Source organism: Pecten maximus, chromosome 13 (assembly GCF_902652985.1).
Source record: "Pecten maximus chromosome 13, xPecMax1.1, whole genome shotgun sequence".
In the NCBI taxonomy this organism is placed as follows: Eukaryota; Metazoa; Mollusca; class Bivalvia; order Pectinida; family Pectinidae; genus Pecten; species Pecten maximus.
Window position 1 is genome coordinate 17,911,804 of NC_047027.1, and position 144,179 is coordinate 18,055,982.

General features: G+C 35.9%; 2 protein-coding genes across 2 annotated transcripts; both read right to left on the reverse strand.

Annotated features, from left to right (window-relative positions):
- Positions 1-6,648: 6,648 nt before the first annotated feature.
- LOC117340881 (fibrocystin-L-like) lies at positions 6,649-101,637 on the reverse strand. Its single transcript, XM_033902659.1, has 52 exons — positions 101,384-101,637; positions 100,658-100,743; positions 98,782-98,941; positions 98,271-98,391; positions 96,845-96,988; positions 96,405-96,568; positions 95,246-95,467; positions 89,411-89,523; positions 88,068-88,216; positions 86,744-86,919; positions 83,642-83,765; positions 83,227-83,375; positions 79,600-79,719; positions 78,474-78,579; positions 76,834-77,091; positions 76,329-76,456; positions 74,664-74,796; positions 71,915-72,095; positions 71,485-71,726; positions 70,906-71,085; positions 70,072-70,239; positions 67,967-68,271; positions 66,021-67,167; positions 64,983-65,129; positions 63,266-63,431; positions 62,491-62,650; positions 60,812-60,968; positions 58,608-58,687; positions 56,423-56,552; positions 55,592-55,748; positions 54,287-54,498; positions 51,119-51,489; positions 48,344-49,155; positions 43,689-43,986; positions 40,535-40,724; positions 39,135-39,392; positions 37,867-38,130; positions 36,021-36,293; positions 34,414-34,584; positions 33,170-33,406; positions 29,191-29,554; positions 27,107-27,459; positions 22,554-22,722; positions 20,866-21,101; positions 19,676-19,936; positions 18,374-18,984; positions 15,365-15,589; positions 14,193-14,564; positions 13,326-13,707; positions 12,353-12,534; positions 11,416-11,554; positions 6,649-8,469 (listed from the first exon to the last, which is right to left on the reverse strand). The coding sequence occupies exons 1-52, from the start codon at positions 101,537-101,539 to the stop codon at positions 8,300-8,302; spliced, it is 12,279 nt and encodes a 4,092-aa protein (XP_033758550.1). The 5' UTR covers positions 101,540-101,637; the 3' UTR covers positions 6,649-8,299.
- Positions 101,638-107,158, reverse strand: LOC117340512 (fibrocystin-L-like). The gene is made up of 7 exons (XM_033902272.1): positions 107,108-107,158; positions 106,023-106,108; positions 105,418-105,457; positions 104,347-104,417; positions 103,384-103,494; positions 102,256-102,443; positions 101,638-101,652 (listed from the first exon to the last, which is right to left on the reverse strand). The coding sequence occupies exons 1-7, from the start codon at positions 107,128-107,130 to the stop codon at positions 101,638-101,640; spliced, it is 534 nt and encodes a 177-aa protein (XP_033758163.1). The 5' UTR covers positions 107,131-107,158.
- Positions 107,159-144,179: the final 37,021 nt, after the last annotated feature.

A 144,179-nucleotide genomic window follows, 5' to 3' on the forward strand; every position in this document is an offset into this window, starting at 1 on the left:
AAAGTATGTAACTTTTGGAGGGTGGTTATAGTGTAAAGTATGTAACTTTTGGAGGGTGGTAATAGTGTAAAGTATGTAACTTTTGGAGGGTGGTAATAGTGTAAAGTATGTAACTTTTGGAGGGTGGTTATAGTGTAAAGTATGTAACTTTTGGAGGGTGGTAATAGTGTAAAGTAGGTAACTGTTGGAGGGTGGTGATAGTGTAAAGTATGTAACTTTTGGTAGGTGGTATAAGAGTAAAGTAGGTAACTTTTGGTAGGTGGTATAAGAGTAAAGTAGGTAACTTTTGGTAGGTGGTATAAGAGTAAAGTAGGTAACTTTTGGTAGGTGGTATAAGAGTAAAGTAGGTAACTTTTGGAGGGTGGTAATAGAGTAAAGTAGGTAGTTTTTGGAGGATGGTAACAGTGTAAAGCAACGTTTGGAATCGTAAAAAAATATAAAATAGCTTGTTCTTATTTTCATCAATCATAATTACACCTTGTCGACGATGATACATATTTAAAAATAGAATGTTTGTGAGGCTTGGAAATTAAATGCTTAAATGCTATGTGTGGATGAGAAATACTTTTCGTGAAAACTTTCTCTATGAACAGTTAATGCGTTGTTTGATTGATCTACAATTTTAGAACGGATAAATTTAAACTGTCGATCTGTATCCTTTTGACGTCATTTGATATACATGGTTAAATGTATTTGCGAACTAAAATTTTAACTGAAAATTATTCCCAATTGTTTACTGGCGTATTGACGGAATAGAATACTCAAAATGTATTGTAAAAACAACTATCTGTAAAATAGCAAAACATGTATATCTAAAATTAGCGCTAAAATTGTAAGATTTAGACCTGAATATATATATGATACGGCTCCAAATTTTTGCTACCTGATTTCATAGGTTATTACATATAAATCAAAATTTCATGCAAAGCAACATCTTGAAATATTTTAAATGATTTTGTTATGATTCAAAGGGTACCTTTCAAGTCAACGGAGATAAAAGTACTTGTGATAATGGTTTTAAAGTATTATATAATTAATTACCTGTACATTTGTTGTGATGTTCATATCCTTAAATATAATCCCTTCATCACTGGTGAGCATTCTTCTATCGTTAACGGTTTCCGTATTCAGAGCACAATTCATGACATTTTTGTCGTAGTTTACACTCATGCATTCCTGTCGTTTTTGGCATTCTGCCAAACATTGTTGAAAGCCAAGAATCGGCATATTCTTATACGTATAGCCGTGAAGCGACATTCCGTCGACTGTCCGGTCGTATATAGTTTTACAAACGTGTCCATCACATATCAAAACTGCAATAGAGAATAGGAGAGTTTATATATTGTTATTAGTGTAGCACAACACCTTATGAAGCATATAATGGTATTTCAATTTAAAATCATTATCAAATAAGTATTATTAGCTTTATCAATAAGCAATTATCAGTTGAACGGATGCAAAATTACGCACTCACCACACGCATGCATGTCGCACGCACGGGAGGCCGTCTTTAAATGACTATAGCTGTTAATAGGACGTTAAACCAATCAAACCAAACCAAACCAAGGATGCAAAATTATTTACAATAAATATATATATAAACGTGGCAAATCGCAAAAAGCATATGCCTATTTATTTCCCTGCACGTCGAAACAGCCGAGAAAATGCAGAATGTGTGATTTTCAGCGAAAGATGATCAGCTACAGTTTGAATAAGATAAATACGTTCAATACGAAAAGGACTATATTTTCTACTTTTACATTATTTCTTTTATTTCTGTCTACATAACAAGTATGTAATATCTACGTTAGTTACTTTTCAATCGTATCTATGGAATACTGTTGTTCATGAGTATCATTTTTCTCTATCTTAGTTCTGTATATACACATATATTTCCTTCTATCTATTTCAAATTGATTACTTGTAAAAACAAAACATATATGAAACATTTCCTGATAAAGTACTCTTCCTTTCCCTGACCTCTATTTACGATAGCCACACGTTGGGCCCCTTACATCACCATTTACGATAGCCACACGTTGGGCCCCTTACATCACTGTTAAGTCCTAAAAGTATTATCCATTTACATGATGTTGTTTTATTTTCATTATTGCAATTCAGCTGTATTACATTTATGATAGTTTATTTCTCAATTGTTAATTTTAGACGATATCGACCAATGATCGAAACATTAACGTTTCTAAAGATGAAGGTTGATGAAGACAATGGGAAAAGAATATAGTGAGCATCTCATTTAGAAACATCGTATTCCCATATGCGATATAGACAGTCGTCTTCAATACTTGTTGATATGCCTAGTTGTCACAATCGTAGATATCATTTTGAGAGTTTTACTTACCCCGGAATCGATCTATATATAAATAACGCATGTCGTCGATACAACCGAAGAGGACGCTTCCCACTCGGGAGAGCCTGGTCAAATTTTCTTTATAATTTTCATTTATCTCCATGGAAATCTATATTTTTGTTCGTGCTTGCCCTATCGATATTGAACTATAAAACATTTCGTTATTATGTCGGTAGCATTCAATTGTTTCAGTTCTATATGGTTTAAATGTTTTGCTTTATTACATTCATACTTTAAGACATTGTTAAATTATGTTTCAGTTGTACAACCGACTCTACGGTACTGAGATAATGTCGTAACCTCATTAGCAGTATTGGAAAGTGCTCCTTCTTACTGGCCCTCTCTGCCAAAATAAAAGTGATTCGAAACCCTATGTCACGGAAACATAAAGCTTAAATCTAAGCATGTGCAAGTATTTGGATGAAGAGCGGTCAAAGGAAGATGAACATTTGATGGTGCGAAGCTTAGATTTTCTAGACGGTAGCTTTATAGCGGCTTAATCTGAATTTCCTGATCAAATTAAGCATCCTGTCGAGTGTGTCAAACTAGTGCTGCAGAGTTGTATTGATGATATTGATGGGGTTTTTTTTCAAAATAAAATGAATGCATGTCAGTTGGTACGACAAAAACTTATTCAAAATCTTCCGAAATCGTAGCGAAACAATGTAACAGTCATAAAACAATTTTATCAAATAGAATAACTGCGATTCAGTTGATAAAACAAACGATTCTTACATTCAGCAACCGTAAAACTTCTACAATGTTACAGTTTCGAAACAATTTTATCAAAATAAAATAAATACAATTCAAATGACATGACAAACGATACTTACTACATTCAGCTATACAGAGGAGCATTTGTGCAGAGTAACTTCTCGCAGTCATCTTTGCCCAAATAAGAAACCCGTCTTCCTTTCGAAAGCTAAGTAGATGAGATTCTGATAATGCAGTCTTGTTTTGTAAGCTATGTTACTCGGGAGATGTATCGATTTTTTTTCAGTCTGTCGTTTTAAAAACGCACAAGACAAAATCAATATGTCATAATATACCTCAGGAAATTAAGATTATTGGATGTCGGTTCGTACCGGTGAAGTAAAAAAGAACATTATTTTTATATTGTTATGACAAATATACCATTAGCTATTATTTGTTATTCCTCGTTGTCAGTATAATGTGACCGGGTGGGGTGTGCTGCTAGCATGCTTCAGTGAGGTAGCACTATAAATCGGCAAAAGTTCCGGCCTATCACAAGGAGACTCAACATGAACATACCGCAGCCTCCCAAAACACACATACGCACGCGCCACACGCATGCATGTCGCACGCACGGGAGGCCGTCCTTAAATGACCTTAGCTGTTAATAGGACGTTAAACAAAATAAACCAAACCAAACCAAATCCTCAAGGATGTCCATGTTAATCCATATTTTTGTTCTTATATTGCCCCCGATTCATCGATTTTCATTGCATCATCATGTCGATTTTTCTTCTTGTTGATTGCTAAAATACCTCCGTTGTCTTTTCGTGGTTTTTTTTTCTCATCTACATTGGTTTTAAGTTTAACCTTGAATAATTCAATTTCAATTTCTTTATTAACTGTGGGCCATATTGCCCATTAGTACATCTTATACACAATCGTAATATACGTGAAATGAATAATTATTCGGAAGGGCGTTGACGTTGTTATAATTTGTGCCGGACCTACTGTTTCTGACAAATAATATCTTATGACGCATTTTGTGCATTTGATTATATACACCGATTGCATAATATCGATTAAGGAGATTAATTAAGGATATGTTTGAGAGATTAAAAAAATAACATTACATTAATCTAAGTGACGAATCCAAATACCATATCGGATATCAATAATATATTGTGAATCCTCCGTATAAGATCGAATAATCTAGAATTTTAATCCAGAGTTAATCGTCATGAAAGGTTAGTTATTGACTACCTAGGTATTTCTGCCAGGGACTTGTGATATAACTTCTCTTTTTAACTTCAACATGACTATTGTCGATAATTAATTAGAGTAATTGGTCTGCTCGTGTATATGTCTTATTTGAAGTCTCGAAAACAAGAAGTAAGCATTATCATGACGACAATGCACACTTCTATTAGATATTTTCCGTATTGATTTTATTACGACCAATATACAAACAATAGATATAAAGAGAAAATAAGCGTAATGAGCGTATATACAAAAAAGTGTGGCAAAGTATGAAGACAAGGGAAAACAAAGTGAGCTTAATTCATCATGAACGTCATAAGAATTCACACACGCCATGTTTTATCAATCTAGTATTAAATTGTACTTAGTCTTTTATATGAAGATATAAAAACTATACCCGTTAAATACGAATGTTCAAAGATTAGTTTCAATCATTTGTTTTTACATTGCAGACCCATAATTCATAAACAACTACTTAAAATTAAAGTGTATTTTCCCGCTCATCCCTTGGGTGGATTACTACCAAATTTGTTGTGCAACTTTCTTGGGGGATGGCAATTATATTTTATATAAATGAGGCTTATGTGACCCCTCGGGCCGGAGGGGCAGGGTCCCAAAAGGGGATCATTGGTAAATTTTTGCTTTAAAATCCTACTCCTCCTTAACCTTTGGGTGGATTACAACCAAAATGGTATGAAACATCACTGAGGGAGGGCGATAATATTGTATATAAATGAGGCTGGTGTGATCCCTGGGGACAGAGGAACGAGGCCCCAAAAGGGGGATTTTGCTGAAATTTTGCATTAAAACGCTACCCCTACTTAATGCCTTAATGGATTACAACCAAATTTGGTTTGAAATATCATAAGGGATGGCAATCATAATTTATATAAACGAGTCAGGTCCGACCCCTGGGGAAAGAATGCCGGGACCCAAAAGGAGAACATATGTTAAATATTGCTTTAAAATGCTACACCTCCTTAATGTCTTAATTACAACCATATTTAGTGTGAAACACTATCATTGCATAGGGAAAGGCAATCCTAATTTATATAAATGAGGCTGGTCCGACCCATGGGAACAAAGGGGCGTGGCCTTGGCTGAAATTTTGCCTTAATATGCTACTCTTCTTTAAGCCAAAATGGATAAAAACCAAATCTGATCTGAAACATAACTGTCTGCGAACAGACAATTTATGGTAATGATGCTGGATTGAGGGTTGTGTCCCTGCTGTAAGTGTTTGTCAAATGACCGTTTAGGCCCATAGGCCTCCCATTTTCAAAATGCATTGCTTTCCGACTGTGCTTCTACGCATACACAAACATAAACAGTTATATCAAAGTCCCAGACCAGCTTCCATGTAAATTCTTTAATTTTAAACTTGCTGACAGGCGCTAATATGAAACAAAATGTGAAGGTCAGAATTGATTTCATTTGGTCTTGCCTGTTTAGTATCAGGGATGCGTTTCCAACTGTCATCAATAATTTCCAGATATTTTGAACGAGAGTATTTTAAAGAGAGGATTGATAATATTTCATATTTATATATATATATATATGTCAGACCCCAGGTATATCCTAATGACTCATGAATGTTAGAAAAGACACATTTTATGAACATCTTTTTTTACAGTAAATTACTCATCCGGAACATCTGCCCTAATTCTTGTACCTTTTCAAATCCATTTTATTTCTTCGGCAGGTCTCCTTGTAGTAGTTGGGTGAATAACTCAATGAACAACGTAAGGAAGGCCCGGTGCATGCCATCCAGAGCGATTAGGATAAAGTGTCAAGTGCTCAAAGGCACACCTCGACCACACAGACTGCTCCGTTTCTCAGCTTCCCGAGAAACACAAACCGACACGGATAGGGAGGGTCGTACCATGCCACTCGGGACTTTCTTCTGAGGTAATGTGGCTGGCACTCTTGTGTTTTGCATGTCGTTGCATCACATTGTTGGAGGATAAACAGAATACACGGCTAGAAGGTCATCATACAGTGTTTATCCTGGTACTCGACACGGAAAGCCGAGATCACTCGGCAAAGCCTCGTCATCTCGATCAGCTTTCTTAAGTATCACACCAAAATAAACCTTTTATTGTATATTTACTAGCTGTTTATTATCTATTTCCAAAAATGTCACCAAATCCTGTCAGTATTATGACCTTCCATTGAGACCGAGTGTTCTTCCCCTCCAAGAGATATATGGAAACGTTCAAATATGGTCAAATTGTTTTGAAACAATATTTAACTCCAAAGAAGGGCGATCCTGATGTTTCAAACTAGTGTTACCAAAAGTGTTTTTTAAAGTAATAAGAACAAATATGAAAGATTGAAAATAATGCTTTATTAAATACAAACAAAAAATTAATATAAAAGTATCACAGACACAGCTTGATAAAAAGGGAATCCGGCTTCACGCAATACAATTTTGTCATAACATGCTTTGAAATAAGCCATTTAATATGGATTGATCTTAAACCAATGATGTGGCTTACTATTACCATGCAACCATCATATGCGTAGTCATCATGACGTCAAAATCACGTGTTCAGCTCAGGTTGAACCATATGTAATAACGCATTGAAGTGAAATCCTAAAAATACATACAAACTTAACAAAACATATGAAAATCTTGTCATTTTTTCTCCTTTTCAGAGTTTGTAAATGTTCCCAGTTTTATAATGGTGAAAGCATCGTTATCATAAAAGTTTCGTTCAGGTTAGTATGAATATGTATTGATTAAAAAACAACAAATTTGTTTCCTTTGGTTATAATAAAAATAACTTTCATTTAATATCAAAATAAAAAATATTAAAATAAGCAAGGAGAAAATCATACACCGTACATGTGTACAGCGTTTTGAGAATTATGAGAATCCCGGGCCATGGCATTTAACAGAGTGTGAATAACAATTAGGGTTTTAAAACTCAAACTACAACAAATTTTCCTCCGAGCTTAAAACAGCTTCCCCTTGACGGAAATTTGTCATTCAATATAAAGATATAAAATATAAGTGGTATAAAAAATCAAAACATATAAATGTATTTGTTCAGCTATCATATACTTAATAACAGAAGACAATAGCGTCCTCTCATTAAGTTCAAGTCGAACATGAATCTTCTGTATATTGTGAATTTGTCAATATGATCACAGTTATATCAAATGAAAATTTGTCAAGTCAAAACGCATTTTTCAACAACAAATGATGTCATTGTGAATTTAACAATTGAATAAAACTATATATCAAAAGTACTGAAAACATCAATTACACAACTTGAATTTTAATATTTGATGCAACTATGTGCAAATCATCATTTATACAACGTCAAAGTTATCTTAACTAAAAATATCACATTGCTATGATAAAAATATAATATTTATATAGGTTTTTTATATACGAATGCCAATCTTTAACAACAGCAAAACAAAACAAAGATGGATAAAGTAAAATATCACATATTAACACTTAGTGTCGTAAGAAGTTTGAAGTTTTGGTAATTTCCATCGCAACGAAAAATATATAACTGGTTGTCTGTGTTCATTGTTAATAGAACCACTTGCTGTCTTCTTTCCTTGTGTAAACATCTCTGTACGTATGCAGTATTAGTTATATGTAAGTAAGTTATGTGCTTTAAATTCTGAAATGCATGTAATAGTATTTCTTAGAAATGTGAGTTTTGTAAAAGAAAATGTATGTAATGTCAGCAATAGTTTGCATGCATAGAAAGGAAATATTATAAGTAATTTAATGTTTTAATTTGACTGCTGTTATGTATTTGATTAGACTGTTCTTGATATTATATATTCTTAAGAAAATTCATTAACATTTTTTGGGGTGCATGCTGAAGGTCAAGTTTATGTTTGCGTGTGTTCCGAAGGTCATGTTCATGTTTGGGTGCGTGCTAAATGGCAATTTTGTGTTTGCGTGCGTGCTGAAGGTCAAGTTCATGTTTGCGTGTATGCTGAAGGTCAAGGTCAATACATGGGTGTGGTGCGACCGCCGAGATGTGTGCTCAAGCCAGGCATTGGTCGATCAGGGAGACCTTTCTCACGGATGCTCATGAAGGACTGTTCACGCCACAGGATGTCCTCCACTGGGGAATGTGTACCCATATACTTGATCTCATCCTCTTTTGTGGTAAGTTCTGGAAATAAAATGGGATAATTGTTATGGAATAAACAAATTCCAGAAAAACAGGCAAATTCGCGGAATTGTATCCCCGCTTTCCTGACATATTGTTGTAAACATTTGTTAGGCGAGGAGTTATCATGTCATTATAGTTCAACAGAATGATAACTTCTGTTAAGCCATAATGTACTGCTGTGTTTCACCAAGGATAAAGCGATATCTTCTCATCTGCTATTACGAACTATCGGCAGAAGTGGCAATCGATCTTGGCTCAACCCTGAAATATTTTACCTTGTTATCAAGTTTATATTTAAAATCTGTTAACAAATAGCTGTTCCATTTATTTCATGGAAATGACAGAACGACCGTTCTAGTTAATCAAGGGACCACTCCGCCAATCCATCAATCATGGAACAGTCCGTAAGGCATTTAACCTTGTTAACAGGTTTGAAGAAAATCTGCTTACATTTGTTGCAGTTATTGCATAGAAACATTGTCATCAAAGTCAACGAAAATTTGTTGCCAACAGTTACATTTATTTCACAGAAATAACAGAAAACAGTGTTTAAAGTTAATCAAGGGGCCATGACTCAAATTTTTTTTTAATAAAGTCCGGCAAAAGCATCAGACATTCATGGCTGAGCCCTTTATCCATTATACCTTGTTAGCAAGTTTGAAAAAAATCTGGCAACATTTGTTGCTGTTTATGCACGGAAACGAAGTGTGACGGACAAGTCCAATCAATATTCCCTGTTTCGGTGAAAGCGGGGCATAAAAACATAATAATTTAGATATATGTGTGTTTCAAAATGCTATTCAAGTGAAGTGAAAATCATTAAAAAACCTGTACACTGGAATACTAATAATAACCCAACAGAGAGTGGCAATTATAATGTAATCTACTATCGAGTGGGAACAATAATGTAACTCATTAGTGAATGGCAACAATAATGTAATTTAAACTCACTATGTGTCTTTGTCTTGGGAACGATTTTGAGTTTCCAAAAGACGGCGATTCCAATCAGGACAACAACTGCCACTAGTGAGATGACTAGGGCGATGATCAGCCCTGCGTTAATATCATCCGAATCATCTGCCTCCTGCGCCTAAAAATATGATTCATACATATCATTGTCAAATTATCAATTTAATAATAACCAGTAGTGCTGCCCGGTAGGTCTGTGCATTTAAAACATTCACATTTGTTTGAAGTATAGGCTTATTGATTCAGATAATCAAGAGAGAAGCTCATGTATATCGATAAACATCGACATCTTATCATAATACTGACAAAAGAAAAAAATATGATCTTGTCTTTTAATTTTGCCTTTTAAATGCAGAATCTCCACAGACATTGTCAATATTGACAAAATTTAGACATGGTTGTGTTGTCTGACAACCATGTCTATTTTTTGTCGATATCGTTCTGTTATCATGAAAATAAATTATTGTACTCTTTCTTGAACCTGATCTTTTGTTTTTTTACAGACAAAATATGTGATACTTTTAAATTAAGTAAAGGCTTCTGAAAAAAGATTTTCCTTTCTTAATACTTGTATTTACTAAGTTAACCCTATCAGGAGACCTGATTTTATTCTCCATTTTACAATGTTCTCCATACTGATCTCTATTTTGAACTCTTTTTATGACTTTCAGTTAAAATTACAATTCCGTTTACATGTTCGTCTCCTCTGCTATTTTCTAAAGACCTTTCAACAATATTACTTAAGTGATAGAATCAATAGACAAAACAATAAGAGGAAACTCAATGAAAAAGATCGACACAAATGACAAAAATATAGATAGGAAGGTACTAAACATCCATATTTCAATCAATGTATTGCAATGACTATGTTTAACATCGAGTTACTTTTTTTCTTATGGCTTCTCCAAATAATTATAATTAATTTTTCTTTGTTTTCATGGTAAATACTCAAATGTGATCAATCGAAAAATTCTTTTCGTTCTTATATGAATGAAATTCCGAGAATGGCATGAAAAAATGTGATGTCACAATACAACAATTGACGTTGCGTATTGATTTGAGAAAAAGAATCCGATTTAAAACCAGCAAAATTGTACATAAAACATGTTTTAAATTAGAAAATAATTTTTAAGAATTAATTATAAGCGTTGATGTCAATTATTTTTTTGTTTCATACCCGATGATAATTGGATAATTTATATGGGCGTTATTATATTGAAACAGCAGAAACGGAAATATTCGTTCATTAAGGGGGCCATAACTCCTAACAAACTATCGGCAGAAGTGGCAATCGATCTTGGCCGAACCCTTAGTATTTTTAAACCTGGTTTTTGGATAAAATCTGTTAACAACTAGTTGTTCCATTCATTTCATGAAACGACAGAATGACCGTTCTAGTTATTCTAGGGACCACTCCGCCAAATAATGTGCTGCAAATGTGACAATCAATCTTGGAACAGTCCGTAAGGCATTTAACCTTGTTACCAGATTTGAAGAAAATCTGCTTACATTTGTTGCAGATATTGCATAGAAACGTTGTTATCAAGGTCAAAGAAAATTTGCTGACAACAGTTACATTTACTTCAAAGAAATGACAGAAAACGGCGTTTTAAGTTAATCAAGGGGTCATAACTCTGTAAAATAGAGTCCAGCAAAAGCAGCAGACGTTCTTGGCTGAGCCCTTTATCCAATTTACCTTGTTAGCAAGTTTGACAAAAATCAGACTGACGGTCAGACGGACAAACCCAATCAATATTCCCCGTTTCGGTGAAAGCGGGGGATAAAAACGTAATAATTTAGATATATGTGTGTTTCAAAATGCTATTCGAGTGAAGTGTGAAAATCATTAAAAATCTGTACACTGGATTACTAATAATAACCCAACAGAGAGTGGCAATTATAATGTAATCCACTATCGAGTGGCAACAATAATGTAACTCATTAGTGAATGGCAACAATAATGTAATTTAAACTCACTATGTGTCTTTGTCTTGGGAACGATTTTGAGTTTCCAAAAGACGGCGATTCCAATCAGGACAACAACTGCCACTAGTGAGATGACTAGGGCGATGATCAGCCCTGCGTTAATATCATCCGAATCATCTGCCTCCTGCGACTAAAAACATCATTCATACATATCATTGTCAAATTATCAATTAAATAATAACCAGTAGTGCTGCTTGGTAAGTCTGTGCATTTAAGACATTCACATTTGTTTGAAGTATAGGCTTATTGGTTCAGATAATCATGTGAGAAGCTAAATATAATGTATATCAATAAACAGCGACGTCTTATTATAATACTAACAAAAGAAAAAATATGATCTTGCTTTTTAATTTTGCCTTTTTAACGCAGAATCACCGCAGACAACCATGTCTAAATTTTGTCAATAATGTTCTGTTATCAAGAAAATAAATTGTACTCTTTCTTGAACCTGATCTTTGTTTTTTTACGGACAAAAAATATGTTATATTTTGAAATTAACTAAATGCTTCTCAAAAAGATTTTCCTTTCTTAATACTTGTATTTACTAAGTTAACCCTATCAGGAGACCTGATTTTGTTCTCCGTTTTATAATGTTCTCCATAATGATCTCTATTTTAAACTCTTTTTATGACTTTCAGTTAAAATTACAATTCTGTTTGCATGTTCGTCTCCTCTGCTTTTTTAAAAAGACCTTTCAACAACACTACTTACTACGATAGAATCAATATAGAAAACAATAATAGAATCGCAGAGGGAACTCAATGAAAAGGGTCGACAGAAACGACAAAAAAAATGGATAGGAAGGTACAAAAGACCCATATTTCAATTGATGTATTACATTGACTAACTTTTTTCTTATGGCATCTCCAAATAATTATATTTTTCAACGTGGGATTTTCTTTATATGATTGTCATCATGCCCATTTACCTTTTTCTCACAGTTGACTCCATAGTATTGTTGGCCGTCAACAGTCATTGTTGAGGACAAAGCAAATGTGGCGCCGTTGTAAGTAAAGGTTGATCCCGAGGAGATGTTGCTGCAGACACCATCCAGAACGTCCGTCACTGTGGTCATGTTACCCGAGACGGTTACAGAGATCACAACGCTTCCTGGCAAGTAAACAATTAAACAACCGATATATATTCTATTGTACCTATAAACTAATACATACATCTTTTTATATATTTAATTACATTCATTACATTGAAAATCCTTTTACATTTAGTACTATATCATAAATACTCATATAATCAATACCAAACAGAGAAAGCCCACCCTCACCCTCGCCCCTAGCTCATCCCAAAATAACCCCATCCCATCCCAACCAACATGTACTAAGCAAATTAAGCCACCACTAACTTACATAACCCCTAACCTAACCCAAACATATAGCGTTGTATATATGTTTTGTGAATTTTAAACTGAATAAACTGAATTCTGATGTTTAAAGTAAAATTGTCAGCCATATTGGATCAAACTATGTGTAGCTCACCAGATGGCATCCTAGTGAAATTGTTGACATATATGGATATAGACAGCCATATATGGTCTTAAGACAGCCATTCTACTCTTGATTCTAATAAGCAAACATTAATACTTATGAACATTAATATTCATTTAAAAACTACTCCACCCTTACCAAATTATCAACCCTATCAACAACAACTCTCTAGCCCAGCCCCTGCCCAAACCTAACCCGCTTACCCTATCTATTTGGTTCTTACATGAAAGTTGTTGTTGATAGGAAGTTTAACAAAACCAATCAAATACACACTATTGTAAATTGTGAAAGGATGGCGCGAATTTGGATCAGTCTTAAGATTTGTTAGGCTATGTTTGAGGTCATTAATCTGTAAATTTAAGCATTCGCACAAATGCGTAAAGCATACTGAGTACCTACCTTGGGTAACAGTCAGACCAGAAAATGCAATAAGAGGGTGCCGTGCCATCATCACATTCAGGAATACTCCAGCTGCGAAATCCAGATTTCCATATAAAGTGTAATCAATGTCGTACTTGACGGTCAACAATTGGGTTACATCAGGGACCACGGACTGTAGAGCAGAACTCATGATGATGACCTCCTTCTCCATGGTGAGATTGTAGCCGGTCGTCGAGGTGACGATGATGGTAAAGACCTGGATACCGGCAGAGTCGAAAACTAGGTCATTAAAGGTCACCTCGCTTGTACTAGGGCTGAATGTTGCAGATGTCGTCCCGCTGAGAGTTCCACTGTAACCACTTGTACCGGACGCAGTCACCACGGCAGACCACACTCCACCCTACAAATCAGTATGTATGCAAAGGTCATGGTTCTTTTCACTTGATTTCAAGGGCTAATTTTGGAGGAAAAATGGTGAATTCTGAAGGAAAATTTCAAGTGCAATGTTTTGAATCTAGGCTCATTAAGCATCACTAACAAGACCTTGGAGGAAAAAACAGCTTTATAATGTATTTTATTTCATTAAGGCCCTGCTGTTCTCAATTTATTTTGAAAAAAATGCAAATATATTGTGTGTTTTTAGAAATTATTTCATATACTTTCCTATATATGGTATGATTTCAAAGCTTAGTCAGCTATGCTTTGCACAAGACAAGAAATCTGATTGTACCCAAACATCTTGTCACTATTTCATATTCTATACAATGCATCGGAACACTTACTCCCACTTTACATGCATGTAGGCCTAACCGATATCATTTCAAGACTTCTGATAATGCCCCCACTGCCACTTAACACTATAATAAAGTGTATTGTCTTGCTTACATTCCAAACCAAGTTGTCCACCTTCGAGTTGGTAGTGGTATCAACAACCTTGAACCTGAGCTCATGTGCGTTGCCAGTGTAGGCGTTTCCAGCAGTATATGCCAAATCGACTTTGAATGGTCGTAAGGGCACGACCAGTGGCTCAGATTCTGAAGTGAAATTTGACTCCGGGAATATGATGTTGAAGTCAATGATAAATCCAGAGCCACTATGACTTAGGGAAAGGTCTGAGAAGTTTGCCCAGCCATCAACAAAGTCAACAGTTGTGTTTCCTGCCAAGGTCGCCAAGATGTTTGATCCAGAACCCGACCTCAAAACGGCCTGAACTTTCCATGGTATTGAAGCTACACCCAGGTTTGAAACGTGTGCTCCCTGTCAGAGAAAACATTAAACATATACATTAAATTTTCTACTCATAAGCTTAACTTCCTCGTCTTCTATGTTAATTTAGAGGAGGTTTTTGGTGTAAAGACATAATAGTTTCAATAAAGCTCTCCAGGGCCAGTGGAGGTTTTTGGTCTAAAGACATACATTGTAATAGTTTCAATATAGCTCTCCCAGTGGAAGTTTGAAGCCAATGTCCTTTTAATACACATGTTATATACATGTTAGGACAATGAAAATGTTTGTAAATACATTTTATCTAAATTACCCTATTTGTTGATAAATGTCTAAAAAGTAATACGTGATGACTTTCGTGAAAATCCGAGCATTTCTATTTTTTTCTATTGTTCTATTTGAATAACCGAAAAATACGACTTTTCCAACCTAATTAAAAAATTTTTTTAACATGATTTAAGAGAAAATGGTTTTGGTTTTTGAAATTTTACCCAATTAAACGAAATACCCGATTAAGCGTTACCCGATTAACTGGAATGTACTGTATCATCACCATTATTTGTACTCTTCATATCATGAGATTTAGTGTCAATACAAATTTCAACAACTTGACTACTGTTGATGTTAAGCAATCGTGGTAACAAGATTACTCTTCCAGTGCACAAAATATCTATATCTGCAGTCATATATATATAGCATAAGATCTCTGGCAACAGAGACCTAACAATGATGTCAAACTGCCAAACAAATGGCAAACACATATTGGAAAACAAACCTCATGTTTAACTTAGAAAATCTTGAGTACACAACATCCATATTGTTATTAAACTTACGGTAGTATCAGTGAAGTGAAGTTTCGGCTGCTGCACGAAAACATTTCCCTCGGCGCCTGGAGTAATGGTGTTGTAAAAAGTCAACGAGTCTAAAACCTGTACAGCACGCTCGGTAGACGGGGAATCAACAAAGGTCTGCCAGTGAGAATCATCTATGGGAGGTACAGCCTCAGTAATACTCAGTCCATTGATAGTGAGGTTCATAGCCGAGGAAAAGACGCCATTCTGGTATGAAAAGTTTTACAAAATTATATTTCTACTAATACCCAAACATGAATAATTTACTGCAAAAGAGGATAAAAAGTATCCTTCGATACTGATGATGCTAAGAATTTGTTCTCACATACATCAAAAGGTGATCCCGTGGTTGCTAAGGAACAAATAAATCGTTCTCATACATCAGAGTGATCCTGTGGTTGCTAAGGAAGGAATAAATTGTTCTCATACATCACAGAGTCATCCCGTGGTTGCTAAGGAAGGAATAAATCGTTCTCATACATCACAGAGTGATCCCGTGGTTGTTAAGGAAGGAATAAATCGTTCTCATACATCACAGTGATCCCATGGTTTCTAAGGAAGGAATAAATCGTTCTCATACATCACAGAGTGATCCCATGGTTGCTAAGGATCGAAGGAATAAATCATTCTCATACATCACAGAGTGATCCCATGGTTGCTAAGGAAGGAATAAATCGTTCTCATACATCACAGAGTGATCCCGTGGTTGCTAAGGAAGGAATAAATCGTTCTCATACATCACAGAGTATTCACGTGGTTGCTAAGGAAGGAATAAATTGTTCTCATACATCACAGAGTGATCCCATGGTTGCTAAGGAAGGAATAAATCGTTCTCATACATCACAGAGTGATCCCGTGGTTGCTAAAGAAGGAATAAATCGTTCTCATACATCACAGAGTGATCCCATGGTTGCTAAGGAAGGAATAAATCATTCTCATACATCACAGAGTGATCCCGTGGTTGCTAAGGAAGGAATAAATCGTTCTCATACATCACAGAGTATTCCCGTGGTTGCTAAGGAAGGAATAAATTGTTCTCATACATCACAGAGTGATCCCGTGGTTGCTAAGGAAGGAATAAATCGTTCTCATACATCACAGAGTGATCCCATGGTTGCTAAGGAGTAAATTGTTCTCATACATCACAGAGTGATCCCATGGTTGCTAAGGAAGGAATAAATCGTTCTCATACATCACAGAGTGATCCCGTGGTTGCTAAGGAAGGAATAAATCGTTCTCATACATCACAGAGCGATCCCGTGGTTGCTAAGGAAGGAATAAATCGTTCTCATACATCACAGAGTGATCCCGTGGTTGCTAAGGAAGGATTAAATCGTTCTCATACATCACAGAGTGATCCCGTGGTTGCTAAGGAAGGAATAAATCGTTCTCATACATCACAGAGTGATCCCGTGGTTGCTAAGGAAGGATTAAATTGTTCTCATACATGACAGGGTGATCCCGTGGTTGCTAAGGAAGGAATAAATCGTTCTCATACATCACAGAGTGATCCCGTGGTTGCTTAAGATGAGATAAATTATTCTCACAAACATCACAGGGTGATCACATGGTTGCAAGGTATGGGACCACCTCACATCACAGGGTGATCACATGGTTGCAAGGTATGGGACCACCTCACAAACTGACAACATCATCAATTTCCAGGCACATTTTCATGGGACATTGAACGAGGTAGAGATTAAAAAGATTCACAATGCTGTACAATTTGAGTGTTATCATACATGTATACCTCAATCATTAGCAAGCCTCGGGTCAAACCAGCCAAACTCTTCAACCAGGGTGGGGATATCCCTGTCCATGGCACAAGCCCATGTAATATTATGTTAATCTTTTAAAGAATGTTATGTAGACATATATCATAATTCTTGTGACAAATGAATATGTTTGATGTTCTTCAATATTAAAAAAATACTTTTGACCTAGATAATGCTGTTTCCATACTAGCAAAAGACCACAGCATGAAAATGTATTACAATTTATATTGCCAACCCCTCAACATTGCTATATACGGTTATGGGGTGGGGATCTCAATGGTTTCAAAAGATATAACAAAGAATCCAAGTCCCTAGGGGTGGGGAAAGACCCTAGGGCCTATCTTTACAACATGATTGTGTTTATTTCTTCATGCCCAAGAATGCTATTTATGGTTATAGGGTGGGTATTTCAATGGTTTCAAAGATATAACAAAAGAACTAAGTCCCTAGAGGTGGGGAAAGATCCCAGGGCTCCTTTTTAACAATGTGGTTGTATTTACCACTTGATGGCCACCAATGCTATATGTGGTGATGAGATGGGGAATTCAATGGTTTCAAAAGATATAACAAAAAAACAAACAAAAATACAAAAAAAACTAAGTCTTTAGGAGTGTACAATTTGTACAATTTTGAATCCCCACCCAATAGTGATGCTTTTACCAGACAAATATGAGCCATATCTATTGCTTGGTTTCAGAGAAGACGTCGTTTATATCATTATAGCTAAATTGACCACATTTGGCCCGCCCCTCAGGCCCCTGGGGGTCAGCCCAAACATTTGTACAATTTTGAATTGCCACCCCATAGCAATGCTACCAGGCAAATATGAGCTAAATCCATTGCTTGGTTTCAGAGAAGAAGTTGTATATATCAACATAGCCAAATTGACCCCTTTTGGCCCCGCCCCAGAGGCCCCCAGGGGGTCAGCCCCATCATTTGTACAATTTTGAGTCCCCTACCCATAGGGATGCTTGTGACCAAATTTGTTCAAATTCTGACCAGCAGTTATGAAGAAGAAATTGATTGTTGACGAACAGATGGACGGACGACGGACGCCACGGTATGGCATAAGCTCACCTTAGTCCTTAATGGACCAGGTGACCTTATAAGAATAGAAATGTCTGCAGTTAAATGCGCGATAAAATAAGAATTTTTAAATGGCATTTAGAATTTTAGGCGTTAAAGGTGTGTGTTATTTTTCTTGCTAGGAACTTACCTGGAAAGCGTTGAGAATGTCACTTGCTATGGTCATCAGGTCAGTATATGTCATTGTGGTTGTTTGGCCTGTACAGGATACATCAGCACAAGGGCCGTCGGAAATTTCAAGGTAATAGGTGGTTGTTCCAACAGAGCGCTTTTTTCTCTTAGATGCACCATTTTGGACATCAACAATGCGAATTTTGCTTTCATCTATCTTGAGGAAAGTTGCCAAGTTAGAAACTATCTTCTCTCCGAAAAATTCATCCACAGTTATAGAAGTGGTGCCGAGGATTACAGTCTCTCGCATTATTACATCAATCCTACCTTTTCCGCATGCTTTAAGTTCCATGATGCTCCCATCCAGAAAATTTGTGCCACAGGCATCAGTTTCCAAATCAGGACTGAAATGCCCTTCAGGATAGTCAGAAGGATAATCAAAGACGGTGATTCCGTTTTCAATTTTGCTATTTTTCGGAGGTACAAGAACGTCATTGTAATACACATCCAAGCTGTTAGTGAAGGAGTAATACACTGCAAGTCCAACTTTCTCATTTGGGTCAGATGTAGGCATGTGAATACGTAGATGTTGCATCGATGTTGAAGTAAAGTAAACCTGGTTGAAAACGTCTGAAAAGCAGAAAGAAATATCTATAACCAGTATGTTAATGCTTTGTGCCTTCAAAAACGATGTCCCCTTTGAGAAACTGTGATGTGGAAGGATACGAGATCATGTGATCGTTGATAGCGTCACTCTCTCAGAAAATTCCCGCAGGTCAAAAGGTAGGCGCCATCTTAATATTGATTTACCCGCCACCACCCCTTTTGTTGTATGTCATTTTTTTGGTTTTTCATGTCATGATTTGTAACTTATATTTTGTTTTGGTGAGGGGGCGTTTTTTGGTCCCCTCACCTACAATAGTTATACAAATTTATTATTATTTTGTATTGCTTTAGATAAATACTAAGCAAATGCAAGTTGTATTCTTTGTAATGGGCTTATTACATGATTGTAACATGTATGTTATATGTTATGTCGTTTCAATAAAACGGTCCTTTTGAATCAAAACTTAAAGTATTGCTTATTTTTTACTATTGTACTATTACATAGCTTGCTGCTGGTCTGTCTGAGGAAACCATTCAACATAATTATTATTAATTCAAATGTATCCGTATGTATGATCTCAAACATGTAACTAATATCTTGTGTCTTTTTACAATATCTTTCAACTTATGGGGTCAGAAGGATATATAACCCAATCACAAGTATATCAAAGTCCTTACTTAACTCAATTTCATTTTTGGAAAGAAATCAACTTACTTTTATCCAAAATTAAAGGAAACAAGGATAAGCGTAACCTGCAGGTGTATCCAGAGCACCAGCCATGATCTTGTGGCCCATTTACCAGGTTAATGTAGCAATCGTTGTTATTGATACAGGAAAGAGAGGCCACAGGAGATAGTTGCCGAGTTTCCGTATCACTGTCCATACTCTCAAACATGACAAGCTCGTGGTCAAGTTTGGTACAGTTCCAATATCGAGAAACCTCATTTTTTTCACAGGAGCCACCTCGTGTAATGCCTGCATAAACATAAAATGTTTAATTTGTGTATGAACATTTATGTATGGCAATTTGACACAAATGTAAATTCTATGGCAGCAATTGGGGGAAAAAAAGAGAAGAAAATGCTTTATTGACAACAAGGATATATATAAACACTTACAGTGTCCTAAAATTATCGCTCAGTATGTAGTTACCAAATGCTGTGGAAAATACTGGAAAATAGGATATTTGAAAAAAATCTCTATATATTCAAATCTGTCAAAAAAGCAATTACTGTTTGGAAAAATAGGTAAACAATATGATAAACATAACATTATTGTACTCATTGTTAAATGATACCTATAAACAGTGAGTTAAAGGGGAACAACTCATGTTTAAAAATATAAAGAAAAAGCTTGTGGACTATTACACTATAGAAAATATCCATCAAACATAAAAAGTAAGTACATTCTATTCACTCATAAATGGAGGCTTTTTCAAAAAAAATTTTTTTTCAATAGATAGAAAAGAATTGTTTCATGCATTTTTGTCCTTGGTTCTGAAACATTATGCTGCCTTTTTGTGTAAAGTTTTTTTTTCATGTATTATTCACCTACAAGCTATATATAGCTAAGCTATCTACATTTTATTCAAGATATAAACAGTTTTTTTAAGTGTGGGTGTGAAAGTTGTCTTTATTTCTTTCTGTATCATGTAAATACTTTACGGAAAATCTGAGTAAAAATGTCAAAAGTAAAAAAATATAGAGAAAGTGAGTGTTCCTGAGAGAGTAATGCCTCGTAGATTTGTATAAACCATAAGTAAATAAATTGCATGTATTATAGGTGATTGTCTCCCTTTCTTGTGCAGCTTCATCACCATTCTCCCACTCTACAAATATTGGCAATGTAAACTACTTCTGACAGAGGCCAGGAAACCATAACAATCCTGACTTTTCACACTTTACCTTGATGGTGATACAGACTACTAGGTTGTATCTTTGAACCATTGGGAAAGGACAGCATAGGTGTTGGAATTCTGTAATCCCCAATACCATAACGCGAATCTCCGTTGTAAACATCTTCATATGGAAAAAATTCTGATGGTACAGATCGCCCACCAAAGGAACCATCTTCATCAATGATAAGCATAGTTCTGTAGCCGTCACACACCATATCTACACAATCAGATGGATTGATTTTCCTATTAAAGAAAACAAATATATCTTTTTATGAATTACTTACTTCAAATCATGGTCTTATAAGAAAGGATTTTCTGTTATACCAATCATCTTTTAAGGTTATATGATACTGTTTCTTCCTGTGGTATGGACTCCTGTTTTCTCTGACTGTATAATTTGCTGAGCCATGCAGACACTTGTGAAAATATAGAAATAGGAGGCTCAGGGGGCCAGCATTACTCCCCTGGATATATTTCAGTAATTATGGCAAAGTTACTCTCATTTAAGTGACACTTAAAATATTTTCCTCATTTTGAACTGCCTCTCCCAACAATGATTCAAACTACAGGTGGACCAAATCCTATCATTCTTCATTATGTGTTTTTTGCTATATTTTGCCTATAGGACCCCTTTCTCCTGCCCTAAGAGTGCTGCACTCTCCGTTTAATCAAATTGGCCAATGATGCACCAGGCCAACTTTCACCAAAATCCATTCATGCAATCAGGACAAGTAGGGATTTAGAGGATCTACCTCTATTTCCCCTATTAGGCCCTGTTCCTCAGGCCTTTAAATGAGCCACACCCTCCATTTATACTTTTGCTCACCTTTGCCCAAAAATGCTCCAATCAAATTTCATTCATTCAGGTGTTGAGGACTAGTAGGGATTTAAAAATTTTACCTCAATTTCCACTATTTGGTCTGACCCCACAAGCCCCAGGGGTGCCACACCTGCTGTTTATACACAGTTTGATGCCATTTTCCCAACAATGCTCCAAACCAAATTTCAGCAATATCCATTCAGGAGTTGTACACTAGTAGGGATTTATAGGAATTACCTCAATTTCCCCTTTTGGTTCCCGCTCCTCTGGCCCCAGGGGAGCCACTCCCCTTTTCTTTACTACACATTTAATCTCCTTTGCCCAATAATACTACAAACCAAATTTCATCAAAGTCCATTCAGGAGTTCAGAACTAGAAGGGATTTAAAGTAAATGTTGACAGACTCTTCACCATGGCATAAGCTCACTGGCCATTCAGGTCAGGTGAGCTAAAAAATCTGCGATACCAGTGAAATATATTTGATATTAAACAGCAAACCATAATCAGCATCCCCTATTTATAAGCTTTGGTTTGTTGTATTTAAATCTTAAATGCCTTCCCAGGTAACACCCATGGTCATTGTCAGAGATCAACATTTTACATATGGACCATAAATGTAGGGCAATATGAATAGCTTATCATCTCATGATGGTAGACTCAACATGCTAAACTGATTTTGAAATTCAATTGTTAAAAAGAAATGCTGGTTTATAAAAATTGCCAATGGACACACATATAGTCCTGGATGAAACTCATATTTCATATCAAAAGAAAATATTTTAAATGCTGTAATCACACAACAATGTATTTCAAATATAGATTAGTGAGTTATATAGCATGACATGAACCATTGAAGCATTACAAATGTTATTTACCCCAAACTCGGAGGCAATATCTTCAGTCTGCTGTTATCGTCCACATCCTCCAGGTAATTTTCCTTACATGTCAGTGGATGGATGAAATCATCGTTACCTAGAGGAGCAGAAACTGCAGCTGGATTTTGGCCAGCGACTCTGTTCGCGTTCCAATGAAAAAAGCTGCAGTCTGTAACAAAAAAAAAAATATATATCTTGGGTGTAGTGGCTTTGAGTTGGATAATTTCAAAAATGCAGATACAGCTGTGTCAGATTATCTTTTTCTCTTAATTACCCTGGACAAGGATATTCACAATTTTACCATTGTGATATTTTCTAATATAATCTGATAGCGTTGAGACGAGCTAAACATGCACGTTCTCAACAATTGTATGATGTCACGGCAACAAAATAATGACATCATGGGAACTATTCCATTATGTAATGTCAACATTGTCATGCATTGATATAACGGCAATATTAGAAACATGCGGGGGTAAACAGGGTAAGAGAAACATAATCATTCACCCCTAGGGAATGAGACAGGTGGATCTTAAGCTGACAAACACTCGGCAAGCTTCGTGGTTGGCTCTATTCTTTCTCCAAAGAATGAGACTCCTCTGTCCCACACTGCGGGTTGAAGTCTCTATCAACCACATAACAAATATATCATACAAGAGGCCAAATGGGCCTGTATCGCTCATCTGGCTCTACAGCAACTTTGAAGTTGATCTAGGTCATTTCTGCAGATACTATACTGATTACCATTTTATTCTTATGTCGGGGTAGGCTAGGTTTAGTCATGCCAATAAATTTTCTACCTTTTTCATTCTAGCATATTAAAATTATTGCTTAAAGATTTGAGCCTATTTGACCTTGAATGAAGGTCAAGGTCACTCATTTGAACAAACTTGGTAGCCCTTCACAACAGCATGCTATAGACTTAATATCAAGTCCCTGAAATTGGCCTCTTGATTATTGAGAAGAATTTGTTTTTAAGATTTTAGCCTATTTGACCAATGTGACCTTCAATGAAGGTCAAGGTCATTCATTTGAAAAAACTTGGTACCCTTCAACCAATCATGCTACAGACCTAATATCAAGTCCCTCGGCTTCTCGGTTGTTGATGAGAAGAAGTTGTTGAAAGATTTTAGCCTATTTGACTCATATGACCTTGGATGAAGGTCAAGGTCATTAATTTGAACAAACTTGGTAGCCCTTTACCCCAGCATGCTGCATGACTTAAATCAAGTGCCTGGGCCTCTTTGTGACTGAGAAGAAGTTGTTTGAAGATTTTAGCCTATTTGACCTATGTGATCTTCGATGAAGGTCAAGGTTATTCATTTGAACAAACTTGGTAGCCCTTCACCCCAGCATGCCACATGACTTAAATCAAGGCCCTGGGCCTCTTGATTATTGAGAAGAAGCGGTAAGTTGTCTGAATGAAAAGTTTACGCATAACTGACGATGTACGGAAAGATATCAAACTAGGTTACTTTAGCAAAGCTCAGGTGACCTATAAGTAACCAAAAAAGACTTTACCACTAGGCCTTTCTGTGACATATACATTTATTTCTGTGAAATGTACATTTATGTTTATAACCAATCCATATGACCTATACATATATATATATATATATATGTGTTTGTGATGAAAAATTTCTATTCTGGTCAAATTGGTTTTCAAATGGATCCAGACCTTATCAACACAATGTTAAATATATTGTATAATCACTCAAGGCATGTTTCAAATTAATCCTTATTGGGTTATCGAACAAGTCCAAAAAATGCTTTTAAACCTGTAATGTTATACAAATTCAGGCCAAATCGGGCAAACGCTATACATTCTCAAGTAGGCATATCAACAAGTATCGCTAAAGTTTGACTTCATAACTAAAATTTCATTTAAGCATTGATGTCAATTTTTCTAGTTTTACTGGGTATGACAAAATTTTGTTTGCAAACTGTATGAATTCTTACAAAAGTTTGCAAACAAATTTGTTTCATATACTCCTATGAAACTAAAAAAATAATTGACATCAATGCTTATAATTAATTTTTGAAATTGATTTTCAAAGTTAAAACATGTTTTATGTACAAGGGATTCTTTTTCACAAATCAATATGCAATGTCAATTATCGTAATTGTGACGTCACATTTTTCACTTATATTTTTTTTTCATAGAAGAATGAAAATAAATCTTAACTAATCAGAAAGCCCCATTCTGCGTACAAACACTGGACAATAAATATACTGTACATGTGTTTGATACACGTTGCAAAGTTCAGGGGTCGACATTAACGCTTGTCCGATTGTCCGGTACCAGACGAAATTGATGTCGGACAAGTGAAATCATTAAAGTACTTGTCCGACGGGACAAGTAATAAATCTGTCTTTGTGTTTTATTTATGTTATATTCTGAAGTCAAAACTGATTCAATACTCACTGTAAAATGAGTAAAAACTCCTTTAAATTGTGTTAACCATCGAACGGAAGTGAGTTGATCATGCTTATTAAAGCTTCATTCAGAACTACATAGAAATGATGGTAGACTTCCGAGGGCTCTCGAAAACATGTAATCGGTATCACTAGTATGTTTGAAACGCATGCGAATGCTGTACATGTGAGAGCATTGATACTACGACAGATACCGTCTGCTGGAATCGTAATAAAAATGAATCAGTTTTGATATAATTAAGGAGGCTACAGATGAAGCAGACTGCCGTGCCCAAGAAAACGGTGACATGTTTTAATGTTTTCACAGTAGTAAGTTTGTTTATAGTTTAGTCGAACAGTTCTTCATGAAAGTAAATTATTTTAGAGTACTTCATTCATCTGCTTTTAGGTAAAAAAGGATGGTTTAGTAAAACTTAAATAACTTGTAATAATACTTTCTTGCTGTTTTATTGTTGTTAGTAATTATTATGAGTCGAAATTATGGCTTGCAGTGCTTACCTCTACTTTATAATAAATCATCTCGCTGTTTACACATAACAGATGGAAAGTAGAAACACATGTAGGACAAGTGATTATTTCATTCGGACAAGTGAATTTATCTTATCACTTGTCCGAAGGGACAAGTGCAGAAAAAAGTTAATGTCCACCCCTGAAGTTGATAGAATAATGAAGACAAGTTGATTATACAGTATCGGAGGAATCCAATCTCTGGGTTTTGTATTTGGTAATATTAACCACAGATGTCTATAAAAATATTAAAAATGTGAGTTTTGGAGAGGAAAGGATAACGATTTAATTAACGTGTTTCATAAATGTGCAGTACAGTCGAATTTGCATGTCCAAACGACCATCTCTATTTAGTGACCCTCTGTTCTAAACGACCATTTCAATTCCTCCCGAGTGTTTTCGCTATATATTTTAACTCTATTAAGCGACCCTCTCTTTACGCGACCAGCGACCACAATTTTTCGTTCCCGTGATAAAAATAACTCTCCACTAAGCGACCAGAAGTCTCCGAAATGCCTTACATAACCATTTTCGCCTTAATAACACCCAAGTATTTTTACTTTTCGTGCAAAAAGAACGGGAGATGAGGCGAAGTGATCATGACCGTCTGGAATTCTGACGATTTTCAGACGTTTTATATACGATATATCAATTTGCATGCGAAATATAACAATGAAGGAATGCATAAACAGTTAACTTACTGTTAAATCGTGATTTGTTATCTTTTTTGAGACATTAAAACAGATATTTGCCAGTGAAAAAGTCGCCGTTTTTAAAGTAGGAAATACAGGAACGTAAATAATAATCGGAGCGGAAATCCGGACCAAGATTTCAGGAATTAAAAAAAATATATATATATTTATAAATAATTTGAAAGTAATCTAATTAACCAATGAATTATATTTCTCATGTTAAATCGATGTATTTTGCTATGCTGAAAGAATTAAAAAAAATACATATAGTGATGAAAAATTAGCACAGTAATAATTATTAAAAAAAAAATACAAAAAAAAAAAAAAAAATTGTTTTGTTTTATTCAAAGTGGTGGTTCATTTTTCATATATATTATAAATCATTATTGCCAATTTATAAAGCGAATAAAAATCTTATGAACATTTATTAAATTTAAGATACCATCTCTATTAAGAGACCACTCTCCATTAAGAGACCGTTTTTCAACTTCCCTTGAGTGGTCGCTTAATACAGATTCGACTGTAGTTATGTTCTTGTCACAAAATCTAACAAAGGACGATAACTCTGTAGGTAATGTGTGTCAGGTGGTCACTGAATAAGGTACAATGCTCATCTTTTCAGTATGAGTTAATTGACTGGTTTTACATAGCTATTTGGACTTTACCACTATTCAGCTATCAAGTGCACAATGACTCATTACCCTTGCAATCCTGACACAAAAAGGCCAGATGGAAAAAATGAAAGACGGGTGACAAAACAGGATGCTAATATATGCACCCCTACCACTTTTTGAGGCACAAAAACCTTAAGATAATTACATCTTTCATACAGTGTGTGTGTGTGTGTGTGTGTGTGTGTGTGTGTGTATATGTGTGTGTGTGTGTGTGTGGGGGGGGGGGGATGAAAATTGTACTTACTGGTTAATTCTGATTTTAAAGCAATCGAATTATAGGCCATGATTTGATTCAGCGGTTTATAAGGAGCCTCATTTGTTGTACTAGTGGCAGAGGGGATAAAGACACCGACAAATCCATCTCTGTTTCCGGGTGCTGTGCCTTCCGACGATATCCGATAATAAGGTGTATTGGTATTGATGACATCTCTTTCACTGTCAAAACCGGCTGAGTGGCCCACAAAAAGGCTATTCTCTATTTTCACATATTTCTCCAAGTCGTATTCGTGGGCCAAAGCTGGAGGTCCAACAGCAAAGGAATATAAACCAATGCCATTATCGATTGATTTCACTTTGTTAAATTTTACACTCAGTGGTCTGAAACAAAGAAAAAGGGAAAATCAAACTTGACGAAGATTAAAAAGATATGATATGAACTGCATATCAAACATCCAACATAATTGCTCTAATTTGTTTGATTATGATTTTTTTTTTTTTTTTTTTGTGCATCAAGCCGCCAATAGACCCTTTCTTGACTCCTCAATATGTGATATGACTTGAGTTTTTATGGACATGTCTATGACATATTTTGATCCTTTACATTTCTTAGAAAAAAATATTTGGCTTCGAAAATGGCTAGATTATTTTGAGAAACAAAAACTGCATGGATTCTTGTGGATATGTATGTGATTTCACAATCCACTCTGGCTAAAGTTGTTTTTAAAAACTCAAGAAATAACTTCATCAGCAAGAAATAAATCACTCGCATATAAATATGCATGAGGTCAAACTGTGAAAGGAAACAGGAGAGAGACAGGTGACCCCCAACCTTTTCATGTCAAATCAGGGCATCAATGCAAAAGAACAGTGAAAAAATCTGCCATGGCTCTAGCTCCCGGGCAAAAATTAGGAAGCATCCTCTTTCAGCTGCATGTGGTGACCAGATTTAATACCATTTACAATTAAGCCAATCTATCCTTTTACATTAATGATATATTTCCTCAACAATCAAGGTTACATGTTATAGACACATATGGGAAAGGGTTGCCCCTGATCAGGACCATCATAGAACCATTCCTTTAGTTTCTTCTATATCCCAAAGGTGAAAATTGAAGTTTAAATTGTGATACATTCACATCATATTATATTTACAATCTTTGAAGTATCTTTAGCTTAACAAGGGCCATGATTCATTTCAAGAGCATTACTTAGGTAAAAAAAAATACAGCATTATCATCAACATACCATGTATCATTAAAATAATACTGATCATTTAAATACTATTTTTATTTATCATTAATGAATTATTTATCATTTATGCTATTTATCATTAATGTACTATTTATCATTAATATACTATTTATCATTAATATACTATTTATCATTAATGTACTATTTATCATTTAAGCTATTTATATATATATCATTAATGTACTATTTATCATTAATGTAATAGTTATCATTAATTTGCTATTTATCTTAAATATACTATCTTCATTAATATCCTATTCATCATTAACATAATATTTATCATTCAAATATTATCTACCATAAATATACTTTTCATCATCAACATAATATATATCATTTACATACTTTCTTCATTAACATACAATTGACCATAAATATACTATCTATCATTAATGTTACACTTTTTTTCAAATAACCTGTCTGTTATCCAGTGAAAGTGCCTAAGTAATATTTCACTTGTGTAATATACTTAAATACAATTTAACATTAATCATGTCAAAGTTTAAGTTAAAGTATCACAAATTTGTTTTCATTTCATATATACCAGCTATTTTATAATACTGCATGATCTTGATGTTTCTTTCTCATTAATAAGGTTTGATCACAAAACTAAAAACTTCTGAGATTTAAAGTTCAATAAAATATCAAATGAAATGAAAATTTGTCTGAGATCCTTGTAGGTGTATCTCATGTATATATGCATATTGAGTTATTTGTGACCATTTGAAAATCCCCAAAAAATAAAACTACCAAAAAATTGCATCCTCTATTTCATAGATGTTCAAAATGGGATTATGTATAATGTAATATCAAAAGAACAGCTAGAAAGTGGAAACTTCTCTGTAAAAAAATACTTACGTGATGAAGTAGATCCCATACAATGCATTTTTAAACAAGGTGAAATCTGAAATCTGGACTGGTGCTGTTGGCCAGGAGTCAACGGTGCCCATGAAAACCACAATCCCAAATAAGGAAGAGTGACATCCGTTGTCTGACCAATATGGGACTGATTTCACCTGAGGTTCAGGAAGTCCAGTCCAGCAAGCTCTTTCTGATCCTGAAATGGCATTCCCAGAAAACTCTGCATCTGCACCAGAAAGATGTACAGCAGCATCTATTAGGGAGTTAGAAGCTTCGTATCGGCCATTGTAGCTTCCAGGGAATTTAAATCCTAATACCATATTGCCAATGACTTTTGTATGAGTTGCTGTGGATAGAATGCCTGAAAGATAAACAAATTCAGAAATATAGCACAAATGATGAAGGAAGACAATTTTGATGTCTATAGGCCTAGGATCAAAGATACCTATACCCCTGGTAATCCCCCTAGCCAGTTAAACATAAACCTGATACCATAACATGATCTTAGGGACATCTGAGTAATGCATACCATACAGAAATGCAAGTTGTCAATACAATAATTACTCTATATCAACAGCTAGTCCCAGGCAAGGTGATTGGTTCCTAAAAACAAGAGCTGTTGGAGAACAGCGTAGCTCGTCTCGCAAATGTTTGTCAATAAATAATTAAAATATATTAATTGGAATGGTTTCGCAAATTGCATTAATAATATTTATATTGTTTACTTGATCAGATTATGCTTTGTGAATTCATGCAAATTTCAAAACCATACCAATTTATATATATATAAATTATTTATTGACAAACATTCGGGAGACAAGCTATGCTGTTGTAGATTAAATGAATATATTAAATACGAATGTAATTGCTTTTGGACATATTTCTTCAATTTTTTGACAAAATATTATCCTAATGAGAGTTGCTTCCCTTGAAAAATGTGGACCGGTATAAATTGTCTATTGTGAGCATTTTCACATTGTTTTATTTTCAGTTTCACCCCAAGAAGGGGTTGTGTAACTCCATAGGGACTCTTTTACCAAATATCAGCACCCTAGTACAATCGTAAAGTGATGTGTTAAATGGCTTTCAACATTTGCACAAATTTTTTTTTTTAAATGTGTTTTTTCCCCAAAAAAATATTTCAGTTTAACTCTGGCAAGGGATAGTTTAACCCCCACAGGGAACCTAATACCATGTATTACTATGCCTTTCAACACTCACAATATAAACTTAACACAAAGTCCAAAGATTTAAAAACAAAAACAAAAAAACACAGATTTAAGAAGAAAAAATCCAATTTTTTTTTTAAAGTTTTACTCCAGGAAGGGATTGTCTTACTCCATAGGGACTCTATTGCCAAATATCAGCACCCTAGTACAATTATAAAGTGATGTATTAATACCTTTCAACACTTGCACCAAAAACTTAACGCAAAAATTTTCTAAGTCCAAAAATTTTCAACAATCTGTTGTTTTTACCAAAAAATCTTTTAGTTTAACTCCGGCAGGGGATAATTTGACCCCCACAGGGACCATATTACCATAAATTACTATGCCTTTCAACACTTGCACCAAAAATTTAACATTTGGAAAACCAACGCCATTAATGCCGACGCGACGACATAAGCTCTCACTCTTCTTCGAAGAGACGAGCTAAACATTGTCCCCCAAAACATTGTATGTGTCATGAACCATGTCAAGTATCTTGAGTCAGTTTGATTCCGTCAGATGATATAGAGTCATGATCACTTGGAAGCTGAACGAAAGGGATTTTTGAAAATCAAACTATCCATTCATTACACTTAATTATATCTGTATTTACACAACCAAAATTTTGTAGTTTTGAAATAGTTCAGTTAACTTGACCCATTTTGGCCCCACCTATCAGCCCAGGGGGTCAGTCAGGGCCAAAATGAACATACCATCAAACAGTCATCCCAACCTGCTAGTTTGAACCAATAAGTTAGAATGAATTCCCATAGAAATTTTAAAAATGATAGTCAAAATGTGATTTCCTTATAAAAACTATATACCCAGGGGTAAATGCGAGACCCCAGGGCCATTTGGACCATAAAACCCTCCATCTATAGAGTATTTTATTCTACCTTATTTATACCCAGGGGTAAATGCGAGACCCCAGGGGCATTTAGACGATAAAACCCTCCATCTATAGAGTATTTTATTCTACCTTATTTATACTCAGGGGTAAATGCGAGACCCAAGGGGCATTTAGACCATAAAACCCTCCATCTATAGAGTATTTTATTCTACCTTATTTATACCCAGGGGTAAATGCGAGACCCAAGGGGCATTTAGACCATAAAACCCTCCATCTATAGAGTATTTTATTCTACCTTATTTATACCCAGGTGTAAATGCGGGACCCCAGGGGCATTTAGACCATAAAACCCTCCATCTATAGAGTATTTTATTCTACCTTATTTATACTCAGGGGTAAATGCGAGACCCCAGGGGCATTTAGACCATAAAACCCTCCATCTTATAGAGAGTATTTTATTCTACCTTATTTATACCCAGGGGTAAATGCGAGACCCAAGGGGCATTTAGACCATAAAACCCTCCATCTATAGAGTATTTTATTCTACCTTATTTATACCCAGGGGTAAATGCGAGACCCCAGGGGCATTTAGACCATAAAACCCTCCATCTATAGAGTATTTTATTCTACCTTATTTATACCCAGGGGTAAATGTGAGACCCCAGGGGCATTTAGACCATAAAACCCTCCATCTATAGAGAGTATTTTATTCTACCTTATTTATACCCAGGGGTAAATGTGAGACCCCAGGGGCATTTAGACCATAAAACCCTCCATCTATAGAGTATTTTATTCTACCTTATTTATACCCAGGGGTAAATGCGGGACCCCAGGGGCATTTAGACCATAAAACCCTCCATCTATAGAGTATTTTATTCTACCTTATTTATACCCAGGTGTAAATGCGAGACCCCAGGGGCATTTAGACCATAAAACCCTCCATCTATAGGAGTATTTTATTCTACCTTATTTATACCCAGGTGTAAATGCGAGACCCCAGGGGCATTTAGACCATAAAACCCTCCATCTATAGAGTATTTTATTCTACCTTATTTGGATCATTACAGCAGGATTTTTGAAATTTCATTCAATTCGACCCCTCTTGGCCCTGCCCTTCAGTCCCCTGGGTGATTGAAACAATATAATTCACAATTTTGGTTGACCTGAGGCAAAGTAAAGTTTCTGCAAAATTTCATTGAAATTGCTTCAGGGTTTTCTGAGAAGTCGAAAATGTCAATTGTTTACGGACAGGCAGCGCAGGATGCATGCCGATGGACAAAAGGTGATTAGAGGGACAGTGCCCACCATTGAATGATATTTGTTTATTTGGTTCTCTGAAGTTTTCTCATCTCTCTTATTAATCATTTGATTATTCTTTAGTCATCTGTTCTGTATTCCCGATCACTGTCAAAATTGAACTGGCAATGTAAGGACGAAGGGGAATGCATATTTTACATTTCAAAAATATCATGACAGTACTTCTCAAGAAATAAAGATAACAAATGTCAGCTATCCAAATCCAAGATGGCTGCCTGTTACATATAGTCTTTTGTCCTCCTGATCAGTTAATATAGAATTGTTACAACTAGGGACCAAGGAAAACTGACCTGTAAAGTTTGAGAAATTATCCTGTCATTAAATTTCAAGAAAAAGCTAAAATAAGCTTCAACTGTCCAAACCCATAATGGCTACCTGATAGCTAAAATACTCCCAGTCTGTGTCAGGCTCATAATAGAACAGGGACATCTCGGAGGGACCGGGGAACCTACATAATCAGGTACCTATCAAGTTTGAGATTATTTATGGACAGACGGCAGACCAAGGGCTTTAGCTGGATTTGTAATTGGCCATTATGTGTTGGTAATGGTGGGCTAAATAGGTACAAGTACTTAATCAAAGTCAATAGTATAAGGCTTACCTGGTCCAACACTTCCAGATACTACATTCCTCTCGAAAGGCATGTTATCCACATCTATTGCCACAAAGGAGGAACTGTAACTCTCTTTAAAACTGCTTCCAACCACATAACTAGGTTTTTCTTCACTTGCAGCATCCAAAAGGCCTTTACATACAAGCCCTTGGCGTCCGTCGTATGGGCTTGTGTATCCAAATTGGCCCATGCGTTCAAATTGTACATAAGATATCAACGCTGATCCTGTAAAAAAAAAGGTGAATATTACATAAGTTGAGAATCAAAATTATCTTGCCAGCTGAAGCTAGGATAAGTTTCCCTTATTTTGATCAGAGTTCTATTTTCTTCAGTAAAATTTCATCAAAGGCAATGCCTTGTTTAAGCACTACCTGCTCCAACTCACCGAGAAAATCTTAACTGTTAAGTGTGATTTTTCCTTCATCATACAATTAAGAGATAAACAGTGAAGGCTTCAGCATCGTGAACAATTAGTTTGAATGGGAAAATGATTTTAAGGTGTACGGTAATGATTTTTGAAATCCAGTTGGCAACATAATCTGTCCTATCAACGAGATATTGTTTAATCGTTTTCTGTTTGTCTTTCAATGTATAGCATTTTTTTTTTATTACCATGGCCATTTAGATAAGTTTGGGAAATTTTGCATACATGTATTTGAAATCAAGTGCTGAATACTATGGAGAGGTAACCGAATGCTCGTATAAGATTCTTTAACAGTGGTTGATTAACGACATCATTGACCAGTTTTCATTGGCTTATATTTGAACTCAAAGGTCACGTTGAGATGACCTCCTAAAAACTTAGATCCTGTATTGCAATGTATTGTAGAGAATCGTAGAAGAGTGGAAATTACAAATCTAATTTTAATTATATTTTTTACATCCACTGATTAATCTGCACTGGTTGACCTGCACTTGTCAGGGGGTTGGGGTTGAGGGGGGAGGGGGGAGATCCTTAAGTTGCCAAACATAATATTAGATACATCCGAGGAAAACAGGACCAGAGAAAAATAAACGATCATCCCTTGGGAGCGAGACAGGGGATCGCAATCCTCGAGGTAAGATACTTATTGGCTGTGAAACACTCTGCAAGCCTCGTGTTTACAATTAGCAACTTGAGAATGTCACCCCTGTCTCATCCCCAATGGGGTGAAATATACTACTATAGTTAAGTACATCACACGTCAGTGCAGAATTCCATGACTTTTGTTATTCTCAGCACTCCTACTAACCAACAATATATTCGCCATCCGCATCCACTCCACCAACATGTATACGTCCTCCAAACTCTTCTCTCTGCTGGTTATCATAAAACTCTCCTTCGACCTTGATATTCCGTGTTATCAGACCCACTTCAGCAGTCATTGTGTACCACTGCCCATTGGAAAATTTCTCGTGTGAATCTAGAAAATAGTTAAATTAGTATTTTTTTTAACCACTTATATTATTTCGCAGATATTTACTCCTGCCTTATAATTTCACGTATCATATTTTTGTAACTTCGTCAATGGCTGTCAAAAAATCAAAAATAAGTTTCTGTATGGAATTAAGATATTCACAATGTTTTTTTTAAAAAGTAGTAAAGTTACAGCGACCTTTGAACTTGACTGATGAACATCAAAATCTAGCAGCTGTAGTTAGTGATAAAATCATTTTAATGTGTGAATATAAACTACACTGTACATCTGTCTTAGTGCCCTTTATGAGATATCAGCTTCTATACAAGCCTATCACAGACGGAGAAATGCACAATCATACACAGTCACCTCGACAAATATACATGTATATCATATAATATATCTTATTATTCTATGAGATATCTTATATATTTTATAAGATATCTCATAAAGAAAAGTTTATAAGATATCTTATTTAAAATTTATGAGATACAGTATTTCATTTGAAGTTTATGAGATAGCTAATTTAAAGTTTATGAGATATCTAATTTAAAGTTAATGAGATATCTTATAAAGTATATAAGAGATCTTATTTAAAGTTTATGAGATATCTTATTTAAAGTTTATGAGATATCTTATAAAGAAAAGTTTACAAGATATCTTATAAAAGATATTTCATAGAATATATAAGATAACTTATAAAGATAGAGACTCTCGTGAGAACAGCAAAACCTTAAAGTTCAAGAATGACTGCATGGTCACTCTGTAAGGTAACTTCCGTTTTGTTGGAAGGCACATGGAACATTCACAATCTACCCTCTGTCGCGACCACGATCAGCTAGGAACGGAGTAGATGTCATGGTCGGGACATGAATATATGGCAATTAGAAAATAAATCTGTTTCAAAGAATTATATGTAGTTTCAGCTTCATACATTATCTCAAATTCAAATCTTGTACTTTATAACTTGGCTATAGGAGATGAACGGACATTAAGAGTGATGAGACAGGCTTGTTTGGCTTGAACTCTGAATACTGGCTTGTTGTTCAAGCTGGTTTGAACTCTGAATACTGGCTTGTTGTTCATGCTGGCTCGAACTCTGAATACTGGCTTGTTGTTCATGCTGGCTCGAACTCTGAATACTGGCTTGTTGTTCATGTTACTGCCCCATATAATTCATATATAACATATTGGATTACATTCTAAGGTTCATAGAATGCAAGTATGCTTTAGAGACTAGCTTTCACTCTTAGTTGTGCAGGAGTCCCGAGTGGAAGGGACGAGGGAAGATCATCGTGGGGTTGATCATTATTTGTTGTTGTTGCCACACTTCATTAACCACAGTTGTTGACAGGACTTTAGACCAAAAATAAGCCAATCGCAGCGACAAAATGAAACAACACTTACATTAGATGTTTTTAGATAATTTACAGCATACTTACAAGTATGGGGAAACTTAAATGCATCCTGCATAGTCAGAACTGTATAATCTGGTTCTCCATTCTGATCATTATACGTCTGGGTCGCAGATATCACCCCATATTCTGATTCATCAGGGTTGTAACCAGTTGCTGAAACAACAACCTCATCCCCTACTTTCCAGTCGACAGCAGTGTTTAGTCTGAGTGTGTTAGAACCAACATCTGCCGATGCAGCAAGTCTGGTCCAGGTATGTGTCATCGGAAGTCCGTTCAACATGAGTGTTCCAAACACAGCTGTACAAGAGAAATAAAATATGACACATGCATTGGGCTGGTACAATATACCTACAGTATGTTTGTCTATGTTACATCTGAAACAGTATATACATTATGTAATATTATCGGATAGATCATGGAAACTAGCATTACTTTTAATTTACATGGACCCCTTACCGGAATCTGTAATTCCAAGAGTAACAGCATAAAGCAATTACATACCTTATGTACTGCAAAGGTAATCTTCCCTCAGCATTTTTGTGCTGGAAGCATATTCCACTGAACTATGATCCCACCAATTGTAGTTTATCTACATTGGTTTCTATGGCAATCCTTGCTATATGTATATGGATGCAGACCTTTGGACTTTGACCACAATAGATCTAAGGTAATTCCTTATATAAAGTGTCCATAGGAAAGCAATTTAAATCTAGGAAAATTCCCTAACTATGATTGCCCCTGAAAGAGGCTTACCCGCAGATGGACCGGTAAATGGCACATCTCCGATCACTAAATAAACTTCAGTACACGTTTCTATGTGACAAAATTAGAGGCTTTCCGACTTTATTTCTTGAAAACAATTACAGAATATGTATTTAAAAGACGTTTTAAAACTCAGCCCGAGAGGGAAATGTATGGAATATAATGGCAAATCTTCTTTGTAAATCGCCGCTGCCTTTTAAGTTATCACTGTGCGGCACTGTGCACGTGCTTGTTTCTTTGATGTGTCAATCAAATTAGACTCCACTTTATAGCGGGGTCAACTTATTGCGGGTTGCGATTAAATAAATAATATTTAAAAAATGAGGTTTTAATATCACTTTCCAGCGTTTTATAAGGAAAATAAAATGAAAAACTCAACAATTCCAACAATCTGTCATGTGTAAAAAATCTTTTTCTATTAGCCAATTTTTCTGATCTCTCTGCGGGCAAGCCTCTTTAAATCCTATAATCTTTTCTTAATTATGAAAAAAAAAAAAAAATATTAACCAAAAGGGAATTCCTTAACTTAAGGTTAATTGAAGCCTTTGCAGGTCTATATACAACTAAAACATCATCAACATTTTATCTGTTGATTACTCTTGTATAGAAATATAATGTACATGTCAACATAACGTTTGGCATATTAGGGGCTACTCAATCTATTTAATTAAACCTATACTTTTAATACAGCTTAGTAAAACTAGCCAGACTCCAAATTTTAAGACAAATACCCAGAGAAGAGGATTGACTCTGCCGAACGTCAGAGAAGCAATCATTTCATGTGAAGATTCTGGAATATGCAGAGTTTATTTACTATAAATAAAGAAGGGAATTTTAAGGACCAATGTATTTGGCCAGTTTTGGCAAATATCCGGATTGGACAGAGTCTGATTGGACAGAGTGTACTGTACTAAAGCCAGGATTGAAGTGTTGATATCTTTTTTAGGATTAAACGTAGACAGTAAATGGAATTTATTGCAGTAAAGCAGTACAATAATGGCAGGCATGCCTGTTGATGAAAAGAAATTTAATCAAAGTGGCTAGTAGTCTATTGAACAACAGTCTTGAAGATGTAACTTATGCTTACCCTACAGGTAAAGATACATACCGATAACCTTTGATCCGATAGTAGCTGTTCTGTGATTCAAACGGGGTACAAACTCGGGTGTGGAGTGGTTTCCTCTAAGGCTTATGACAACAGATCCATCAAAAGGATTGTCCATATCACATCCGACAAGCAGCTGCCCTTTGAATATGTAAATGTAGGTCGCTGTGATCCTAATCCCCATGGCTCCTTGCGGAACTTGTAAGGTACCATATATAATTAATTCATTAAATTCCGGGGGGCTTTCATCCAACTCCATCCAAACACCTAGGAAATAAAAAAAAAAAAAAAAATTCTTTGAAATGGAAAAATTAGAACAGATTGTATTAAGATATTTCCACTTTATTTGATTCATATATAAAATTCTTTTATACAATATAAATGTACATGATAATTAAATTGCCTAAATATTTAATACAGTGGACCTTCGTTAACTCAAAATCAACGAGACCACGAGAAAACTTAGTGTTATCCGAGTGTTCAAATTAAACGAGTTGTTATTTTCGGTGCAAAGTTTTGTCAAAATTTGTCAACATTATATAAACATTATAACTCTGCTCTGTCGCTCATCAGTTAAGGGTTAAGACTGGTCAATATATGTAAATGTATATGTAATATTTCGTTCTGTCAGTTGTAGTTTGGCGAAGTTTTGCTGATATACAGTCTCGATGAAGTTTCTTTCCTTAGTCACTTCAATAACAATCTGATGTACATGACATGTTTGCAAAAGGAATAACGATAAAATGGAATTCAACCAAATAAGAATTTATTAATGTTATACAGAAGGGTGATAGGTGTATACTTTTAGACTTATCCCCAAAACTTTAAGGTGGGTTTTGGTGCAAAAAAAAGTTAAATCCAGTGCACAAAATGGTAAAATGCGAAAAATTACATTTTTTTTTTCTGCACGATTTTGCCATAACATCACTCCTAGACCTCTAATGAATGTATAAACAAATTTAGAAGGGCATGAGGTGTAGTTTTGGACTTACAAACTTTCCAAAAACTTTAAAGTTTTGGGGTGGGAAGCCGACGTCGACGTTGATGCCCGGTGACAGCATTAGCTTTCGGTTACTCATAACCGGTGAGTTAAAAATGGTTATGCAATGAAACGTTTGTGTGGTATTTATCTTTGCATTATATCTTCAGACCACCAATATAGTGAATTTATATCCCACAAAGATATTATATTCATGCATTAGCTCTACAGTAAATATTGATGATAATTTGCGAAAAGTATTGAGATATGTTTTCCTGTCAAGCATGCATACCTGATGGAATAATGACATTGTCGCCATTGCGTGGAGATTTACATTCCGAATCTTCCCATCTTGGGCAGTTTTCCTGCGATACAGTCGACCAATCATACGTTGACCACTTCACCGCGTTTGTTGAAGAACACACACGGGGAATGCTGTTAGGGTCTTTATAGACACAGCCTTCGAGTTCACACTTAAATGCGTTGATGCTGACAATGACTTCTGTGCCCTTTGTTTGTACAGGTCTACTGTAGTTCTTTGCACCACTCACTATAACCCCAGCAAAGAAATCAATATTACTTTAGTCTTGTTTTAAATCTTTCGAGCGATTTTTACAGAGAACAAGATCAGAGACATTTAACATATATCAACTAAACAAGAGGTTCATGGGCCTTAACATCACCCGAGACTTAAACATATAAGCATCTTCTATGTACTTACAATGCATTTCTAAACATAATCATTTCCATTAAAATGTGACTTCCCTGCATAAAATATAGTAAAGTTTAGCACCTCTTCAGGAGCGAAACACTAAACCTATGGCCTATGAAATTGACAATGTTGATAAATCACCTGAAGACCTTTACTTCCATGAAAAGTATTTGACCTAAAACATGGGATTATAACATCAAGGAAATGATCTAAGATATGCTAGCAATCTGACAGTCACATTCAAATGCTATACCTATGTTTTCTCTTTACTTTGTTCTTTAACGAGCGCCTGTCAAGAAGCCTGAGAGGGCAGAAAGGCCTTGCGGCAAAGTCGTTTTTTTTTGTTATTTTTTATACATTCACCTTCGCAAGGACATATTTCAATTTCTTATATATATACATATATATATTACCTTACATTGCACAAATATCGCCATTAATTCTTTAATAAAACATTTCGGATTGTGTACATTTAGAGTGATTCTGGTGTATAACTTTATGTTATCTCTTGTTCACCATACACAAGGTAAGTCTACCAAGCAAGTTTCATTAACATCCAATCATTCTTTCAAAGGATATATTGTGTGGAAAGCGAATCCCGACAGACAGATCGACTGAGAACCCATTTGTGTATCCCCCGCCAACTTTGTTAGGCGGGGATAAAAAAGTTACCCATTCAACTTACCCGACATTCCTTGGTTCGGTTTTTTTATATGCTAAATATACTGAAAATAACTTAGTTATGAGCCTAATATAATCATGAAGTTACAATTTATATAACATGTTATATCAATTATGCAACAAAATTTCAGGTGAAATGAATTTATATTAAATTTTGATGAATATTAACAAAATATCACAATGGTTTCATCATAATTAGTTTAAGCCAAAATGATTTTGTCCCCCGTAGAAATCATGTATTCTGACAAAATGATCAATTGACAATTTTCATATCTATATAATAGGAAAAAATATCTTACCAAGATAACAAAATTCCTTTTCGATTTCATCAAAATGCCAATCACCATCAAACTGCTTATTGCCAACCTTAGAGCCATCTAATTTGTCCACAGTCGCCGGCCAGGTGTCTTCCATCCCCATACCAGCATAGTAGAAGAACATATCTGGTTTACTGGTAAGACGGTGACAAATGATCACGTATGTGTTATTCTGAAGATATAAAACCATAGAATTCTTGTTGTAAGACCGATACTTTCTCTACTTTTCTATATAAAACTATAGAATTTTTGTTGTAAGACCGATATTTTCTCTACTTTTCTATATAAAACCATAGAATTTTTGTTGTAAGACCAATACTTTCTCTACTTTTCTATATAAAACCATTGAATTCTTGTTGTAAGACCGATATTTTCTCTACTTTTCTATATAAAACCATTGAATTCTTGTTGTAAGACCGATATTTTCTCTACTTTTCTATATAAAACCATATAATTTTTGTTGTAAGACCGATATTTTCTCTACTTTTCTATATAAAACCATTAATTTTTTGTTGTAAGACCGATATTTTCTCTACTTTTCTATATAAAACCATTGAATTCTTGTTGTAAGACCGATATTTTCTCTACTTTTCTATATAAAACCATTGAATTCTTGTTGTAAGACCAATACTTTCTCTACTTTTCTATATATATAAAACCATTAATTTTTTGTTGTAAGACTGATATTTTCTCTTCTTTCCTGTTAAAACCATTAATTTTTTGTTGTAAGACCGATATTTTCTCTACTTTTCTATATAAAACCATTGAATTCTTGTTGTAAGACCGATATTTTCTCTACTTTTCTATATAAAACCATTGAATTCTTGTTGTAAGACCAATACTTTCTCTACTTTTCTATATATATAAAACCATTAATTTTTTGTTGTAAGACTGATATTTTCTCTTCTTTCCTGTTAAAACCATTAATTTTTTGTTGTATTTTTTTGTTGTAAGATGGATATTTTTTCTCTACTTTTCTAATTTTTTCTCTTTTCCTCTTTATCATTTCAAAGTGAGTTAAACCTTGATTATATAATCTGAGAATTAGCTAGAACTTTATAGGAAATGATACTAGAACACATACATGAATTACTACATAGCTATGGTAGCCAGCTGTTTTTTCTGTACCTCAATAATAGAGACATACGAGGACATTGAGGGAAACCTACACATCATGTTTCAGAAATATTCTTCCAATACCACTCAAATAGTAGCGATAACAAAACTACAACTGTCAAAATTCAATATGGCTATGTGTTGGCCATTTTGTTTTCTGGATCAGATTTCAAATTAAACAGCCAACACTAAGGAACATGCATTCACATGAAATTTTGAAAATATTATTTCAGTACTTCTTGTGAAATAGAAAATCGATAACTTCTTCAAAGGTGTCTGCCATTTTGTTTCCTTGATAAAACTCAAAAGTGAATTGGCACAACTAACTGATCAGGCACCAAGGGGAATTTATGTACAGAGTGATTCCTTTCAAAAAATTGAAAAAAATAAAAAAAAAAAACCAAGTTTAGTAAAACCCCACTTAGTTGATAATAAAGTTTGAAATCATCGCTGATTTTGTCGTATTTAGTGTCATTTCTCCAGTAGATCAATTATCACAATCATATACCCAATCCTATGACAGCTAATGAGAATCATTCTGTAATGTGAAAAAGTTGCAGTTCCGTACTATAACAAAGAAGTCATTGACCAGTTTTCAGGTGAATACCATTATTGATCAGCTCCAGAAAGTGATATTTCCTGAGGCTGAAGAGGGAGCCGTACCAATATATCCTTCATTATTATCAAGAAGCTATCGGCCCTTATTGCCAAGGTTAATGTTTGATATTTGGATTTAAAATGAAATTGCTGGATGGCGCCGGACAAAGACAATAGAAACAGGCACTGGAGACTTTGTTTGAGAGACCTAACAAGCAATAATTCAATAATGATTTACTTCACACTTGGTCAATAATTTCATTTAGATTAATAAATCCATTAAAAAAAGGCCATCATTGTATAATTATCACGAATTCATTTGCCATATAACATTCTGCCTAAATTGTGTGTACTTGTACCTACATTATAAGTTTTTTATATGCTCATGCGTTCTCTGTACAGTATATACTTTAACATAACATTATGGTTGACCTATGATCACCACTTTTAGGTGAAATGATTATGTCTCTTATTTAAATGAATGTTAACATAATTTTAACACAATGGTTGACACTTTCAATTCAAAATGATTTTGTATTCAACTTTAAGAAATGTTAAGATTTTCAAATACTTAATTTTTCTTTGTTTTCATGGTAAATACTCAAATGTGATTATTTGAAATATTATTTTCATGCTTCATCTATGAAAGAAATTCCGAGAATGGCAGGAAAAATGTGACATCACAATACGACAATTGACGTTGCGTATTGATTTGAGAAAAAGAATCCCATTTAAAACCAGTAAAATTGTATATAAGACATGTTTTAAATAAGAAAATCATTTTCAAAAAAATAATTATAAGCGTTGATGTCAATTATTTTTTAGTTTCATTGGGATTATGTCTCTTATTTAAATGAATGTTAACCTAATTTTAACATAATTGTTTACAATATCTATTCAAATGATTTTGTATTCAACTTAAATAATATTAACATTTTCAATTCATAATAAATTATGTTTTTGTATAAATGTTTATGTAATTTTCACACACTTGTTGACAATTTTAGTTAAAATATTTTTGTCTATAATTTTGATCAAAGTTAACAAAACTGAAACACAATTTTGACACTTTCAGTTCAAATGATTTTGTTTTCAATTTAAATGAATGTTAACATAATTGTAATCACATACTAGCCAACGATTTCAATATGAATTTCTACATGATTTTGATAGAATGGTTGACAGATGCAGCTTTACTAATTAGGTCTTAATGATTTTAACACATCCGACTCCTGTGGCCTGGAAATTTAAGTTGAACATCTGAGTAATATGTAATTATTTTTTGTTACCGAGAACACACTTGGCTTGTATTAATGCAAATTTGTGATATATCTTTTACATATGTGTCCTAAAATATTTCTATTTGACAAAAAAAACAGATTAGGATTGATTTCATCAATATATCAAGCCTACAACCACTTACCTTTATGGATAAAAAGCTGCCATCATAGCTTATGTTGGTTATTTGTGGTAAATTTTCAAAATCGAGAAAATACGATGTGTTCACCGGAAACATCCACATCCAGCCTTTTGGATGATTCAGTCTCTTGAATTCATAAGGCACTGATGCATTGCCGTTTTGATTCACAGCAATTGCGTTCGTCCCAAAAGTGCTGTCCGGGATTACGTTGTTAAATGACATGCCTCCAAATTCCGTCGACGCAGGACATATTGCAGCATCCACCTCACCATGGTTGTATCCATCTGGAGCGCGAGAACAGCTGAAAAATATGTATTTACAATATATACTGAAGACATGATAGAGGCCCACATCAGTTTACCTACCCTATTCTCCCCCTCGGCCTCCCCTATAGTAAAACTTTTTTTAGCATTCAGAGTTTGGGGTTCCTCTATTTGTTAACCACTATGTAGCTTACTGATTCCTCAAAACTGAGGAATAAGATCTATTAGTTGACATGGACCTATTAGTTGACATGGACTTATTAGTTGGCATGGACTTATTAGTTGACATGGACTTATTTATTGGCATGGACTTATTAGTTGGTATGGACTTATTTGTTGGCATGGACTTATTAGTTGACATGGACTTATTAGTTGGCATGGACTTATTAGTTGACATGGACTTATTAGTTGGTATGGACTAAATATTAGTTGACATGGACTTATTAGTTGGCATGGACTTATTAGTTGACTTATTAGTTGGTATGGACTTATTAGTTGGCATGGACTTATTAGTTGACATGGACTTAATTATTAGTTGACATGGACTTATTAGTTGGTATGGACTTATTAGTTGGTATGGACTTATTAGTTGGCATGGACTTATTAGTTGACATGGACTTGGCATGGACTTATTAGTTGGTATGGACTTATTAGTTGGTATGGACTTATTAGTTGACATGGACTTATTAGTTGGTATGGACTTATTAGTTGGAATGGACTTATTAGTTGACATGGACTTATTAGTTGACATGGACTTATTAGTTGGTATGGACTTATTAGTTGACATGGACTTATTAGTTGGCTTGACTTGATTATTTGTGACTTGGACTTATTTGTTATCTAGGGATAAATTACATGTGGCTGGGACTAATTGCTGACTGCATGGACTTCTTTGTTGGCATGGACTTCTTTGTTGGCATGGACTTATTTGTTGGCATAGACTTCTTTGTTGGCATGGACTTCTTTGTTGGCATGGACTTATTTGTTGGCATGGACGTATTTGTTGGCTGTGACATATTTGTGGCTGGGACTAAAAGTTTTATTGGCAGAGAGTAAATTATTTGTGACTTGTTTCTGGCTGGGACTTAATTGTTGGCAGGGCTGTATTTGTGGATAAATATGGTATGTGACAGTAAAAGTATAACAAGCTTTAACCTCAACATCAGATGAGAGTGCCCTCAGGATTTAACCCCATTAGATCTGAGTATAGACAAATTAAATAACCCCATTAGATCTGAGTATAGACAAATTAAATAACCCCATTAGATCTGAGTATAGACAAATTAAATAACCCCATTAGATCTGAGTATAGACAAATTAAATAACCCCATTAGATCTGAGTATAGACAAATTTTAACCTCATAGATCTGAGTATAGACAAATTTTAACCTCATAGATCTGAGTATAGACAAATTTAACCCCATTAGATCTGAGTATAGACAAATTAAATAACCCCATTAGATCTGAGTATAGACAAATTAAATAACCCCATTAGATCCGAGTATAGACAAATTAAATAACCCCATTAGATCTGAGTATAGACAAATTTAACCCCATTAGATCTGAGTATAGACAAATTAAATAACCCCATTAGATCTGAGTATAGACAAATTAAATAACCCCATTAGAGTATAGACAAATTAAATAACCCCATTAGATCTGAGTATAGACAAATTTAACCCCATTAGATCTGAGTATAGACAAATTAAATAACCCCATTAGATCTGAGTATAGACAAATTAAATAACCCCATTAGAGTATAGACAAATTAAATAACCCCATTAGATCTGAGTATAGACAAATTAAATAACCCCATTAGATCTGAGTATAGACAAATTAAATAACCCCATTAGAGTATAGACAAATTTAACCCCATTAGATCTGAGTATAGACAAATTAAATAACCCCATTAGATCTGAGTATAGACAAATTAAATAACCCCATTAGATCTGAGTATAGACAAATTTAACCCCATTAGATCTGAGTATAGACAAATTTAACCCCATTAGATCTGAGTATAGACAAATTTAACCCCATTAGATCTGAGTATAGACAAATTTAACCCCATTAGATCTGAGTATAGACAAATTAAATAACCCCATTAGATCTGAGTATAGACAAATTAAATAACCCCATTAGATCTGAGTATAGACAAATTAAATAACCCCATTAGATCTGAGTATAGACAAATTAAATAACCCCATTAGATCTGAGTATAGACAAATTAAATAACCCCATTAGATCTGAGTATAGACAAATTAAATAACCCCATTAGATCTGAGTATAGACAAATTAAATAACCCCATTAGAGTATAGACAAATTTAACCCCATTAGATCTGAGTATAGACAAATTAAATAACCCCATTAGATCTGAGTATAGACAAATTAAATAACCCCATTAGATCTGAGTATAGACAAATTTAACCCCATTAGATCTGAGTATAGACAAATTTAACCCCATTAGATCTGAGTATAGACAAATTTAACCCCATTAGATCTGAGTATAGACAAATTTAACCCCATTAGATCTGAGTATAGACAAATTAAATAACCCCATTAGATCTGAGTATAGACAAATTAAATAACCCCATTAGATCTGAGTATAGACAAATTAAATAACCCCATTAGATCTGAGTATAGACAAATTAAATAACCCCATTAGATCTGAGTATAGACAAATTAAATAACCCCATTAGATCTGAGTATAGACAAATTTAACCCTATTAGATCTGAGTATAGACAAATTTAACCCCATTAGATCTGAGTATAGACAAAGTAAATAACCCCATTAGATCTGAGTATAGACAAATTTTAACCTCATAGATCTGACTACAGACAGGTTTTAATCCCATTAAATCTGAGTAAAGTAAGGTTTTAATCCCATTAAATTCAAGTACAGAAAGGTTTTCATCCCATTAGATCTGAGTACAGAAAGGTTTTCACCTCGTTAGATCTTGAGTACAGACAGGTTTTTATCCTATTAGATCTGAATACAGATAGGTTTTAATCCCATTGGATCCATATAGACAAATGTTCAGCCAATCACATCTGAGTATAGACAGATAGACAGGATTTTCACCTCATTAAATCCTAGTTTTCATTCTTTCAGACCATGAAACATATATACAAACAACAGTTCAAATATATCCCTGATGAATAATCATGATGTGTTTTTTCTGTCAATATCAGACGTGTTGTTTTGTTTGTAGTCTAGCATCATACATTTATCAAGAGGTCCATGGTCCCTAACAATAATCTGCCTCTAAAGACCCATCTACTATATTGTAGTAAATACACACTCAATAGCAAGTATACTGTTAACGTTGGCCAAAGCAGCCATCTTGGATTTCAGACTGACTCAAAAATTAACAGCACTTGGTCAAGATTTGAGCTGAATCCCAATGATGGAACTTGAGAAGTTCAAAATAGTAGTTGTTAATGAAAACCATGATAGCACTATCAAGAAAACATTTATGCATTCCTTTGGTGCTGATGATATGATTTTCATAAAATCACGTTGGTTTTGGTTTATTTTCTTTAACGTCCTATTAACAGCTAAGGTCATTTAAGGACGGCCTCCCGTGTGTACGACATGCATACATGTGATGAGTGCATATGTGTGTTTTGGGAGGCTGCGGTATGTTTGTGTTAAATTATCCTTGTGATAGGCCGGAACTTTTGCCGATTTATAGTGCTACCTCACTGAAGCATACTGCCGAAGACACCCAGCAGGACACCCCATCCGGTCACATTATACTGACAACGGGCAAACCAGTCGTCCCACTCCAAATATGCTGAGCGCTAAGCAGGAGTTAGCAACTACCATTTTTAAAGACTCCAGTATGTCTCGGCCAGAGGACAGAAACCAAAGCCTTCCTCATAGGGGCGAACACTCAACTAAAGGCCAAAAGTGAGGCATTGTCAAGGGAGACATAAGGAAGAAGAAAGTTGTTCAGAAAGAAGAGAAAAGATAAGATCCCAAATTTAGTCGCCTATTAGGATCATGCAATGGGGGCAGCAGGTACAATTCTTAAGTAAGCATTTTATACTCATCAACAAACTTTGATGAACAAGCTTGACTCTTCCATAGTTCCAATACAATAAAGCCCTTCAACTTTTCAACTTTTGAAATATGTAGTCTTCCTGTTCTATTCGGTGATTAGAGTTAATTTGGATATACTTTCAACCTGTAGTGTTTATTCTTATAGAATGGAATGGCCAGATTTCATAAAGAAAAAAATTCTCAGCTTTTCTGTAAAAAATATTATACACATTCAAAGCTACACAGGGCAGAATACTTTAATTGTCACCAATACCTATTGAATTTAGGTTGAAACAATTTTTCAGGAAATGATGTTAATCTGAATAATAAGTAAAGTGTTTAAAGTACTTACGTTTGAGGAAGAATACCAGTTGCAGGAACAACCTTGTTTCCAGCCGTGCCAGTCAATGACCCATCTAAGTCATAAAATACTCCTTGATGGTTCCAGTCGAACCAACTTATCCTTGGAGAATTAATGCGGGTTATCTGGCTTAAGTGGTAGTTGTATCCACCACAATTATGTATGCATGTTCCCTGAATTTTGGTAAAGGAGAATACCACACGTGGCGACTGATCATAATTGTAAAAAGCTGTGGACTTGATCTCCAGTACTGATCCATAGCTGAAGACTACCCCGCTGGTAAGGCCATCCGTCGACTCAACTGGTGGAATACCTTCACTCCAGGCAGCTATAGTAGAGTCTCTTACTCGATGCATGCTTCCATCTTGGTGCCCTTTTAGGAATTTCCCCTCAAATCCTGCCAGTTTATTGTTAACCAAAAGAACATTTTCAACATCAAACGATCCCATTATAACAAACTCTATGCCTTTTTCACAATTCCATACTACCATATTATTGAAATGAGCAGGCTCAGGCGCATCATTGGGATCTCCATTTTTATGAGGAAATGAAAACTCAAAAATCCAAAGTCCAAACCAACCCAATGAGTGAGCAGTGTTATTAATATGGGGGCCATACGGTATATTTTCAGGTACTATGTTTTGGTCTGATGATGGTCCTTCTGGATGCTTAAGAAGTCTATACCACCAACCGAAATGTGTTCCACCTGCAACATGGTTGCCCACATAGGTGTTATTAGGATTGGTCGCCCAGAAAGCAGCTGGCGTGACGTCATCATTAAGTAGGCTAGAACTGGCTTTTACCTGTTAACAGAAGTAAATTTTAACTATCCATGAACACAAATATTAAGATGCTGTTACTTGTTTAATTTAAAGGGACAAATAATTTGAAGCTATCATTCATGGACCTTCTTAGGTACATTCTTAAAGGTGCGTGTACATTTACCAGCATATATGTAATACATTTTAATAATCAATGGTTTAAAGTAGTGTTGGGAATCGCTATCAATTTCATAATTGAAAATCACCATTCATTAAACGATCGATGATCAATTGTTGATCGATCATGAACAGGATAGGAAATATCTGCGAAAACATTCACTAAAATAGGGGGAAAATGTTGAGAATATATTTTTAAGCATCTAATTAAGATTTAAAATGTTCAAATGCATTTTTATTTCATTTTACCAGAGATATTGTTCATTTATCAATTGTTGTAGGCAGCTGTAAATCTTGAAAATTTCCATATCAAGTCAAACCATGATCAATCATAGAAATTATGATTGATTAGTCATAGTCAGGCAGAGGTAAAACAACTCATCATCGATTAAATCAATTAATTGAAACAACACATATATTTGTTGGAATTTTTTTTTTTATTTGTTGGGAGTATTTTTGTTGTAACTTAAGTTGATAGTTTAAGGTGGCGGTTTTGTATCCCCACCTTGGACCAAAACTCGATTCATATGGTTGATTTTATGAATATCAACTTGTATTGCAATTTTATTCCAATTGTTGTTTAATAAATAAACGGCCAATTTCAATTCAATCAATGGTTTTAGTTGTTTGTCTTCTTTGGTCAACAAGCTTGTCATGTCCGAAGTCATGTATAAAAACTTTAAATTCTCAACATCCTTGTCTAGATGTCGTTGATACATTTTGACCGCTATGTTTGATGTTTAATTCTCTATTGATTATATCCATACACTTATGGGTATACATGAAGTATGACCTATTGACATCAGAAATATAATGCTTAATTTTGTCAGTTTCATATACTTTATTTAGCAGCAATTAAAATTTAGATTTGTTTGTTTTTGTTTAACGTCCTATTAACAGCCAGGGTCATTTAAGGACGTGTCCTGGTTTTGGAGGTGGAGGAAAGCCAGGAGTACCCGGAGAAAAACCAACGGCCTACGGTCAGTACCTGCAACTGCCCCACGTAGGTTTGGAACTCGCAACCCAGAGATGGAGGGCTAGTGTTAAATTAGTGTCGGGACACCATAACAACTCGGCCACCGCGGCCCCTAATAAAATTTAGAACCTTTGATATCGGTTAATATGGTTTTATATTTACTATTATGTTTTGACCTCACCAAAAGTCCATAATTGTTATTTATATTGGGATACCTCTAAAATAAAGATTGGCGCTCTAACCCTCTCTGTCCATTTGAGCCACCTGGCCATCAGTGTTTAGCTTAGTGACCTTCTCTGACAATTTGAGCCACCTGGCCATCAGTGTTTAGCTTAGTGACCCTCTCTGACCATTTGAGCCACCTGCATCAGTGTTTAGCTTACTGACCCTCTCTGGACCATTTGAGCCACCCTGGCCATCAGTGTTAGGCGTAAGACCATGGCCATCAGTGTAGCTAGACCCCTCTCTGACCATTTGAGCCACCTGGCCATCAGTGTTTAGCTTAGTGATCATGACCCTCTCTGACCATTTGAGCCACCTGGCCATCAGTGTTTAGCTTAGTGACCCTCTCTGACCATTTGAGCCACCTGGCCATCAGTGTTTAGCTTACTGACCCTCTCTGACCATTTGAGCCACCTGGCCATCAGTGTTTAGCTTACTGACCCTCTCTGACCATTTGAGCCACCTGGCCATCAGTGTTTAGCTTAGTGACCCTCTCTGACCATTTGAGCCACCTGGCCATCAGTGTTTAGCTTAGTGAAGTTCCACAACACATATTTATCAAGAAATAGTAACTATTATACTGTACTGAAAATCATGCGTGTCTTAAACAAAAAAATTGTTAATACTTACAAATAAGGCGAGATTATAATAATATTCATTTCCTGTTTCCACACCATCCTCCAGAAAAAAGGATCCTCCCATGACATTGTAAGCCACATTTCCTTCAACCAGTACATTGTGAGTTCCATGAATGTTCAAAGCACGATTAAATGTTTCGTGGATAGCTGCACCTTTTACGTAACAGCCTTCCTGATTTCCTACCAGATGGAAATGAATTGGATAACGACCCAGTCGGAAAGCTTGTCCAACGTATGTAAACTCGACATACCCAATTTTAGCTCTTGCATTTTCAGTGTGCATCATAACATGTGCGCCAAATTGGTCACTTCCAGTTTCGTCTCCAAAGCGTCCCTGGAAACAGGTCTGGGTAGCAAACTCCCCTAAAACCAAGATCAGGATTAAAATAAAGAACATGTTTAAAACAAACATTCTTAAGACCATGTTTATAACAGCATATCTGAAGACACAAAATATACATTAATATTTCTATAAGCATTCCAGCTGTATACTTTCCGAGGTATCCTTGGAGCTCCGAGTTTTCCTCAGAAAAGCTAAGAAAAAGCTCAGAATCCTCATAGAAATCTTGGAGTACAAATTTTCAACACAGAAAGCAAGCAAATGCCTCAGAAATAATCGTTGGAAACCCTCGGAGAATCTTTTAAACAAGAGGCCCAGAGAGCCTGTATCGCTCACCTGGATTTCACGAGATATGAAACAAGAATGATGATTAAGTATATTTGTCACTGGTATTGCTATGTCAATATACCATAGGCATTTTATATGGGTACGTGAGGTTTTTATGCCAAAAAATACATTAATTCATGAAATGAAATTGCTTTTGGCACAACCTCATAGGGAATCTGCTACCACACAAATGTGAGTAATATCCATTGCTTAGTTTCAGAAAAGAAGTTGTTTAAACCAACTGACCCCTTTTGACCCTGCCCTCTGCACCTCGGGGGGTCAGTTCCTTACTTTATAAAATTTTGAAGCCTTACCAAAAAGGATGCTACCAGTCAAATATGAGCTGTTTCAGAGAAGAAGTTGATCATATCAATTTAGCCAAATTGACCCCTTTTAGCCCCACCCCTCAGCCCCACCACATAACCATGCTACCATACAAATGTGAGTGATATCCATTGATTAGTTTCAGTTTATATCAATTTAACCAAATTGACCCCTTTTGGTCCTGCCCCTCAGCCCCCAGGGGGTTGGCCCTGTCATTTGTTCAATTTTGAATTTGTAACCCAAGGGAATGCTACCAGTTAAATATTAGAGATAGCCATTGCTTTGTTTCAGAGAAAAAGTTGTTTATATCAATTCTGCCAAAATGACCCCTTTTGGCCCCGCCTCTCAGCCCGAGGGAGGTCGGCCCAATTATTTGTACAATTTTGAATCCCGACCCCAAAGGGATGCTCACAGTCAAATATAAGCAATATCTTTTGCTTAGTTTCAGAGGAGAAGTTGTTCATATCAATTTAGCCAAATTGACCCCTCTTGGCCCAATCCCTCAGACCCCTGTGAGGTCAGTCCCATCATTTGTACAATTTTGAATCCCACCCAATAGTGATGCTACCAGGCAAATATGAGCAATATCCTTGCTCGGTTTCAGATAAGAAGTCGTTTATATCAATATAGCCCAATTGATCACATTCGGCCCCGCCCCTCAGGCCCCTGGGGGGTCAGCCCCATCATTTGCACAATTTTGAATCCCCACCCAATAGTGATGCTACCAGGCAAATATGAGCAATATCCATTGCTTGGTTTCAGAGAGATTACATTGTTGTTCAAACAAATTGCAATTCAGCCATCGCTGAAATAATTTAGTTGTATTTTTAAACATTCTTGATGATCTTTTAATTACTGTAAAATTGTTTAAAATTTTTGCTGGTTTAACATTTTCACTTATTTTGTGATTACTCTTTGGACAACTAACATAATTAATAATTTCAAGAATTTCGTTCAAATTTTCATTTTCTTTAATATTTTAAGATAACAAATTCATGAGTCCTTGTTTCAAAATTTAATATCATAACAAGTAACTGTTTCCCACTGATGCAAGTTCAGCAATGGATTACATGTCTTCTTTAGCAATAGTTGTGACGAATTCATTTCCATTACATTCATTGTCAATAGAAGAATATACCATACCACAACAGAAGGATATACCATACCACAACAGGAGGATTATACCACAATAGAAGGATATACCATACCACAACAGAAGGATTATACCATAACACAATGGAAGGATTATACCATAACACAATAGGATTATACCATAACACAATAGAAGGATATACCATAACACAATAGAAGGATATACCATACCACAATAGAAGGATTATACCATAACACAATGGAAGGATTATACCATAACACAATAGGATTATACCATACCACAATAGAAGGATTATACCATAACACAATAGAAGGATTATACCATAACACAATAGAAGGATTATACCATACCACAACAGGAGGATAAACCATACCACAAATTAACAGAAGGTTATACCATACCACAATAGAAGGATTATACCATAACACAATAGAAGGATATACCATAACACAATAGAAGGATTATACCATAACACAATAGAAGGATTATACCATACCACAACAGGAGGATTATACCATAACACAATAGAAGGATATACCATAACACAATAGAAGGATTATACCATAACACAATAGAAGGATTATACCATACCACAACAGGAGGATAAACCATACCACAAATTAACAGAAGGTTATACCATACCACAATAGAAGGATTATACCATAACACAATAGAAGGATATACCATAACACAATAGAAGGATTATACCATAACACAATAGAAGGATATACCATAACACAATAGAAGGATATACCATAACACAATAGAAGGATTATACCATAACACAATAGAAGGATTATACCATACCACAACAGGAGGATTATACCATAACACAATAGAAGGATTATACCACAATAGAAGAGTAGGTACGTGGATTATGTGTTTTGAAGGAGATGTAAAACTGGAAGAGTTCACAGACTGAGAATGATTGATGCAAGTTGGAACGGCAATGGATGGATCATGACAGCAATATGCTATCCAGTTAGCTCTTTAGGTAAAAAAACAACATCCTTAAGAATAATTTAATCAATATAAACAAAAAACATAGACGGTACCTGTATCAAAGCCTTCAGGGCAGGCCTCAATCTCTTCAGCCCATGATATATCTCGGCTGCCCCTCACGACAATGTTTCGAGTGAGTAAACCGACCTCTGCTCTGCCCTCTAGTTGTCTGCTTCCAATTGTTGAAGTCACACCCAGATGTTTGTATTTCAGGGGTTCACTTAGAGTCAATGAGAGCCCATCAGCTGACACAGCGGTAACAGTCCTAAAAATACATTGACAGTCAGTTATACTGCTGGACATTTATTTATTGGGTCAGTTCCAGTTGTAAAGGTACGCATCCAAAAAGGCACTTGGGGGAGGGAGGTTTCAGAGTCATGATTTATGCAAAATCTGTTCCACTTCCCAAATGATGTTTATGACAAATTTTAGTTCAAATCCATTCAGTACTTTGTGACAATTAAGTGGCGATTTAAAGGACTTTAGCTCCTAATACCCCTATTGGGTCCGGAGCATTATAATATTTAGTACTTATGACAAGTAGCTTTTTTAAGAAAATACTGACGACCGACAGACTGACGTTGTTGCGCCATACCTTATAAAAGTACCTGAAATCTTAATTTGTAATAATAATGTATTTTATAATATATTGATATATGATGATTTATGGTCCTTGTTGAAGGGAAATGTGAAGATTTATTTATCCTCAGTATCATATTTCCCTCGGGCTTCATAAAATATTTTTATTTTAAACCGCTGTGATCGGAGTCGCTAGATTGATACGATTCCAACTGCACATACATTTTAAAACTTTGAAACAGTTGACTGGTACATATTGGGTGATATATATCTGAACATTTTTGTTTTGCAGAAATTTATTTCTGCTTCTATACATCTGAAATCTCCCTCATTCCACATTCAAAATGAGGGAGAAAGTGTGTATAGTATAGATTTTGTGACAGGTTTTGTCACTTGGCACATTGTATTTTGAAAAGAATTTCCTCTTCCCCTTTAAATAACACTGAATATGATGTTGACCTTGAGAATAAGCTATATACCATGCTGTGCATGTGTCTATCATATTGACTGATTAAACATACAAAGGTCATGGAAACATGTGATATAGAAGGCAAAGTTCATATTAAAAAGTGATACAGAGGTCACTTAACCATGTGGTACAGAGGTTAAAGGTCATGGCATCATGTGATGCAGACAACCACTGTAAAATATCAACATTTAATACTGACGTCATATATCAACATTATTCAGTTTAAAAAACACCACAAAAGACACTGATTAAGAATAAAGCATTCTCTAAGTCAAACCCAACAATAGCAAAGGTGATTTTGAATCTTTACCTGACCTCTGTTTCTCCTTGTGAATGACGATGTCCAGTTGTTGCTATGACAATTTCATCACCTACTTTCGCACCAAGAATTTGTTCAAGAAGCACTGTGCTATCACCTTCTTCTGCAGTTTGGCCCAGTAATGTCCAGGTCCTTTCTAAAGGCATTCCTGTAATGTAAATCACACACAGTAATATCAGTTTGGCCCAGTAATGTCCAGGTCCTATCTAAAGGTTTTCCTGTAATGTAAATCACACACAGTAATATCAGTTTGGCCCAGTAATGTCCAGGTCCTATCTAAAGGTATTCCTATAATGTAAATCACACACAACAATATCAGTTTGGCCCAGTAATGTCCAGATCCTTTCTAAAGGTATTCCTATAATGTGAATAACACACAGTAATATCAGTTACGCCCAGTAATGTCCAGATCCTATCTAAAGGTGTTCCTATAATGTGAATCACACACAGTAATATCAGTTTGCCATTAAATGTCCAGATCATATCTAAAGGTATTCCTGTAATGTGAATCACGCACAGTAATATCAGTTTGGCCCAGTAATGTCCAGATCCTATCTTAAGGTATTCCTATAATGTGAATCACGCACAGTAATATCAGTTTGGCCCAGTAATGTCCAGATCATATCTAAAGGTATTCCTATAATGTGAATAACACACATAGAAATCAAACAAATGATAGTCAAAAATGAGTCCTTGTCTGAGGTGACCTAATAATATCAAAGACCAAATACTTTTTGCACGTTACTGTGAATACCAAAATGTCCACATATATCATTTTAGAGTACAGAACGTGTTGTAAACATTTCAAAGTGAAGTACGTACCATGTAGTTCCAATCTTCCGGACCGAACTGCCAGCACTTTATTACCATAGATTGGTAACTCAGTTGAAAGTGTATGACCATGGAGAGTAATGAAAGCTTTGCTCTGGAATGGTTCCTCTTCAGTTCCAATCTACATAAAAAAAGTTTTAATTTGTAAAGTAAGAAATAATGAGAGGATAGGGATAAAGAATTTAATTAAACAAGTGCAATCAATGATTGCGAAAGCTCACCAGCAGCAGCAATCATACTTTGCATTCATTTTTTATGTATGTATAAGCATGTCATTTTGAAATTGTATGTCATATAATATCGCTCCTAGACCTCTTATAGATATATAAACCAAATAAGAAGGGTGTCGACTTACAAGGTTTTCAAAACTAGCTATAACCCCCAAAATCTTTAAAGTCAGTTTTTGTGTCAAAAAAAGTAAGTCCACTAAATGGTAAAATGCCATAATGCCAATTCTTTTCTGCATGATTTTGCCACAGCATCCCTCCTGGATCTCTAATGAATGTATAAACCAAATAAGAAGGCTGATAGGTGTATACTTTTGGACTCACCCCCAAAACTTTAAAGTGAGTTTTGGTGCCAAAAAGTTAAGTCCACAAAATGGTAAAATGCAAAAAATTACAATTTTTTTTCTGCATGATTTTGCCATAACATCACTCCTAGACCTCTAATGAATGTATAAACCAATTTAGAAGTGCACCAGGTGTATACTTTTGGACTTACAAGCTTTCCAAAAACTTACTCCAAAAACTTTAAAGTCGGTTTTGGTGCCAAAAATGTTAAGTTCACAAAGTGGTAAAATACGAAAAAAACACAATTTTTTTCTGCATCATTTTGCCATAACATCACTCCTAGACCTCTAATGAATGTATTAACCAATTTAGAAGGGCATGAGGTGTAAACTAACCTACCCCAAAAACTTAAAGTTTTGGGGTGGGACGCCGACGCCGGGGTGACAGTATTAGCTCTCGGTTACTCGTAACCGGTGAGGTGAGCTAGAAACCTAAAATCATTTGGCCTTAATTGTTCCTGGTATTTCAATGGAGAATAATACTGTTTAATTCAAAACAAGAAATATCTTTAAAAAAGATAAACGGCATAGTTTTAATGCCGGTGGTTATAATGTAAAACTGCTGGTGAAATAAATCAACGAACTAGTGCGTTTCAGCAATGATAACAAATCAGTTTGAATCATTTTTGGTGATAATAAGACTGCATTTGAATCAGAAATAGAATCTTATCAATGTGTCTTTTGAAAAGATACAAACACTTATTCCCCTTGCATTCAATCTTAATTTTGTTTTGTTTTTAACTGCATATCTGCATTTACTGCTTCACTGACCAATCACATACTTCATCTTGACCAGTAACCCCACCTGTCGAGTCATATCTGGGTCCAAAAGAATATTAAACAGCTATGCCGAAAAAATATTAGTAAGACATGAAATAATGCACCTATTCCTGTGCAATAAACAGTATTATCAAACTATGTGGAGGGGTTGTCAGGGTATTACTGTAACACTGGTTCCAAATGAGTCAGGACACAACCAGGTCCCATTCAGAAGGAGTCAAAGATGTTGATGGGTTTAATAAAGTACAACAAAGACCCCAAAATATATGTCCCTATACTATTCAGAGGGGTCAAAGATGACCCTTAATCTTGACCACCAGTATCTGATATATCAGTAGAACATATGAACCAAATCTGCTCAGGGTTATGATCTACAAAATGTATAGATTGATTCAGAATGGGATGGGAGGGGTGTGATAGGACAAAGTGCCCACGGTGCCCAATAAAAGAAAGGCACACCTCACAGATGAATTCCTTGTCCACGCAGGCAAATTTTATGAAAATCCTATGATCCCAAAAAAAAGGAGAAAATGTATAAATATCTACTTCTGTATGTAGATCTCTGGACAACATTAAACAAGAAATCTTGAGCAATCTTGGTGCCCAATATTGAATGCTCTACATGAGTCAAATGAAAGACTGAACTTTTCTCTTATTTTTCCTTCTTTCACTCTTCTTTCGAAACTTTTAATAAGTTGATATAGTAACATAGTCAGAATCAAAGATGGCTGCCTGTCGGCCATGTTGTTTTCATATTGGTCCCAAAATGCAATATGCACAACTAGGAATTAAGAGGAACTATCACTTTGTACAAGGTACACATACCTGAAATGTTCCATTGTTTGTTACCAAGATATATTCTGCATTTAACTCTATGTTCTTTTCATCAAAGATTAAAGTTCCACCTGAAAGTATAAGAAATAGTACGAAATACCACAAACATAATCAGAACAACTCAAAAGACATAATTTGTTTTAACAATAGGGTATTCAAAACAAGAGGCCCATGGGTCCTGTATCGCTCACCTGGTTGGATTAGACCAAATGTCAAAATAATGTTCATGTTCAATTCGTTTTATTTGTAATCTCAAACAATGCTATATATGGTTATAGTGTGCAGATCCCAAAGGCTTTAAAGATTAATGAAGTTCAGATTCTCTAAGGTCTAAAAGACCCCAAAACTTGTTTTTAGAACATGCATTCATCACTTTATGACTAGTAGAGATTTAGATGAATCACCACTATTTCTCCTGTTGGGCCTGGGGGGTCAGAGTCACCATTTATGCAAAATTTGCTCCCCTTCCCCTAAGGATGTTTCTGACCGAATTTGGTAAAAATCAAATAAGAACTTTGAAGCAAATGTTGACGGACGACGGATGGACGACGGATGGACGACGTGCCATGACATCAGCTCACCGGACCTTTTGTCCAGGTGAGCTAAAAAATCAAAGTGCCAAGGTCTTTTATCAAGTTTACACAAACCTGGTAGCAAGCAAAACAACTTATGTTTGAAAGTGTAAAGAGAAAACTTATGGACTATCACAATATGGAACAAGAGGCCCAGAGGTCCTGTATCGCTCACCTGGATTTCATGAGATATGAAACAAGAATGATGATTACGTATATTTGTCAATGGTATTGCTATGTCAGTATATCATAGGCATTTTATATGGGTATATGAGGTTTTCATGCCAAAAAATACCTTAATCCAAGAAATGAAATTTGTACAATTTTGAATCCCCATCCTATGACCATGCTACCATACAAATGTGATTGTGTCCATTGCTTAGTTTCAGAGAAGAAGTTGGTTATTGCTTAGTTTCACAGAAGAAGCTGTTTATATCAATTTATCCAAATTGACCCCTTTTGGCCCCGCCCCTCAGGCCCCTTGGGAGTCAGCCCCACCATTTGTACAATTTTGAATCCCAACCCAAAAGTGATGCTACCAAGCAAATATAAGCAATTTCCATTGCTCGGTTTCAGAGAAGAAGTCGTTTATATCAATATAGACCAATCAACCACATTTGTCCCCGCCCCTCAGGCCCCTGGGGGGTTTAGGCCCATCATTTGCACAATTTTGAAACCCCAACCAACAGTGATGCTACCAGGCAAATATGAGCAATAAATAAAGAAGTTGTTTATATCAATATAGCCCAATAGACCACATTTAGCCCCGCCCCTCAGGCCCCTGGGGGGTCAGCCTCATTTTCTGTACAATTTTGAATTCCCATCCTATAGTGATGCTACTAGGCAAATATGAGCGATATCTATTGCTTGGTTTCAGAGAAGAAGTCGTATATATATCAATATAGCCCAATAGACCACATTTGGCCCCGCCCCTCAGGCCCCCAGGGGGTCAGCCCCACCATTTGTACAATTTTGAATCCCCACCCCATAGTGATGCTATCAGGCAAATATGAGCGATATCCATTACTTGGTTTCAGAGAAGAAGTCGTTTATATCAATATACATGTAGCCAAATTGACCACATTTGGCCCTGCCCCTCAGGCCCCTTGAGGGTCAGCCCCATCATTTGTACAATTTTGAATCCCCACCCCATAGTGATGCTACTAGGCAAATATGAGCGATATCCATTGCTCAGTTTCAGGGAGAAGTTGTTAATATCAATATAACTATATTGACCCCTTTTGGCCCCACCCCTCAGGCCCCTGGGGGGTCAGCCCCACCATTTGCACAATTTTGAGTCCCCACCCCAAAGGGATGCTTCTGACCGAATTTGGTCAAATTCTGATCTGTAGTTATGAAGAAGAAGTCAATTGTTGACGGACTCGATTGTGTTCAACCTGTGACGTCACAGGTCAGAGGTCACCAAAACGAGGTATTCAGCTTTGGGCTTCAGGTGTGTTTTCGAGAAAAATCGCAATTACTCGGTAATGGGTGGGCCGATTTTGATGCGGTTTACTGCATTCTTGTTTATTAATCAATACCAATAACATATTTAAATATAATTTTTCGTTCAGGGTACACTTTAAAAGTAAAACAAGTCAGAGTATTATAATCAGTACTTACCCTGGATGAGAAGCATTTTAAGGACTGGCGTTGTCTCGTCCAGTAGAATTGTTTGACCTTCGGGAATAACTACAAAATCTTCCGCCACAGGCTTACCATTACCACCCCAGGAATGCTCAGAACTCCAGACATCGTAGTAATTGAAACCAGCATTTGTCTTTATGAAACACAAATTAAGATTGCATGCTTATATCTGATCCATTACATAATTCCGAGCAAGGGAAAATACAATAGAATAATACAATGAACAAATGCCTTATGCTTAGGTGATACAATTTGTATCAAGTATTGAAAATTATAATTGAAAATAGCTAGTATATACCATCATATTTGCTATCCCCCAAAACCTTTATATTTTTAATACTTCTTGGCTAAATCTGACATTGTCTCGTGCAGTTTTGACCAATGAAAAGCTTTCATTATGTTTCCTAGATAACAGTTTAGGAAACACATAATGTTGGCAATAGTAAGTTCTGATAAGTTACACGTACTATTCAACCAAATTCAAACAAAAGTGATACTGTGCTGATGAATTTCGGACCATTACACAGAAAACTCAACCAAATTCAAACAAAAGTGATACTGTGCTGATGAATTTCGGACCATTACACAGAAAACTATTACATTGTATAATGAACTGACTACCATGATGGTAACTGAAATTTCCTAAAAAATAAAAATAACCTGCATAAATCTTTAGATATGGTCTGCAATGTTCATGTCAGGTTTTGTTTTATATTAGTTGAAAAGTTAACGAATAGTAATTTGAACAAGATCTTTGTAATTATTGTAAGATGTTTGCTTATTTATTACGGTAACAAAATGACATCCAATGTTGTGATAATTACTACCATATGATTGTAACAGCCACTTCTTAAACACTTATATACCAATTTACAGCTTAATTAAGACAATTACAATATCACTGTTCAATCAATCAGAAGCCTCCATTCCATCATCACAAATGTTTTGAAATGTATCCACGACTTTTAATTGATTACCCATCTTTAATTGATTACACATCTTTGATTGATTATCCATCTTTAATTGATTACACATCTTTAATTGATTACCCATCTTTAATTGATTACCCATCTTTAATTGGTTAACCATCTTTAATCGATTAACCATCTTTAATTGATTAACCATCTTTAATTGATTATCCATCTTTAATTGATTACACATCTTTAATTGATTAACCATCTTTAATTGATTACACATCTTTAATTGATTAACCATCTTTAATTGATTACACATCTTTAATTGATTAACCATCTTTAATTGATCAATTATCTTTAATTGATTACCCATCTTTAATTGATTACACATCTTTAATTGATTACACATCTTTAATTGATTAACCATCTTTATTTGATTGCCCATCTTTAATTGATTAACCATCTTTGAGTAACCAGGTCGTAGATAATGAGGGCCTTGCACATTCCAAGGTGCATTGCAGATGGCGCAATGAAAAACTTTCATAAAAACTTCAATTTACTTGTAAGTATGTGAGAAAAATAATCAAACATGGGTCTGTTCCACGAAAAAGGATATCTCAACCCTTTTAAAAGTTTGGCTGGCCAGCTAGCACTCAACACGGCAGGCCTCGTGCTGAGTAGCCTACCTCTAACACTTTGGTTTAGATATCCCTGTGCATTTTTTCACTAGTCTCAACTCACCTGTATTGCTTTACCCCCTGTAGTTGTCCTTAGGTCCACCACTGTACCGATGGAGCCCTGCCTTTCACCTGTAATACAGCTGACCTCTGTATCTGTCACTGATTGGACGACACATGCCACACCTCCTATAGACACTCCAGCTATACCTCCCAGTCCAGTTCTGATATACAGAATCATCATGATATATATATATCTGTCAAAATGCTCTGCATATGTCAGAGCCAGAGGAAACTTACAGCTATAATGTTTATACCTGCTGTAAGAAGCCCAAGGCACCAACAAATAAACTTTAACACAAAGGAAGGATTGGTTTAATGCAGGACAAAGAAATGTTTACAGTTCACTTTCTCGTTCTGGTGTCCTCCGATATGTGCGTATTTCCTTTCAGGGCGAATTGTCAATTTGGCGATTTCGTGGAAGCAAAACATTTCGTCACAAATTGCATCTGAAGCAAACCATTTCAGCTCAGCGTATATAGCTTTATGCTTTGTGGGACGAAATGCCTTGAAACAAATTGACAGATTATACAAGCTATATATCATTACTCTAGTCATGCTAATTCAGACATGTAAAATTTACTTCCAAGATTCTGGAAGTAGTCATTTGATTGGCTAATCCAAAAGGTCACCCTGACGTGACCCTGTATGGGATGTTGTTAGATGTTGCTGTAACGTAGTGAGAATGACCATCTAGGTTTTAATTAGATTCCCATATCTATAGCAATATATCACATACCAAGAAAGTAGTAAAAAAGTCATTAGTAAAGTAATCTTACCCAAAACCAGTGCCTGTGATTGTCAGATGTGTTCCTCCGGCCGTACCTCCATGTTTTGGGCTGACGGATGTAATTTCTGCAGTGAGACCAGCTACGTAGGTGTATGTTAAAGTTGCACTTTGTGATCCAGAAGCTACAACTACGTCACATGCAACTGTTGCTGTACCTACGATAACAAACAACAAATTTTAAACCAATAGATTAATTAAAACTAATGGATTATTTAAAATAATAGTGCAGTCAATTTGGTGTCGGTTTCTGTTTCCTGGGAAGCTGGGAAATTTGCCAGTTTGTGCTGTTGTAGTTGTGTCCACGTGCAAGACACTTTACCTTAATTGCTGTGTGGCCTCTCGTATATTATTCAATCAAATACCTAGTCACCAAAAGGAGATCCTCCCTGCAAATTATCCTGATTGCTTGAGGAACAATAAAACCAGAAACAAGAAGCTGCAAAGCTTGGCATTATCCCCCGCGCCCTGCAGTTGGTATGAAAACCCAAATACATGTATATATCAAGCTCAAAGTAGCAGTTATTAAGGAAACAGTAAGTTGGTATTTTGGTATTTATTAAGTTTCCATGGTAATAGAAAAAATACCGAAAATGGAAGGTCTTCAATAGCAAAAGGCACAACTAGGGCACTAGTCTGATATATACAGAAATTTTCAAGGAGCTGCGACGAACGGTTTTTGAGTTATTGCCCGGAAACAAAAGGAAATAGTAATTTGATATTTTTGAATAAGTTTCCATGGTGACAGAAAAAATACCGAAAATGGAAGGTCCGCAATAGCAAACGGTACAATAAGGGCACTAGTCTGATATATACAGAAAGTTTCAAGGAGCTGCGTTGAATGGTTATGGAGTTATAGCCCGGAAACAAAAGGAAACAGTAATTTGGTATTTTTTACTAGGTTTCTATGGTGACAGAAAAAATACCAAAAATGGAAGGTCCTCAATAGCAAAAGGCACAACTTGGGCACTAGTATGATATATATAGACATTTTCAAGGAGCTGCGCGCGTCGAATGGTTTTTGAGTTATAGCCTGGAAACAAAAGGAAACAGTAATTTGGTATTTTTGACGAAGTTTCCATGGTGACAGAAAAAATACTGAAAATGGAAGGTCCTCAATAGCAAAAGGCACAACTATGGCACTAGAGTGATATATACAGGAAGTTTCAAGGAGCTGCGTTGAACGGTTTTTGAGTTATAGCCTGGAAAAGAATCTCTGACGGACACACGGACGCATGCACGCACAGACAGGGTCATTCCCATGTCACACTAGTCAGAGCTATAGATTAGGCCACGCCCACTGTGGTCTTATTGGCTTGGGTTAAGTTGGGTTATGATAGTGAAAAAATACAGGTGAGCTGATAACTTGATAAAGTCAAAGCAGTGAAAAATGAAACTTAAAGGCACCATGGGAAAGAGAATTATTCAATCTTCATTTTTGTCCATATAAAATGTCCATATAGGAAGATATTGACTATAAAAGCTGTCTATTGTACAGTACATGATACAGAGCCAAACCACCAAAGTCGGATCACCTGTGGGAGGGGCTAAACTGGACGATTGGGCTAAGGCTAATCACCAGACATACACAATGGATCAGATAATGAATATCTTTCAATTAATCTTACCTATAGAAATGATCGTTTCTATATGAACCAGCAGGTAAGATGAGGGTGATTATACACCCATATAAATTAATATATTTTTACCTGTTTTGGAAGGAGTCTCTACCACCAGCCTTGTTGAGGTTGTTTCATCGGAAACCAAGGTAGCTGCCTGTCCGCAAAACGTTACTGATGTTGATGGATCAAATCCTTGACCGTTGATACTGACTTTCTGACCGCCAGAGAGACCGCCTGTTAACATTCAAAAACAAAGTGAATCTTGTGAAAATTTAATAATGGATTCAGATATAGATCGGGTTGAGATAGATCGGGTAAAAACCCTATCATCTTATCTGTCCAACTTTTTGCTGGAGTTCCCAACCCTGCAAATCTATATTTAGAGGATATTGAATGGTTTCCCGTTTAATATAACATATATTTCACGAGTATGACAGAATATTGATATTTTCACGAGTGCAAAGCGCGAGTGAAAAATATCGAAATATTCTGTCATACGAGTGAGATATATGTTATGTTTAAAGGGAAACTATTCAATTTTCTTTTTATTACAATTCATAAACTTAAAAACAAAATTGAAAACATCGAAAAATTAATAGTATCAACAAGTGCGGAAATCAGTTATGATGTCATCTCTTTGTGACGTTACTCCACGTCAACTTGACGGCGCCTATTTGAAAGGACTGATCAACGCGATTTAAGTGTTTTCTGCTGTTATAGGAGAATCTGTGCATGAATAGCTAAAAACTAGTCTGAAATTTTCAGAAATACAGCCAAATAACAATTTAACAAAGTTCGGATCTGATTGGTCAAAAACGGAAAACTTATATTTTCACTGCAAATTCTAATATTTTCACTGCTCATTGCTGCAGTGAAAATATCAGTTTTATTAGTTTGATAAATTTCTATATTTATCTGGCAAAATGCAATAACTACATATAATAAATATACTGATTAATTATTGACTGAAGGGATAATTAACCCAAACATTATGATATTGTTCTATAAGTGATCTTTTGTAAATCAGTTGTGCCTTGATAAAGGGGCAGATTGCTTAAAAACATTAACAATTTACTTGTCTACACTGTTGTCATAACAACATGACCAACTCTAACCGCAATGTACCTGAATTTGGCTCAATTGTTGAAGGGGTCAACGCATAGGTAAAGCTGAAATCCCCTACTGCTTTGCCGTAGCCTGATCTGAATAAAGCAACGGAACCAGCGCCAGCGGGATGTGTGCCAGACGTACACACAATCTCAGTAGCAGACTGTGATGTCACACTGCAATCAGCTTCACCAACGTAAACTAAGTTTTCTCCGTTGTTTGTAGAGAAACCGCTTCCTGTTACCGTTATCTCGGTACCAATCGTCCCGGATGTGGGGTTCACAGCTGTAACTGCAGGGGTTCTACTTGAAGCATACTGGTAGTCTAACTGTTGTGTATAAGGTGAACCCTTCACAGAGACTGAAATCGCTTGAGTGCCGCTACCACTCCGGGTCCAACATGTAACTGTTGACAACGTCACCGTGGAAATATCACATGGGGTGCCACCTATTGTTACGACTGTGTTATCCATGACGAATCCATTTCCGTTCAAAGTGATGCTGGTATTACCATTTTCACTACCTTGTGTTGGGCTTACACTGTTAAGCATAGGTACTCCTTCTACAGTGATGCTACTTGTAGTTTTAGCAGTTCCTAGGTCTGATACTGTTACGTTTACAGGTTGAGCACCAAGAGATAAAAACTGTATCTCGCATTCAATTACACTACTGCTACGAACCTGTGGGTTCTCACACTCCTCAGATCCGAATTTGACGGTCAAAGTAGAATCGCCTGTAACGGGGAAACCGAGTCCATTGATGGTAAATGTTGTCCGCGATGATCCATCTACACTGGTCGGTGTGACGCTTGTAACTTGCAGATTGTCAGTGTAGAAGTATTCACAATTTTCACAGGGTATTTTATAATTATTGACATTTTCGAGCACTTCCACTGCTACTGGGCTTCCAACACTGCCTGCTGGGGCCGTAAATACTATTTCTGTATATGTCTGAGTAAGCGCTTTACGTGAATATCCATTAATCATTACGCGGGCATTAGAAAGTCCAGCACCACTGACAGTCATAGTGGCTCCACCTACTGAAGAAACAGATACAGGGGATAACTGTCGAACAAATGGCTGAAGGAAACAGGTCTGGTCTCTAAATTTGAGCAAGGAGGCACCTTGCCCTGCCACCATCATGGATACTCCATGTTTTACTGAAGTCTGAAATGGAGGAGAAAAGAACGAAAGATGTTACGTGTTGTGATGATTTTTAAATTGTTAATTAACATATATTTTTTCAAAGTTATATTACCCAAATGATTTGAAAGACAGATCCAAAGGAGACCTTGGTGCTCAGGACTAACAGCTAACAGAACAAGGTTAAACATGTGTTATAAACAAACTGTGCTTTTCTTCAGACTAAATATTAAACAAGCAGAACTTGAAAGAAAAAGGAAAAAGACAAAGAAAGTGGGTCAGCCCAACACTGTCACACTTTTGGTGGGCCAGCCACAGGGGCTTGGCACAATTTTCCAAATGATGGTCCATATACATGTATATAAATGCATTATAGTGTAAACATCGTTTGGTATATTGAAAGAGTCATTAAGCATTGAATTAAAAAGTTTGCTAATTTACCTCTGTGAGCTTATATGAATTGGACAATAAATAATTTCTTTTGAAAACTTTTTAATGACATGTGCTGAGATTAAGGCTTCACAGACCATGGACCAGGATTTAAGGCTTTACAGACCATGGACCAAGACTTAAGGCTTCACAGACCATGGACCAGGATTCAAGGCTTACAAGGTCAAGGACCAGGGACCAGGGTTCAAGGCTTTACAAGGCCATGGACCAGGATTCAAGGCTTACAAGGTCAAGGACCAGGGACCAGGGTTCAAAGCTTTTCAAGGTCATGGACCAGGATTTAAGGCTGTTAAAGATGCACCCTGCACATACACAGTTTTTCTTAAATAGCAGGTAACAAAGCAGACAATTTGTAATTAGGTTAAGTACAGACCTGCATTTCAGCCGGAGATGTGGTGTCAATCTTACAACTGATTTGGGTTGCTGTAACAGTTTGGACAACACATGGATTGTCGCCAACTAAGATAAGATTCTGGCATGGTGTAACGCTCCATCCACTTCCTGTTAAGGAAACCATGTCTTTGTCGCATGTCATCCCAGTTACCTCCCCAGAATAGCAATCGGAGTACACGAAATTGAACTTATCGCTGCTACCACCAGAGACTGTCCCCACACTACATCCTGTTTTTGGTGACGTTACTTTTCCGCAGCTTCCTGAATCAGCTGGCACTGAAACACCTGTTTAAAAACAGAACGAAATTCAGGTTTATTATGAAGTTAACCAATGTTCAAGCTTATACAGTAAAACCCCACTTATTCAAACCTTCATTACATGAATACCCATTATTCATTGAACTATTTGCTTTGTCTCTCTACCAAGTCCTTATATATTCTTTATAAAGTAACCTCGGATAACTTGAACCACTATTCATTGAATATCATCATTCCTAAAACCATTATACATCCCCCTTCCTCGTCATTTTCATAGTATTAAGGGTACCTATTTGTCGAGCAGCTGCATCAATCTTTCATTTTTTTGGTATCTCTTCCTTTTCCAAATTACAGTATGTAAGTAATTATGAATCGAACATGCCTGTTTGCAAAGTTTATAGCTTGACTACACCATATATTGTAGTAGGCAAACAGAGTAATTTTACTTTAAAATCATATTTGTTGTAAACAACTGATCAGTTTCTATGATCTAAAATGAACCTCTCATCAATTAAAAAACTCAATGACATATTCCTCCAACTATATTTACTCCTTGGAGTTCGAGTGAGCAGGTTTTTGTTGTATATTGCACATCTGCATCAAAGAATTTCTAAAACTTTTTCCTCTTCTAAGGACTAAAGGTTAGGTTCGTGTAGCAGGCTTTTTTACTAAGGCATACAGATTCAATTTTTTGTGACTAAAAATTCATTTCAGTATATGTTGTATATATTATACAAAAACTGATGTTCTGTTCAGTTCCGAAAGGCTCCTCTAGATCTGTCAACCTAAAATTCTCTAGCCTCTTCTTGTAGAAGCTATTTCAAACTTAGTCTCCCCTAGTAGAACTGGTGAAATACTAGTTAAAAACCTCGTCTCCTCTGGTAGAACTGGTGGATTACTAGCTAAAAACCTAGTCTCCTCTGGTAGAACTGGTGGATTACTAATTAAAAACCTAGTCTCCTCTGGTAGAACTGGTGGATTACTAGTTAAAAACCTAGTCTCCTCTGGTAGAACTGGTGGATTACTAGTTAAAAACCTAGTCTCCTCTGGTAGAACTGGTGGATTACTAGTTAAAAACCTAGTCTCCTCTGGTAGAACTGGTGGATTACTTATTAAAAACGTAGTCTCCTCTGGTAGAACTGGTGGATTACTAATTAAAAACGTAGTCTCCTCTGGTAGAACTGGTGGATTACTAGTTAAAAACCTAGTCTCCTCTGGTAGAACTGGTGGATTACTAATTAAAAACCTCGTCTCCTCTGGTAGAACTGGTGGATTACTAGTTAAAAACCTAGTCTCCTCTGGTAGAACTGGTAGATTACTAGTTAAAAACCTAGTCTCCTCTGGTAGAACTGGTGGATTACTTATTAAAAACCTAGTCTCCTCTGGTAGAACTGGTAGATTACTAGTTAAAAACCTCGTCTCCTCTGGTAGAACTGGTGGATTACTAGTTAAAAACCTAGTCTCCTCTGGTAGAACTGGTGGATTACTAGTTAAAAACCTAGTCTCCTCTGGTAGAACTGGTGGATTACTTATTAAAAACCTAGTCTCCTCTGGTAGAACTGGTGGATTACTAATCACAAACCTCGTCTCCTCTGGTAGAACTGGTGGATTACTAGTTAAAAACCTAGTCTCCTCTGGTAAAACTGGTGGATTACTAGTTAAAAACCTCGTCTCCTCTGGTAGAACTGGTGGATTACTAATTAAAAACATAGTCTCCTCTGGTAGAACTGGTGGATTACTAGTTAAAAACCTAGTCTCCTCTGGTAGAACTGGTGGATTACTAATCACAAACCTAGTCTCCTCTGGTAAAACCTGTGGTTGACTTACCTGAATTGATGTTGTAAGTGGCTTCAAAGTTGTTAACTTTGAACATAATATCTACTTTGGCCGGTTGCTTGTCTACTGCTGTTATTTTCCCCTCAAATACTTTATCGGAATCATCACTACTTCGGTACCAGTATTCTCCTGCTTCAGGAATCCTGATTTCATATTGTCCTAAAAAGAAAATCATTATTAAGTAATCATTAATATGGATGAAATTGATGATGTTGTAAGTTTGTATTTTATTTTGGGAGCTTTCTCCGAGGACTATTCCATTTTTTTAATCGGGGAATATTTAAAAAAAAAATTACTGCAAATTTTTAGGATTTTGACTTTTTGGATTACATTCTACCTCAACTGTTGTCCCTTATCCAACCCTAACAAAAATTCCCTGAAAGCCTGTGAGTGGCCTTACTGTGTAAAGCAAAAAGACTTAAAATTCCAATGTGATCCCGCTGACGACACTCATACCATTTTACATCTGGTTGTTCAATATGACCTTGATTGCCTTGGTCAAGTTTCAAGAAATTCTTTTTTTTTATATATTTACGCCAGTTATTGTGTCCACAAGGTTCAATAACACTATTATTTCAAAGGGCAATAACTCTGTAATTTACTGTTGAATAACTCCCACTTTCTAACTTGTTGATATATGACTGTATACTAAGTTTCATCAAACTTTGTTGATATTTATTCAAGGTACCCTGTTCTGAATGTATTATCGACAGACAATGAATGGACTGATGCCTGATGCCTTGATGCGACAATATGGACCAGGTGGGCAAATAAAAAATAACATGTTTATATCACTTGAATTAAATTGAATAAAAGACAATAAACCTGTTTGAAGTGGAGTTATGCTGTCCCAGCCTCCATCGAGTTTGTCACCACTTGGTCCATCGATCTCGCTGATTTTTATTTTGATATCATTTGTATTTCCTGTCCATGAAAACGCAATCTTGTCCCAAACTTCCACATTCAAATCTGGAGAGTTCCAGGCAAATCCAAACCCAAAGTTGCCTGAATTGCAGAGAAAATACATTTTTATCAATGAATCAATATAAAATCTTCATAAAAAATCATAATTTAATTTCATATGAGATTTTATCAAACCAGTTTATATTCCTCATTTTGGCAAGCCCTTGGTGAGCATCATTTAAAACTTCAAGACAAGTTTTTAGAAAATCACAAAATCTAATGTTTGAAATTACATTTTAATAAGATTCAAATACTTTTTTTCACATAACATTGACACCTGTTTTGTTACGATTTATATCTTATCAAACACTTGCCTATTGCCCGATTCATATTATTTACAATTTTAAATGTAGACAATTTAACTAGACATTGGGTGGATTGTTAACAAAGTACCTGCAGATTGTTGGATCAATATTACATATTCATAATTAGTGTGCTCACTTGAATATCCAGAGTTGTCCACGTTGTGAGTTTGGAATATTTCTTGAATTTGACATATGCACTGGGTGTCCGATACACTAATCACATCACAAGGAGTAGAGCCGAAGCGTATATCAACTGCAGAGGCATCCATACCAAAACCTTGACCAACAAAGGTCACAACTGTCCCTCCATACAATGACCCGTGGTCTGGAGAAATGGCGTTCAAAGCCAATATGTAGCTGGCATCTGGCACACCAGATCTATTAAAGACAATAAAAACAACTTACGTTCAATCTACTCCAATCATATTTAAGCCTGCAAATCTGATTAACAATAAATAAATTTTGTTTGTAATACACATTTTTATTGGTTTAAAAATGATATCATTAGACATTACCTTAAAAAATTGGCATTGCCTTTTGTAATGTTTTGATTGGCCGATACATACCCAACTGCGTATCCCTTGGTGTCGACTCCAACTTTAAATGGGTAGGCTCCTACTCCCTGTGCTGGGAAGACAGCAGTAATTGATGTGTCTGTATTCTCAACTATTGTCGCTGGCATGTCCCCAACTAAAACTGATGGCGATGATCCAAAGCCAGCACCAGTCATGGTAAATCTTTCACCACCTACAATGTACGACAAAATATTTTTTTTAGTCCACAGTGAATTCCATTTAATGTCACTTCTGTTTATGTTAAGTCTTTTAATGTCATGTCTGATATTTTCTTACTGTTATATCAATTAATTTCACATATGTTTAAAAACATACATCCCTGTTTATATCACATACATCCCTGTTTATGTCACATACATCCCTGTTAATGTCACATACATCCCTGTTAATGTCATATACATCCCTGTTAATATCACATACAGCCCTGTTAATGTCATATACATCCCTGTTAATGTCATATACATCCCTGTTAATATCACATACATCACTGTTAATATCCATACATCACTGTAAATATCACATACATCCCTGTTAATATCACATACAGCCCTGTTAATGTCACATACATCCCTGTTAATGTCACATACATCACTGTTAATGTCACATACATCACTGTTAATGTCACATACATCACTGTTAATGTCACATACATCACTGTTAATGTCACATACAGCCCTGTTAATGTCATATACATCCCTGTTAATGTCATATACATCCCTGTTAACATCACATACATCCCTGTTAATGTCACATACATCCCTGTTAATGTCACATACATCCCTGTTAATGTCACATACATCCCTGTTAATGTCATATACATCCCTGTTAATGTCACATACATCACTGTTAATGTCATATACATCCCTGTTAATGTCACATACATCCCTGTTAATGTCACATACATCCCTGTTAATGTCACATACATCCCTGTTAATGTCACATACATCCCTGTTAATGTCACATACAGCCCTGTTAATGTCATATACATCCCTGTTAATGTCATATACAGTCCTGTTAATGTCACATACATCCCTGTTAATGTCACATACATCCCTGTTAATATCACATACATCCCTGTTAATATCCATACATCCCTGTTAATGTCACATACATCCCTGTTAATGTCACATACATCCCTGTAAATGTCACATACATCCCTGTTAATGTCACATACAGCCCTGTTAATGTCATATACATCCCTGTTAATGTCATATACATCCCTGTTAATGTCATATACATCCCTGTTAATGTCACATACATCACTGTTAATGTCACATACATCCCTGTTAATGTCACATACATCCCTGTAAATGTCACATACATCCCTGTTAATGTCACATACAGCCCTGTTAATGTCATATACATCCCTGTTAATGTCATATACATCCCTGTTAATGTCATATACATCCCTGTTAATGTCACATACATCACTGTTAATATCACATACATCACTGTTAATATCCATACATCACTAAATATCACATACATCCCTGTTAATATCACATACAGCCCTGTTAATGTCACATACATCCCTGTTCATATCACATACATCACTGTAAATATCACATACATCCCTGTTAATATCCATACATCACTGTAAATATCACATACATCCCTGTTAATATCACATACAGCCCTGTTAATGTCACATACATCCCTGTTCATATCACATACAGCCCTGTTAATGTCACATACATCACTGTTAATGTCACATACATCACTGTTAATATCCATACATCACTGTAAATATCACATACATCTCTGTTAATATCACACACAGCCCTGTTAATGTCATATACATCCCTGTTAATGTCACATACATCCCTGTTAATATCCATACATCACTGTAAATATCACATACATCCCTGTTAATATCACATACAGCCCTGTTAATGTCATATACATCCCTGTTAATGTCACATACATCCCTGTTAATATCACATACAGCCCTGTTAATGTCATATACATCCCTGTTAATGTCATATACATCCCTGTTAATGTCACATACATCCCTGTTAATGTCACATATATCCCTGTTAATGTCACATACATCCCTGTTAATGTCATATACATCCCTGTTAATGTCACATACATCACATACATCCGTGTTAATGTCACATACATCCCTGTTAATGTCACATACAGCCCTGTTAATGTCATATACATCCCTGTTAATGTCATATACATCCCTGTTAACGTCACATACAGCCCTGTTAATGCCACATACATCCCTGTTAATGTCACATACAGCCCTGTTAATGTCACATACATCACTGTTAATGTCACATACATCCCTGTTAATGTCACATACATTCCTGTTAATATCACATACAGCCCTGTTAATGTCATATACATCCCTGTTAATGTCATATACATCCCTGTTAACGTCACATACAGCCCTGTTAATGTCACATACATCCCTGTTAATATCACATACAGCCCTGTTAATGTCATATACATCCCTGTTAATGTCATATACATCCCTGTTAATGTCACATACAGCCCTGTTAATGTCATATACATCCCTGTTAATGTCATATACATCCCTGTTAATGTCACATACAGCCCTGTTAATGTCACATACATCCCTGTTAATGTCACACACACCATTGTTTATATCACATAAATCCCCTGTTTATATCACATACATTCCTAATTATATGTCTTTAAATCAAATCTGACCATACAATGTAAACATATTTGTCTAGAATTGATGAGCAATATTAAAAGCTATACATACCTGTCACACTAGAGATGGAAGGGGATACAGAAGTCAGTTCAGCAGTCAGAGATTGATCGTAGGTGAATTGTTGTCCTAGCGTCAACGCCACATTATTATTGTTTACACTAACAACAACTGAAGCGGCTGTATCCTAAATATAAAATAGAAATAGGAATCAGTTTCTACAAATATCATCACATGATAAAGTACAAGAAGGGAGACAGTTATCAATGTTAATTTTCTGATACATAAAATGTAGAATTTAATTAGTTTTACAGCCATTGTGAGACTAGTTATATCAACTTATATTAATCATGCTTGTTTGACCAGATGGAAGTGCGCTAGGAGTCTTTGTGTGGAAGGAAAATCAAACCCCCACCGCCTAGGTGAAAGGCATGTCAGTATGTTACCATAGTGCCACCTGAACAAACTTGTTTAAAGATCGACCTATTCCTCATTTAAGACCTATTAGCACAGAACCCTAACCCCCAGTTTTACTGATTTGATCACTACTTACCCCATCTGCCCACATTGCTTAAGTTCAGATTCAACATTTGATTTAAACAATTCATAACTTGGTAGCAAAATATACATCATACATTATAAATAATTAATGATGTACTTTGAAATGACTCTTGTTTCTGCCAGCTCCATATTTGCAGGACTAAGAGAAATGTTAATACCAATATAATACTCATATAAGCTCTGAATTGATTTATTTTGATCTTCAATACCTCCACAAATTTAAACCTGGGTCATTATCAGAGATATAGGCATTGTCATTAACCTTTGGAATCCAATAGCATTGATCTTTGACCCAGTGAATTTGATCTCTGACCCAGTGACTTTGTTCTTTGACCCAGTGAACTTGACCTTTGACCCAGTGACTTTGTTCTTTGACCCAGTGACTTTGATCTTTGACCCAGTGACTTTGTTCTTTGACCAACTGAATTTGATATTTGACCCAGTGAATTTGATTTTTGACCCAGTTTATTTGATCTTTCACCCAGTGACTTTGATCTTTGACTCAGTGAATTTGATCTTTGACCAATTGACTTTGATTTCACTGAATTTGATCTTTGACCCAGTGACTTCAGTTAATTTATAGTATATTTTTGCCCCCTGTAGATCATGTCATAACAAAATGCTCTCAGTTAAGATACATTAGACCTTGACCTTTGACCCAGTGACCTTAGCCTTTGATAAAATGACTCCCATCTTGCTTCATAATGTACTAACAAAATGTTCATCAGTGAAAACATACACAATTTGACCTTGACCTTGACATAGTGACATAAGGTTAGTCAGTTAGCTCCTTGTTTAATTCTTACAACCTTGATTCAGTCATGTCAAAACAAAAATTGATGTTCTACAATAATTTTTTTTTTTTTTTTTTTTTTTTTATAGTATTATGTTTTAAAATTGATGTTACCTTATAATTATTGTATTAAAAATAAAACAAAAGAAGAAAGAAAGACTTTAAAAGAAAGAAAGAAAGAAAGAAAGAAAGAAAGAAAGAAAGAAAGAAAGAAAGAGATGATTAAGAATGAGAGCCCTCTTGTATGAGGACACATTATTGTCAAAGAGCTGACCCCGGGGCTCCCCAACCCCGGCAGCTTTCTAATAGATGGGGGATTAAAATTGATTTGTTGAAAAAAAAAAAAAAAAAAAAATTCCACCTACCGAACTAGGTGAGATGCAGACAATCTCCCGGGGTTTAATTGTCCCAGATACTTCGCAGGTATTTGCTCCTACTGTAACCGTCGCATCCGCAGCAAATCCAAAGCCAGTGATCGTCAAGTGTGTTCCTCCTATAAACATTATGTTAAAGAATGTTACAACCAGAAGTTTAAGTCATAAGAGCATGTTGAAAAGACCAATACAAAATCTACTGTGTTGAGAAAATGTTATTTAAACACTGAGACAGAAAGGTTATACATAGATATGTCTTATTACCTCATTCAACAGATATACATTTCTGGACATTGAATACAAAGAAACACATTTTTATTCAATTTTCCTTCTGATAAAGTCTTCCCAACTTCCCAACTTCTAAGTATCTATGAAATATATCTACCCAGGGATATTGTCCAGGTTTTTTTTTTTTTTCTTTCTTTTTTTTTAAAGTGAGACCATTGATCTTTAACCTTTTTTATGAGTGTTAAATATCACATTAAAATTTACTGACCTCCGAGACTTCCTGATGTCGGAGAGAAAGACTGCAAGCTAGCAGTGATGGTAAACTGATCAGAAGTGTCCATCGTAGCAATTCCAGTCCCTTCTATATGGGTACTGACATCGGCAGGTCCCGACGGTCCATCGCCAACACTGCATTGGATCTGTGTTGATGTGTAAGAGGTTATGCTACACAGGACATCCCCAGTCAACACTGTAGGGGTGGATGTGAACCCTGTACCCTTCAGTGTTAAAACAGTACTTGGAGGTCCTAGAAAACAAATAAAAACTTTTAAAATATTTATCAGCAAAAAGTCCCTGCCTAGCTGTCAACATTCAAGCAAAATAATTTTTTTTTTTAATTTAACTAAAGCGATTTGCAATCATAAAAACCGAACATTTAAAGTTGTAAAAGAGTTAGTTTATTTGAGAATAAATAAATCATGAGATCAAGCTATGTTTTATTGACCTTAATAAATATAATTGATACTTGAATTTTTATATGATATAAACAACTGATGTATTAAGATATCTTACCTTGTAATGAAATGATCTCAGCAATGACTGGGGAAGCTATCTTACCTAATAGTGGACTGCTCTAAGTTATAACCTTGGTACTTGTAATAGACTGATCTGAGTTTTTATTTAATTAACGGGTTTTACGTCCGCTAGTACGGCCTTGCAGCCTTTCAGCTGACGAGAAAACAGTATCTGAGTCCAAAGACAGGAGTATATAGCTATTTTACCTTGTAATTGACTGATCTCAGTAATAATGAGTGGACTGGTTAAGTGGACTGGTTAAGTTAAAACCATGGTACATAACATAACTTGTATTTGGACTGATCTGACCAAAGACAGGAGTATATAGCTATCTTACCTGGTAATGGACTGATCTGACCAAAGACAGGAGTATATAGCTATCTTACCTGGTAATGGACTGATCTGACCAAAGACAGGAGTATATAGCTATCTTACCTTGTAATGGACTGATCTGATCAAAGACAGGAGTATATAGCTATTTTACCTTGTAATGGACTGATCTGACCAGAGTATATAGCTATCTTACCTTGTAATGGACTGATCTGACCAGAGTATATAGCTATCTTACCTTGTAATGGACTGATCTGACCAAAGACAGGAGTATATACACGTAGCTATCTTACCTTGTAATGGACTGATCTGACCAGAGTATATAGCTATCTTACCTTGTAATGGACTGATCTGACCAAAGACAGGAGTATATAGCTATCTTACCTTGTAATGGACTGATCTGATCAAAGACAGGAGTATATAGCTATTTTACCTTGTAATGGACTGATCTGACCAGAGTATATAGCTATCTTACCTTGTAATGGACTGATCTGACCAGAGTACATAGCTATCTTACCTTGTAATGGACTGATCTGACCAGAGTATATAGCTATCTTACCTTGTAATGGACTGATCTGATCAAAGACAGGAGTATATAGCTATCTTACCTTGTAATGGACTGATCTGACCAGAGTATATAGCTATCTCACCTTGTAATGGACTGATCTGATCAGAGTATATAGCTATCTTACCTTGTAATGGACTGATCTGACCAAAGACAGGAGTATATAGCTATCTTACCTTGTAATGGACTGATCTGACCAGAGTATATAGCTATCTTACCTTGTAATGGACTGATCTCAGTAACAACCGGGGTGGCTGATTCAGAATAGGTGAAAGAGCAATCCTGATCACAGGCTGTTGGGATATTGTTGATAAAACCTTTCACCTGAAAAAAACAGTCAGGATAAAATCCCTACACTTTTCCTTAATTTTTGATAAAAAGCTAATTAAATAAAATGATTAGGCTACTAGGCTAGTAATTACATTCCACCACCTGATGTGAAATAATTTGCTAAGATAAGGACCGATGTAAATACAGAGATATAAGGACGTATGAAAAGACAGAAAGATGGAAAGACAAAGATTTAAAGACAGATGAAAAGACAAAAAGATTAAGGACAGATGGAAAGACAGAAAGATTAAGGACAGATGGAAAGACAAATATTTAAAGACAGATGGAAAGACAGAAAGATGGAAAGACAGAAAGATGGAAAGACAGATGGAAATACAGAAAGATATATGGATGTATGGAAAGATACAAAGATGTAAGGACAGATGGAAAGACAGAAAGATGTAAAGGACAGATGGAAAGACAAATATTTAAAGAAAGATAGAAAGACAGAAAGATGTACAAACAGATGGAAAGACAGAAAGATGTACAAACAGATGGAAAGACAGAAAGATGTAAAGGACAGATGGAAAGACAAATATTTAAAGACAGATGGAAAGACAGAAAGATGTAAAGGACAGATGGAAAGACAGAAAGATGTAAGGACAGATGGAAAGACAAATATTTAAAGACAGATGGAAAGACAGAAAGATGTACAAACAGATGGAAAGACAGAAAGATGTACAAACAGATGGAAAGACAAAGATTTATAGACAGATGGAAAGACAAAGATTTATAGACAGGTGGAAAGACAGAAAGATGTAAGGACAGCTGGAAAGACAAAGATTTAAAGACAGATGGAAAGACAGAAAGATTTATAGACAGATGGAAAGACAGAAAGATTTAAAGACAGATGGAAAGACAAAGATATGTTAAGACAGAAAGACAGAAAGAAATATGGACAGATGGAAAGACAGAAAGAAGTAAGGAAACTCAAAAATATATCCTAAGAGCAGAATCTTTTTTTTAACAAATTTTAATGTTTTCTTTAAGAATACACCCTCTGTTGTTACGTACCTGTATTCCACTATGTGCTGTTCTTGTCAGATCACGTCCAATCTCCTGACTAGTGGATCCATTCACAATGGTCTCAAGAGTAATGCTGACACCATTCCCAGCTAAATTGTTGGCCTCCAGCTTTTGGTATCAACAATACTTTGATTACAATTGTTGCAGAATGATAAATCTCTGTATCATTTGGATATTGGCTGCCTTCATGTAATCATTATTTAGTATCATCATATTATTGTTCATTAACAACTTATCATCCATTCCTCAGATATATAAATATGTAGTACTGTACCTGACTGGTCTTTTGTTTGTCATGCATGTTGTAGCTCAAGATAACAGAAATTCTTAAAATAGGCATCGTCAGAGCTACGACTGGGTTCTATTGTCATTGGGTACTGGTGTGTTGTCAGTGGGTACTGGTGTGTTGTCTGGGTACTGGTGTGTTGTCTGGGTACTGGTGTGTTGTCAGTGGGAACTTGTGTGTTGTCAGTGGTAACTTGTGTGTTGTCAGTGGGAACTGTTGTGTTGTCAGTTGGTCACTGGTGTGTTGTCAGTGGGTACTGGTGTGTTGTCAGTGGTAACTTGTGTGTTGTCAGTGGGAACTGTTGTGTTGTCAATGGGTACTGGTGTGTTGTCAGTGGGTACTGGTGTGTTGTCAGTGTGTACTGGTGTGTTGTCAGTGATTACTGGTGTGTTGTCAGTGGGAACTTGTGTGTTGTCAGTGGTAACTTGTGTGTTGTCAGTGGGAACTGTTGTGTTGTCAGTTGGTCACTGGTGTGTTGTCAGTGGGTACTGGTGTGTTGTCAGTGGTAACTTGTGTGTTGTCAGTGGGAACTGTTGTGTTGTCAATGGGTACTGGTGTGTTGTCAGTGGGAACAGTTGTGTTGTCTTGGTACTGGTGTGTTGTCAGTGGGAACAGTTGTGTTGTCTTGGTACTGGTGTGTTGTCAGTGGTAACTTGTGTGTTGTCATTGGGTACTGGTGTGTTGTCAGTGGGTACTGGTGTGTTGTCAGTGGGTACTGGTGTGTTGTCAGTGTGTACTGGTGTGTTGTCAGTGATTACTGGTGTGTTGTCAATGGGTACTGGTGTGTTGTCAGTTGGTCACTGGTGTGTTAATTGTCAGTGTGTACTGGTGTGTTGTCAATGGGTACTGGTGTGTTGTCAGTGGGTACTGGTGTGTTGTCAATGGGTACTGGTGTGTTGTCAGTGTGTACTGGTGTGTTGTCAGTGATTACTGGTGTGTTGTCAATGGGTACTGGTGTGTTGTCAGTGTGTACTGGTGTGTTGTCAGTGATTACTGGTGTGTTGTCAATGGGTACTGGTGTGTTGTCAGTGGGTACTGGTGTGTTGTCTGGGTACTGGTGTGTTGTCAGTGGGTACTGGTGTGTTGTCTGTGGGTACTGGTGTGTTGTCAGTGGGTACTGGTGTGTTGTCAGTGGGTACTGGTGTGTTGTCAGTGGGTACTGGTGTGTTGTCAGTGGGAACTGGTGTGTTGTCAGTAGGTACTGGTGTGTTGTCTGTGGGTTTTCGTGTGTTGTCAGTGGTAACTTGTGTGTTGTCAGTGGTTACAGGTGTGTTGTCAGTGATTACTGGTGTGTTGTCAGTGGGTACAGGTATGTTGTCTGGGTACTGGTGTGTTGTCATTGGGTGTTGTTGTGTTGTCAGTGGGAACTTGTGTGTTGTCAGTAGGTACTGGTGTGTTGTCTGTGGGTTTTGGTGTGTTGTCAGTGGTAACTGGTGTGTTGTCTGGGTACTGGTGTGTTGTCTGTGGGTTTTGGTGTGTTGTCAGTGGGTACTGGTGTGTTGTCAGTGGGTACTGGTGTGTTGTCAATGGGTACTGGTGTGTTGTCAATGGTTACTGGTGTGTTGTCAGTGGGTACTGGTGTGTTGTCAGTGGAAACTGTTGTTGTCAGTGGGAACTGGTGTGTTGTCAGTTGGTCACTGGTGTGTTGTCAGTGGGAACTGTTGTGTTGTCAATGGGTACTGGTGTGTTGTCAGTGGGAACTGTTGTGTTGTCAATGGGTACTGGTGTGTTGTCAGTGGGAACAGTTGTGTTGTCTTGCTACTGGTGTGTTGTCGGTGGGAACAGTTGTGTTGTCTTGGTACTGGTGTGTTGTCAGTGGTAACTTGTGTGTTGTCAGTAGGTACTGGTGTGTTGTCTGTGGGTTTTCGTGTGTTGTCAGTGGTAACTTGTGTGTTGTCAGTGGTTACAGGTGTGTTGTCAGTGATTACTGGTGTGTTGTCAGTGGGTACAGGTATGTTGTCTGGGTACTGGTGTGTTGTCATTGGGTACTGGTGTGTAGTCAATGGGTGTTGTTGTCAGTGGGAACTTGTGTGTTGTCAGTAGGTACTGGTGTGTTGTCTGTGGGTTTTGGTGTGTTGTCAGTGGTAACTGGTGTGTTGTCTGGGTACTGGTGTGTTGTCAGTGGGTACTGGTGTGTTGTCAGTGGGTACTGGTGTGTTGTCGGTGTGTACTGGTGTGTTGTCAGTGTGTACTGGTGTGTTGCCAGTAGGTACTGGTGTGTTGTCAGTGGGTACTGGTGTGTTGTCTGGGTACTGGTGTGTTGTCAGTGGGTACTGGTGTGTTGTCAGTGGGTACTGGTGTGTTAATTGTCAGTGGTTACTTGTGTGTTGTCAGTGGGTACTGGTGTGTTGTCAGTGGGTACTGGTGTGTTGTCAGTGGTTACTTGTGTGTTGTCAGTGGGTACTGGTGTATTGTCAGTGTGTACTGGTGTATTGTCAGTGGGAACTTGTGTGTTGTCGGTGTGTACTTGTGTGTTGTCGGTGTGTACTGGTGTGTTGTCAGTGGGTACTGATGTATTGTCAGTGGATACTGGTGTGTTGTCAGTGGGTACTGGTGTGTTAATTGTCAGTGGTTACTTGTGTGTTGTCAGTGGGTACTGGTGTGTTGTCAGTGGTAACTTGTGTGTTGTCAGTGGTTACAGGTGTGTTGTCAGTGATTACTGGTGTGTTGTCAGTGGGTACAGGTATGTTGTCTGGGTACTGGTGTGTTGTCTGTGGGTTTTGGTGTGTTGTCTGGGTACTGGTGTGTTGTCAATGGGTACTGGTGTGTTGTCAGTGGGTACTGGTGTGTTGTCAGTGGGTACTGGTGTGTTGTCAGTGGTTACTTGTGTGTTGTCAGTGGGTACTGGTGTGTTGTCAGTGGGTACTGGTGTGTTGTCAGTGGTTACTTGTGTGTTGTCAATGGTTACTGGTGTGTTGTCAGTGATTACTGGTGTGTTGTCAATGGGTACTGGTGTGTTGTCAGTGGGTACTGGTGTTGTCAGTGGTTACTGGTGTGTTGTCAGTGGGTACTGGTGTGTTGTCAGTGGTTACTGGTGTGTTGTCAGTGGATACTGGTGTGTTGTCAGTGGGTGCTAGTTAAGAAATCAAATTGTCATGCGTTACCATCTATACAATATATAATCTAGTTAACAAATCAAATTGTTGTACATTACCATCTATAATACAATATGTAATCTAGTTAACAAATCAAATTGTTGTACATTACCATCTATAATACAATATATAATCTAGTTAACAAATCAAATTGTTGTACATTACCATCTATAATACAATATGTAATCTTAGTTAATAAGTCAAACTCTTATGTAAATAGAATGCATTACTTACAGTCATCTCGGGCTGGTTACCCATACGATTGGTCCATGTAATATCCCATTGGAAGTCAGAGCAGTTGCCAGTGTGATCCACACTCACAAATTCACCTTTATTTTGAAAATCTTGTTGGATTTGATCTGCAGATGCATCGGCCATTACAGCTGTCAAACAATAACAGTAAAGTCAGCCAGTGTGACCTCTGAACTCTTGATGAAAACTGACAATCTGACCAATCTAACCATGAGCTGCCAGTGGCACTCCAGTCCTTCAGCCTAGCTCAGTTCAATCTGATGTTTTTAAGTATTAGTAGCTTATTTATGTTAAAATTCAAAATGGCTGCCTGTCGGCCATCTTTTTTAAGATCAGTGTCAAAATAAAATAGTTTCAAAGGTAAGATGTTTTTTATTAAGTATAGATAATTACTCACTTATACTCTTTCCCATGAATCCGAGCGTGACTGATCCAGTTACAGGTGGGTTAGCGGATGTAGTTGTTGTGCATTCTACCAAACCATTTGGTCCTACTTGGAAGTCTCCATCTGCATTTGCTTGCTATGAAACCAAATAAAATAAAAGATCATCACAGTAAATCAAAATAAATACAACTAGAACAAGAGGCCTAGAAGGCCTGCATTGCTCACTTGGATATTTCAGTAACTATGGCAAAATATTCTGATATAAGTTTAATTTCCTTCTATTTTCCTACATTGGAACTGACTCTCTCAACAATGGTTCAAACTACAGGTTGACTTAATCCTGCCAATTTTCAAAAAGAGAAAGTTTTTTAAGATTGGTTTTTTTCCTGCTATCTTTCCCCTATTTGGCCCTTTTCTCCTGCCCAAATGGTGTCATATCCTTCATTTATGCAACATACAACACTGCCAAATAATTCTCCAGACCAAATTTCATCAAAATCCATTTAATTTTCAGGACTAAGGGCATTTTAAAAGATTAACCCTTTGGGCCAGATGATATTATTATAAAGGGCCATACAATAACTCCAGTTCACATATTCACAAGGTCCAATAATATTATACAAAGGGCAATAACTCTGTAAGTGACTGTCAATTAATTTCAACATTCAAACTTGTCCAAGATCTTGCCGATATATGCCTGCATACAAGGCGTCCTCAGACTAAGTTGAGATTTACTTGAATTGTCATGTTTACAAGGTCCAATAATGGTATTATTACAAAGGGCAATAACTCTGTTAGTAACTGTTGAATAATTTCGATCTTCTAACTTGTCCGTGATGTTAATGATATATGACTGCACACACCTACAAAGTTTCATCAACCTTGTTTGATATTTACTTGAATTTTCATGTTTACAAGGTCCTATAATAATATCATTACAAAGGGCAATAACTCTGTAGGTTACTGTTGAATAATTTGGATTTTCGAACTCGTCTGAGATCTTGTCAATATATGGCTGCATGCAAAGTTTCATTAAATCTGATCGACATTTACTCAATTATCATGTTAACAAGGTAATTGGTGAAGGACCAACAGAAGGACTGACAGACGGAATGACATACCGCATGCCGGACGCCACGGTATGGCATTAGCTCATCTTGGTCCTTTGGTGGACAGGGGCTTAGCCGAAGACAGGGACTTATTGGTAGAAAAGGGTTTATTTGTAGACAGGGGCTTATTTGTACTTAAATACAGTGATAACTGCATTTCACAAATTTTATAATATAAACCTATGGCAACAAATAAGCCATCTCCTTCATCTAGGCAGAATTATTAACATGAAAATTAAAGTAAGCTATAATCAAATTAAGTGGTTTGCAAATTAGCCCCCAAATTTTCAATGCAATTATAGTAAGGGACGGGGCTTAGTTTGAGGATAACAAGCGCAATCAATGATTGCGAAAGCTCACCGGCGGCAGCAATCTCACTATGCATTCATTGTTTATGTATGTATAAGCATGTCATTTGGAAATTGCATGTCACATAATATCGCTCCTAGACCTCTAATGGATGTATAAACCAAATAAGAAGGGTGTGGACTTACAAGCTTTTCAAAACTAACTCCCAAAATCTTTCAAGTGAGTTTTTGTGTCAAAAAAAGTATGTCCACTAAATAGTAAAATGCCAATTTTTTTCTGCATGATTTGCCACAGCATCACTCCTGGATCTCTAATGAATGTATAAACCAATTAGAAGGGTGATAGGTGTATACTTTTGGACTTAATTACCCCCAAAACTTTAAAGTGAGTTTTGGTGCAAAAAAAAATCTAAGTCCACAATATGGTAAAATGCGAAAAAATCACAATTTTCTTCTGCATGATTTTGCTATAACATCACTCCTAGACCTCTAATGAATGTATAAACCAATTTAGAAGGGAATGAGGTGTATACTTTTGGACTTACAAGCTTTCCAAAAACTGACCTTAAAAACTTTAAAGTGGGTTTTGGTGCCAAAAAATTTAAGTCCACAAAATGATAAAATGCGAAAAAAACAACAATTTTTTTTTCTGCATGATTTTGCCATAACATCACTCCTAGACCTCTAATGAATGTATAAACCAATTAAGAAGGGAATGAGGTGTATACTTTTGGACTTACAAGCTTTCCAAAAACTTACTCCAAAAACCGACGCCGGGGTGACAGCATTAGCTCTCAGTTACTCATAATTGGTGAGCTAAAAACAATATCTCCAGTTGCAAAAGACTCAAACAGGGCAGTTTTCATAATTAAAATAACTGCAGTGGCCAAAATGTACAAATAATTGCAGTGGCCAAAATGTACAAATAACTGCAGTGGCCAAAATGTACAAATAACTGCAGTGGCCAAAATGTACAAATAACTGCAGTGGCCAAAATGTACAAATAAATGCAGTGGCCAAAATGTACAAATAACTGCAGTGGCCAAAATGTACAAATAAATGCAGTGGCCAAAATATACAAATAAATGCAGTGGCCAAAATGTACAAATAAATGCAGTGGCCAGAATGTACAAATAAATGCAGTGGCCAAAATGTACAAATAAATGCAGTGGCCAAAATGTACAAATAACTGCAGTGGCCAACATGTACAAATAAATGCAGTGGCCAAAATGTACAAATAAATGCAGTGGCCAAAATGTACAAATAACTGCAGTGGCCAAAATGTACAAATAACTGCAGTGGCCAAAATGTACAAATAAATGCAGTGGCCAAAATGTACAAATAAATGCAGTGGCCAAAATGTACAAATAAATGCAGTGGTCAAAATGTACAAATAAATGCAGTGGCCAAAATGTACAAATAAATGCAGTGGCCAAAATGTACAAATAAATGCAGTGGCCAAAATGTAATAATAAATGCAGTGGCCAAAATGTACAAATAAATGCAGTGGCCAAAATGTACAAATAACTGCAGTGGCCAAAATGTACAAATAAATGCAGTGGCCAAAATGTACAAATAAATGCAGTGGCCAAAATGTACAAGTCCTACAATGTTAAAGTTTAAGCAAAATTATACCGTAACTTTACACATTTCTACGGCACATACAGCTTTGATGTTCAATGTTATATCATATTTACCGAACCATAAGGCTTGATTTGAGGTATGGCATATCCACATTCCTGTGGTACGATTGTTATCAGAAAGGCGTCACTACCATCCTGATCAACTTCCTTTACCACACTAACATCTCCGACAAGTTGTCCCTCTCCTGACCCAAGTCTTGGTTGCGGCCGTATCTGGTTCATCACATTTTCTGACATAAATAAACATTTTTCAATTTCAATGAAAATAATCTGGCTGCAGAATAAATTCTAATAACAATTTTTTTTGTAACATGATTTAATACAACGTACAACCTCGTATTGATTAACTGTCTACAAAGTATTAGTTTGCAGTCAATTTCACAATGACAAAGTCTACCAAGAGTCATTCCAATTCTGATATTCAGACAAGATTTCATCACTGAAATAACTAATGTTAAATTAACTGTAAAAAGTGTTTCAAAATTAGTCAAATCAAAATGCTGCTCAGAAAAACACAACTGAATACTCCACAGTTCCACAGGAAGAAGTGAAAACTGAGGAAGTCTCGTGACAATTTAACATACGTCTACTGTTACAGAGGTATAAGCAAAGGGCACTAACTCTTTTTTGAAATGTAGTATAAAAATGCTACCCTAAAAAATATCATGATTAAAACACCAAAGAAATCAACGAAATCTATAACAACAAAAATTTCTGACTTAATGTAAGTACATTACAAACAATTAAAAGAATTAATACTTTGATATTGTAGGGTGCATCAGCATACTTCTTAAAGATGCTTCATTACTTTAACCAGCTATAATAATTGTGTGAATGGTTACAGGGTCAAACAAGTAACCCCAGGTGAAGATTGAAGGTGAATAGTATGAGCTCCCTACCATTGTGTGTATGTGTATCTGGGGAAGCTGAAAAACAGGCTGGTCTGTGCTGTTATGGTAGTGGCCTTGGGCAAGACACATTAAATTAACTGTAATTGATCTGGATGGCATGTGACCAGCCTCTTGTATGTTTTTCAGTGAAGCAGTCACCAACTATTACTATGAGACCCAGTCTCAAAATGTCCCAATGGTTGATCAAGGGACATTAAACCCACCAAACATAATGATTATTGGCTTGGTAACTGAAACTCCCCTCGACTAAATAAACCTAGCCTGCTGATACATTAATGTTTACATGTTTATCTAGACATGGCTGTTGTTTGATTGGAAACATTGTTTTTGCTTTGACCCGGACTTCTGTAAATTGTTCAGTGAGGTAGCCACCAGCTACGACAAAAAGACCACAAATCAAAATGACAAGGGCTGTTCACAGGCTAATAACTTAAACAAACAATGGAAATTAAAAAACATTTAAATACCTGGTCCGTTATTAAAGAAGTCTGTGTTTTCGGTTACCATAAAAGCATCTATCCAGCGGTCTCCCTGGTAACCATGAAATTCTACACTGACCACATGTGTACATTCTGTAGATACCAAATCACTCAAAGTCACACAGGTGTAGTTCCAGCTACAAAATACAAGAGTGTACATGAACAGTTGTAAATGATCACTGACACAAGTCAAGTAAACTTTCTAATTATAAAATGTAAGATCAAGAAGAAATAATGGCACAATTCTGTTCGTTAATGCGTATGTGATTCACCAAAACATAGCATCATCATAATTATCTTTTTCCATTTGCCACATTTTTTTACTGAGCTTGTTTTTACTGACAATTTTACTTTTTAAACATTTAAATTAAATTAAATTAAATTCAAAGAGTTATATATAAACATATATCAGGCTTTACAAAAAGTGTACATTATCTATCAAACATCTGTCAATTGAGAATCAACAATTAAAATCTAAAATAAAATTTGAACATTCAACAATTAAAATTTGAAATAAAATCTGATATTCAATGAACAGTCTTAATTTAATGTATGAAAACTCCAGGATAGTTAAAATCTTAATATAAAGAAACTGTTACTAGTTCAAATCATTGTCACTTGATCACAAGAGGCCCAATGGGTTCGCATCGCTCATCTGTTGAGTATTTTTTTATGTCGACTTTGTTGGGAGATTTAATTGATGTGAATTTCAAGGATGGTAAATGTCATAGATGAGGAAGCTGACTTATTACCTTATCTATGTATTCAGTAATTGATGAATGTCAAATATTGTAACCCTGTGGATTTAGCACATTTGTCCCCTGTGACCTTAAATGTACATCAAATCAAAGTCATTTATTTTAACAAAATTGAGATTGACATTTATCACACCATGCTTTTAGCAATTTAAATCAATACCACAGGAATATTTCATAATTTGTTTTTAAGGATTTTAACACATTTTTATCCCTTCTGATGTAAGGGATTGATTTGGACATCCTTTCAAGCAATATCACAGTACTTTTAAGAATGACTCAATAACACAATCCTGAGCTCTTGGCTATGGAGAAGAGGTTGTATCAAAAGTTTAGTACAAGATTTCTATGACCTTAAAAGAAGATCAAGGTCATTTTTGTGGAAGAAACTTCAAGTTGGAAATCTGTCTTTTTAAAAAGTATTTAAGTTCTGGTGAAATATCATGACTCTTGGAAGTTATTCAATGTGTTAAAAGTAAAATAAGAATATTTGTATTGAGTGAAAAGTCAACGTTTGATATCACACATGTATATATAGGCACAAAACTAAAACAAATCTAATCTAGTATGATTTACCTTTCAATGGTGGAGAGGTGGGTTGGTGTAAAGACAGTCCGATTTGAACCACTGCTTTCCAGGCACACAGATTTAAAATTGTCAGACATGTTCCCTTTGTAGGCAAAGCACATCTTGAAAACAAAACAAAGAGTACATTTTAATTGCATGTTTAGTCTGACTTTACACTGAAACCTAGCTGACTTAACCAGCACTGTATTGGACTAAGTCAATGTGTGTGATATGTCAGTGTATTGTCAACAATGACAGCAAATAGCATGTCGACATTCCAATAGATATGGTCAGTTGATACAGCATGTCATTAAAGTCAGTGTAGGCATTATGACTGCAGCGTGACACCATTCTGGTAGATATGGTCAGAAATAAAAGGATGTCATTAAAGTCAGTGGTCAGTAAAGTCAGTGGTCAGTAAAGTCAGTTGTCAGTAAAGTCAGTGGTCAGTAAAGTCAGTGGTCATTTATGTCAGTGGTCAGTAAAGTCAGTGGTCAGTAAAGTCAGTGTAGGCAATAACAGAGGAGCATGTCACCGTTCTGGTAGATATGGTCAGATGTTACAGGATGTCATTAAAGTCAGTTGTTGGAAAAAGCTAGGCGTCATTAAGCAATAAACTTTGAAATGTAGAAAGAATTTCTGGTTTGAACTTCATGTATGTCAATAAAGGTAATAACAATTAGTTCTTTTATGTTTCTTTATGATACACGTAGCAATAATTACAATCTCAAAGGGTTTTACAAGTTATTGTCTGTACATAGTTATTAGACGTTTAGCTACCAGCCTCATTAACAGATGAAAATACTCAATAACAGCTAAAATACACAGCTGAATTAATACTACTTAACAGACAGTAGACATATTCAGCTGAAACACTCATTAACAGTTAAAATAAACAGCTGAATTAATACTATACTTAACAGACAGTAGACATATTCAGCTGAAATACTCATTAACAGCTAAAATACACAGCTGAATTAATACTACTTAACAGACAGTAGACATATTCAGCTGAAACACTCATTAACAGCTAAAATACACAGCTGAATTAATACTACTTAACAGACAGTAGACATATTCAGCTGAAACACTCATTAACAGTTAAAATACACAGCTGAATTAATACTATACTTAACAGACAGTAGACATATTCAGCTGAAATACTCATTAACAGCTAAAATACACAGCTGAATTAATACTACTTAACAGACAGTAGACATATTCAGCTGAAACACTCATTAACAGCTAAAATACACAGCTGAATTAATACTATACTTAACAGACAGTAGACATATTCAGCTGAAATACTCATTAACAGCTAAAATACACAGCTGAATTAATACTACTTAACAGACAGTAGACATATTCAGCTGAAACACTCATTAACAGTTAAAATACACAGCTGAATTAATACTATACTTAACAGACAGTAGACATATTCAGCTGAAATACTCATTAACAGCTAAAATACACAGCTGAATTAATACTACTTAACAGACAGTAGACATATTCAGCTGAAACACTCATTAACAGTTAAAATACACAGCTGAATTAATACTATACTTAACAGACAGTAGACATATTCAGCTGAAACACTCATTAACAGCTAAAATACACAGCTGAATTAATACTACTTAACAGACAGTAGACATATTCAGCTGAAACACTCATTAACAGTTAAAATACACAGCTGAATTAATACTATACTTAACAGACAGTAGACATATTCAGCTGAAACACTCATTAACAGTTAAAATACACAGCTGAATTAATACTACTTAACAGACAGTAGACATATTCAGCTGAAACACTCATTAACAGCTAAAATACACAGCTGAATTAATACTACTTAACAGACAGTAGACATATTCAGCTGAAACACTCATTAACAGCTAAAATACACAGCTGAATTAATACTACTTAACAGACAGTAGACATATTCAGCTGAAATACTCATTAACAGCTAAAATACACAGCTGAATTAATACTACTTAACAGTAGACATATTCAGCTGAAATACTGATTAACAGCTAAAATACACAGCTGAATTAATACTACTTAACAGACAGTAGACATATTCAGCTGAAATACTCATTAACAGCTAAAATACACAGCTGAATTAATACTACTTAACAGACAGTAGACATATTCAGCTGAAATACTCATTAACAGCTAAAATACACAGCTGAATTAATACTATACTTAACAGACAGTAGACATATTCAGCTGAAACACTCATTAACAGCTAAAATACACAGCTGAATTAATACTACTTAACAGACAGTAGACATATTCAGCTGAAACACTCATTAACAGCTAAAATACACAGCTGAATTAATACTACTTAACAGACAGTAGACATATTCAGCTGAAATACTCATTAACAGTTAAAATACACAGCTGAATTAATACTACTTAACAGACAGTAGACATATTCAGCTGAAACACTCATTAACAGTTAAAATACACAGCTGAATTAATACTACTTAACAGACAGTAGACATATTCAGCTGAAATACTCATTAACAGTTAAAATACACAGCTGAATTAATACTACTTAACAGACAGTAGACATATTCAGCTGAAATACTGATTAACAGCTAAAATACACAGCTGAATTAATACTACTTAACAGACAGTAGACATATTCAGCTGAAATACTCATTAACAGCTAAAATACACAGCTGAATTAATACTACTTAACAGACAGTAGACATATTCAGCTGAAACACTCATTAACAGTTAAAATAAACAGCTGAATTAATACTATACTTAACAGACAGTAGACATATTCAGCTGAAATACTCATTAACAGCTAAAATACACAGCTGAATTAATACTACTTAACAGACAGTAGACATATTCAGCTGAAACACTCATTAACAGCTAAAATACACAGCTGAATTAATACTACTTAACAGACAGTAGACATATTCAGCTGAAACACTCATTAACAGTTAAAATACACAGCTGAATTAATACTATACTTAACAGACAGTAGACATATTCAGCTGAAATACTCATTAACAGCTAAAATACACAGCTGAATTAATACTACTTAACAGACAGTAGACATATTCAGCTGAAACACTCATTAACAGCTAAAATACACAGCTGAATTAATACTATACTTAACAGACAGTAGACATATTCAGCTGAAATACTCATTAACAGCTAAAATACACAGCTGAATTAATACTACTTAACAGACAGTAGACATATTCAGCTGAAACACTCATTAACAGTTAAAATACACAGCTGAATTAATACTATACTTAACAGACAGTAGACATATTCAGCTGAAATACTCATTAACAGCTAAAATACACAGCTGAATTAATACTACTTAACAGACAGTAGACATATTCAGCTGAAACACTCATTAACAGTTAAAATACACAGCTGAATTAATACTATACTTAACAGACAGTAGACATATTCAGCTGAAATACTCATTAACAGCTAAAATACACAGCTGAATTAATACTACTTAACAGACAGTAGACATATTCAGCTGAAACACTCATTAACAGTTAAAATACACAGCTGAATTAATACTATACTTAACAGACAGTAGACATATTCAGCTGAAACACTCATTAACAGTTAAAATACACAGCTGAATTAATACTACTTAACAGACAGTAGACATATTCAGCTGAAACACTCATTAACAGCTAAAATACACAGCTGAATTAATACTACTTAACAGACAGTAGACATATTCAGCTGAAACACTCATTAACAGCTAAAATACACAGCTGAATTAATACTACTTAACAGACAGTAGACATATTCAGCTGAAATACTCATTAACAGCTAAAATACACAGCTGAATTAATACTACTTAACAGTAGACATATTCAGCTGAAATACTGATTAACAGCTAAAATACACAGCTGAATTAATACTACTTAACAGACAGTAGACATATTCAGCTGAAATACTCATTAACAGCTAAAATACACAGCTGAATTAATACTACTTAACAGACAGTAGACATATTCAGCTGAAATACTCATTAACAGCTAAAATACACAGCTGAATTAATACTATACTTAACAGACAGTAGACATATTCAGCTGAAACACTCATTAACAGCTAAAATACACAGCTGAATTAATACTACTTAACAGACAGTAGACATATTCAGCTGAAACACTCATTAACAGCTAAAATACACAGCTGAATTAATACTACTTAACAGACAGTAGACATATTCAGCTGAAATACTCATTAACAGTTAAAATACACAGCTGAATTAATACTACTTAACAGACAGTAGACATATTCAGCTGAAACACTCATTAACAGTTAAAATACACAGCTGAATTAATACTACTTAACAGACAGTAGACATATTCAGCTGAAATACTCATTAACAGTTAAAATACACAGCTGAATTAATACTACTTAACAGACAGTAGACATATTCAGCTGAAATACTGATTAACAGCTAAAATACACAGCTGAATTAATACTACTTAACAGACAGTAGACATATTCAGCTGAAATACTCATTAACAGCTAAAATACACAGCTGAATTAATACTACTTAACAGACAGTAGACATATTCAGCTGAAATACTCATTAACAGCTAAAATACACAGCTGAATTAATACTATACTTAACAGACAGTAGACATATTCAGCTGAAACACTCATTAACAGCTAAAATACACAGCTGAATTAATACTACTTAACAGACAGTAGACATATTCAGCTGAAATACTCATTAACAGCTAAAATACACAGCTGAATTAATACTATACTTAACAGACAGTAGACATATTCAGCTGAAACACTCATTAACAGCTAAAATACACAGCTGAATTAATACTACTTAACAGACAGTAGACATATTCAGCTGAAATACTCATTAACAGCTAAAATACACAGCTGAATTAATACTATACTTAACAGACAGTAGACATATTCAGCTGAAACACTCATTAACAGCTAAAATACACAGCTGAATTAATACTACTTAACAGACAGTAGACATATTCAGCTGAAACACACATTAACAGCTAAAATACACAGCTGAATTAATACTACTTAACAGTAGACATATTCAGCTGAAATACTCATTAACAGCTAAAATACACAGCTGAATTAATACTACTTAACAGACAGTAGACATATTCAGCTGAAATACTCATTAACAGCTAAAATACACAGCTGAATTAATACTACTTAACAGTAGACATATTCAGCTGAAATACTCATTAACAGCTAAAATACACAGCTGAATTAATACTACTTAACAGACAGTAGACATATTCAGCTGAAATACTCATTAACAGCTAAAATACACAGCTGAATTAATACTACTTAACAGTAGACATATTCAGCTGAAATACTCATTAACAGCTAAAATACACAGCTGAATTAATACTACTTAACAGTAGACATATTCAGCTGAAATACTGATTAACAGTTAAAATACACAGCTGAATTAATACTACAGACAGTAGACATATTCAGCTGAAACACTCATTAACAGCTAAAATACACAGCTGAATTAATACTACTTAACAGTAGACATATTCAGCTGAAATACTCATTAACAGTTAAAATACACAGCTGAATTAATACTACAGACAGTAGACATATTCAGCTGAAACACTCATTAACAGCTAAAATACACAGCTGAATTAATACTACAGACAGTAGACATATTCAGCTGAAATACTCATTAACAGATATGTTGACAAAATCAGTAAATTATCTTGTTTAAGAATACTAAACAGTCCACAGCCTGTGATTGATTAGTGTGGTTGTATTATCAGCCCAGTGTCTACCACTACATCATAGCCTCAATGTGTGATACCTCATACTGACCTTTAGATCTGCAGAGAAAGCCTGCCTTGTTTGTCGTTTGAAGATGCAACTTGGGTTTTTCAGGGAGCTCCGACCACAGAAAGCATCTACTGTTGTGTCCAATGTATCGCCACACGTTAAGCCTTGTGCTGATTCAAAGTCTTCCAGGAGCCTTGCTGCTTCCTGCTGATTGAATTCCTTTGGACATATTGCACCTATGGCAGTTCTCAAAGCTGTCTGGATCTGCAAGAACAATAACAGAGCATTTTTTAGCGAGAGGACAATGGGACTTAATGGTCATCTGACTTTACAGACCTTAGTGCTATTGTAGTATACAAACTCATCAATATAGTGTACCTGATAGATGTGGTAGCCATCTTTCAGTTCTGATTAACCCAGAAAGCAACACCAGTTGGTCAGAATTACCATCTTACGATCAGTTTGAGCTGAATCTAATGGGTGAACCTTGTAAAGAATTTTAAAATTTGGTTTGAAAGATGGCAGCCATGGTGGCCATCTTTGATTTCAGACCTACCTAAAAAATAACAAAACTTGGTTAGGACCACCTCAGGATTATTTAAGGCAAGTTTGAGCTGAATCTCACTAGTGAAACTTGAGAAGAAGATTAAAATTAAAGTAATTAAGAAAAACTGTGTCAGCCAAGATGGAGGCTATGGAGGCAATACTGGATTTTGGACCAACCCTAAAAATAACACTTGATAGGGACTATCTTTGTATCATTTCAAAAAAGATTGAGCTGATCGAATCCAACATGTGAAAGCAACTAGAAATATGAAAAGTGAACATATGGTTGAAAAACAGACTGCAAACAACAAAGGCTATAGATAGGTCATCCTGACACTTCTGGAAAACCTTTTGACAGCTGTTACCTTGATTAATCTAATTTTGCCTCATCATGCCATAGCAAAATGGTCATTGAAATTATACATAATTTGACCTTGACCTTTGGGCCTTAAGACCTTGACCTTTGACCTTGATTTTCGTTTTTGTGTTGATTTTTTGTGAATTTATAACTTGCCAAATATAGCTGATCTCAGTTCTGGTTCAACTAGAGCCCTTTAATTACTTACCTGGTTATTATATTTTTGTCTCTGGAAAATAAAACATCTTTATTAGGAGGATCCACTCTACTAAGATATATATACTATAAATCTGGTACCTTATCTGCTGTTATTGGGGTAGGAATAGGTGGTGCGAGAATATTCTCCCCCAGTTGTAGGTTGAGGTTTCCAAGACCTGCGACTCCAGCTGTACCTTCACTGATCGAGGCTGTTAACTGACTTTTGTCAGTCGCAGTCTGAATGGAGGTTACAGGTATATTTCCTGAAATTCAACAAAATAATTCACAGTCAAACTCTGATAACTCAAACTGACAACTAAAACTCAGTTAACATCCACTGGTACCCACAAATTTGGTCAGAATTGTTCAAAATAATTTAATCTTGACCCCATAACCCAAACAGTATCATTGACACATGTGGATAAACTGAAATCCGCGGTATATATTTGCCCCAGACAATTCATCAGCTTTAAAACAAAAAAACTGCATATAAACACCCTCAAATTTTCTTATGTATACATGGATATTTAAAAACTTACCCATATCCAGGTCAAAAGTGATGTCAAACTTGGCATTCACAGTAGTTGATGTCCTTTCAGTTACAGAAATTTTACCCTCCATCAGTGGCATTTTGTTCAGTGTTGTCTGTATAACTGCGGCCGCTGCCGTTGAAACAATCCAATCTGGAAAGAGATTAATGACATTAATATGAGGCCCATGAGATTGAGATTTAAAAGGCCCAATGGGCCTGCAACATCCATCTTCTGGTAGTCACTTTGATTGTATATCTCTTAGAATTTTTCAATGCTTTAACAAATTTTGTCTCCTGTGACTTTAAATATCGCAGGAACCTACCAGTGAAATATCTAAATTCTGTAAGCATTTCTAATTGACCAGAGAAAGTTGAGTGACTGTTAGCCATCATCCCAGTAACCTAGCTAGTAGCTAAATTTCTCAATTCTACCCCATTTATATAGGCGATGAGGAGAAGTTGATTGAATGTTTTAATTAATTTGAACCCTAAGACTTTCAAGATAGGTTAAGGCAATTGACTTTAGTAAACTTTGTTCAGCTTTATATCCCAGGAACCTACCGGCCAAAGACTTGAGGCTTTTTGTTTTTGAAAAAATGTTGTTTGAAAGAAGTTGATGCAGGGCAGAAGACAAACAGAGAACAACAACCATATTGTGTCATATATTAAGGCCACTGGCCCTTTGGGCTAGGAAAGGTAAAAAATAATCTTATAAAAATCTAAAACAAAAATATCTGGAACAACTTCTCTTCGGGGATATGAAATTATGTGCAACACCACCATGTCAACATTCTGCAGAATATTGACAAATACTTATTTGTAATTTCTTTCCTAAAATTTCATGGTTTTTATTTTCCTGTTTTATATAAAAACCAAGAATGCTTTGAATACTCCAAACTATATTTCCAACTTATAAGATATCATTTTAGGACTCTGGGTAACAAACTATTTCATAAGTTAGAAACTATTTGGGTGATTGGGTGAGTGGTGCACACTAACCTTTCACGTAGGTGTTCGGGGTTTGATTCGCCTAGATGTTAAAAGGTATGGGAGTCACATGCCCAACCATGTGGGTCCCTATATAGACTGGCTACCAGACCCTAAGTTTTTTTTTGTTAAAGATTGCTACATGTCTATCACAATTGTTGTAAAATGAATTAGGTATACATTTTAGGATTCTGCTTTTCGATATTTTTCTTTGTTAATTTGTTAAATTCTTCTGCCACAGGTAGTCATTCTACACATTTCATGGCAAGTAGTGTGTTTGCTCTCCACAGTGAATTACATGTGATAATGTATTATTATCTTCAATAATACATGAATAAGATATATTATACATATTATTAAACAGATATACACCAAATATTGGTCACCCATGTGAAATACATTTGTTACCCAATTAAGTATTTTTAATCCTCGATTATCTCCCTTACCAGAGGAATAACCAAATAAGGTCAGTTTGAACTTGGCTGTCGGATCAATGTTTCCGAGATCCAAAGTTACAACAGTCGGACTGAAGGAACTCTGGCCAAATGAACTCTTTAATTTCAATTTCTGAAATGAAAAAAACAACAAAATAAAAAATGAACAAGGCCTTGAGTAATTTATTGTACTTGTACCATGGAAACATAAAAGTAAATTTCAATTCTAATAAAATTGTTGAGTAGAAGTGTTGGTAATTAACGTTTGAATAGTCGATAGAGCTAAAACCTGGTAAAGTATCCCTTGACCTGGTGATATGACCCTTGACCTGGTGATATGACCCTTGACCTGTTGATAAGACCCCAGACTGGGTGACAAAAGACATGGCAATATGACCTTGACCTCGTGATAAGACTCTTGAAATGGTAATATGACCCTTGACCTGTTGATATGACATTTACAAGTATATTATATTACACCAAAAATGTGCGCACATCGTGCACTATACCCTCCTAGACTTACCTGAATGTTGACCGTTTCTACTGAGCTGACATGTATTCTCTTTTTTTCCTGCTTCACTTCCGAGGTTGAGTCTGCTGTTGTTGTAGAGACATCTCTCGTTATCATTGCACCGCAGAATGATTCTTTACTTGAATGCCTGCATACCATTTCCATATAGATGCTGCAACATAAATAAGAGGCCAAATAGGACTGTTTTACTCTCTTGTTCTGAAATTCATGCCATGATGACACAAAGATATTATAGATTCTGGAAACTCAAATTTACACTCTTCATATTAATGCAGTAAATGTCTTACATTTCATATTCTAATTTGGAATTATGGTGTTCATGAACAAATGATCACCACTGTGATAAAATGTAATTCCCGCGGCCTCACCACTATGATAAAGTGTAATTCCCACGGCCTCACCACTATGATAAAGTGTAATTCCCACCAGACTCACCACTATGATAAAGTGTAATTCCTTCCAAACTCACCACTATGATAAAGTGTAATTCCCACCAGACTCACCACTATGATAAAGTGTAATTCCTACCAGACTCACCACTATGATAAAGTGTAATTCTCACCAACCTCACCACTATGATAAAGTGTAATTCCCACCAGACACACCACTATGATATAGTGTAATTCCCACCAGACTCACCACTATGATAAAGTGTAATTCCCACCAGACTCACCACTATGATAAAGTGTAATTCCCACACCGGCCTCACCACTATGATAAATTGTAATTCCTTCCAACCTCACCACTATGATAAAGTGTATTTCCAACCAGACACACCACTATGATAAAGTGTAATTCCAACCAGACTCACCACTATGATAAAGTGTAGTTCCCACCAGACTCACCACTATGATAAAGTGTAATTCCCACCAGCCTCACCACTATGATAAAGTGTAATTCCAACCCGACTCACCACTATGATAAAGTGTAATTCCCACCAGACTCACCACTATGATAAAGTGTAACTCCCACCAGACTCACCACTATGATAAAGTGTAATTCCCACCAGACTCACCACTATGATAAAGTGTAATTCCCACCAGACTCACCACTATGATAAAGTGTAATTCCTACCAGACTCACCACTATGATAAAGTGTAATTCCCACCAGACTCATCACTATGATAAAGTGTAATCCCTACCAGACTCACCACTATGATAAAGTGTAATTCCTACCAGACTCATCACTATGATAAAGTGTAATCCCTACCAGACTCATCACTATGATAAAGTGTAATTCCTACCAGACTCATCACTATGATAAAGTGTAATCCCTACCAGACTCATCACTATGATAAAGTGTAATTCCCACCAGACACACCACTATGATAAAGTGTAATTCCCACCAGACTCACCACTATGATAAAGTGTAATTCCTACCAGCCTCACCACTATGATAAAGTGTAATTCCTACCAGCCTCACCACTATGATAAAGTGTAATTCCCACCAGACTCACCACTATGATAAAGTGTAATTCCTACCAGCCTCACCACTATGATAAAGTGTAATTCCTACCAGCCTCAACACTATGATAAAGTGTAATTCCTACCAGCCTCACCACTATGATAAAGTGTAATTCCCACCACTCACCACTATGATAAAGTGTAATTCCTACCAGCCTCACCACTATGATAAAGTGTAATTCCCACCAGACTCACCACTATGATAAAGTGTAATTCCTACCAGCCTCACCACTATGATAAAGTGTAATTCCCACCAGACTCACCACTATGATAAAGTGTAATTCCCTAAAGCAAGTTATACTTTAAGCAGTGGGAATTACAGGTTATGATAGTGATGACGCTGGTGGGAATTACACTTTATCATAGTGGTGAGTCTTGTATACGACAATGTAATGTTACTCACAGTTGGCCCTTGGTGAAACTTAGGTCTTCGGATACTTTATGGTGGTAACTGTTACAGGTGTACAGACATCTGACTACATATGCACTCTAGGAAAGGTAAAAAACATGTTACAAGAATAAACATCACAAAGACAAAGACATGTATAACTGCTAATGTCAAGGTCATACATGTAGTTAATCGCAATGACAAAGTTATATATAACTGATGTCAAGGTCATACATTTAGTTACTTGGTACTTGCAATGACAATGTCAGATATAACTCTAAATGTCAAGGTCAAATAGAAATAGCAATATCAAGGTCAAAAATAAATTGCAATGTTAAGGTCAGATACAAATATTAAAGGTCAAGGTCAGATAAAAATATTAAATTAAATGTTCAAGGTCGTATAGACAAACATGTAGTGTAATTGGATAATAATCATCAGTGCAAATTTTTTATACTGTTGACTTTTTAAATGATGAAATTGGGTTATCTTTTATTTTTTATTTTCATTATCCGTTGAACAGTAGGAAATCTAATAATGCCTCTATTGAGGATCAAACTGGCGTCCCTTGGCTTACCAGTTGGCCACAATATCAATCAAGCTAACGAGAATTTCCCGACCATGAAGGCAACAGTATCACTACATATATGTACATATAAACCCTACAAAAATGATTGGGATGATATATTTCACACAAAAACATATCAAAATTTTATCAACAAGTCCAAATGTTACACTCACTGGGTCAACCAATGTTCCCCCTGTTGCGTTTATGTAGACCTGAGTGCCATCCCTTCCTTTAACAGTGACCCTGTGAATGCCGGTCTCTTGTACGATATAAAAGACGGAGAGTCTTGCCACATATTCATCATCGGTTGAGTTGTCCTTGAAATACATTAACTCTTGGGTAGTTTTCTCATAGTCACTGGCGCTGCTTCCCAGGCTAACTATATCTTCTAGGTTTGATTGCTGAGTCTGACGCCATATTTCCTTAGTCACACCTCGTCCTCCTGTGTAACAGACATTACACAATGTAATTAGATAATCCATCAGATGCTGCTCAGTGAGGATCAAAATATCTATACAGTTGTAAATATATAAACTTTATTTATTTTACAACAATCATGAAATAAGTTACATGAACTTAATATATTAATCACTTTTGTTGGCCCAGATTGTAGTGTGCACAGGGTCTTACTGTGCCCGGGAGGAGAGAACCCAGAAAACCCATGTGATCGGGCAATACTGACCCCCTTACCTTTTCAGGTCAGAATAGGGAAACAAACTTTGACCGCCGCCTAGGTGAAAAGCAAGTGTTGTCATCACTGTGTGTCTCGACCAACTATATAGATTGGTTGACACAGTGGTAACACACTCGCCTTTCACCTAGGTGGCCGGGGTTTGATTCCCCCGATTTGATGTGAAAAGGTACGGGGTCACCTGCCCGACCACGTGGGTTTTCCCCGGGTACTCCGGTTTCCTCCAACAGTAAGACCCCTCGCACAGCTTCCATCCAAGGCCAACAAGTATAATTAATGTAAGTTGATATAACATGTTTTGCATTTATTGTAAAATAAATTAAGTATACATTTTTACATACTATATAGATTAACAGATTGAAATGTCAATCCTTCCATTTCAGCTATTCCATTAAATCGGTTCGATGTTATTCCTGTTTTTAATGATGTTAATTTCGTGACCTTACCTGGTTGTTTGTCTGCTGCTGTCCCAGCTGGTTTAACAGGAGTGATACAGGTCATCATGCTGCTATTGTGGAAGGTCAGTGGTGAACATGCCACTTCTGTTTAAAAAACAAACAAAAAAATATACTCTAACAAAAAAATAACAAATAGCTAATCTAATAAAAAAAACAATAAAAATACTATTCCCGAAAAAAAAAAAAAATCCTAATCCTATAGAAAAAAAAAGGCCAAAAGTTTTTATAAAACAAAATGATTAACTTGAAATATTGATGCATTGCAAAACAAATTTGCAAAATCACTAATTCACCTAAATATGTCATTTTCCCCCAATAACACTTTAATTTATCTGGCATGCTTTATCATAGAAGATTAGAATTCATTCCAATTTTGTGATATGGCTATCAAATAATTTGTAAATCAAAGATTCTATGTCAATAAATCAAATCCCAAGGTTTTTAACCCAAGAATACAGCAAAAAAAAAGAATAAGATTCCCAGAGTCAATGCACCATATATTTTGGATGGTATTCTGTAAATGATAGGCATTAAGTTAAAGTTGGACTTAATATATTTTTGAGCAACAGATCTACCTGGTATATGCAAAACAGTAAAGTGAAATGCCACTCCTGTTAAAAACGCAACCAAAAAAGTCACTTAAACTAAAAACAACAACAGGAAAAGCTTCTTGAGATAAAAAAAAAAAAAAAAATACTCCTGTAAAAAAAAAAAAAAAAAATTGAAAAGCTACTCCAGTTCAAAAATCATCAAAAAGTCATTCCAGTTGAAAAATACAGGCAATACCTATCATGTTCAAGAAAACTTGTCCTCGTAAAATTTGTGAGATTCTGCATGGTTGCAATCCCAGATATTGATGAAGGAACTTATTCTAAGACTTTTAATAATATCAAAGTGAATTACAACACGAATGAAATTCTATACTCATGAATTATCATTAGAAAACATTTTTGTAAAAAATGAAGGCCAATGATTTCAGCATTATTTTCAAATTCACATCATTGTATATTGTAGTCATTTATACCTCCGACAAGGACTATGGCATTTGCATCAGTCTGATCGAAGTTTCGTCCGTGGATGGTGATGTTGGCTCCACCGTTAACGCTCACTACATTCGGAGTGATACGCTCTATGACTGTAAAATATAAACACATCATCAACGAGGAGTAACACAACTATCAACATCAATTCAACCATGTTGAAAAAGAGGCCAAAACATTACACATTCTATATTTTTCATTAACGAAAGTTGCAAGATAATTAAATCTCTTTGACTTAATGAGACTTGAGATTAACAGTATCAGAAACTCATTTCAGAGCAACTTGAAATTTATTTAATTTATTAAAAAATTTTTAGATTTCATTTGTTTTTGAAAAGGCGTGGCATTAAATTATTTCCATTTGATGTCATTCTTAATCCACATTCCGATTCATATTTTGTTCTCATATTATCAATTTTTGAGTTGAAAAAAAAGGTTTCCTTATTAATGTCGTTATTCATTTGTTTTTTCATTCCATGAAGATTTCATCAAATGAAATAATTAAAAACATTGAAATTTGACAATAGGTAGTATTTATAATAAGTGTCAGCCTCTCATCTAACCAGCCGTTTTTTTCAAACGTACACTTGGATCCTTGGAACAACTAGTGATTCTTCATTTGTCACATAAAAACACTTTTTGTTAAAAAGGAGCGAGGACTCTCCATTTGATATGATTTTTTATAAATTATGTAAGTCAGTATTTAAGGTTCATAACCAGACGTCCAGTAATTATTACTTGCTATTGAAATAGTTTGTACAAACACCAGGGTGTTTGCAAGATTAGCTATGGTTTTACCAGTTTCTTTTGAAAATGGAATACTGTATTTACAAAGGCCTACCATTCTTCCTAATAAAACGAACTGGTTGGTTTCTTCACAGCGAAAATAAGTAAAAACTTTAATAACAAAAAAGAGTTTACAGAATTTCAAAATTTAATTTACTTACCAGCATATGTCTGGATCATGAATATATCTTTTCCTGCACTTTGATACTTTGTGGCCAAGTCTGGTTTAGATCTGTGTGTAAAATTCATAATTATGTATATTTATGTGCAAATGTTATACGTATTGATTGATTAATGGGCTTGTTCTGTTGACAGGGAAATCTCAACCAGAGTGTAAGATTTGGCTGGCAAGCAAGTGCATGAGGCTTGCCAAGTGCTGGCCTGGACCAATTAAATTCTTACCTACATTCAGGTCAAGATATCCTTGTGTACAGTACAGGCCCATGCCTTAATGTTTTATTTACAAACATCAGAAAGTAACAAATTGTAAGGTGTTAATTGCGAAACATCAATATTACATGAAAAGTGCACCAAAATTGATGACGTTATCAATTTACGAGTTGTTACCCTTTATATAAAATGATGACATTATTTATTGTGAGTAGTTTAAAAGCACATGCTGGCTGTCTTTCCATACCCTATGTGAGACCGATTTATCCCATCCTTCGCAACAATGAGAACCAGAGTCACTTTGACAGGGTCTCATTGTAGTATTTGGTGACTACCTCACTGAATAATATACAGAGCATTTAAGATAACGTGCCTTACCAAAGGACACAACCATGACAGCACATACTGGCCAAGTTCTTACCCTTCCCCAGAAACACAGACCAACATGGGTATAGCAGGCGCGGATTCAGGAATTTGAAAGGGGGGGGGGGGGGGTCGGGTCCAGAAATTTTTTGGAAATGGGAGCACCATTGGCACAAGCCGAATTTTTCTGGCCAGGATTCTTGGAACCAAAAAGTTTGGAAAATGTAATGATATTTCCGGAGGATAAGATTTTTCAATAAGCAGAGGGGGGGGGGGGGGGGGGGGGGGGGGGGTTGTTGTTAGGCAAATTTGTTTTTTAAGGCTATAAAAAAATTCTCATCCCCCAGACCCCACCTCTGGATCAGCTAGTGGGTATAGGGAGCATCAAAGCTGAAGTTATGTGGCCATCATTTGTGGCCCCAAAGACGAGAATGATTATGAAATGTGCTACATTTTGGTTGTTATGAACACATTCTTACCTTCCGTAGACATCGATGAGGAAACTGACATTCTGATTCCCTAAAAAATAAAACAGAAATAGAAGGATCCATATAGTTTATAGGTTTGCTCACACCCCAATTCAACTAACAAAAAATATGGCTAAGCAGGTGACCATTCTCCAAAATAAGGCAATATAAATTATCAAAACTGAAATGATTGATAATTATGTTCGACTTCTTTTAATCAGTAAGGTTTTCATAAACGTATTCCTAGTTTTGTGCTGTTTTGGAAAACAATAATCTGAAGATACAGCGAAAACCAATCTTAACACTTTCGCTGATTATTCGTGCTTATATGATCCAAAATAATAGAAATTTGTTTTCCCTGGCATAGATCTTGATGTTATATATTTTCCCTCCACAAAACCAAAACAGACTCTAAACTTGATATTGCTATAAGACCGTGATGAGGATGACAATTTTGACACAAGTGAAATAAAACATTCAAAACGTGTTTTACATGTCTGGGGGAATAAAATGTTTTTTGTACCTAAAAAAAACAAAAAAAACATACAAAACACTGATGTTTTTTTTTTTTAAATTAATCTGACATTTCCCCCAAGTACATGTAAAATGTTACTTACCCACATAAGAGCCTTGCATTAGACAGCGTATATAGCCGTTATCAGAAACACGCCCATCCTGTAGCTGATAAAGTCCTATACCGTAACTGTGGAGACATCAAAAATACATTTAACTAGTTTAGGAGGAACACAAGGTCTAGCAAGGCTGCGACAGCATAAGTGGAAAAAATACAAATACTGGTGGGCATGGTATTTTGAAGAATGGTGAAATGATCCGGGGTCAAATGCCATAATGGTGAAGTGAATTGTTCAAGGCTAACATATATATATGTCTACCAATCAGTATCGTATACAAAACTGAAAATGTAAAAATATGGACAAGATACAATTTGAATGACATGGGATAACTCGATCTTGAGCATTTTGTCTTCAGTTTTCAATCCGATTGAGGTTAATATTGATCATAAAGCAGTGTTCGAAAGTAAAGGTGATCCGATGGCCCGAGGCTATAGAAAACCTGGCCGGTCTATGTAAAATTTCTAAATGTTGGCCTGAATGGCTATAAAAAGTTTGAGTCCTGACATACATTTTAATTCATGTTAACAACATTCCTATATTTTCTGACAAACGATCATATGAAATCAGAGTTTACAATCAAGGTGTTTTTACTGAGAATAGCGCGTTATTGGCTTCAAACATTTAAGTGAGTATGAACTTGATGATGCAAGCTTTTGCGTGATGCAGTTATGCTACTTAAACAATATATGTTTACAAAATAGGTCTATCGAAAAATAACTTTGGCTAAGAGATTTAAATTTTCTGTAGACCAATTGTCTAAGGAATTTTCATACATACTTTCAAACACTGATAAAGCTGAGCTCAATTAATCATCATATCAAATAAAACAAAGTGCCATAATCGAATAATGCAACTACATATATTTATATCAAATACCAGGTATTCAGAATTTTTTGTCAAATTAGGGCTTCATAAAGAATGATTGTTTGTCCTGAAGCTAGCATCTCAGTATAATGAAGACAATATACACATTTAATATTGATGACAAGCATGTGCAAGAAAAAATTGTAAATGGATTGTTTTTAATTCATGTGTAATACAATACAAAGTGTACATATATTACTTACAACTCATTTGTTGTTGCATTCATGAGCAAACATTCTTTGTCACCAACATATACCCTGTTCAAAGAAAAGAAATGTATTCATAGAAAATGAGTAATTAATTGATTAATTTAATTTTTGTACTTTTATAGTTTCATTCAATTACAATATATAGACAAATAATCACCGTCAAGGTCATTCACTTGAACAAACTTGATAGCTGGCCCAATGTTATGACACAGGGGAAACTGGAGGTTATTGTTTAATCTGATGTTTCTTCAGCTTTTTAAAAAAAGATTAAAAGACCAATGAAACATCAGAATGCTTCGGATTAGTTATTGTGAAATTTTCAGAAAGAACTGCATTTCTATAATTGTTTTCCGCATAAAAATTGTTACACCATACTTATCAGTAAATCACCCTGTTCAAAGATGAGCCCCCTTCCTCAGTTTTAAAATAGCTTTACAACTGCAAGTTAAAGTGATACATAAATAAGCCCTCCTGGTATTGAGAAGCCTTTATACTAATTTTTCGCTACCATCCAAACATTCTAATTGGTCAACAGTTGTCCGCTCGTGGATGCTGCTAAATTCTACACATAACTTTGTAAGCTTCAAAAATACCCATCTATCTCAAACTTTACTATAACTGCTCACAAACAGATAATGCTCAAGATTCAGCTTAGCTTTTTGGGAAGCTTATACTTGTTCACACATGGGGAGGGCTTATTTGAGAGTAAATTATGCTAATAATATGAAAAACAAGAGCACCTTTGCATTTGCAAATTCTTAATAATTGAATTTCAATTAGGCTAACCTTGACAAATTTTAAAGCCAAAGTGTGGAGGAAGTTAACGGAGAAATCTGTATTGTTGTGCCATATAAACCATCTTTATTTTATCAGTGTACTAGTGTAGCCAATGAATAACCCATGTTTACATGTTACACGAATCTATGTAATAGGTCCTCATATAAACCTGATTAAATCTCCTTGGGGGAAATAGCACAAAATGTATTGGAAAGTGATCATTTCCATTGAAAATGGATACAGAAAATCTTTCCAATCGATAAAGTTTTTTTTATATATTCTTTTGTTTGTTTGGCAAAGATGTAAGACACCAATCAGAACACCTCACCCGTATATTGGACAACATTTTAAGACTTATATACACACTAGTTTTAGTCAAATTGTCACACGTCATGTCCGAGGGTGAGGTACTTGGGCCAAGCTGGAGAAAACTGGAGAATTTAATAAAATTTGGGACACACATCGGTCATTACTTTGAAACTGGAGAATTTGATTTTTTTATTGAATATTCGGGAGTCTCCCTTCCAATGTGGGAAACTTGACAGGTATCGTAATCGGAAGAGATGTTCTGAATGGTCATACACATCAAATGCAGAGCTTCATTGATAAAAAGCATTTTGATTGGTCGTTAGAAATATGAAAACCAAAGTGCTCCCATTGGTCAAATGAATGAAAGAGATGACACCATTGTGAATTCAGTCGAGAACAGACTGATCACAAAATCTAATATTACCTGATGAGTTTTGCGGTTCTACCGTTGGAAGCTTGGTTAGTGTTGGATCCTTTTCGGTCCGTAAACAACCGTCCCTCGATAAATATCGTGCTACCTTTAATGGAAAAAAATCACATGTATACAAAGGTCGTCTAACAATCAGACTGGAGCCGATCCCATCAAGACATAATCTAAATGTTTATTTGTAAAACTTTTAAATTAATAACACTGTACCTAATCTGCAGAAAGGAAAATTAACGACAAAAAATCTATCTGAGGAACCTTGATTACTATTTAGGTCAGGGTCGCAGGTTTGTCATAGTAAGGACCTACTATGTCGGCAAGGGGAATAACAAGGTTATAAGTGCCCAAAGTAAGTTATGTTAGGGACCTAGTATATGGGGGGTAGGTTACTAAGTTAGGGCCCTATATAAGTTAGTTATGTTAGAGACCTAGTATATGGGGGTAGGTTACTAAGTTAGGGCCCTATATAAGTTAGTTATGTTAGAGACCTAGTATATGGGGGTAGGTTACTAAGTTAGGGCCCTATATAAGTTAGTTATGTTAGAGACCTAGTATATGGGGGTAGGTTACTAAGTTAGGGCCCTATATAAGTTAGTTATGTTAGAGACCTAGTATATGGGGGTAGGTTACTAAGTTAGGGCCCTATATAAGTTAGTTATGTTGGAGACCTAGTATATGGGGGTAGGTTACTAAGTTAGGGCCCTATATAAGTTAGTTATGTTAGAGACCTAGTATATGGGGGGTAGGTTACTAAGCTAGGGCCCTATATAAGTTAGTTATGTTAGAGACCTAGTATATGGGGGTAGGTTACTAAGTTAGGGCCCTATATAAGTTAGTTATGTTGGAGACCTAGTATATGGGGGTAGGTTACTAAGTTAGGGCCCTATATAAGTTAGTTATGTTAGAGACCTAGTATATGGGGGTAGGTTACTAAGTTAGGGCCCTATATAAGTTAGTTATGTTGGAGACCTAGTATATGGGGGTAGGTTACTAAGTTAGGGCCCTATATAAGTTAGTTATGTTAGAGACCTAGTATATGGGGGGTAGGTTACTAAGTTAGGGCCCTATATAAGTTAGTTATGTTAGGGACCTAGTATATGGGGGTAGGTTACTAAGTTAGGGCCCTATATAAGTTAGTTATGTTAGGGACCTAGTATATGGGGGTAGGTTACTAAGTTAGGGCCCTATATAAGTTAGTTATGTTAGGGACCTAGTATATGGGGGTAGGTTACTAAGTTAGGGCCCTATATAAGTTAGTTATGTTAGGGACCTAGTATATGGGGGGTAGGTTACTAAGTTAGGGCCCTATATAAGTTAGTTATGTTAGGGACCTAGTATATGGGGGTAGGTTACTAAGTTAGGGCCCTATATAAGTTAGTTATGTTAGGGACCTAGTATATGGGGGTAGGTTACTAAGTTAGGGCCCTATATAAGTTAGTTATGTTAGGGACCTAGTATATGGGGGGTAGGTTACTAAGTTAGGGCCCTATATAAGTTAGTTATGTTAGGGACCTAGTATATGGGGTGTAGGTTACTAAGTTAGGGCCCTATATAAGTTAGTTATGTTAGGGACCTAGTATATGGGGGTAGGTTACTAAGTTAGGGCCCTATATAAGTTAGTTATGTTAGGGACCTAGTATATGGGGGTAGGTTACTAAGTTAGGGCCCTATATAAGTTAGTTATGTTAGGGACCTAGTATATGGGGGGTAGGTTACTAAGTTAGGGCCCTATATAAGTTAGTTATGTTAGGGACCTAGTATATGGGGGTAGGTTACTAAGGTTAGGGCCCTATATAAGTTAGTTATGTTAGGGACCTAGTATATGGGGGTAGGTTACTAAGTTAGGGCCCTATATAAGTTAGTTATGTTAGGGACCTAGTATATGGGGGTAGGTTACTAGGTTAGGGCCCTCTGTTATGGACCTATGACGCTAGCTAGCTATGGGAGTTGTCTCGCTTTGAATCAGAATGGCATTGACAGTATAAACCCATTTTTTATTTCAATATACTTTATCTGGCAGCCGCACTTACTGATAACTAACAATGTTTTTCTATAATTATTATTATTAGAATTCTAGTAATTTTTTTGCAAAGCTTTGAGTATTTTAATGTGTATTATATTACCTGGTTCTGTTGTCTTGTTCTGAATACTGGTAATGGTTGGTGTATGCCAATCTCTAACCTAAAAAATAGAAAATATATTCACATTCACATATCTCCCTTCTTCAGCTTAGTAAACTCTTGAGTGCATACGCAGTTAAAAAATGTCAGCGGATTAAACGGAATCGGTAACATAATTCATCACGTCGTCTCTTCGTGACGTTACGAAACGTCAACTAGACGGCGCCATTTTGAAAGAAATTATCAACGTAATTTCATCGTTTTCTCCTCTGTACAAATAGGGATTGGATTTCACTTTTATGTTAACCATGCTTTTATGGAGCAATTCCTCTAAGAATATATTCTATGGTGGCGCGCTAGCGCCCCATTTAGAATATATTCTTAGAGGAATTGCTCCATAAAAGCATGGTTAACATAAAAGTGAAATCCAATCCCTATATTTACACTTATGGATGTTGTTTCTATAAGTCTTTGTGATTACAATATTTTTTCTTTGTAAATAAAATTTTGATAGATTATCATATTTAATATTGTCAAAAATGTTATTTTTATACATTTAACAATGGTAAACAAACCCTTTGTAACTTAAATTGTAAATGTAAACAAAGCCATGTGTTTGGCGAAAGTAGTTCCCGTACCCTGTCATATTTTCATACGCAAGTTCAAAGGTCAATGTTTCCATGCAAGAATGGTAAACAAATCGGTCTGGTATTGTTATATAGTGACAAAACTTTGCAAGTGTAAATATAAGGCTAACGTCAAGTCAGCATTTTGTCGAAGGCTAGACTGAATAGTGTGGAAATGCATGGGTGCACATTCAACTTCCCCACAGGTGTAAGCTAACAACAAATGGCTGAAGCGGGTACAGCTCCCAGAGTAATTGGCCCCATCACTACTAACAGTTACATCTCTTATCAATATACGCTATGCTCGACATTCATTGCTAATCCGAGACGAAAATTTTGGATGTGAATATATTGATTAAAAAAATAAAAAGATATTAAACAAATATGTAAAGTAGTTTCTTTTAATTTTGTTTAACAAGACTGGTGTATTTACGTCGATTCAGTGGAACTATATTATCTGAGCAACCACGCACACATGTACAGCTGCCGCAGTTACCATCGTCGCAACGTTACACGTACCAACTTTTTTGTTCTTCGTACGGTATTTCAACGATTTGTTTGATGTAAATAAATTGGTTTGTACTTCATTTTGACTGCGTATACGGTACTTTGCCTGCAGTCGGTAACGAACATATTCTATGAAATTATCTGTTTTTACGATTTTACAATAAGTCTAAAAAAAACTTAATGCTTAATGTTTTAATATTTTACTATCCATTTGTAACGGGAGAGGTGTCACTCTACCAGTAGAGCTACCTGGTCACCGATGATCGACCCAGTCCATTCCCGCTACACATTTTGTCAAGTGATACTGCTATATCAGAGATAACTCCAAGAAATATATTTCCAAACAATCATTTGCTGCAATTATTGATTTTTATTAATCAGGTAAATAAATTTGTATGCTTATGTTTTATTTATTGTTATTTATTCTATTTTGTATTTGTGCATATCTTTTACTGTTGGAGTCGGTTTTAGCAGCTCGTTAGATCTAATGTCGATTTGTTATAATATGAACCGACTATAAAAAAAGTCTGAATTGAATTGAATTGAATGTGGAGGCTTTCGCTCTAACCATAGAAAAGGTTCGTTCCCAACTGCGGCCGCGGGCATGATACCGTAGATTGGGTGCACAATTTATTATCACCTAAATCTGATTAAATCAGATCTTGATTTTTGCTACTGTTCGGGAAACTACACTTCCCTATATTTATGATACGCGAGGTCAGACCTACAATGTTGATATGTTTTTTTCTCTAGTTTGCTCAATATTTCATACAAGTGTTATCTCCCTTAGTCCATTTCAAGAAAATCTTGAAATATAATTTAATTAGGTTACCTACATTTACGGATTAAAATACCAACCAATGAAATTAGTGTAGTGACTCGGGACATACACAGTATCACGTCACTAAGTGAGTGATTAGACACAATTTGCTTTGTTAGAAATCCGCTTTTGTCGCCATCAAACAGCGTCCTACACATCGTTTTATTCGGCGTTGATTTGCCAATTTTGCCTTTTCTTTGTAAAATGATATTTTCTCGCCTTCCTGTCTATTACGTGCGCAACGGCATTATTAAGCTGCTGAGCTAATTCTGCCAATTGTTTCGTTTGAAATAAGGAAGCAAATATTGGTACCCCAAGTGTTTGCTTTCTTTCGGAGCAAAAACGCAAAAAAGCTCTGTTTAATCATACCAAAACGACACATTTTTGCGAGAAAAATGACAAGGTATCGATGTAAGACGAAAAGGCAAAAACGAGAAACACCTTTATTAGTGACTAAGAAGTCGCTAAGTAAACCAAAAAGCCGTATTCAGCAACCATATGTAAGATTATATATAAATATAAACTTTACTTATTTTACAACGTTCCGAAACAAGTTACATCAACTTATATTAATCTAGCTTGTTGTCCCGGATGGAAGCGCGCGAGGGGTTTTAACTGTGGGAGGAAACCGCAGTACCCGGGGAAAACCCACGTGGTCGAGGAGGTGACCCAAGCAGTACCTTTTCACGTCCCATGGCTCGGGGAATTGGCCGCCTAGGTGAAAGGCAAATGTGTTACCACTGTACCACCCGACCACCCGACTGAGGTAGTCACCAACTACTACAAAGCCAAGGTAATATTATATATATCGCCGTACTATAACACTTTCCCGAAACTTCCCGGTTATTATAATCTTATCATTCTCAACAACTAGCATTCGCTGTAAAATGTGCATTGTCAAGATACCATAGAAATGTCGAACATTGAATATTAAGATTTAGGTTTATATACGTAGTTTGCCCTGCATGTAGGGCGCAAGAATTGTACCTGCTGCTCCCATTGCATGATCGTAAGAGGCGACTAAATTTGGGATCTTATCTTTTCTCTTCTTTCTTAACAACTTTCTTCTTCCTAATGTCTCCATTGACAATGCCTCACTTTTGGTCTTTAGTTGAACGTTCGCCGCTGTGAGAACGGCTTTGGGTTCTGTTCCCTAGCCGAGACATACCAAAGTCTTTAAAAATGGTAGTTGCTACTCCTGCTTAGCGCTCAGCATATTTGGAGTGGGACGACTGGTTCGCCTGTTGTCAGTATAATGTGACCGGGTGGGGTGTGCTGCTGGGTGTCTTCGGCAGTATGCTTCAGTGAGGTAGCACTATAAATCGCCAAAAGTTTCGGCCTATCACAAAGAGACTTAACACGAACCTACCGCAGCCTCCCAAAACACACATACGCACTCACAACACGCATGCATGTCGCACGCACGGGAGGCCGTCCTTAAATGACCTTAGCTGTTAATAGGACGTTAAACAAAATAAACCAAACCAAACCAAACCAAATTATATACGTATTAGATGATCTAATTATGGTCTTATATCACCGGTCTGAATTTCATATTTCTCGAGCCGTGAATTTGTGATACTGAACTTATTTCAAATGAAAACTGATGAAAATCAAATAATCAACAGAATATTTTCATTCAATAAAACAATTATTAAAATGACGCATATGTTTAACAGAAATGTCATCTGTCCTGTGCATGGCAGGCGAACCACACAGATTCCGCCATTGATGTGTAATGTATTGATCGTGCACAAGACTTCTTCAACCGTCGTGTTCTCAAGAGCTCTTTGACAGTCGAGTTCTCAAGAGCTCTTTGACAGTCGAGTTCTCAAAAGCTCTTTGACAGTCGAGTTCTCAAGAGCTCTTTGACAGTCGAGTTCTCAAGAGCTCTTCTCAAGAGGTCTTTAACAGTCGAGTTCTCAAGAGTTCTTTAACAGTCCAGTTCTCAAGAGTTCTTTGACAGTCCAGTTCTCAAGAGCTCTTTAACAGTCGAGTTCTCAAGAGTTTTTTAACAGTCGAGTTCTCAAAAGTTTTTTAACAGTCGAGTTCTCAAGAGTTCTTTGACAGTCGAGTTCTCAAGAACTCTGTGACAGTTGAGGTCTCAAAAGCTCTTTGACAGTCGAGTTTTCAAGAGGAGCTCTTTAACATTCGAGTTCTCAAGAGCTTTTTGACAGTCGAGTTCTCAAAAGCTCTTAAACAGTCGAGCTCTCAAGAGTTCTTTGACAGTTGATTTCTCAAGAGCTATTTGACAGTCGAAAACTAGGACAGTTCTCAAGAGCTTTTGGATAGTCAAGTACTCAACAGGGGAGTTCTCAAGAGCTTTTTGACAGTCTAGTGCTTAGCGAATTTGGACATTCGAGTTCGCTAGTCGAAGAGCTCCTGGACAACCAAGTTCTCAAGAGCACATTGACAACCAAGTTCTCAAGAGCACATTGACAATCAAGTTCTCAAGAGCTCTTGAACAGCCGAATTCTCAGGAGCTCTTGGATGGTCGAGTTCTCGTTAGGGTAGATGATCCGAATAAACTCGAGAATATACAGTATCAAGTTTGTTATTGTGAAATCTAATACTCGTGTTAGCTGATAATATTTTAACGTCTTCCTTATATAACATCATAATCATGCTGCAGCCTAACTAAGTATGCTTCAAAATATATTGTTTTATAGGCCTATCGAACAGATAAGAGACAATTTCAAAATCAATTATATGAATAAAATCGGTCTTACCGAGAAGGTACATGTCGATATCGAAGTCTTGGGTATCGGCACTGCGTCCACGGCAACTTTCAGCTGGAACTCGCCTTCGGGCATTTTGCTGAACAACAATATAACAACATATTCGTAAATAAAAACTACTGAGTAACGTGATTTATAAAAAAAAAAATTATAACCGTATAAAAGTGACAATTTATAGAAGAAGAAGAAACTAAAACTACTGACGCGCGTTAATCTATAAATATTCTAAACATTGAAAACAACATATCAATATCTTTAACAGTTGAGTCACCCAATTTACATATAAAGTCAATTAACATGTATTAAATTAACATTTACGTTGTATAGCACGTGATCTGTTTCTCGGTACAGTCTTCCTTGAGGACGTCACATGTGTACTCCGCCGTGTCGGAATAAAACGCCGCTGTGTTCCCCTTCGTTGGATCATTCAGACTAAATTGTTCCGCTGCAAAACCTGTAAATAAAAATGTATATCAGATATCAAATAATAGATCTAGCGTGAATGAAGATGTAATATTGATTATATTAACGCATTTATTTATTAAGGATTAACATGAATATATACATTTTTACGCTTTGGAGTAATAACACTAAAAGCGAAGTGTAAGTTCTAATTGATGAATTCGTTTCTCTTCGAAATTAATCACGGTTTATGTTATTGGCAGATGACTGATTTTTAAGTCAATGAAAACCCTTGTTACAAGCAAGATTAAATTATTTTCATATTATACGGAACCTTGGGTAAAAGGATCGTTTCATGTATGTATGTATTGTTTATAAGATCTAAGTGAAAACATTGGAAAATGTGTTTTGTGGTAGCCCTATATACATGTACAAATGTTTGTTCACGTTTGTTCAACAACAATGGCTCGACAAGTGAGTTTGTTTTATTTTGAAATTCATTAACATATTGGTGGTACTGATGACGTGGTATAAGTTCGTGTGATGTGCTGAGCTTTTTTTGTGATGTCATAACCAAAATGCATAATACTATACTTACCAGAGCCATGGATGGTGATTCGTTGCCCTCCGCCACGACCAGCAACGCAGGTGGATATTCCTGTCACTCTCTGTGCATCAGTTCCCGCTGAGAACGACAAAATGTCAAAATTTTAGACTGGTATTTAATATTTTTGTGTTCGTTACCTCATTCTTCAAAGTTATACCCATGCTGTCTACCTTATTTAGGTTTATCGAGTTTCCTCTGGCCTTGACACCATGTCTGGTGTAGGGGCCCTACACCAGACATGGTGTCTGGGCCAGAGGAAACTGGGGCTAATAGCTGAAAAGCCACCTATATTACCGGTAGCAATGACTCTCAGTGCATACAGAGCCATGTCATCATAGCTACTGTTTTGGATGTGGATATGTGAAGTATTCTCAACAACAACAAAAACAAAAACAAAAAACCAACAAAAAAACAAAAACAAAACTCGAAAGCTTGACATAAAACGTAAGTACATGATAACACACGTGAAGGTAGGAAAATAATTTATCTTTGATGAAAAAAGAACAATGCAGCCCCGTGAACGACAAAGTATGTCGGAACTTATCTGAAAACGACAAATTTCACTTTTGTCGACATTTTACAATTATTTTACTATCAATTAACGTCAGTGAATAACGATTTTTGTGTTAAAACGTTTCTATGTATGTTTTCTTAATAGCCTGATCTCACCTAATAGTGTTAGACATTGCATTCGACAATACCCCTTATGCATTCAAGTATAGGGCTTACCCAATTGTAATGTTATTGTCTTACACAAAACATGGTTGTGGACTCTTTCAATTTTCGTGATTAAGGGGAAGTCTTCAAATACACAAAATATTTTGAAAATAAATAACGCCTGATAACATTTCCCATCAGTGATTTTTGACGGTCATAGTCACATTACTACACTCTAAATCTAGTCAGGTAGTCTGTTCTCATATTATCTACAAGCTTGTATCACAGAGGTAGATGTTCCGTGTTGAACAATAATGAACCAGAGAACCGAATGTGTCCGTTCTTTATGGTAGGACGGAACAATATCACCTGTTATCCCAAATGTATGGTATGTAAGATAGGGTCTTGGTACTTGAGGTCTCATATTGACTCCTTTTTCGAACCAACTATATTATCTTTCTATCCCTCACAAGACACTGTATCACTTTTGACTTTTACAGTTGCCCACCGCCCACCCTGGTTTGTGTCATTCACTAAAACCAAGCGAATTCGTGTTTTATTTACTTAATGACAGTAGCAGACACCATGATACTTTATCTGTGACGAGGCAACACTGACCAAGCATGTTTAAAACGAAATGGATTCAGTAGTATATTATTGAAGATTTTGAATTAGCTAGGCCGACAGGCAGGTTGATTATAGGAATTAGCTTTGTGAAACATCTGCCATAAAGTATACACCTTTAAACAGTCCCGTCAATGTATAGAGATATATGGGGCAGTGGATCAAAGACTTGTGTTTCTGTTAAAGGAACACGTCGTGTAAACAATGACAGGATTATGTATTCTGATTTGCTTGTTATATGACCCATATTAATCAATAGTAAGTGGACACAGTTTGACTTTTAAATTCATTGTAACATTTTTGTGGCAGTTCAAGGTCAAACTTGTCACATTGTCATATGGGGATACTATTGTACTATTTTACTAATACAGGGTTTTTTAGTTAAAATATTTTGATGAAGTACTCACTCTACAAGAGACAAAAAAAGGAGCAACACCTTTAGTAAAAACTTTATTTTATTCAATCAATTCATACATATACAATACACAATCATACAATCATAATTTAAATGAACAACAACTTCAGATATGGATTTAGTATTACTTTATATTTGGTAATATTTGCGATCAGTAAAGAAGTTTTTACTGCATAATGTTGAACAAGGCATGGGTGCGCGAAAAAATACCGGAGGTCTAGGTCCGACTGGGATTACTACGCAAATTAGTAATACTGTATATTTGGTATTAATCGGGAGTGATTTAACTTCGCTATGTTCGCGGTTATTAAAGAAAACCAAAGAAAACCAAAGGTATAGGAGGTTTTACTGCATATTGTTTAACAAGGCATAATTGTGCGAAATTTAAGACCCGTGATTTAGACCAGCTTGGACATCCACGAAAGTTATACTGTATATTTGGTTATATTCGGAGATGATTTAACTTCACTATATTCCCGATCAATAAAGAATATCAAATGAAAAGCAGATTTTACTTCTTAATGCTTACAAGGCCTGATTTACTTACGTAAAACTCCGTCTACAGCAGTTTCGTATTTCGAGGACTCGACAGCGATATTGATGGCTTAAAGGGTTCCTATGAGGCGACCAAAAACTCAAAACAGGTCAAAAGAAATGTCAGAATCAGGATGGATAGGTACATATGACCCATATATATTTGGTTTACTTTGGTTTAGTATTGTTTAACGTCCTATCAACAGTTAAGCTCATTTAAGGATCTGTATGCGAGATGCATGCATGTTTAAGGCTGTGGTATGTGTATTTTCGTCCTCTTGTGAAAGCGCACTTTATAGTTTTACCTCACCGATGCATGCTGCCGAAGATACCCACCCGGTCACATTATACTGACAAAAAATGCTGACCACTAAGCAGGATTAGCAACTGCCGTTTTTCAAACCTTAGGTATGTCTAGGCCAGGGGACAGAACCCAAAGCCTTCATCACAGGGACGACCGCTCAGCTAAAGTGAAATAATGACCAATACATCAACATCATCTTAATTACCCATGATAATTTTCATAGTTTGAAATATTGGATTTCAAAAGAACGTTAAGTACATGTTATATCCTGAATAGTGTCAGTATTACAATACAATATAACATTACCTAATGCAATTGTAAAGCATAACATAACTGTGTTGTCTTTCTTGAACTTGTCAATGATAACATGGTCCATGAGTGTAAAATCCAAAAAGAATATTAGGAATTTGAAAATGGCATAGAAATCCTAATTTTATTAAATTTATTTAATTAATGTCGAATCGATAAACAGTAAGAAGTTAGCAACTTCAATACATAAGCCGAATGAAATAAGAATACATATGTAACCATAAGACCGGTACCTTACGGCCAGTCATTAAAATACAACCCCTGTACTATTGTCATAATGTCAGTACTGTACATCCATTGTTATTGATGATGTAGCACAAAGGTTGGTTTGCCTATTGTTTTATGAATAAACGTCACAAAAATGTACATTAATGGTGACAACTTCACCAAATTGTCATCTATTCAATTTATTCTGATGTTAATTGTCACGCGGGGCTACATTTTTCTTTCTGGTATAAATGTACCCGATCTTTCTTTAGATTAGCTGTCATTTAAACTCTAAATAGTTAAGTGTATGGACTTGCTATGTGTGTGATTGGTCACGCTGGGTTGCATTATTTTCCTGGCATTTAAACTCAACTCAAAACTTGTGAATGGTTAAAGTGTGCGGTCTAGCTGCATTTACGATTCAGTTAAGTGTATGGTCGTGGTATGAGTGAATATTGTTCTACATGCATTACACTAACATGATAAGAGAGAAAATGATATCATCACTTAACGTAGAGTCGAGCCACGTTTTTTTTAACTATACAATGACATTTGTAAGTTATTTGTCGTTGAGGTAGAGAGGACCAACCCCTTTTTTATGCTGGATACCCTCCTTCGATCGTGATTTATTTTTTTCTTTAAAGTCATAGGGTCTACAATATTCATGAGAAAAATATATGTCCACTTTCAAGGAAACAATAAGTTTTTTCCTTAAAAGTGGACATATATTTTTTATAATGAATAAATAAAAAATATATCACTTTGCTTTGTTTTCACTTTCGTAATCACACTCTAAAGGGAAATGGACGATTGTTTTCGCCAACTCACTATCATCGTACCAGTTTCCATCATATAAAAATCGCATTTCTCAATATTCAAGGTTTTTGTTTTAGGGGTCTAACGTCCCAGCAAAAGCCAGGGTTATATGAGGACATTCAATACACGAGGTGAGATACCCTTTATTACATTCGATATAGTTATATAAATTACAACGCTATCATCTACGTTTAGAGTAGATCGACCGTCCAATCCCTTTTCTGCTAGATACAGTGTTTTCCTGTTAAATTTGTATTTATAAAGACAACTTCTTAATATCCAATTTAAAAGAAACTTATATCCGGTTTCGTGACTCATCGTATAGTTATATAGATTAAAAAGGGCGATGGTTTTTATGAGGAAATATCGTAAATCCTATGTGTTTAAGGTAGAGCGTCAAATTTTATTCTGTTTTTTTTTTCTGTTTTTTTTTATCAAGATAATTTCCTTTGCGAGATACTTTACTTTCCTTTGCAAGTGTTTTCCTGTTGAATTTAGGTTCATAATGAAAAAGAAAGGTTCTTAGCCTTTTGGAGGAAAATATGCGTTTCCAGCTTTCTGTTACATCATAATAGAGCTATGTGCGTGCAGTCGTGTTGTTATTAAAATAAATTATTTTTAAGCTTTTAATTCTTTGCCAAAGTGACTTGGCAAGCAACTTGAAGTTTAAAATGAACAGATATTATTGATATTTTAGAAATTATCATAATGTTAATAAAATATTCTGTGTAGTTATGTATCATTAGGCATTTCAATTATGAATTCGAATAAAAATGATGAATCATATAGATTACCGTGGATAGAATCCGGGTACTATTTACGGCATCTACGTAAGTAATATTTAGAAACATAAAGGGGGAGGCGGTGGTGGTATGGGGGTATGGGGGTTGTGGTATGGGGTATGGGGGTGGTGGTATGGGGGTATGGGGGTTGTGGTATGGGGTATGGGGGTGGTGGTATGGGGGTATGGGGGTTGTGGTATGGGGTATGGGGTTGCGGTATGGGGGTATGGGGGTGGCAGTGGGGTGTTATAAGGGGTATGAATATAACATGTATATTCAATTTTCCATTTCAGACACTTCTGTAAGACATTTTATTTCATTTATTCATATGCATAGTGGTATTGTTTAGAATTTTCAGTCATGTACACATGTAATGTGAACAACGTTTGTTTGTTTCAAGAACAGATCTATGACAGTTACCAAGATTCGGACATTTCTTTAGACCTTTATTTAGTTTCCTTTAGCTGTCCTTTAGATATTAACACATAGGCCCTTACATCAACCCCAACGAAACAACTGAATGGCTCTGTTTATTTTTTATTTTCATTTTATTTTTTATTTCAGTTTTATGTTCCTCTTTGATTTTTGTGTCCTGCCCTAGTTAAGCATGTTTACAATTGTAAATCGTTTCATTTTCGCGATGCATTTACTTCGAGTGAATTTGTAGAACAGAAAAGTCATTATCAAATGCATATCATCCGTTCTTGTCTCCAGATACAATTTTTATTTCTATTCTCAAATTTGACATAGTGATACCAACATAACTTGAATTAAGATATTTGTGAATTAATCAAAGATATATACTTGAAGCAATCTAATTAAAATGAGAATCGCCATCCAGATTGTACTTGAACAAAACAAAAATGCGCTGTTCATTAATATCTTCTGAATCAAACTCGTTTGTATTGGAATCGAAATGTGCTACTTGATAACGATAAGTCCTTTGTTTAATCCTTTAAACCGAAGGACCCTGGAGGTACGACGAAACCCGAGCCTGATTGAAGGCAGATCAAGATTGACGGTTAACCAAAAAATCTCTCACAAAAGGATTGTTAGCGATCAGTAGTTGCCAGATGTCGTCAGAGAGGCAACCATGTCAATATTTTGAACAAAGATTGATAAGATAGCTTCCATTGTCAAATGATTTTATAGAAGAAACAAAAGATTTTAGCACCTTTCTGTAAAAATTGAGACTTAGATATAGCAGAGCCAAAATGGCTACAAAAGACACCCAATATCTAAACATATCTAATACATATTGAGAGTACTGACATATATATAGATACATGTTGCAGTTCTAAATCAATATCAATAGAGGTAGACTACGAACAGTTGTGTTTTATATGTTATATATATATATATATATATATAGATCAAAGCTCTACCAACCAAGTCATGCGTATATTGATCTGATAGTCTCCTAAATCATTCGTCAAGTGTATCGCTTTATCAATTCAGCCGTTCTGATATCTGTGCCAAAAGATGCTTTTGTTCTTCTATCCATTCTTAGGGACTTCGTACAATTTCTTCACCTACGGTCTATATATGATACCTATAATACATATATATTGACCGTTAGCTAGTTTTTCCTGCCAAATCCCTGTGTTTCTGTTTACGTCATTGGGAAGGTAAGGTTGATGTCTATGATAAGATTATCTCTGTAAGCGTCTTCATACCAAAGTATGTTATATAACCTAGGTTTTCATGTCTGTGTCCGTCATTACATCTTGTCAGCCTGTAAATTAAATCGGACGATAAACAAAAACTATCTCAGTCACATCGTTACTGATGCAGTATAACAACCAGAAGTACAAGAAGATTAAAATAATACAAATATTTGGTCGACGTGTATTATTTACCACAATATAAAAAGTACATTGTAATATATTATGTCAGTGTGGCGATGCGTTATCACTATTTCTAGTCAGCAAAACAATTCAAACCCGAAGATAAGATTTCCCATTCTTATGCAAATCCAACATTAATTTAAATGTCAGATGAATTAAGCAATCGGTAATTATATATTTGAAGCCCGTGTGTAAAGAAACTAGCAAAACCGGTAAATTTTGTCTGGTGTTCTATCAAGAATCCTTGTTGTCAAACGCGAGGCAACTTCCGAACAAAAACGCACGCAAGTTGGGATCCGGCAACCTGTTGTCAGTCATGTGATACAGCTTATATGGAGAAAATATTAGATAAACTTGAGAATTAGATCGGCTTTTCCTGTAGCGTCGGTTTCTTCTGCTTCATAGATAGTTTAAATATTGCTTTACTGTTTGTTTCACCATTGCAATCATCTGACAGGGCGAGGTATCTTTTATCTACAGTGTCCCAGGTGTTTACGTTTCAGTCTGATAACACTATAAATGTCTTCGCCATTCTTAGACACAATCCCCTAATGAACGTATTGCATCAATAAGAGGTTAATTAATACGAAATAAACGACGATAAGGCTTAATTCGTTTGATTCAGTATATATATACATTAAAATCATGTGTAAAAGTCACCCAATGGTTCGGAAAGAAACAGGTGACTTTTTTATAGAGGTGTATAATGCATTGTGTATAATTGGAACCAAAACAAATGGCCTATATTTTATTTATATACTCCTACAGGCATTTGACTCGATACATGGAGAAAACTTAAATAAGCCAGGCAGATGACCCATACCTTTTAAAGTCCGATCGGGGGATCGAACCCCGATCGCCTTGGTCAAAGTACAGTATGTCATTCATTGAACTAACCGACCACCCATTCTTAAACTAATATAACTCGGGAGTTTTGTTTGGAGGTTAGCTCGTTATATTTATCACAGCCTGCGTGTCACTGTCGGCACGAGACCCCTACGATAAACTAGTACTCGTGGACATTTAAATATATATTTTTTATCTTATCAGCCTGTCAAGATGTATCTCACACTATTATATAATGTGTACATGTCCAGATCAGACAGGACGAAGTTCTGTGCAAGAATTTCAAAATAGGAATTGGATGTTGGTTTAAACAGTATTTATTTGTTCAAAATAATAATAAGACAATACATAAACAGAGAATAACAGAGAATTTGGAAAGAAGTACTTACGTACTTATATTAATCCGTCTTCTCTTTTGTAACAGGCATGATTAACAGAAAAGATGTCATGGTGAGCCACAGACATACATTATGAATTTGCAAGTCCGTTATATTCAAATACTTTTTTTTTTTTTTTTTTTTTTTTACACTTTTTCACAATTCCATGTAATTTTTGTAAACAAAAGCACACAAAAATAAACAAATAAATAAATAAATTGAAACTCTGGAAGGCCCTATTCCACATCTAATAAAATAATAATGATATTTCGGCGTTGGCTATATGAATCTACATTAATCTTTTCTTAGATTTCAACCAGATTAAATCCTTTACATAATTCACAATCCCGATTTTGTTCTCTACATTTTAAAATAAATTTTCTAATTAAGCTATAAACACGTCATGCCCTTAGTATCACTGACGAGAGGAAGAAGGATATACAGTTTAATTGTAAATCTTTTAAATGGAGAGACGATTCAATCTCGCGTGTCTTTCAGCAAGACTCCAATAACTTTATATATGTATGACATAGCGTAGATAAATCACACCTATAAAATAGTCTCATCGTTCAGCATGCAGTGAGTCTCAGCACGCGTATTTTTCCCGTACCGGACTTTCATTTCGAATACAAAATATTTATATCGATTTGTATATGGTACATTGACTTGAAATATCGCATGTTAATAGATTAGTGTTTTGAATGTTTGCAATTTTATTTTTATCGGTTTATGTTTTTCGGGTCAAAAGCAATAAAAGTTGTCCTGTACGTTGCGTATAAGCGACTATAACTGTAAAAATCAATGTTGGAAAATGAGATTAGGCGAAATACAGAATAGTATGAGAACGCAATATGCGGTATTAGCCATATACAAACATGAAACTGTTAATAATTTAAATAAATATGATATACTTTATATTGAAATCATAATGCACATATAATAAATGATATAAGTGAAAAAAGATATATATAAACTTGAATAAATTTAATTTTCTTGATCTTAAAATCAATTAGCACATGTAATAAAGGCTATATTGTAATCGACACCAGAACGGAGATGACCTCCCCGCACCCATGTCCGTGCCAAAGAGATGACCTCCCCGCACCCATGTCCGTGCCAGAGAGATGACCTTCCCGCACCCATGTCCGTGCCTGAGAGATGACCTCCACGCACCCATGTCCGTGCCAGAGAGATGACCTCCACGCACCCATGTCCGTGCCAGAGAGATGACCTCCACGCACCCATGTCCGTGCCAGAGAGATGCCCTTCCCTACGAACGTACCGAATGGATGGGCACTAGTCTCACCAGAGGTAATAAATAATCTCAACCAACCGTAATAAATGATATTTTACATATTGAAAAATGTCTGCAAAGATAATCACTGTTTTTTATTATTTGCGTTGGCTGATTTACGTTTAGCCCGAGTTTCCTCTGAGGATGGACATTCTGACAGATCCTGAAACCAAACTTTGACATTTGACAGATATTTGTCTGGTGTAGGGCTTGAAACTGTCGAATGTCCTTATCTGGTGTGAGGGTCAAAGGAAACTCGGATTAGTTTACGTTCACCTTTATTTGCATTTTTGTCGGTACCCTTTATTAGTTTCTTTGTTTATTAGTAGTGGGTTTAACATCTCTCCTAAAAGCTTGGATCATTTGAGGACGCATATCGTCGAAACAAAAGAAAGGAAGCAAAACACAGAAAAAAGAAACGGAAAATGAAGAATGAGGAAAAGCATGTAAACATATTAAATGTCCCCTGATCAGAAGACATTGGAGAAACCATCCCCGTCAGATCAGTGAGAAAAAGAGGGAAAGATCAAAGATACCGACTGTGGCAACGAGGACAGAAGATTTACTTTGGTCTTTTCAAAGTCAAGGAGAAAATCCCCGATTTTCCAGGGAGCCCACTTTCAGTTGCTTTCTACGAACAACAGTGGACCTTATCCTTGGGCGCTCCAATCTCATTGAGCAGAAGACATTGGAGGAACCACTCTCGACAGATCAGTGAGGAACGAAAGGAAATATGTAATGTCCCAATTGTTGAAATAGGGGCAGATGTTTTATTCGCCTCTTCAATGTCCCCTTAATCGATGACACGGGAGAAAATCCCGGATTCTCCAGGACTAAAAGTGTTTAGTCGCTTTCTACGACCAACAGTATCCTTGGGCGCTCCAATGTCACCTGAGGGGAAGACAAAGGAGAAATTGCAACTGATCTCGCAATGAGATACAGCAGGCATTTTCTGTCCTCGCTCCTTCAAAAAAGATTATATACCAATTGGAAGAATAGAATGGCTGATTATCTTCAGTATATGATTCTGCCTTTTACATACCTGCCAATTTACCGATTCCATGTCGTTTGTTAATTTGTGGAGTAATTAGTTTAAATGCCATATACGACTGATAGTACCTTATAAATATACAACTCAATAAGACTATTTTGGTATTCATACCCGTGAAATACATCTACTCAAATGTTCAACTTCATTAGACCCTTTTCTCTTAAAGCCTGCTAGTATGGACAAAGACAAGAATGGTAATTAGGCGATTTAAATATTCACTATATATCACTATATGTGGTATCACATTATGTACTTTACACGTGCATTAAAATTATTGCACTGCATGCAAATGGTATTTAGTTGGAAAAGTTTGGTTTAAAAATATTCTATCACCTGAAGACAATGGAACGGTGCACCTATTGGTGAACTTAAAGTCACTTTGTCATGCATAGCGTGGGGATAAAAACCGCTGCTTTTTATGAAATATTTATACAATATTAACGAAAACTTTCAAAAGTTAGTATTAACGATAAAACATGCCTTACCTGCGAGGACCAACAGAACCACAAGACAACCAACACGAACCATTATTCCATAGGTGTTGATTCTTAAGCTGTTAATCTACCGAGGTACGGAACCTCGACTTGTGTCTATAACGGAGCGCATCCAGCTTATACGCCCGTGCAATCATGTGTATCGGAGTGCCTCGATATAATATTAGTGTGTTTTATAATAACGAACTGCGGTCATTGGTACACGGGCACGGAAAGGTGTGTCACGTGACAGGCATGAATGACATGACATCATTGACACAGCGCATGATCAGTAACAGAATAAGTTTTCACGGCCTGTACAGAAAAACAGGGAAAACGTTCGAACGACAGAGATTTTTCTTGGTCATCTTTTTCACCCACGTGTTCTCTCAACTTCTTGTTATCACAAATTGATCATTTAATTAAGGACGTATATCGTACGTGTTTCACACTAGTGTCAATTAAATGTAGTTAAGTTGCTGTCTTTTAGTAAAATACCAGCAAATAAACAAATAAAACAAACACATTCATGTAGAAGGATCGCACGTGTTGGATATTTAAACAAAATCACCAAAATCAGATTAACGGATATGCTATAGAGATACACTCGGTTGGCATTATTTCAAAACACGTTTAACCGAATCATATCTTACCTCAATAATACCAATTTGTGTTCTGCTTTTTATTCTGTTTTTCAGTCGTAACACAAACCTTCATGTCTGGTTTTAGAAACTGCATTATAAATGTAACATTACCTGACAAGTGTGAAAAAAATTAATAGGAATAAAACAGTAAGACAGTTGTTGTTGAGTTATTTTTGTATTATAGGATCAGCGTAAAATGAAAATGTCCCCACCAAAATCTCATCATCTATCTTTACATTGCCTACTGGCTTGTTTCGTTTTATCGGGGTTTATCGTCCTCACAAAACCAAGGGAATATGAGGAAGGGGCTAAAAAGAATCAATAGGTTAGGACAATATTAGGATATGTCTCAAAGATTCATCGTCATACTAGGACACGTCTAAAAGGCACCAACAGCCAAGGCGATATAAGGACGGGTTTTAATAACGCACCAACAGCCAGGGGGATATGAGGACGGGTTTTGATAAGGCACTGATACTCGGGGGAATATGAGCACAAGTTTTAAAAGGCACCAACAGCCAGGGGGGGGGATATGAGGACGGGTTTTAAATAATGCACCAACAGCCAGGTGGATATGGGGACGGGTTTTTAAGAGGCACCAATACCCGGGAGAATATGAGGACAGGTTTTAAAAAGGCACCAACAGCCAGAGGATTATGAGGGCGGGTTTTAATAACGCACCAACAGCCAGGGGGATATGGGGGCGGGTTTTGATAAGGCACAGATACCCGGGGGAATATGAGCACAAGTTTTAAAAAGGCACCAACAGCCAGGGGGATATCAGGACGGGTTTTAAATAATGCACCAACAGCCAGGTGGATATGGGGACGGGTTTTTAAGAGGTACCAATACCCGGGGGAATATGAGGACAGGTTTTAAAACGGCACCAACAGCCAGGGGAATATGAGGGCGGGTTTTAAAAAGGCACTGATACCCGGGGGAATATGAGCACAAGTTTAAAATAGGCACCAACAGCCAGGGGGATATGAGGGCGGGGTTTAAGAAGGCACCAGCAGCAAGGGGGATATAGATTTATCTTACATAGCTACCTTACATGGGCAAACTGTCGTCAAGGAGAAACCAACAGCCAGGGTCATATGACGACCGTTGTCAAGGAGAAACCAACAGCCAGGGTCATATGACGACGGTTGTCAAGAAGACACCTAGCTACAGCCAGGATCATATGACGATGGGTGTCAAGGAGAACCCAACAGCCAGGGTCATATGACGACGGTTGTCAAGAAGACACCTAGCTACAGCCAGGATCATATGACGATGGGTGTCAAGGAGAAACCAACAGCCAGGGTCATTTGACGACGGTCGTCAAGGAAAATCCAACAGCCAGGGTCATTTGACGTCAGTCGTCAAGGAGGAATCAACAGCCAGGGTCATTTGACGTCGGTCGTCAAGGAGAAACCTACAGCCAGGGTCATATGACGATGGGTGTCAAGGAGAAACCAACAGTCAGAGTCATATGACGACGGGTGTCAACGTGACATCAACAACCAGCCAATTAAAAAGTCAAGTTAAATTGACTTCAATACAGCAATATCGTTTCATAAAAATTCGTTAACAATAAACGAGCATTTTACACTTGAAAATTGGTATTGTGTGCATATAGGATGATTTTCAATGAAAAGTGTGCTAGAGACATAAAAGATGCCTTGTATAACTTTGTTACTGTACAGATTTGTGTATTTAGATCATATCATCCTCCCGTTTCTCTCACCACTTGTTATACAGATTATCTTTAATATACTCTACTGATACAAGTCATTTTTTTTATAAACCAGTAGTGTTAATTATAAAGAGAAACGAAATAAGTCATTAAGCAAGAAAAAAATCTGACTTGATTTTTTTTTAAATAATCGCACGTGGCGGAAAGCATATCCAACGTAAGTCCAGTACGCACGCGGTGTAACATGTGTCCAAAATGTGTCCAATAACTGTCACAAAGGCTTGAAATGGCACTTTGTCAGAATGATTCTCGCACCACTAGATCTAAATAGTATATAACACCCTGACTGATTGTGAATCCATTATACCGAGTACAGACATTGTTGTATAAATATTTGACGAGCTAAAGAGCTATGAACTGTGACTGCTTCGAACCTGCTTGTTAGCTGCTTCTCTTGAGCAGTGGACCGATTATGACAATGCTATATTTGTGTCTTTCCTACCTATTTAACATGTGTATGATTTCAAAACATGTTTATACATCTACATATATACATATATATGCATGCATTTCATTTGAAAATCTCCCCGTGATTGTAAGTATGTAAACCATAACAGTTTTCATTGGAGCTTAGCTGAAAAAATATAGAAAATAAACCATTGCCCTCATTAGTGGACAGGCTATTGTGCCTTAAATCAGAGACAGGCGAATGACAGGCATAGATACAGTTACTGTATACTTAACATGCTGTCTGATCATGCTGATATGTTTCTTTACTTGCCTGACATTTTCATTTGTAAAACTTAAACCTCAGTTGGCACACGTAAAGATCAATGACAAGCATGTTCGTGAATGCCGTCACTATATCACGTGACACTGACGTCATTTCCATGTCGATTGAGATATTTATCCGGACGATTTAGCAGACACCCAGTAATAGATGTCGTTTCCTTAGCGAATAAATTCTAATAAATAACAACAAGTCATCGTTTAAGCATTGAACTACAATTCAAAAACAGGGTTATTATAGTTGTCAATCATGCGGCGTGGCTAGGCGAAAATTATAAGGATGCTTTATAGACTTTTATCTCTCTCTATCTCTCTCTCTCTCGGTTTTTTTATTCGTTTTTTTTTTCTTTTCTTTTTCTCTTTTTCTAATTTTAGATTCTTTGGCATACAAGTATACGTTGTAGCTATTCTGGAACATTTTCTTCTGGTTTGTCAAAGTAAATATGATTGAAGTTATATGACACAACCAATATGATATTTAAGAGTATGACGTTTCGATGACTACCTTGTCACCTTCATCAGACTAATGACCAATGTGAAGCGTACTAGCACTGTCTTATGTAGTGTCCGAGATGGTAAAAGATTCGATCTACTCTAAAGGACGTTTCGTTTTAATCTTTTTAATCGTTTTTATCAGTGCTAATACCCTTCACATTGGTCATTAGTCTGATGAAGGTGGCGTTGTAGTCATCGAAACATCACACTCTTAAATATCATATTGACTGTGTCATACAACTTCTATCATAAATATATACATGGTATAAGCCTGATTATAACTTATAATTGACAGAGTATTTGAGGGAAACATGTCGCTCAATTTGATGGACTATAGATTTCCTCCTCGTCCGTCCGTCCGTCTGTCTGTCCGTCCATTTTTCAGCCATGCTTCAAGGTATGTTGGTGAAAGTTCTTATGTAACTTCAGTATGAGAAGCTACAGATCAAGTTCGAGTTTCAAGGGTTTGGGGCCAAGGTAAAGGTCACTGTTACTATTTTTAGCGGGGCCGGGTAGGGGACATGCATTGCTTTAGCTTTAACCAGCATGCTTGTTATACTGCTCCCGTGTTCTCAGTATCAATTTGACATTGACCTTTAATAATTATTATTTTCGCCGTTTTATTTCATTTTTAAAATATCCATTTTTCTTGACTTTATTCTGCCATAGACAATAGCAAAGATTGTATCAATGAACCCGTGCAAAAACGTTAAAGGGACTATCTGTAGAATTCATACTAATTCAAGCGACTATATTTGTAGAATTCATAATCATTAAAGAGGCTTATTATTACCCGCAGACGGACCGGTAAACGGCACATCTCCGATCACTAAATAAACTTCAGTACACGTTTCTATGTGACAAAATTAGAGGCTTTCCGACTTTATTTCTTGAAAACAATTACAGAATATGTATTTAAAAGACGTTTTAAAACTCAACCTGAGAGGGAAATGTATGGAATATAACGGCAAATCTTCTTTGTAAATCGCCGCTGCCTTTGAAGTTATCACTGTGCGGCACTGTGCACGTGCTTGTTTCTTATAAAACGCTGAAAAGTGATATTAAAACCTCATTTTAATATTATTTATTTAATCGCAACCCGCAATAAGTCCCCGCTATAAAGTGGAGTCTAATTTGATTGACACATCAAAGAAACAAGCACGTGCACAGTATTCTGTAATTGTTTTCAAGAAATAAAGTCGGAAAGCCTCTAATTTTGTCACATAGAAACGTGTACTGAAGTTTATTTAGTGATCGAAGATGTGCCGTTTACCGGTCCGTCTGCGGGTAAGCCTCTTTAAAGCGACCAAAACTGTAGATTTCATGCTCATTAAAGCGACTGTATCTGTAGATTTCATACTCATTAAAGCGACTAAAACTGTAGATTTCATGCTCATTAAAGCGACTGTATCTGTAGATTTCATACTCATTAAAGCGACTAAAACTGTAGATTTCATGCTCATTAAAGCGACTGTATCTGTAGATTTCATACTCATTAAAGCGACTATAACTGTAGATTTCATACTCATTAAAGCGACTATATCTGTAGAATTCATACTCATTAAAGCGACAATATCTGTAGAATTCATACTAATTTAAGCGACTACATCTGTAGATTTCATACTCATTCAAGCGACTATATCTAGATTTCATACTCATTAAAGCGACTTTATCTGTAGAATTCATACTCATTAAAGCGACAATATCTGTAGATTTAATACTTATTTAAGCGACTATATTTGTAGATTTTATACTCATTAAAACAACTATATCTGTAGAATTCATACTAATTAAAGCGACTAAAACTGTAGATTTCATACTCATTAAAGCGACTGTATCTGTACATTTCATATTCATTAAAAGGACTATATTTGTAGAATTCATACTCATTAAAGCGACAACATATGTAGAATTCATACTCATTAAAGCGACTTTATCTGTAGATTTCATACTCATTAAAGCGACTTTATCTGTAGAATTCATACTCACTAAAGCGACTATATCTGTAGAATTCATACTCATTAAAGCGACAACATCTGTAGAATTCATACTCATTAAAGCGACTATATCTCTAGATTTCATACTCATTAAAGCGACTACATCTGTAGAATTCATACTAATTAAAGCGACAACATCTGCCGAATTCAAACTCATTAAAGCGACTATAACTGTAGAATTCATACTCATTAAAGCGACTATAACTGTAGATTTCATACTCATTAAAGCGACTAAAACTGTAGAATTCATACTCATTAAAGCGACAACATCTGTAGAATTCATACTCATTAAAGCGACAACATCTGCCGAATTCAAACTCATTAAAGCGACTATAACTGTAGAATTCATACTCATTAAAGCGACTATATCTGTAGATTTCATACTCATTAAAGCGACTAAAACTGTAGAATTCATACTCATTAAAGCGACAACATCTGTAGATTTCATACTCATTAAAGCGACTATAACTTTAGAATTCATACTCATTAAAGCGACTAAAACTGTAGAATTCATACTCATTAAAGCGACAATATCTGTAGAATTCATACTAATTGAAGCGACTACATCTATAGATTTCATACTCATTAAAGCGACTAACTGTAGATTTCATACTGATTAAAGCAACTATAACTGTAGAATTCATACTCATTAAAGCGACTATAACTGTAGATTTCATACTCACTAAAGCGACTATATCTGTAGATTTCATACTCATTAAAGCGACAATATCTGTAGAATTCATACTCATTAAAGCGACTATATTTGTAGATTTCATACTCATTTTCTTATAAATAGTTAAATGGTGAATTGGTTTAAGAAATAGCATCACCTGAGCCTATACAGTAAACATTTTCTATATATCTTGTATATGTATCTTTATATTTTAATATATGTTTACGAGATTTAACACAGTTTACATTGGTTGATATTTGTTAAGAAAGCCGAAAGCAGTCACGTGGGTACAAGTGACGACTTTGCGATAGCGATCTGCTCCCGAGCGGTACCATGTGCATTCTTGCAGGACATACCGAATTGTGAGGTTATTGTTTCGCATTGTTTTAGTTATTTAAAAAAACACGGTTGTGGAAAACTTTGCTTTACGTAATTAAAGAGAGTGATAGTTATATATGAAACAGTCTGTCCGATAGCATTTTCCAACAGTGATTTCTACAGTTATAGTCCCTTTAAATGTAATGAGAAAAACATAAAATATCTATATGATGTATACCTTAAAATTAACAACGTCATTGGGGAACAAATCACATATAACTACGTATCTTGTATTTGTGATAAGTTCTTTGATGTACGAATCTACATAATATATATACTTTTATTGTAGCGATTGCCAATACACAGTTGTCATAATGGATTCATCGTCACAATGAAGAGTACACGTAAATCAAATCATTGTTCAGTCGTATATTTAGATACACATTAATCCATAATTTATACTTTTTATAGCTGACTAATGGACATTTACTCATTTGCAGATATTACAAGACATGTTTTAATTAATCCTCTATACTCCTGGGGTTACAAGAGCGAATGTGATCCCCTGGAGTATCGAGGATGGTTTTGATTAAAAAAAATATACATTATGCTTTGCTAATAAACATTATATCAACTATATTGATTAAACACAAAATAATACATGATTTATTATCTTTAATATTTCATTTTACTGAACGTTTCATGACATTCTTAAGATTTTTAACGTTGAGTATCACGAGACTTTACATTCGTGTTGAAACATGGCAAAATTCTATCCGAATTGAAGTATATACACAAATGTATATATGTGTGTGTTGTACTATGTGGAATTAGCTTGGATTCGGCGAAATATAGTAAAGAAAAGAGAAACACACTGCATCGCATTTTTTTTAATTCGGGACATCTTAACAAAGAAACAACATGGACCCACGCATTCAGAATATATATACCTCGTCCGTTTACTGCTAAACTGGGCAGACGAAGGCGAGGTGTTTCGATTGCGTCTTTGATCAAATGACCGAAGCGAACCGGGGTGTTCCGAATGGGATTGGGTGAGACGAAACCTAGCAATAGGCAGAGTCATGTAGGTAATAAACCAGAAACTAATGATACCTACTATAGCGACTTTAGTCAGTATTCTGTCGGTGTTAGGTAGTTACGGGTTTTACTGCCTACACGACTCCGCACAATGCTAGGCTTTGTCTTCCCGCCTACATGACTCCGCCCATTGCTAGGCTTTGTCTTCCCGCCTACATGACTCCGCCCATTGCTAGGCTTTGTCTTCCCGCCTACATGACTCCGCCCATTGCTAGGCTTTGTCTTCCCGCCTACACGATTCTCTCTCTATTGCTAGACTTTGTCTCATCGACTATATTTACTAGTTTACCGCCTGCATGACTCCGCCTATTGCTAGACTTTGTCTCATCGACCATATTTACTGGTTTACCGCCTACACGACTCTCTCTCTCTATTGATAGGCTTTGTTTCATCGACTATATTTACTAGTTTACCGCCTACACGACTCTCTCTCTCTATTGCTAGACTTTGTCTCATCGACTATATTTACTAGTTTACCGCCTGCATGACTCCGCCTATTGCTAGACTTTGTCTCATTGACTATATTTACTAGTTTACCACCTACACGACTCTCTCTCTATTGCTAGACTTTGTCTTATCGACTATATTTACTAGTTTACCACCTACATGACTCTCTCTCTCTATTGATAGGCTTTGTCTCATCGACTATATTTACTAGTTTACCGCCTGCATGACTCCGCCTATTGCTAGACTTTGTCTCATCGACTATATTTACTGGTTTAACACCTACACGACTCTCTCTCTATTGCTAGACTTTGTCTTATCGACTATATTTACTAGTTTACCACCTACATGACTCTCTCTCTCTATTGATAGACTTTGTCTCATCGACTATATTTACTAGTTTACCGCCTGCATGACTCCGCCTATTGCTAGACTTTGTCTCATCGACTATATTTACTGGTTTACCACCTACATGACTCTCTCTCTCTATTGCTAGACTTTGTCTCATCGACTATATTTACTAGTTTACCACCTACATGACTCCGCCTATTGCTAGACTTTGTCTCATCGACTATATTTACTGGTTTACCGCCTACACGACTCTCTCTCTCTATTGATAGGCTTTGTCTTATCGACTATATTTACTAGTTTACCGCCTGCATGACTCCGCCTATTGCTAGACTTTGTCTCATCGACTATATTTACTGGTTTACCGCCTACACGACTCTCTCTCTCTATTGATAGGCTTTGTCTTATCGACTATATTTACTAGTTTACCACCTACATGACTCTCTCTCTCTATTGATAGACTTTGTCTCATCGACTATATTTACTAGTTTACCGCCTACACGACTCTCTCTCTCTATTGATAGGCTTTGTCTTATCGACTATATTTACTAGTTTACCACCTACATGACTCTCTCTCTCTATTGATAGGCTTTGTCTTATCGACTATATTTACTAGTTTACCACCTACACGACTCTCTCTCTCTATTGATAGGCTTTGTCTTATCGACTATATTTACTAGTTTACCACCTACATGACTCTCTCTCTCTATTGATAGACTTTGTCTCATCGACTATATTTACTAGTTTACCGCCTGCATGACTCCGCCTATTGCTAGACTTTGTCTCATCGACTATATTTACTGGTTTACCGCCTACACGATTCTCTCTCTATTGCTAGACTTTGTCTCATCGACTATATTTACTAGTTTACCACCTACATGACTCCGCCTATTGCTAGACTTTGTCTCATCGACTATATTTACTGGTTTACCGCCTACACGACTCTCTCTCTATTGCTAGACTTTGTCTTAGCGACTATATTTACTGGTTTACCGCCTACACGACTCCCTCTCTATTACTAGACTTTGTCTTATCGACTATATTTACTAGTTTACCGCCTACACGACTCTCTCTCTCTGTTGATAGGCTTTGTCTCATCGACTATATTTACTGGTTTACCGCCTACATGACTCCGCCTATTACTAGACTTTGTCTTATCGACTATATTTACTGGTTTACCGCCTACATGACTCTCTCTCTCTATTGCTAGACTTTGTTTTATCGACTATATTTACTGGTTTTATCGCCTACACGACTCTCTCTCTATTGCTTTGTTCCATGTCACCGACTGTCGTCAGTGTTCTGTCAGCGTTATAACAAATTATCTGTAAGTATTAGGCCATATATCACGTATAAGTGGGAACTCAATGCCTGACGATTTTAAGTATCTAATTTAAATGTTTTGCATCAGATAATATACAATCCCGTTCAACGGATAGTTAATATGAATATCTATCTATTAGATTTTTCACGATCTATCAAACTTTTTAAGTAATACATACGTAAAAGTCCTAAACTTACTGCTGCGTGATAATTCTTTTTTATGTAATAAAAAGGATAAATAAATAAATGATATTTAAAAAGTAAGTATTTTATTTTAAAAAGAAGACTTGACTGGCTTGTTGAGATTGAATTAGAACGAGAAACTACGCAAAACAAGGCCAGCTAATTAATATCCATTCACCGTTCTTTATTTCGGATAGTTTGATTAATTTAAACAGAATTTCAACTCGAGATGACTTTGCGGAAGTCAGTATGAATTGTCAAAGGCATACATAAAAACAGCATCGTTACAAATAAGATTAACTTCTATCTGTTTACAACCCCTTTTTCCGTTAGAAAATATGTTTACATCAGGTAACTAAATATAGACTATATCATTTAGTTTTCTTCTTTCCTTAATCATGGGGCGAACTTGATTCTAACGTGCCGGTGTCCCGGTGGCAAAGTGGTAAAATTACTTGATTGTGTCCCGAAAATGCGCGCGCAATTTCGGCACGTGCCGATCGGCGTAAAATTCCTGCCGGTTTGGAAGCACCGGCACACCGGCAAACAAGATGGCGAAGTGTTCAACCGAAAGATTAGATTACGTGAGAAGTTAAGGAATTTCAACTTGTTTTGAGTCTGTCAGGCTATTTTAGTCATTTATATTGCAAAATAAGTTGATTTTGAATGTTCTGCAGCGTTCGATGTTACAATGCTTTTGTAATGTGTTTATTCATGTATAGATATATAAAATAAATAAAAATAAATGAAAATAAATATGTTTTGGTCTATGTCGGCCATATTGCAAGTGAGTCGCTTTGCTTGAATGTACGTGCCGTCGGCAAGCTCAAAACCGGCAAACGGCAAGCTAGAATTAGTTCGCCCATGGTTATATTTCTAAGGGAGATAAATCTGGACGAAATGTACGTTGGAACGTTTTTTGTAACAGCGCCAGGAGAATGATAAGTTGACAATAGACTACGGAGTTTTCTCACGGACATCAACAAGAAATGGTAACATTGCCAATTTTATAGTGTATTTCTTTATGGAGTTCTTATCTGTTACACTGGCACGAATCTGATGTACTCGTAATGGAACGCGCCGTTTGTTCCATCCTGATTCCAAAATGGCGAATCCGGAACAATGACTTGCAAAAACATCCCCGGTCCCAGGTAAAACTCGCACTATCACTTATTTACAAAATTTTGTGCTATTTTCACCTGTGTCCTTCTAACAACATATTAATTAAAAACGAGACGGGTGTTTGCTTTGTTATTATTGTAATAGGAGAGATCAAATGCACTGCCAGACCGGGGCTCGAACCCAGGACCTCCAAACACTAGCCGGATACTCTACCAATTTAGCTATCTGGTCGTTTACCCCAGTCCAGTTCCGCGCCATTATTAGCTGACATAAGTATAGATTATACAAATATGATATGGAAATACTGAGGTTAAACAAGAAAAATAACCGATGTTTACGTTTGAAGCGTGTTTTTTGTGGAGACGGCAGCCATCTTGAGAGTTCATATCAGATTCTTTTTTTGATTTAAACATATTTTATTTGTCATTTACAATTTGTTACAAAGGGATTGGGCACAAGTTTTCCAACTTATATTAAGCCCTCTCCCGATACAATTTTACATTGAGAAAAAATTCACATGATGGTAGTTTTATTAAACATATTTACAATCTAATTTTATAAGAAATAGAGAGAAAGAGAGAGAGAGACAGAAGGGGAGGGAGACGGAGAGAAAGGGGAAGAGAGGGGGAGTTTGAGGGGGGGAAGGAAGAGAGACAGAAAGAGATTTTATAAGATATTGATACAAATAATCTTATATATATGGGATATACATGTATATCTAAATACTTCAAAAAGACAAATAGTTTTGTGGTAGACCTAATATCAGATTCTGAGTCCCATTGTACGGTACCGTACCTATACTCGGAACAACTGGTGCGAACCTGATAAATACAGGTACGCACGTTTAGTGACAGTGCATAGCATGACGTCAAAATCACCATAACGTCTGTGGAATATCAGGAACATTGATTTCTCGTGTATTATTGTCGCGTGATCAAATCTTTTGTGTTTTGATATATTATACGGTGGCCGCACGTGATCACCAACATTTAAGGGGAACATCAAGGGTTGGTAACAACTATAGCACCAATGGGTACATCAGATTCAGACCACTCTCCACTACAACATGGGTTCGAGACACGTTGGGGGCAGGGGATGGCGTCTGTTGACTTATGTAGTTGTTTTTGCGCCGATTACACGTTGGGTTTTTCTCCGTACATTTCCCTCCAACATCCAAAACAACATTATCGGCGTCGTAATCTAGACTGTGGGGCTTGTAGAGGACGTCAAATAAAGTTTGCTGCCATTTTACGGGCTTTTTTCCCAACAATATCGATTTTTTTGGCATCTTAGAGATTGCCAAAATCACTATCGACTGGTTTTGCATATGATATTGCCAAAATCCTAATCACGTTGTAGACATGGCTGCAATATCATTGTATACTGCGTAAGTAAGGTCGGGCCGCGTGATACCCAATAGTCAATACGCATACACAAGAAAGACAATAGCTGAGTGGTTTTATCTTACAATCTATTGTCTCAGTAATATATCAGTATATCTGGCGTACCACAGTCAATCATAGCCAATGGGAAACACACTGTTGTGTGGCAGTTTTGTCATCTTGATTTAATTTTCAAAATCAAATAATAAAGATAACGAAAATATATTAATGTATATAAACAATATTCATTTTACGCTGAATTCAATCTGCCTTAATTTATTATAATTATATATGCTTAGAGATTGTTTTTCGTAGAATTTTTATAATTGTTTCCACTTTGGTTTTATATTCGTTAAGTGTACAAGATTTGAATTTTTTTAATCTCAAACTAGGTTGAATTTAAGCATGTTTACGAAAAACAAAGAATGCGTAGATACAATTAATGTGTACGGCACCTCTGGGGTAATATAAGGATTTGGGTTAATTTCTTAACAGCAACGTTTATAAGGTTGCGAAGCTTTTTAATAATTGTAAAGTATGGAACTATATTTGTGGTCAATATACAGGAAATAGATATTTTTTTTATTTAATTTACCAGAAAAAAATCATCCTGACATTTCTAAAACGCTGTGAATTCATATCACAGCATTGCAATGCTGGCGACGTTGATTTCGTGTGATCCTGAAATGGATTAAAGCCATGGGATTTATAAAGAAAATGAAGCTTCTGGTTTTGTTGGCGTTCGTCGCCATTTTTGGAAGAAATGAAGGTAAGAATTTGTCCTCTTAATAAGTCAGCATTTAATTAGAAATTTGACATGATTACATATGTTTAATTGGTTCGAGATACAATGTAAACTAAATTGATATGGCCTGTTTGTAGAGCTACACTTTTGTGGTTCTGATTTTAGATACATTTGTCCGATTTACAGTGTTAAACAGACCCGGATAAAATGTCTTCAAGTTCAGATTACAAAGTTAAACGTATATGTACGGTTTATAAGATTAGATTTCCGGTTTGAATTGTATATCTCACTATTTACTATGTACGTCCGGTTTACTATGAGTAGTATGTAATATAATTATTATATCCGGTTAAAAGAATCTTATACATATCTAATGGTGTATGATATACGTCCGGATTACAAACTCAAACCAATATGTCCGGATTACAAACTCAAACCTATATGTCCGGATTACAAACTCAAACCAATATGTCCGGATTACAAACTCAAACCTATATGTCCGGATTACAAACTCAAACCTATATGTCCGGATTACAAACTCAAACCAATATGTCCGGATTACACACTCAAACATATACGTCCGGATTACACAATCAATCATACATGTATATATCTGGTTTCAAATGTTATTTGGCACATCATGCCACTCTGTAGATTATTACGTTGGTTTTGAATTGTTTACTATGCAACACCGATCTCACTGTGTGCCTTTAATTCCGGATTAAAAAGTCAAAATTTAATATCCGGTTTGTAGAGTAAGTTTGTATAGATCACTATAGAAGTTCGGTTTACTGTGAGTACGTGATATATATTGGGATTTAAAAAATAAATCTCACTGTTCACATTTATGTCCGGTATATAAAGTAACTATGTATTGATCACTGTATATGTTTATGATCGGTTTAATGTGAGTACTAATATATAACCGGATAAAATAATTTTCTACATATCCCACTGTATACCTATATGTCCGGATTACAAAACCACACATATATGTCCGGTTAACAGAGGTTTTCTGTAAACACACAAGAGTATATGTCAGTTTTATTACTACAGTAAATTTCAATAAATGTAAATTTCATTACGATATTATAAAGGATATTTCAGGTTCTAGGCAGATGTATATTTCGTTTCAGTTGTAACAATTATTCATAACACATTGACGGAATACTGTGAGAACTATTGAGATATGTTCAATATCCTACGACAGCGTTTTATATAGACCGGGTAATCCTACCACAACTCTTTATATAGACAGGGTGATCCTACCACAACTCTTTATATAGACAGGGTGATCCTACAACAACTCTTTATATAGACAGGGTGATCCTACCACAACTCTATATAGACAGGGTGATCCTACCACAACTCTTTATATAGACAGGGTAATCCTACCACAACTCTTTATATAGACAGGGTGATCCTACCACAACTCTATATATAGACAGGGTGATCCTACCACAACTCTTTATATAGACAGGGTGATCCTACCACAACTCTATATATAGACAGGGTGATCCTACCACAACTCTTTATATAGACAGGGTGATCCTACCACAACTCTTTATATAGACAGGGTAATCCTACCACAACTCTATATAGACAGGGTGATCCAACCACAACTTTATATAGACAGGGTGATCCTACCACAACTCTATATAGACAGGGTGATCCTACCACAACTCTTTATATAGACAGGGTGATCCTACCACAACTCTTTATATAGACCGGGTAATCCTACCACAACTCTTTATATAGACAGGGTAATCCTACCACAACTCTTTATATAGACAGGGTGATCCTACCACAACTCTATATAGACCGGGTGATCCTACCACAACTCTTTATATAGACAGAGTAATCCTACCACAACTCTTTATATAGACAGGGTGATCCTACCACAACTCTATATAGACAGGGTGATCCTACCACAACTCTTTATATAGACAGGGTGATCCTACCACAACTCTTTATATAGACAGGGTGATCCTACCACAACTCTTTATATAGACAGGGTGATCCTACCACAACTCTTTATATAGACAGGGTGATCCTACCACAACTCTTTATATAGACGGGTAATCCAACCACAACTCTATATAGACAGAGTGATCCTACCACAACTCTATATAGACCGGGTGATCCTACCACAACTCTTTATAAAGACAGGGTGATCCTACGACAAATCTTTATATAGACCGGGTAATCCTACCACAACTCTTTATATAGACAGGGTGATCCTACCACAACTCTTTATATAGACAGGGTGATCCTACCACAACTCTATATATAGGCAGGGTAATCCTACCACAACTCTATATAGACAGGGTGATCCTACCACAACTCTTTATATAGACAGGGTGATCCTACCACAACTCTATATAGACAGGGTGATCCTACCACAACTCTTTATATAGACAGGGTGATCCAACCACAACTCTTTATATAGACAGGGTGATCCAACCACAACTCTTTATATAGACAGGGTGATCCTACCACAACTCTTTATATAGACAGGGTGATCCTACCACAACTCTTTATATAGACAGGGTGATCCTACCACAACTCTATATAGACAGGGTGATCCTACCACAACTCTTTATATAGACAGGGTGATCCAACCACAACTCTTTATATAGACAGGGTGATCCTACCACAACTCTTTATATAGACGGGTAATCCTACCACAACTCTTTATATAGACAGGGTGATCCTACCACAACTCTATATATAGACAGGGTGATCCTACCACAACTCTTTATATAGACAGGGTGATCCTACCACAACTCTTTATATAGACAGGGTGATCCTACCACAACTCTTTATATAGACAGGGTGATCCAACCACAACTCTTTATATAGACAGTGTAATGCAACCACAACTCTTTATATAGACAGGGTGATCCTACCACAACTCTTTATATAGACAGGGTGATCCTACCACAACTCTATATAGACAGGGTGATCCTACCACAACTCTTAAACCATTTCTTGTGTGAAGAGGAACATATTGTTGTTGTTATACAGTGTTTCATTAGACAGGTTTTTGTTATATAAAGGTGTTTGTTATAGACAGGTGTTTGTTATATACAGGTGTTTGTTATATAAAGGTGTTTGTTATAGACAGGTGTTTGTTATATAAAGGCGTTTGTTATAGACAGGTGTTTGTTATATACAGGTGTTTGTTATAGACAGGTGTTTGTTATATACATGTGTTTGTTATAGACAGGTGTTTGTTATATACAGGTGTTTGTTATAGACAGGTGTTTGTTATAGACAGGTGTTTGTTATAGACAGGTGTTTGTTATATAAAGGTGTTTGTTATATAAAGGTGTTTGTTATAGACAGGTGTTTGTTATATACAGGTGTTTGTTATATAAACGGTTTTTTTACATAAAGGTGTTTGTTATATCAAGGTGTTTTATTATAGACAGGTGTTTGTTATATAAAGGTGTTTGTTATAGACAGGTGTTTGTTATATGAATGTGTTTGTTATAGACAGGTGTTTGTTTTATAAAGGTGTTTGTTATATAAAGGTGTTTGTTATATAAAGGTGTTTGTTATATACAGGTGTTTGTTATATAAAGGTGTTTGTTATATACAGGAGTTTGTTATATAAAGGTGTTTGTAACATAAAGGTGTTTGTTATAGACAGGTGTTTGTTATATAAAGGTGTTTGTTATAGACAGGTGTTTGTTATATAAAGGTGTTTGTTATAGACAGGTGTTTGTTATATACAGGTGTTTGTTATATACAGGTGTTTGTTATATACAGGTGTTTGTTATATAAAGGTGTTTGTTATATAAAGGTGTTTGTTATTGAAAGGTGTTTGTTATAGACAGGTGTTTGTTATATAGAGGTGTTTGTTATATACAGGTGTTTGTTATATAAAGGTGTTTGTTATATAAAGGTGTTTGTTACATAAAGGTTTTTGCTATATAAAGGTGTTTGTTACATA

What these genes read in the sequence shown, in the direction of transcription:
- LOC117340881 (XM_033902659.1), bottom strand. Translation starts at nt 101,539, where the DNA reads ATGTATTTCAAGGACAACTCAACCGATGATGAATATGTGGCAAGACTC. An exon ending in CAGCACATAGTGGAATACAG is followed by an intron (nt 78,580 to 79,599) that starts GTACGTAACAAC and finishes TGTTTTTTTCAG; the next exon opens with GTGAAAGGTTTTATCAACAA. An exon ending in ATTATAATCTCGCCTTATTT is followed by an intron (nt 49,156 to 51,118) that starts GTAAGTATTAAC and finishes TTCTGTTAACAG; the next exon opens with GTAAAAGCCAGTTCTAGCCT.
- LOC117340512 (XM_033902272.1), bottom strand. Translation starts at nt 107,130, where the DNA reads ATGAATGCAACAACAAATGAGTT. An exon ending in CTCATCGATGTCTACGGAAG is followed by an intron (nt 104,418 to 105,417) that starts GTAAGAATGTGT and finishes TTTTACACACAG; the next exon opens with ATCTAAACCAGACTTGGCCA. An exon ending in TGCCATAGTCCTTGTCGGAG is followed by an intron (nt 102,444 to 103,383) that starts GTATAAATGACT and finishes TTTTTTAAACAG; the next exon opens with AAGTGGCATGTTCACCACTG.